The sequence below is a fragment of the Thrips palmi genome, unplaced genomic scaffold (genome assembly GCF_012932325.1).
Source record: "Thrips palmi isolate BJ-2018 unplaced genomic scaffold, TpBJ-2018v1 HiC_scaffold_1, whole genome shotgun sequence".
NCBI classification, from domain to species: Eukaryota; Metazoa; Arthropoda; class Insecta; order Thysanoptera; family Thripidae; genus Thrips; species Thrips palmi.
This window is the reverse complement of record NW_023144620.1, coordinates 9,676,180-9,816,405: the sequence shown is the minus strand read 5'-3', so window position 1 is coordinate 9,816,405 and position 140,226 is coordinate 9,676,180. Positions and strand designations below refer to the sequence as shown.

General features: G+C 55.1%; 5 protein-coding genes across 6 annotated transcripts; 1 reads left to right on the top strand and 4 right to left on the bottom strand.

The window, feature by feature from the left end:
- Positions 1-49,120: 49,120 nt before the first annotated feature.
- On the bottom strand, positions 49,121-50,609 carry LOC117643902. Its single transcript, XM_034383069.1, has 4 exons — positions 50,511-50,609; positions 50,003-50,179; positions 49,577-49,747; positions 49,121-49,300 (listed from the first exon to the last, which is right to left on the bottom strand). Exons 1-4 carry the CDS (start codon positions 50,562-50,564, stop codon positions 49,121-49,123), a joined length of 582 nt encoding a protein of 193 aa, XP_034238960.1. The 5' UTR covers positions 50,565-50,609.
- Positions 50,610-76,969: 26,360 nt separating this feature from the next.
- Positions 76,970-79,055, bottom strand: LOC117639548 (glutathione S-transferase 1-like). Its single transcript, XM_034375335.1, has 6 exons — positions 78,944-79,055; positions 78,462-78,610; positions 78,309-78,367; positions 77,925-78,063; positions 77,198-77,365; positions 76,970-77,120 (listed from the first exon to the last, which is right to left on the bottom strand). The coding sequence occupies exons 2-6, from the start codon at positions 78,600-78,602 to the stop codon at positions 76,974-76,976; spliced, it is 654 nt and encodes a 217-aa protein (XP_034231226.1). The 5' UTR covers positions 78,603-78,610; positions 78,944-79,055; the 3' UTR covers positions 76,970-76,973.
- A 5,923-nt stretch (positions 79,056-84,978) lies between these two features.
- On the bottom strand, positions 84,979-89,811 carry LOC117650838 (serine/threonine-protein phosphatase PP1-beta catalytic subunit). Its single transcript, XM_034394847.1, has 7 exons — positions 89,576-89,811; positions 89,226-89,357; positions 88,776-89,006; positions 88,506-88,682; positions 88,273-88,424; positions 88,040-88,174; positions 84,979-87,943 (listed from the first exon to the last, which is right to left on the bottom strand). The coding sequence occupies exons 1-7, from the start codon at positions 89,637-89,639 to the stop codon at positions 87,845-87,847; spliced, it is 990 nt and encodes a 329-aa protein (XP_034250738.1). The 5' UTR covers positions 89,640-89,811; the 3' UTR covers positions 84,979-87,844.
- Positions 89,812-89,924: 113 nt separating this feature from the next.
- On the top strand, positions 89,925-99,776 carry LOC117649578 (phosphatidylinositide phosphatase SAC2). 2 transcript variants are annotated; one of them, XM_034392881.1, is made up of 20 exons: positions 89,925-90,120; positions 90,600-90,819; positions 90,905-91,064; positions 91,156-91,416; positions 91,511-91,615; positions 91,791-92,016; positions 92,102-92,294; positions 92,383-92,548; positions 92,641-92,802; positions 92,888-92,958; positions 93,097-93,348; positions 93,796-93,854; positions 93,952-94,120; positions 94,205-94,276; positions 94,376-94,632; positions 94,727-94,957; positions 95,038-95,147; positions 95,226-95,420; positions 95,518-96,040; positions 96,186-99,776. In XM_034392881.1, the coding sequence occupies exons 1-20, from the start codon at positions 89,994-89,996 to the stop codon at positions 96,344-96,346; spliced, it is 3,720 nt and encodes a 1,239-aa protein (XP_034248772.1). In that variant the 5' UTR covers positions 89,925-89,993; the 3' UTR covers positions 96,347-99,776. The 2 variants fall into 2 exon arrangements, with proteins under 2 accessions (XP_034248772.1, XP_034249540.1); XM_034393649.1 differs by lacking the exon at positions 93,097-93,348.
- A 136-nt stretch (positions 99,777-99,912) lies between these two features.
- On the bottom strand, positions 99,913-121,950 carry LOC117643896. Its single transcript, XM_034383057.1, has 7 exons — positions 121,666-121,950; positions 102,976-103,095; positions 102,411-102,606; positions 101,784-101,981; positions 101,081-101,309; positions 100,684-100,896; positions 99,913-100,578 (listed from the first exon to the last, which is right to left on the bottom strand). Exons 1-7 carry the CDS (start codon positions 121,729-121,731, stop codon positions 100,452-100,454), a joined length of 1,149 nt encoding a protein of 382 aa, XP_034238948.1. The 5' UTR covers positions 121,732-121,950; the 3' UTR covers positions 99,913-100,451.
- Positions 121,951-140,226: the final 18,276 nt, after the last annotated feature.

Here is a 140,226-nt window from a genome sequence, read left to right as displayed (position 1 = left end):
ACCGGCGGAGGTGGCCAAAATTCTAGACGCGTTTTGAGCCTTAGAGTCGCTAAATGCGACTCGAATCGAACGAGTGACCCCACCAATGGATTGCTCCCCCAACAAGGAATCCATTGGTGGGGTCACACGTTCGGTTCGAGTCCTATACAGCGACTCTGGAGCTCGAAGCGCGTCTAGTACTTTGACAGCCTCCACCGATCTTCTGGCCCACTGTGCGACGGTCGAAACGTACGTCCAGACCTGTCCTGCTTATTGACACGTTTCCTAGTAAACGAGGACGGTGGCGCCCCAGGTGGCCGGTTGCATAATAAATGCGTCGGGTGGTCCGGGACGACCAGGACACTGTCGGGACGGGCCAGGCCTCCAGGTGTGCAGCGGGCGATGCATCGGAAAGTGCACCTTGTTGGCCGACAAAGCGACAAATAGGCCACACGCAAAGCGGTGCGGGTGGTGGTGGCGGCGGGGCCGTTGGTGGTTGTCTCTCTCGCACTCACGGGCGGGCCGCAAGGGTGCGAGAGAGACAGCGTCCCCGGGGTGGGCCGGCCGCCCTTTGTCCCCGCAGATTGACTGGGTGTTTCGCCAGTCTGGACCGAGGTCTGGGCGTTCTGGACGAAACCACGCAACTTCCACGGCAGCCCGGCCACTTACAGTGGCTGCACCGGCTAATCTGGAGCGGGATTCCGAGAGTCGCTCTCTTCGCTCTGTCTCTCTCGCACTCGTGGGGCGTCCCGCGCGGGTGCGAGAGAGACAGAGCGACGAAAACGACTGTCTGTCTGCAGTCCAGCCGAGCGAGCAGCGCCAAGACAAAGCCGCCAAATCGAGCTTACGGCTGTGCGGCACCGAGCATGTCTGTCGTCGCTCTGTCTCTCTCACACTCGCGGGCCGGACCGTGAGTGCGAGAGAGACGGAATGATGGCCGCCGTCGGCACCGTCTGGGACGCTCTGCGACGCCCGGCGACGGCGCACGGCTGGCCGCACCGCGACAGTGTGTGCGCGGCTGACTCAATCCCAAAGCCGGCGGGTAATCACTTTTGAATAATTAGCTTGCTTCTTGCCGTCACTGCGGCGGTATAGTCCTGTTGCCACCTGCCGATGGCGAGCGCTTATCTTCGTCGGACTTACAGTGCACTGCGAAAGAGGAAGTCAGCTGCGTCGATGCAAGCGGTCCTCCTCGAAGAACACGGTCGCTTCCACCCCAAAGGACCTCGAAAGTCTGAAACAGAAAGTTACAATTTGCTTTGCATTTGTACGCAATTTTGCACAAAAAGGGGAAATTTGTGCAGTTTTTCGTACAAAAATTGTACGTAAAGTTCGTGTGCACAAAAAACTGCGATGTCTCGTACAAAATTGTACATAACATTTACTAGTGTGCAGAACTCCCTCTCGTTTCCCAGCCATCTGGCACGGCCTTTGCGGAGCCCTGCCTGCAGTCCACCCCTTCACTGCTAATTGACCGCTGGTCACTCGCATGGCGTGACGTCAGAAAAACAAGAGGCCGGCTCGCCATTGTGGTTCCAGAGTGGTTCCCCAGGGCTGTGTGGCACACCATTGTCAGGCCGGGAGAGAATAGAATGCTTTTTACTGCCGTCGCCAATAGAGCCACACCGGTAGATTACTGCGGCGGCGGGAATTTCTTCGATGTGTGCGACAATTTGTCCGCGTCACGTCAGCCATGAAATGAAACAAGGCAAGCTTTACGAGTCGGTTTGCGTTCGCGGAAATGCATTATGCACCGAGTGCACTGGTGCACTGTGCAGTGAGACAGGCCGACAACCCCCGAAAAGCAAGCTCGGCTTCGCTTAGGAACCATAGAGTAATTCATCCACAAATTACGTAACGCTGTCCTTGTCGCTCCGCAGGAACTGCCCGGCGAGAGAGAGAGAGAGAGAGAGAGAGAGAGAGAGACATTCCACCGCGAAAACGCGGCGGACGCCCCCGCAGATAATAGGTCGGAGACGAATGGCGCTAGCAGACTGATTCCGAGAGTCGTTTTCGTCGCTCTGCCTCTCTCGCACCCATGAGGCGTTCGACATAGGTTCGAGAGAGGCAGAGCGACGAAAACGCTCATCGGGGTTAGCGCGGGCGGCCGCGTGCGGGGCGTTCTGACGATGACAGCCCTTTACTGGGCGTGGCGGGGCGGGGTGGGGCGTGGCGGGGCGGGGTGGGGCGTGGCGGGGCGGGGCGTGGCGTGGCGTGGCGGGGCGGCGCCGCAGTGGCAGGTGAGGGCGACAGGTGTCACGCTGGCAGGTGCACCGCCCAATTACCACTGCGATGAATCAGAGCGGGATGCTGCAGTCAGTCTCTCCCCCCCTCTCTCTCTCTCTCTCTCCCTCTCTCGCTCTCTCTCTCTCTCTCACAAACACACACGAGAATGCAAATGTCGCGGTGGTTTTGCAGTGAAGAGTGTGCCGTCCAAAAACGTTGCGGGGTTGTCGAGCTGATGCGCAGTTGCAGCAGTTCCGTCCATCACGGGCGGATAGTCCAGTCCCAGTTCCCACTCTCCGATAATGTCCTACAGTGGTTCGGATAAGCCCCGCCGAAGGTTCCAGCTTTCGCGAGACTGACTCTCTGGCGAAAACCAGACAAGACATTCGAGTCAGTGTCGCACTCGATCAACTGACGGTAAAAACAAAAAAAAAATCAACGGCCGAAAAGTCGAGACGAGAAAAAACAGAAATGTTCCAGGGAGTTGCTGGTGGCAGCACGCACAAGGTGTGAAGGCGGCCCACCCCCGCACGCCACTTGGTCGCGCACCGCCCCGCCACGCCGCGCCACCCGCACAGGTGCAGCGCGGCGGACAGACACTTTGGTACATTACAAAGTGGAATTCGTCCGCTATCATTTATTACATCTGGGGGGAAATTAGAGATTAATGTTGGCAGAGGCTCCGGTCGTCGCCTTGTCTTGCCCGCCGCGCGCCGCAGCGCAGCGCTCTTGGTCCGGTCCGGTAGGCTCGTGGCTAATATTGCTTCTTGATGGCTTTTTGGGTGGGCGGCACAGGGCGCGCGCGCGCGCCCGTGTGTGTGTGTGTGTGTGTGTGGTGGTGAGGTGTGTGTGTGTGTGTGTGTGTGTGAGTGTGTGAGTGTGTGTGTGTGCGCGCGGAAGGGCGCGCTTTTTCTACCCTTCTCGTTTTATTTTTCTCTCGCAGGTTCTCGCACCTTTCAGCCCGTAAGTGCTCCGAAGGAGTTCTCGTTTCCCGTAGACCTTTTTTTTCGACGATTGCACACAATTTTAGCAAAAGCTGTCTCTTAAATTTCAATGAGCGACGAATAGAGAAGGAAGTGACTGAACTAGAAAAGACAGTTTGTTTGACAACAATTTTTCATGATAAAATTCATAAAAAAAGTTACTGAACTACACCAAGAAACAGTTTGTTTGTCAACAATATTTTATTATAAAATTGTTGCCACAAAGTTCCTTGTCAATACAAAAAAAAAGGGAAAAAAATTCTAAATTGAAAATAAATTACGCTTGAAAGATAAATTTAACTCATCTTCACTCAACTTAGTTCAAAAAAACTGAAAAAGCGCATCTTTTTTTCATTCTCTGCCTTCCGTCTTTTTGAGGTTTCTTTTCCCAGAAACGAGCAAACGGCTGTTGCCGCGGGCCTCTGGGCGCCCCGCCCCGCCCCTCGCTAATGAATCGGCCCGAGGTGACGCCACGCCATTTACCTTCTCTTTCCGCAAAGATTTGCCGAGCTGAAAGCTCGCACCGGTGTGGCGCCCCGGGTGTGTTCTCACGCGAGAGAGAGAGAGAGAGAGAGAGAGAGAGAGAGAGAGAGAGAGAGAGGAGAGAGAGGAGAGAGAGAGACGGCGACAGAGAGTCATTAGAGGAGGCGCAATGGGGGTGGCAATCAGTTATTACATCTCGGCTCGGATTATCAGCGCCCAGAGTAATGGCGGCGCACCGCGTGGAAATGTCGAGACGACGGGACCGCCACGCGACGCAAACGCGACGCGCATTTCTGGGCCTTTATTACTCTTTGCACTGGTCTGCCGTCGTCATTTACCGCACTTTATTCTTTCCCACTCGTGTCACCGCCTTTGCTCGGCTCGGTAGTCCAGTGGTCCGATTCCGAGAGTCGTCCTCGTCGCTCTGTCTCTCTCGCACTCATGGAGCGTCCCGCTCAGGTGTGAGAGAGACAGAGCTTACTCGGCTCATCAGGCCGCGCGAGGTGGCGGTCGCATTTGCATCAAAGCGCCGCGCCAAACAACACTGTCACTTCATCCCTGGAATGCCTCCAACACCTTCGACAGCGAGAGAGAGAAAAGAGAGAGAGGGGAGAGGGGAGGGGGGAGGAGAGAAGAGGAGGGGAGAGGGGAGAGAGAGAGGAGGGGAGGGGAGAGAAAAGCACCGCAACGCGGCGACAGAACCGCGAGAGCGAACAGCGAAAATCCATTTCTGTTGGGGCTCCAAATGAGCGGGCACGCCACGCCCCCTGATTGGTGGGCGAACCGAAGCCAGGCGAGCCCGCCGCCAAAGGCAATCGGCTGAGCGTGTACCGAAATCAGGAAAGGCAATGGCGAATAGTATAACTCAGAGCGAGAACCGCTCGAGAAGTGTTTGGAATATAACTTTTCCGCCGGGGAATGAGCCTCGTCCAAATGTATTCAATTTCAAGACGGTCCTGAACCCAGAGGAGAAGAGGCTCCTCGAAACAAGAAATGGACACTCTAAACCTCTAAATATTGCACCAATCATGGTGGAGGTTTTCTACAGCGTACAATAGAACTTTGACGAAATATCTCGAAAGGTAGTACAATGACCTTAGGAAAATTGTCGTGATCAGAAGGAAGACATCGGAAGAGCGTTTTAGAAGATCAAAACCCAGCATATTGAGGTCCGGTATGAATAACCTCACCCTGCAAAGCATATTTTAACTTCTCTGCGTCTATCTTCTTTCGGTTTCTTCAGCTCGAAATCGAGTAATTTAGATGCGAGGGAAAAGGACGGTGGAAATGAACGCGAGGCGGCCGAGCGCATCAGAGTCTAGGGCACTGCAAAAGCGGCCACCTCCGCGCACACGGTCTCCGCGGCGGCCAGCGCGGCGGCGCTCAACTTATCTTTGCCTCCAATTGCCGATAAACTCGAACACGACCCCCGTGGCGCGGCCGCCGGCAACGCCAGATGCCGAAGGTGCCTGTCTGTCTCTCTCGCACTCACGGGGCGTCCTGGCGCGGCGCGAGAGAGACAGAGCGACGCACGGTAGCGACGTCGATCGGCGTGCACAGGCCGCAGCCGCCAGGCGCCCGCATGCGTTACTTTTTATCTCGATATTTACGCCGGCCGGCTTGTTGAAAGGCCGCGTCCTTTTCCTATCCTGCGGACTCAGAGCCGTTTTCGTCACTCTGTCTCTCTCGCACCTGCAGGGGACGCCCCACGGGTGCGAGAGAGACAGAGCGACGACTCTCGGACTGCAGGCCGACGCGGGGAGCGAGAACACGCGGCCGTGCAGCACCGGGCTCATTAGCCAATCAGTTCAAAAACAGCAAACTGATTCCGAGAGTCGTCGCTCTGTCTCTCTCGCACTCATGGGGCGCCACCTGTAGACGCGAGAGAGACAGACTCTCGGAATCAGTCCGCAGTGTGAAGCCGAGGCGCTGACCAGCCCAGTGTGCCGACGGTGGCCGCCCGGAATGCGTGTCACGCCGGAGAGAGAGAGAGAGAGAGAGAGAGAGAGAGAGAGAGAGAGAGAGAGAGAGAGATCGGCGGCGGCTTCCACGGCCTTTTGTTTGTCATGGCGGCGCTGCCGCTGCCGCACCTTGCGCGCTGGAGCGCGTCTTCCCCGCCGTCGGGGGGGTCGCTCCGTCTCTCCCGCACGCACTGCACGCACGCGGCGTTCCGCGGCAGTGCGAGAGAGACGGGGCGCGACTCGCCCCTCCACTGATAGGCACCGTGAACTGTGTCCAACCTGGCCATCCGGCCGAGGGCCGCCGAGGGCCGCCGGGGGCCGCAACCCTTTCGCTACCCCTTCCGGCGCGCCTCGGCGTGGCGGCGGCCTCCCAAAGGAGCAGCATTCCGAACGGGGGCTGCCGTCGCTCTGTCTCTCTCGCACCCACGCAGGACGCTGCACGAGTGCGAGAGAGACAGAGCTCGCCTGCAGAGGCCCAGGCAGCCATTGATTGGGCGATTTGGCTGCACCTGGAAGGACCTGGAAGGACCTGGAAGGACCTGGAAGGACCTGGAAGAGTGGGTTGATTAATTACCCGCGCATCCCGACGCACCGAATCACCCCCGGAGGTGAAGACGACAGTGCACAGTGGGCCAGAAATCGGCGCAAGTGGCCAAAATGCAAGGCGCGTTTTGAGCTCCAGAGTCGCTAAATGGGACTCGAACCTAGGGATGTAAAAATACCGGTAAGATTCAAAGTAACGTAAATAAGGGTAAAATACGGTATTTCACTGTATTATACGGTATATTTGGGTAAAGTAAAATTTTATCGTTTTGATCCACTTTGCTGCGATACAGCCCCCAAAACTAAGGCGGCCAATCGCACTCCGTAACAAAGGTGTTCTAAAGGAAGGCCCAAAGACCAGCTACCCTTTGGGGGGAAAAACGCGTGGCCCCCTTTAGATCAGACGCAGTGGCTGCCCAAAGTCAGCCCAAACGACGATTTCTACACATTTGATACCGTTTCCACAAACTTTGCTGCAATACCGCTCCCAAACTAAGGGGGCCCAATCGCACTCCGTAACAAAGGTGTTCAAAAGGGAAAGGGCCCCCAAAGACCAGCTACCCGTTGGGGGAGAACGCGTGGCCACCTTAGATCAGACGCAGTGGCTGCCCAAAGCCCACCCAAACGACGATTTCTACACATTTGATACCGTTTCCACAAATTTTGGCTGCAATACCGCTCCCAACTAAGGCGGCCAATCGCACTCCGTAACAAAGGTGTTCTAAAGGAAGGCCCAAAGACCAGCTACCCGTTGGGGGAGAACGCGTGGCCACCTTAGATCAGACGCAGTGGCTGCCCAAAGTCCCCCAAACGACGATTTCTACACATTTGATACCTTTTTCCCAAACTTTGCTGCAATACCGCTCCCAAACTAAGGCGGCCAATCGCACTCCGTAAAAAAGGTGTTCTAAAGGAAGGCCCAAAGACCAGCTACCCGTTGGGGGAGAACGCGGGGCCACCTTAGATCAGACGAAAGTGGCTGCCCAAAGTCACCCCAAAACGACGATTTCTACACATTTGATACCTTTTTCCAAAAACTTTGCTGCAATACCGCTCCCAAACTAAGGCGGCCAATCGCACTCCGTAACAAAGGTGTTCTAAAGGAAGGCCCAAAGACCAGCTCCCGTTGGGGGAGAACGCGTGGGCCACCTTAGATCAGACGCAGTGGCTCCCCAAAGTCAGCCCAAACGACGATTTCTACACATTTGATACCGTTTCCACAAACTTTGCTGCAATACCGCTCCCAAACTAAGGGGGCCCAATCGCACTCCGTAACAAAGGTGTTCTAAAGGAAGGCCCAAAGACCAGCTACCCTTTGGGGGGAGAACGCGTGGCCCCTTAGATCAGACGCAGTGGCTGCCCAAAGTCAGCCCAAACGACGATTTCTACACATTTGATACCGTTTCCACAAACTTTGCTGCAATACCGCTCCCAAACTAAGGCGGCCAATCGCACTCCGTAACAAAGGTGTTCTAAAGGAAGGCCCAAAGACCAGCTACCCTTTTGGGGGAGAACGCGTGGCCCCCTTAGATCAGACGCAGTGGCTGCCCAAAGTCAGCCCAAACGACGATTTCTACACATTTGATACCGTTTCCACAAACTTTGCTGCAATACCGCCCCCAAACTAAGGCGGCCAATCGCACTCCGTAAAAAAGGGTTGTTCTAAAGGAAGGCCCAAAGACCAGCTACCCGTTGGGGGAAAAACGCGTGGCCACCTTAGATCAGACGCAGTGGCTGCCCAAATCAGCCCAAACGACGTTTTCTACACATTTGATACCTTTTCCACAAACTTTGCTGCAATACCGCTCCCAACTAAGGCGGCCAATCGCCCCCTCCGTAACAAAGGTGTTCAAAAGGGAAAGGGCCCCAAAAGACCAGCTACCCGTTGGGGGAGAACGCGTGGCCACCTTAGATCAGACGCAGTGGCTGCCCAAAGTCCCCAAACGACGATTTCTACACATTTGATACCGTTTCCACAAACTTTGCTGCAATACCGCTCCCAAACTAAGGCGGCCAATCGCACTCCGAAACAAAGGTGTTCAAAAGGAAGGCCCAAAGACCAGCTACCCGTTGGGGGAGAACGCGTGGCCACCTTAGATCAGACGCAGTGGCTGCCCAAAGTCACCCCAAACGACGATTTCTACCATTTGATACCGTTTCCAAAAACTTTGCTGCAATACCGCTCCCAAACTAAGGCGGCCAATCGCACTCCGTAACAAAGGTGTTCTAAAGGAAGGCCCAAAGACCAGCTACCCTTTGGGGGGAGAACGCGTGGCCACCTTAGATCAGACGCAGTGGCTGCCCAAAGTCAGCCCAAACGACGATTTCTACACATTTGATACCGTTTCCAAAAACTTTGCTGCAATACCGCTCCCAAACTAAGGCGGCCAATCGCACTCCGTAACAAAGGTGTTCTAAAGGAAGGCCCAAAGACCAGCTACCCGTTGGGGGAGAACGCGTGGCCACCTTAGATCAGACGCAGTGGCTGCCCAAAGTCAGCCCAAACGACGATTTCTACACATTTGATACCGTTTCCAAAAACTTTGCTGCAATACCGCTCCCAAACTAAGGCGGCCAATCGCACTCCGTAACAAAGGTGTTCAAAAGGAAAGGGCCCCAAAAGACCAGCTACCCGTTGGGGGAGAACGCGTGGCCCCCTTTAGATCAGACGCAGTGGCTGCCCAAAGTCAGCCCAAACGACGATTTCTACACATTTGATACCTTTTCCCCACAAACTTTGCTGCAATACCGCCCCCAAACTAAGGCGGCCAATCGCACTCCGTAACAAAGGTGTTCTAAAGGAAGGCCCAAAGACCAGCTACCCGTTGGGGGAAAAACGCGTGGCCACCTTAGATCAGACGCAGTGGCTGCCCAAAGTCAGCCCAAACGACGATTTCTACACATTTGATACCTTTTCCCCACAAACTTTGCTGCAATACCGCCCCCAAACTAAGGCGGCCAATCGCACCCGTAAAAAAGGTGTTCAAAAGGAAAGGGCCCCAAAAGACCAGCTACCCGTTGGGGGAGAACGCGTGGCCACCTTAGATCAGACGCAGTGGCTCCCCAAAGTCAGCCCAAACGACGATTTCTACACATTTGATACCGTTTCCACAAACTTTGCTGCAATACCGCTCCCAAACTAAGGCGGCCAATCGCACTCCGTAACAAAGGTGTTCTAAAGGAAGGCCCAAAGACCAGCTACCCGTTGGGGGAGAACGCGTGGCCACCTTAGATCAGACGCAGTGGCTGCCCAAAGTCAGCCCAAACGACGATTTCTACACATTTGATACCGTTTCCACAAACTTTGCTGCAATACCGCTCCCAAACTAAGGCGGCCAATCGCACTCCGTAACAAAGGTGTTCTAAAGGAAGGCCCAAAGACCAGCTACCCGTTGGGGGAGAACGCGTGGCCACCTTAGATCAGACGCAGTGGCTGCCCAAAGTCACCCCAAAACGACGATTTCTACACATTTGATACCGTTTCCACAAACTTTGCTGCAATACCCCCTCCCAAACTAAGGCGGCCAATCGCACTCCGTAACAAAGGTGTTCTAAAGGAAGGCCCAAAGACCAGCTACCCGTTGGGGGAGAACGCGTGGCCACCTTAGATCAGACGCAGTGGCTGCCCAAAGTCAGCTCAAACCACGATTTCTACACATTTGACGCTGTTTTGACAAACTTTGCGGACTGCTTATTTCAAAATTAACAATAGTTTCAAAATTACCAAAAAATACTAATTTTACGGGCGACTGCGTAAAATACCGTATTTTACCGTAATTTACCATTCTTTACCGGTAATATTACTTGCTCTTACATCCCTACTCGAACCGAACGTGTGACCCCACCAATGGATTGCTCTCCGAACGAGGAATCCATTGGTGGGGTCACACGTTCGGTTCGAGGCCCGTTTAGCGACTCTGGAGCTCAAAGCGCGTCTAGAGTTTTGACCGCCTCCACCGGTCTTCTGGCCCACTGTGAAACGTTGTGGGTTCCGAGGGTTCCGAGGAAAGAATGCGCCAAAATTGTGGCGGCGTCGTGCACCGTTCGAGCAGACGGATTCCGAGAGTCGTTTTCGTCGCTCTGTCTCTCTCGCACCAGTACGGGTCGCCCTAAGAGTGCGAGAGAGACAGAGCGACTCTCGGAATCCGTCCGCTGTCCCGCGTGCGTGTGACGAGCCGAGACGAGCCGACGGCCGTCAGCGCGGCGAGACGCAGCGAGCCGTCACAGAGGTCACGAAGCGCGGCGGCATGACCGGCGCTGCCAAGCCAGCCCGCGGCGTGCGGTTTGACTCGCCGGACAGACGATAAATTATGCTAATGGCCATCGATGGGCAGGCCGTGCAGGCCGGGCAGGCCGGCCGGTGGGTAATTGCTTGTCGTACGCACAGCGCGGTCGCACAGCACTGTCATTGCGGCCCGCGCTCGGCCCCGCGCCGCCAGGCCAACCAGGCCGCCATTGAGGCAGTGCGCCGCCAGCGCGCCGCCCGCGGCAACGCCATGGGAGCATCCGGACTGGGGGGCGTGGCGGGGCGGCGCGCAGCGTGCAGGCGCGGGTACGGGGAGGGGGGCGGGGAGAGAGAGGAAGAGAAGGGGGGGGGGGGGCTTTACCCGCCGTCCACCTGAAAGGTAGTGCCAAAAGACCAACTGTTCCCCCCGTACGTAGGCAAAAGGTGATACTTTGCACATGCCACACACACACACACACACACACACACACTTACACACACACACACACACACGTGGCGGGGCGTGGTTTGGCGGCGAGGGCCTTCCACGCGATGCGCCGCGCTCTGGACGAACTCCTGCGTGCGAGTCTCCAAGCCGACGTGCAGGCCGCGGCGTCTATACGTACGGCAATGCATGCCTTTGGCTGTCAGCAACGCATGGTAGTGTTTGTGAGCAAAGAGCGAAAACGTTGAGGCTCCGCAGTTCGAACTCGAACTGCGAAGCCTCAACTGTTTGAGTTCGTAGTTTCCGAGGTGCGGAGTTCGCAGCTGATCCAGTTGGATGAAGGGACCGTTGAGCGCGGGGGTGGGAGGCGGTGGCGGCCGGCGGCTTTGGGCGGCGCTGGCGCTAGTACTTGTTTGTCCTGGCCAGGAATGGTTACCCATGGCTGCCCCTGACCTGAGTCGAGCCGGACACAACCGGAGCGGAGCACAGCGGAGCACAGCGGAGCCGCTACCGAGGATAGATAACAGCGAGGCGAATCGAGGCGGCGGGCGTAAACGGAGTGGACTCCCCCTCCTCCTCCCCCCCTCTCTCTCTCCCGACGGGCGGCCGGCGAGACAGCAAGTGCCTCCAAACTGTCACGACTCACGACATCCACCGTCAAAGTGGGGAGCGCCACTCGTTTCTAGCTAAAAAGCCCCCTCACTTTAATCGACCCGCTCTGCCGAGCGATTCAGAAGAGTGGTTTTCGTCGCTCCGTCTCTGTCGCACTCATGGGTCCCTCCGTATGGGTGCGAGAGAGACAGAGCGACTAAAGTGATCTTTTGAATGGCCCGGCTGCCGGAGCGTTTGAGGAACGGGCGGCCAGAAAAAGCCCGGCGGCGTAAGTCAAAACTCCACGCCGCCTTTCATCGGCGGACGGCCGTATCGGGCGCGATTCGTCTCTCCGTTCGGGTCCTCTAGGAGGACACTCGGTTCCCGATAGCGAGGCACGACCATCGGCCGACGCCCGTCTCACAGTGGGCCAGAAGACCGGCGGAGGCGGTCAAAATCCCGGACGCGTTTTGAGCTCCAGAGTCGCTAAATGGGACTCGAACCGAACGTGTGATCCCACCAATGGATTGCTCTCCGAACGAGGAATCCATTGGTGGGGTCACACCCTCGGTTCGAGTCCTGTTCAGCGACTCTGGAGCCCAAAACGCGTCTGAAGTTTTGGCCGCCTCCACCGGTCTTCTGGCCCACTGTGCGTCTTCCCCCTTTCTGGTGGCCCAGCCGGCCGGGACCACCAGGGCCGCATCCGCTTCCGACGCGTCGCCGCCGACAGGCGCGCAATAAGAACTGGGGCTTTCAATGCGGCGCGCTCCGTCACACGAAACACGCCGTCATCCAGCTTTGATTCGTCCACGGCCATTAGATTACCCGCCGTCCCTTCCGACTTCCCACACGGCTCGGCTCGGCGCGGGCTTACAGTCGTCATCTAAGCCGATTAGCACGGCTAAAATTTGAACATTGCCTCGGAAAGTGTTTCCTGCGCTGAGCCGTGACATCCGGATTCTCGGATAGGGGCAACCCTTTCGGACCAGCCGCCGGGGCGGGTAGCAGCCACAGTCGGAGGCGTGGATGCAAATTTAGCGGGGCAAATGCGTCATGAAAACCACCGGAGAAAGTCCCCAAAGTTTACCGTGCGCAAAAGGCAACAACAAGCGCATACATGATAATTTATTTATGATAATCTAGACGGCATCAATTTAGCGAGTAAGTAAGCTTGCGTCAAACTTGCTTCTTTTTCACAAACATTTTTGTCAGCTTTCATAGACTTCAATTAAAATTTCAATAACATAAACGCCATAAAAAATTAAATTACACTCCAATGAATAACGCGGAATAACGACGCTTCAATACTATGTTACACAATTTTTTTTTTTTTCCAAACTGATTCAAATTTCCATCCATACTTTTCGATGTGGCTCCGAGCGTCCGTGTCATAAACAACATTCGGCACCCAGTCGTGGCGGCCGTCACCAACGGGGGACCTCCGCAGAAAGTCGCGGTTCGTTGAAACCGGCCGAGGCATCAACAGCCCGCCTCGCGCTGCCTTGCGTGCAGACCGGCAGCCAGCAGACTCATTCCGAGCGTCGTTTTCTGTCGCTCTGTCTCTCTCGCACCAGCACGGGACGCCCCACGAGTGCGAGAGAGACGGAGCGACGACTCTCGGCATCAGTCTGCCGTCCCGGCCGTCCGAGGCGATTTGCGAGCGCGTCGCATAAAAGGATGATTGTGATACATAATCGCAGACGCGCGCGTAATTCAGGATCAGTGTCGAACGCGCGTCTTAACCTACCCTCACCTCGACACGCCGAGCGGGCTGATCCTCGAGTGGCGCCGTCCCTCTCGCTCCGCCGGGCGCTGGGAGTGCGAGAGGGAGACAGTGCGACACAGACTTATGACGCTTTGCGACCGTACGCGCGGTCCGCAAAGACCACCGCCCTTGCTGAATCCAACACGCCGCTTTAATTAAGCGTCGTCGCTCCGTCTCTCTCGCACTCATGGGGCGTCCCGCACAGGTGCGAGAGAGACAGAGCGACGACTCTCGGAATCGGTCTGCAGTGCGGTCAATTGAAACGTCCGACGATATATCAGTCTTCCCCGCGGCGGCGTGCGAGAGCTGCGGTGTGTTGCGGGGCTCGCAGTGCACTCTCCGGGAAGCGCGAGCTTGGAAGGACGCGCTTTGAGGCATGCACTTGCTCAAGAACGCACTTCAAAGTGCCTCCATTGGCCTAAGCACGCACTTTTAAGTGTGTACTTCACCCCACCTGTCGAAACACGTACTTAAAAGTTGCTTGCCTCCACTTGCCTAAGCACTTTAAAGTCTGTACTTGCCTCCTCTTGCAGGAACGCACTTCAAAGTACTCAGAGAGCACGTACTTCACACTCAATGTTAAGTACACTTTTGTACGAGACATCACAGTTTTTTTGTGCACACAAAATTTTCGTATTTTACAAAATTTTACAAAATTTTGTACAAATTTGTACGAAAAGTTTGTGCACAAAAAACTGTGATGTCACGTACAAAATTTGTACAAAAACATTTCGTGTGTTGAACTTTTAGACAGACCTCCAAGGTCCCTTTGCTGTTTTCTTTTTCCCCTTACACTTTCCTGCAATCTTCATGAATCAGTACAACATGAATAAAATCGATACGATTATAATGCATAATACTTTGATCATTAAAGAAAGCTCAAGTAATTGGAAAATGGCCGATTTCACGGATGAATATTGAAATATGCAAAACAACACTTATGCGCTGTAGCAAAAGCCGCGGCAGCGTAAACTACGGTTGTCTAGTTCCGGGGCAAGTCAGCTTCATTCCATTCCACCGCAAAAATGCCTCCGGTCGCGAAGACGGCAAAGCAGACTGATGGGGACAGCACGAGCCCGCCTGCCTTGCGGAATCTGTCACATCATCAAGCGGCCCTGCAGCCCCGCCCTGCAGACTGATTCCGAGAGTCGTTTTCGTCGCTCTGCCCCTCTCGCACTCATATGGGGAGTTCGGTGTGGGTGCGAGAGAGACAGAGTGACGTGCCTCGGAACCAGTCTGCAGCTTTTAGCGCGGCGGCCGAGCCGTTAATGACTGCCTCATCGGTGTCCCGATGAACGCGCGTGGCGACGACGCTGCCACGGTGGCCCTAAATTAGACGACCGGGAGCTGGCGAGAGGGAGAGAGGAAGAGGAGAGAGAGAGAGAGAGAGGAGAGAGAGAGAGAGAGAGAGAGAGGGGGGGGGGGAGCGTCAACGCGTCAGGAATGCCGGCCCGGGCCTTCCTCAGCGGGCAAATTCCGGACAACAGTTGCTCTGTCTCCCTCGCTCTCAAGGGGTATACCGTGAGGTAGCGAGGAGAGAAAGAGTGAGGGAGAACTATTCGAAGTCAGTCGCCTGATGGGCCGAAGGGGTCCCATTGGGGACCCGAGGAGGGCCCACGGGGGACCCACACTCTCCGTCCCACCCTCGAGCCCCGTGACGCGCCGGGCAGGATACGATTTCCGCATTCGACGTACGATAAAGAGAGTCCTTTTAATTAAGGGTCATTTGTTGGCGAACGTCGATGCGGCGGAAACGGCCCGACGACTCTTTGTGCACAATCTGTTGACAATCTCTACAAATTTCAGCAAAATTAATTTGTCCAGAGCTGCAGTCTTTGCAGAGCAACGATGACTATCAGGCGCGGACATTGCACAGTGGGCCACAAGATCGCCAAATGCGGCCAAAATTCTTGACGCGTTTTGAGCTCCAGAGTTGCTAAATGGGACCAGAACCGAACGTCTATGACCTCGCTCTCTGAACGAGGAATCAATTGGTAGGGTTCGAGTCTCATTTTAGCGACTCTGCAGCTCCAAATGCTTCTGGATTTTTGTCCACCAGCGCCGGCGGCGTCTTCTGGCCCACCGTGCACCGCTTCATGAGAAATCCGACGACAAACTTGTCGTCCTCGGACCTGCGTGCTCATTACCCTTTAACATCCTGGCGACTCGCCCTTATCTCGTTTCCCTCGGCATTACGCGTTTCCCGGCCGGCACCCCATTCTTCATATTCGACGTGGTGCCTTCTTCAAACGAGGCAACCGTCTAATGGGTCACTGATTGATGAAGCAGATAGGCCGGGGCGCCGAGGCCGGTGTCGCCGTCGTCCGAGGCCGTGCCTTAGAGGTGGCCGTGGCGGAGGCGGCCGGGGAGGGTGACCCCAGGATGTGGTGACAAGGCGGGGTGCCTCTGCTGATGGCAGCGTCGATTCGGGAGGGGGACAGTCTCCACCAAATCAGAGACACCAAACAGTCGCCTAGGCCCGGAGTAAAGGACGCTAAAAGGGGTATCCACGAAAAAAATTGATGTCTCTGGACAATTGATGGAATTGACCCAGCAAATTCCATCACTATGAATTCCATGACTAACTTTTAGCAGATGATACCTTTACTTTAAAACATACCTAAAACTACTTGACATACTTCAAAACATGCCTAAAACTACAATACATACTTTAAAACATACCTTAAACTACAAGCGGATAAAGGTGTAAAGACACAGTTTGAATCCATTCTCGAGTGCAGGGAGGCAGCAAGAATCTGCTTTGGACGTTTTGAACGGCGCCCTCCTGCCTTGGCAGTGTGGCCGTTCGCCGCCACAGTGCACCGCAGTGACGCCACCCCAAGACTTTATTAGTGTCGCCAGGCTTCACACACTGCAGTGGTGCGCCGCGGTCCCGCCGGGTCAGGCCGGCGTGGCGTCGGGGGCGCCGTCCATCATGGGGCCCATCGGGGCGACTCGGCTTCACACTCGGGTCGCCAGATTCGATCCCAATCGCTGTCCTGGCCGGGCTTCCTTGAACGACACCGACGGCGGGAGCTGCCGGGGGAGTGGTGGCGCGACTGCGGGGCTGCCGAGGGATTCAGAACAGCCGCTCTCTCGCACTCAAGGGGCTCCTCGCAAGGGTGGGAGAGAGACAGAGCGACGAAACGCCTCCTCTGAACCACTCGGCAGCAGCCCGGGGCACAGCCACCTGGAGGACACCAAGAAGGTACCCTGCCCGGCGCCGAGGTCTACAAGCCTTTACATCACTTTGCCCTCCGCGCGGCCCTGCACCTGTACAACGCGCTGCAACGCGCTTCCACACAAATACAATTCAGTAATTCACCTGTAATTCACCTGCCGCGCTCGCCGTGCGCCTGAAATTCCCACTGTCCGCCCATTGTCTTCCGAATCAAGATGGTTCCCTCCCTTTATTTGCGCCGCCCGTCAACGCGCCGGCGTCCCGCTCTCTCGTCACATAAAAAGGAAAATATAAGAAAGCGTATTGTTTTCTCATTTCCCGGTTTATTGGCCGCTATCGTTATTCCGGGGCGATGCCGCATAAATTATATCAAATTCGTTCATTAAAAAATTGGAATGGCGCGGCGAGCGGAGACGGCGGGCAGCAGGGACTTTTGTTTTCCAAACATCTCCCCGTTGCCGGAGGCGAGGAAGCGTCGGCAGACATTGATATTTCCACCGAGAGAGACCCTTGCCCGGGGCCCGGCGCCTCCCCGACTCACCTGCTGTTTGTTTTGTAAGACGTTTCATAACCATATTTTCCTCCGGAATTCGAACCGTTGCAACTGATTAAATTCTCGTTGGCTGGCCGGGCGCCGGGCGGAGTCCCGAAAGCGTTTCGCTCATGCTGTGCGCTGTAATGCCCTGAACCAGGTTTATTGAATCCACAGGTTTAACTGATATTTGAGTGTTTCGTGTGGAGGATACAATGTAGGGTCAGTTGGTGTGGTTTTAAGATACGGGGTTAAGCTGGCGTGCAGCTGTTTCCTAGACAGGATTTGTCATTTTAGAACTTGTGGCTACCCAAATTTTATTACATATCACAATATAAACATTGCGTAACATTTTATGTGGCATGCGAGTCCCAAAATGTCAAATCTTGTCCAGACAGACATCAGCTGTCCCATTTATCCCCGTGGCCAGAAATTACCCCGAATAACCTTTGTTGTCAGGGAACATTGTACCACTGCTGTCTACATTAGCGAAACGCAATTAAAATTGGAAGTCACATGAGGTCCTAAGCTACAAAACTGCATAGGTACTCCCACACAGTTGGACAAAATCAACAAGCAATTTAAGGGCTTTCCACTCCGCGTGAAATGTAATTTGTCTCCCGGTTTGCCTCTGAACTTGGTGACCGCTGCCCTCTCCGCGGCACACGCGTGGGAAGAGGCGCGGGTCGGGGCGGCGGGTCCAGCGCGGCCACACAGACACAACACATCAGGCGAGGGGACCCTGATTAGTGGACGTTGAACCGCGACAATGCGGGTCCGGCCTGTCCGTCGCCCGATAGCACCCGTGGGCGCGGAATGGCCGCGACGTCCCACTCGGTCCCCGGGGCCAGGAGACTCGATCACTGTCTCTCCCGCACTCACGGGCACCACGCATGGGCGCGAGGGAGACAGAGCGACGAAAACGTCCCTCGGAATCAGTCTGCTGCGTAGGCTGCTTAATGGCTCCAATTATTAATCGGCTCCACTTTTTCCCTCAAATTACCGGGCACTCATTACGGCGCGGAACAGGGCTGACCCGCCGCCACCGCGCTCGGTGCGCTCCGAGGGGAGGAGCCGCGTCTTGCCGAGGTTGGCGCTTCGGCTGCCCGCGAGACTCAGTTGAGGTTTGTGCGAATCTAGAATTTTCGTTCCGGATCGAATTTGAATCGAATCAGGAGAAAGTTGCCGAGTTGAATTCGAATCAAAATGAACGATTCGATGCCGACTCGCTTGAACTTCTGTCATTTTATGTCTTTTTCCCTGATCTGTCCATCTTAGTTCCGAAAAAAGCCATCAATGATTCGAAATTTCCAATATTCGAAAGTATAAATCCGCCTCAAAATCGAATCGAATCTCGCCTGATTCGATTCGGTACCGAACTTATCCCTAAGTAGTGGATCCATGGCCCTGTAGGGTCAATCTAGAGCAAAGTGCTTCTATTTGCGTGCTTGCAGGGGCGGATTGTGTCTGTTCGCTTACCTTTCAAGTGGCTATGTAGGGGTAATACCGGGCGAGCAGCCATTTGGCCTCCCAGTGTCGAGGCACCTTAAGAATTAACTTCATTAGTTTATGAAGGAAATATACGACGGTCGGTCGGTGCATGCTGAGGTGCGGCTCTGGCCAAACTGCATACATATCTCGATCAAGGAAATACATTTTTCAAAGTCCCGCCACCAAATTTGTCGCATGCGTCACGAAACTTGACGTTTTATTGACTGCGTTCCTTCAGGTGGACGGATCACGCTGGGACGCTGCTGCCACTCATTAATTGCCTCTTAAATTTTCATACTCTTCCGCACTTCATCATGTTTGGGCGCTCCGGGATGGGCGAATGACCTTTGACTGGTTGCCTCACCTGTAGAGCGCAACTTGTAGAAATAAAATTGAGCCATAAAGACAAGGCTCGTATCATTCACATGCCTCGTAAATATCCCCGCTACTCTTTTATGATTTGAGTCCTTGTTTTATTAAATGAAAAGCAATAAACTGCCCCGACATGTTCACTCCGCTCGAGGACGAGGCGCGCAGTGCCAGTTTGTACAGCAGTTAGGACCTAGGATGAAATGCAGAGGGTCGTAAACGAAAGGCGACTCTGGAAGAATCGGTTATAGAGAAGAACTACCACTGGCCACTTGACAAGGGTGAAGAAAGGCCCCAGTAAAAGATTCGCAACTTGAAATGCTGTGAACACTATTGCCACGGGGGCTCGCTGTGGCCGTTAAACAGTGCCACAAATTCAACACACTCGGCTCTGAGTGAGGACCGACCGGAATGAATGAGGCACGGCCAGAGGAACAAGTGGAGAGGGTCCGAGGGTCCATTCATGAACGCAGCGATCGCATCTTGGGAGTCGAAAGAGAACCATTTAGACGGGCCGGCGGGCGGAGGCCTCGGGCAGGTGACAGAAATTCAGCTAATTAGCTCGACACTCGGGAAAAATAGAGAACGGCCGCGGCGTTTCAGTGGCCAATAAAATCCAGTCTGTCTGGCGATTCTCGAAGGCGGGAAGGCAGAAGAAGCTCCGGACCCTCCTGACGCGGCCCGGATCTGGCCCGGACGGCCTGGGCACCGACTTTAATTGGTTTGAATAAATAACTGATTACAAGATTCCCCGCTGCGGCTCTGTTGCAGCGTTGTCGCCCGCCCATGCACCGGTAGGTGGTCCTGGACTGGAGACGGTGCCAGGTGCCACCTCTCACACAGCCAATAAATGCAGGGCTAAGGCTGTCAACTTTTTGACAACACTTTGCAGCTCTTCGAGCAAGTGGATTTTCAACGTCTTCTAGCGTCAACGTTTTGGCAACACTAGCAGCATTTCGTGGTGCAATGATTCTCAACTGCCACCTAGGGTTGCTGAACAGAAAAGGAGCCAACACGACTGCCAAACGACGCAGCACTGCAGGTGCGCAGCCACGACACGACTCGCTTGGCTCGATCGACAGCACACGCAACACGTGACGTCATCGAGCGCTACCGGCAGCACTGACTGTGAAGCACTGCGAAGCACTGTCGCGTTCGAATATCGTTGCAAGAGTAACGAGCTCCGGGGACAGAGAGCACCGACGTGTCGCCTGTAGACGCAGCTCGGCCCGACACGTACCTATCCGAGTTAATTTATTCCGTATCGCGCGGGGCAGCCTGGCCAGGGCCTCTACAAGCACTCCACGGCGTCGGGCCCGAACGGCGGTTCAACGCTCTGTCTCTCCCGCACCCCTACGGTCCGCCCATGAGTGCGAGAGGGACAGAGCGCGTGCTTCGGAATCAGCCCACCGGCGGCGGGACGGGCGCGCGCGTCTCAACGCAACCCGAGGCATGACTACCCCAACGGGCCGAGTCGAGTGCAGTCAAAATATTGTAGCCCGGCAGGCATGTTACATTGTTTGCCCGACCCACGACAAACAGCAGGAAGCGGCCAAGCCGCGGCCAAGCCGGGCGGAACGGTGTGCAGGAATTACGTAGCACGGCGTGGCACCCACAGATTGGTTCCGCGTGCTACCCAAGTCGGACCGCGCCATGGTAAAAGTTCGTCTATTCAAATCAACATAATATGTAAATGTATAAGTTAGTGTTAGCAAAAGGTTACGCCAGGGAAAACAGCAAACCGCTACCACCTCAAATTTTGAATTTGAAAAGGAACGGGATTGTGATGAATTCCCATAAAAATGTTAGTAAAGTGCTGCCAAATTCAGCAGAGGGGATCTTCCACGTAAGCGGCATTCCTGCATTCTGGCGGTGGAGTACAGGTGCGTCCCGGGCTCACGCCAGCTGCGATCCCCGAAAGATGTTTGCCCTCAGCCCCGTCCGCCGTCATCCGTCCCACAACACACAATCCCCCCAAGCTCCACTACTAAACCCGGCGCGGGGATTTGCCTCGCGAGCCGGACGCGCGGCACGGCATGGCACGGCACGACATGGCACGGCCCAGAACGGCATGGTACGGCACGACCCAGAACGGCAGGGTACGGCACGGCGCGGACAGCTGCCGACAAGAAGAGCCGGCCCGCGATTGAATCTGCAAATAGCGACTTTATGCCCGTCAAATCGCCGCGTCCGCAATCAGTGTACACAAAACGGCCCCCAGGGCCTCATTCTTGCTGGGCGCTGCAGTACTCCGAGGAGTACGTACTGTGTGTGCCGCGCCCGCCCCGCCGCGCCACCCGCGCCGCACCGCGCCGCTTGTACCACAGTTTGCGGAACGGTTATGACCAGAGCCGCGCAAACAACTCGCGGTCCGCCGCGCCTCGCCGCGCCTCGCCGCGCCTCGCCGCCCGCCCAGCCCGCACCGAGCGGCGCGGACCAGAGCCACGGGCCATGTATGCGAATCACCCAGTCAAATAAAGCAATGCGACGGCACAACGGGAATGGAGGTTAGAAAGAGGGGGGGGGGCGTAATGTCGCCGGCCTGGGCAGTATGAGGTGCGTTAGAAAGAGAGAGGGAGAGGGGTAATGTCGCCAGCCTGGGCAGTCCGAGCGCGCGCGCGTGTGTCCGCGGCGCGGGGGTGGTGGACGTCCATCGGCATGCCGAACCCCGGCCTCCCCCGCCACACGCACACACACACACTCACACACGCAGACACAGACGCACGCTGCGCAAACACATTTTCCAGCATGTTTGCCGAGGTCCCGCACCTATAACCGAATTCGGGACAAAGCTCCCCCACGGCGAGGCCGAGGCGAGGCCGCGGACCGCCTCGAGAACAGGGCGGCGGTTATTCGGGACGGACGTTCGATAATCCCAGCCCCCGGCCTCGGATCTGTCGCCGCGCGCCTTTCTTGGCGGCCGCAAAGCCGCAGACGCGTCGCCCCGGCACGCCGGGCACGCCGGGCGGACGGCCCCCTTTTGCGTGACTGTATGCGGCCGCGCGGACACCACCTCATCCAGATTAATTCGGGATAGTTTGTAAATGTGGCGGCTTCGCGGCGGAACGAGTGGGCGGCGGGGAGCGAGGCGGTGCTTACATAAACGCGACTATAGACAGCAGTATCGGTGAAAAGGCACCCAAAAAAGGCGTTTCTTGAACTAAGATAATACGATTGTCATAAGTAAATCTACTTTAGATGTTGCAAGAAAATTTACTTATGTCAAGTATATTCTTGGTTCAAGAAACTGCTTTTGGGTGTAGTTTTACAGGGTACATGGTACGCAAGGAGCTAGAGTTGTCTTTCTGTCTGGCAGAGCAGCTGTATAACCACATAGTTTTAGAGTAAGCTGGAAGATATGTGGCACTAGAGTTCCAAAACTGTCCACAGTTGGTCCAACTGGACGCTGTTGCAAACTTACACGGCAGCAGCCCCCCCTGATTCTCGTCGAGCCTCGCTCAATCTCGCCGCGCCGCGACGGCCAGAGTGCAAACAACTCGACACAAAGGCGAGGAAGGTGTTTGCTCTTCCAGCAGATGTATATTCAGCCCCCTCCTTTCTCCCCTTGCAGTCGGTCGGCGACAACTCGCAGTGTCATTTTGGAAGGCTACACTTTCGGCCAATGGAATGCCACCTCAAAGATTATATTCATCCAAATTATCAAATAAATACTGACATTGATAATATCTGAATGGTAATGTAGGTCACAGGCGCATTCACACACTACTTGCACCTGATGAACATATGGACAATTTTGGCAAACTTTAAGCCCACACTCAACGTGCATGATTTACATTCACAGAGAGGATTTTGGTAGACTCCGAAATCATTCAAAAGCTCAGTGTTCAGTATTCATCACGGAACTCTGAAATAAAACATTTCCAGCCACAATACTCACGGCGCCGTTGACTTTCCTCAAGAAACGCAGCGTCGTTAAGCCCCTGATGACTGGCGGCCCCGCGATGGGCGAGGCGGCGAGTTGGGGCGTGGAAACGACATTGTGCGCGCTCAGTTGAGTGTGTTTAGGGCTCATTTGCCGGCAATGCTCGCTCAGTTACACCGCCATGATGCCTTGATTGTCCAGGGACCACACCGTGCTGGACGCAGCGAGAACAAAGTGCAAACGAGAGCCAGTGCGTATAACACTATCAAACTAACGTGCGCCAAAAAAGTGGTAGTCAAAATTAACCAGCAGCGCCTGGTTACGAGGAGGAGCTTGATGAGGCCAAGGAGTGAGCTGTTGGCAACCCTAGCCGAGCGGCCAGCCAGGTGAGGCCAGGCCCCGCCCACGGCGGCCTAATCATCCCTAATTCACTAATAATTGTCACGCCACAGGCCCCGTCCGGGCTGCTTAGTGGGTAATGCCTTCCCTCGGTTCTCAAACTGCTGCGCCATGTGTCCTTGCCCGACTTTCGGAGGCTCGCGCCAAGAAAAAGTTGTAAAATGAACTTATGTTAGTAATTGCATACTTTTACTCCGATGGCAATAAGAGTGTCTAAAATATGTTCACAATTTGTCCGCAACATGCCCACATCGACCATTATTTCCTCAGATTTACTAAAGGCGCCAGGCGCATCCAATCTAGAAAAGTGCTTCCTTCCTGCCGTGGGCTTGTCGTCGTCCACGTCATTTGCTTTCCGAAAACTGATTCCCAAATTGCGCAAAAGCCCCGCGTTGTCTCAACTCGCCGTCCGCGGCGGTCGACTGATGAACATCTCCGTCCGGACAATTTCCGGCGCGTCCCTTCGACTCCCTTCGGCTGCCTTTGGCCTCACCGCAAGACAGCGGCGGCGGCGCCTTGTGCGTGTCTCGATACCTGTCTGTCAGTACCGCCTCGGGTACCGCCGCGCTACGGTCGGTACCCACGCTTCCGCCAGTGGGCGGCGCGACGCGGCAGGGAGTGGTGGGACCGCACAGTGGGCCAGAAGACCAGCGCCGGCGGCCGGAACTCAAGACGCGTTTTGAGCTCCAGAGTCTCTGAACACGACTCGAACCGGACGTGTGACCCCACCAATGGATTCCTCGTTCGGAGAGCAATCCATTGGTGGGGTCATGTTCCTTTCGAGTCCCATTCACTCTAAAAAAAATTGTGGTAGAAATCCTATAAAAGTATCGGACGCATTTAACCTATTTGGTATAGGATTTTTCCCACACAGGACATGGTAATTTTACCATATGTCGATATGGCAAAATCCTATACATGTTGTTAGGTTTCTACTATATTAGGGTGTGGGAAAAATACTACACCGTGGATGGTAAAAATCCCATACGAATTGTGGGATATTTTCGTTACGTGAGGTGGTGAAACTCCTATTCAAGCATAGGAAAGCTTGTTTAGTGGATCATCATTCGGAAGAACATGGCGGCACATCTCACAGGAAGGCTTCACCAAAAATGAAGTAGTGAGAGTGAGGACTCCAGCAGAAGTAATCTCAAACTCGGAAGACAGTTCAGACCTGTCAAGGTTACCCTTAGACGAGGTGGACCGCGTAGCTAGACATGAAGAAGATCTTGCGTGCACCCAACCTAATGGCCGACCGCAGTCGCCAGCGAGTGGCAACATGGAGATGCGTTTTTTCTCGACTATAGTGTCATATTTTGTTTAAAACTGAAAGCCAACGGCTAGGGCTGACACTTACTTAGGCAACAGATGATATAGTTGTCGAAAATTATTTTCTTTAGTAACATAAATCGGAAATACTTATTGGTGAACGGGCACGGCGCTCCAAGCGCCACCTAGCGGCAGGTTTGTGAAACCTGGCGCCAGGCGGCTGACAGTGGACCATATACCCTAACCCACAGTTTACGTTTTGCAAGGTAACTTAACAAAAGACGATGTCAAAATGCTTTGGAGCGCTACGTTTATTTTCAGTCTCATTATAATATCACGTAAAATTTCGCAAGGATTTAAAACCATGGCTCATTTACATAAATAGTTCTCAGAGTTTCCGCGACTTTCAGAGACTTACCCATTTCAAGTTTTACTGAAGAAGTCGAAATAATCCAAAACCATATGAGATAATGGGGCAGAACAAGATACAAAATAACTTTAAACCAGTGTTAACGAATCGTCTACAGTGCCAATTTCTATACAACGGTTTGACACACATGAGCTTTTGTTTACTTTCCTCTGGGCAGTTTTGCCGCCTTGGTCCTTGTGCAGCCTGTTACCAATATTGAATATCCGTTTTGTTCCCCTCTCTCCTCCAAAGATTTTTCAGAAATGTTTGGGATTCTTACTAATGCGTTGTAGGAAAAGCACTATACAACGGCCTGAAGTAATAGGATTTCTACTAAAAAGTGTGGCAAAAACCGATCACGAGTACAGGAAATCAAATTCCTATACTCGGTTCGGATTTTTACTACACCGCATTGGCAAAGAACGAAAAGCATAGGAATTTTCCAAATCATGTATAGGATTGTCATTTCCCATACCGAAGTTGGTACTTTTACCATACAACGGTGTAGTAGAAATGCCATTATTTTTTAGAGTGTTTGGTGACCCTGTAGCTCAAAACGCGTGCGGGATTTTGACCGCCTCCACCGGTCTTCTGGCCCACTGTGCGTGGCAGGGTCGCCGGGCGTGATTAGCCCGAGTCCGGGAAATCGGACGTCGCCGCGACGGCCAAGGCCTCAAAGGCTGGAAGATGTCATTACCGCCGGCGGCGCTTTCTGCCCCTTTTTCCGGAGACTGCCGGAATGCCGCCAGCAGACTGATTCCGAGGGTCCTTTTCGTCGGCAGTCTCTGTCGCACTCATGTGGCGTCCCTAAGGAGTGCTAGAGAGACAAGCGCGATGACTCGAAGGCGGTCTGCTGGGCAGGAAGGGGTCTGCTTCGCCACGAAAAGGAGCGAGTTGGGTTGGAGCGTCGATGCAACCCTACACCGCCACGTCCTGTCGCGAATTGCACGCCAGTGCACCCAAGTGCAGCACCACGTGTGTCCTATGCTCAGGGTTGCTCGCCCCACACCTGACACTCATCAAAGCGAGACGAATAGGTCCCTGAAAAAAATGCATTCTTCCGAATTCCGGCGCGTTTCTCCTCCGACGGTCGCGCCGTCAGGTCTATCCATCCGGACGGCTCGTGCACCGGGGCCCAAATACCTCCAGGGTCATAACATCTGGCGACGCGGCGCCGAACCTCATTTACCGGAGGCTGGCCGGCCGGCCCTAGTGGCCCTGTCCGCCTCGGGCACTGCCGGGCACGGCACTGCCGGCACGGGCCGCCCCACATTACCTGGCGCGTGTCGCACCGTCCTGGAAAAACTGATGAACGAGGAAATTTTCATTAGGCTTAATATACGCCTAGAGCCAAAATAGGGGGGCCATGGGGGACACAGTGTCAAAGAAATTATTTTTTGAACTTACAAAACCATAGTGTCAACGTCATCTTGCTTGCAATGCTTGACATGTTTAGTGGGAAAGCAGTGCGCTCTTTTCAATGTGAGAAAAACAACGAAATTTACACTTTCGAACGGATTGCTTCTTCATTTACACGTGTGTGTGTGTGTGTGTGTGTGTGTGTGTGTGTGTGTGTGTGTGTGTGTGTGTGTGTGTGTGTGTGTGTGTGTGTGTGTGTGTGTGTGTGTGGCATTCCCGGCTGGCGTGGCCAACCCTTCAAGGGCCGCGCAACGGCACTGCCTTGCCTTATTTGCAGCAGCTCGGAAAATTTACGCCGGCGTAATATAATTTCTGACGTCTTCTTTGCGTTCTTTATGACCGGTCTCATGCATAGGCGAGCGTGGGACGCCTGGCCGGGCACGCGTCGGTGGGAAGGGGCGCAAGCTTCGCTTGTAAGACCGGCAGTGCGGTGGTGGGGGAGCGACATTCGCAGTGCTGTTTCGGTGGCGCGGTTATTCGAAATCAATTTTCATCACGGTTTGAAGGACTTGCTGTGGTGGGTTCACTGAAAAAAATGTGTTGTGACTTTGCAAGAAAATCGTGGATGACATTTTCATTGCTTTCAAATGATGACAATATCATCACAAATTGATGACACTCACGACTAATCGAAGTCAAGTTGAGATTCAAGAATACTTCCCTGAATTTGAAAAGGTTTCTTACATTCAATCAAACTGACATTTTTCTGGGTGCGCCGCCTTCAAATAATACCGTCGGGCACAACATCGAACTGTGGTCGCGCTACCTTGCCAAAAGAGAAGTCAGCAGCTCGAAGTCTATTGTTCAAGGCAGGGCTCAACAACAAACCACGAGAGTGATGGACGAAATCATCGTGACGACAGCAGCGGCGACTGTCGTGATAAGTCACTAGGCGGCCCGCAGCCTTGTCAGCGCGTCACCGAGTCCTTCATTGGGTGTCACTCGGGCGGACACGGACGTGTTAGGCCCTTGCCGTCACTCGCAGCCGGTCGGCCCATCGATGAAGCTCGGCGCAGTGATACAGTGGTGCAGCGGACTCAACGGGAGCAGCTAGGGGGACACGACAGCCTAGCCGGCTCGGCCGGCCATCCGTCATGGCGCCGATCGGTCGGAAGCGTTGTAATGACGAGCAAGCGGAGCAAGGGGTTATGGCCGGGACATTTAATGAGTCTCAGCTGGAGCGCTTGAGATGGCTGAAGCTGCACTGCATACGGGAATCCCGAGTATGTGATCCGGGTAAACACGCACTGGAAAAAAAAGAGGAAAAGAAGAAGGAACATTTTTTGGGAGGGAATGGATGCAGGCAGGCCCAAACAACACCACCCAAGGTGCATCAGAAAGAAGGAAGTCACACGGACGATGAGGGAAAGTCCTTGCATCGGTTTGTCTAATTAGGAGGCTTCCTGTGTCACCACCTCCCAGTTTTAACCCCCCCCCCCACACCACACACACACACACACACACACACGAACATGAGCTCACGCACACACGCACGGCAGACCTCCCGAAACCAACACCTCTTTTTACTTTGCGACTGCAATAATGCATGCAATCGGAAATAATGTAGGCCGCGGGGCAGGTGTAGCGTGCAATGCTGAACCAGTTAGAATCGGCCGGACTGATATGCAAATAACTTATCTTATTCCAGCAGTTAGTTTGCGTGAGGGTAATTAAACACGCGGGGCGGAATTGCGGAAGGGAGTGAGACAACTGCAACTGTGTTACTAATTCAAAGAGGTATTTTATCTCAAGAAAAGTCTGAGTTCGTTACTGTGACTGGAAAACAGCAGAGAAACAGAGAAGCTGCATGTTTTCTATCCAGAAACAAGGGAATTTTAAGTGCATTTAAAGTGTTTTACAACACAATCACAGAAAGAACGCAGATTTTTGTTATTTTTTGCTCTTTGTTTACTCCGTTGAAAAGGGAAGGGCTCTGGGTTATTCTTGGTTAGTGTAGGTTTCCAAGCCTTCAAGCAGGGTGCTGCCATAGAGGTGCACGGGGTTCGGACGAGCTTTGGGCTCTCCAGACCGGCAGCCCCCATTGGTCCGAGAGGCCGGCGGCGAGCCGTGCCATTGGCTGCTCACCACCTGGCGGATCTGCTTTCCCTCCTTCCTGTCCGGCCGCCCTGCCGGCCCCGCAGGCCCCGCCGCCTCCACTCCACTTCCTATGCACCGCGCTGCGCCATGCAGGCGGTGCACTGCACCGAGACAAGAAAAGGGCGCAAAAGTGAATCTATTTCAAGCAAGACGCCACGTTTCCACAGAAATATGTGAATTCTTCGCGGAGACATTTTCTCCAAACATTTGCAAAAAGATGATACAAAAAGTATTTGGAATCGTGACAGTTTCTTTAACGCAACAACACCCAATGTGATTGTAAACAAACGCTTTTTCACTCCACAGTTCGTGATTTGATTGTTTTTAGCCGTGGACGGACCCTGTCCCGCTAGCACAAAGGGCCTTGAGCGCGTAATTGGCTTATTCACAATTTAATAAAGCAGGCAGCAGACGCCTTTGCCTGGCCTGCCCTGCTTCGCCCGTCGAACACAAATCGTCTCAAGGCGGTCATGCGCGTCCCCGGGCCCGTTGGCCCGTGGGACAGAGACAGACGCGGAGGTCAGTGGCCCGCGGCAGTCCGGTGCAGTGCAGCCTGTCAACAAATTGGGGTCGCGACGAGAACAGCAAGAAGACGCTGGTGGCGTCCAGATTTCGATTTTCCATTCAGGTAATCAGCGCGCTTTTACTACTAGGACAGTCACTTCTTAGATTCTGTTCAAAGTTGATCATTGATGTGAACAAGATGTAAACGAGTCTGTAAATAAAATTGCCATGGATTAGAATCCACTACTGATCTTTCGTGCAAGGACGAAAATTATTAATAACCTGGTCTTTCCGAAGCCTTTCACTTCCGTCAAAAATTGGACAACTGTCATTACAAATGTAAATATAGTAGATCCCGTCGTGAGTTAGACAAGAGCCGAAGCCCGCAGCGTTTGGGACATGTGAAAGGCAACATCTTTGCGTGAGAAAGGGTACGGTACAGTAAACCAAAACAGATGCAACGGGTCAGTGGATCAGCATTTATTGTTCAGGCCCCGCCAGGTGGGCACTGCTGGTCCCGCTGGTGCCGATGGAGCGTCAGGACTGACGACTCTACCGTCAGCGCTCAGCCGAAGATGACTGGGGCGCTGCGCACGAGGGGGGCGGTGTAGCCCACGGAGGGAGCGTAGGCGTAGTTGTAGCCGGGGGCGTAGGCGGCGCCGGAGTACAGGTACTGGGGCAGAGGGGTAGCCTGCGCCAGGGCCAGGACGGCCAGCACCACCAGGAGGAAGACGACCTGCAACAGCGACGCAAAACAGTTAGCAAACACACGGGGTAGTGTACTGTACCGAGGTAGCCGAACACGAAGAGGTGGCTGGTGGCGCTTACGGAGGAGTTCATGGTAGCGGTGAGGTTGAGCTGCTGGACTCAAGTGTGACTGTCCACCTCCACTGGCTCCGTTTTATACAGGGTGCTTTGAAGCGTCGATGGTGCCACTGACCGCAGTGGGTGGATAGTTGGAACTCTGATTTCGGAACCTCCAGCTGCATTTGCTGTCTAATTTTGGGCCTGGAATCAGCACAAGCCACGATTAGTCCGTCTTCAGAGTCCCACAATCACCGTGACATACCTATCCATATCGACCGGGCACCCCGGTCAGAGGCACCTTGCTTCCGAACGGCGTGTATAAAACGGAGACAGTGGAGGCGGAGAGTCACACTTGAGTCCAGCAGCTCAACCTCCCCGCAACCATGAACTCCTCCGTAAGCGCCAACTGCCATTTCGTGTTCGGTACCTCGGTACAGTACAACCCTCGTGTTTGCTGACTTTTTGAGGTTGCTGTTGCAGGTCGTCTTCCTCCTGGTGGTGCTGGCCGTCCTGGCCCTGGCGCAGGGTTCCCCTCTGCCCCAGTACCTGTACTCCGGCGCCGCCTACGCCCCCGGCTACAACTACGCCTACGCTCCCTCCGTGGGCTACACCGCCCCCCTCGTGCGCAGCGCCCCTGTCATCTTCGGCTGAGCGCTGACGAAGACTGGCTGACGGTGGAGTCTGCCTGAGTCTCCGTCAAGGCCGTCACGATCAGCAGTGCCCACCTGATGAGGCGTGAACAATAAAATGCTGATCCACTGAATGTTTCGGTTGTCCTTTCACGACACTTTAACCTCCACTTGCTAGGCTGCAGGTTTCGGAATATGCCTAACTTGTAAAAGTGTCAACAAGAGCTGAAAATCTTAGCGTTTTATTTTCCAACATTAGAAAAGGAAACCTCGCTGTTTCTCATTCTTCTCCTGAAGATGGCGTGGAAGGCTGAACAAGCAGCAACGTTACAAATATGTTCTTCAGCAATAACTTTTATTGTAAAAAATAGTACGGAACGTTCCGTACTTGCTCCACATGAACCCATGTAAATGGGTACGGAAAAAAAGGACGGAACGTTCCGTAGTTTGCAAAGACGGGTTTCAGGCAAATTATTGACCTGACATGTTCCGTACTTTTTTCTCACAGTGTTTACACCACTGACGCAAGAGCGGTATGGTAACCCAGCCCATTGTACATTGAATTAAAACTTCCAAACACTTCCTTCACGTTACCTCTTTATTTTTAATGGCATGCGAGCTAATGTCTTAAAACCTTGTGACGAAACAGGCGGGCTGTTGGCGGGTAGTAGTAGAAAGCAGCGCGGGTGGAGGAGTGGGAGTATGTTTACAGATTGCGGACCACATAGACACACCCTGCGTATCTGTAACAGGTTGACGTCACCATCTACATCCACCGATTAAATGTTGACCCGAGGGAAACAGAACATCGTTCTCAAAATATGTCTTGCCTTACAAAAATCTCTTGAAACTTATGAAAACACTCAACCTATAGAAAACCAGCTGGAAAAGGTAAATCACCCGAGAAAAAAAACACCCCTGACAGCCTATCGCGTCGGAGCCTAAAAGTGTTGCTTATCCTCATTCGTGAGACATGTTACCGCATCATCGTTAATTTATCTATATGCCTTCAATATTTCTCAAGCAAGTTGCGACCGTAGTGGGTCATTGTAAAGATTTCAAGAGCTTTCTATGTCGTTCTAAAATCAATGGCTTATGCTTTCGGAGGAAAGTGACACTTTTCGCCAACTTCAGGCCAGGAAATATAAACTTATGCCAACTCTTCTCGCCCAATAACAGAAATATTTTTCCACCTAGCGTGTCCCCTCCATGTGTTAAGACCCAGGTTTAGACACTTGACCAGCCTACTTTTAGGAACGGACGTATTTTAAAATCTGCAGTCTGGCAACTGGAGGTTTCAGTTTAGTGAAAAGACAGCAAAAAACATTTAGTGGACCAGCATTTTATTGTTCACGCCTCGTCAGGTGGGCACTGCTGATCGTGAAGGCCATGACGGAGAGTCAGGCAGACTCTACCGTCGGCCACGGCACCGCCAGCGCTCAGCCGAAGATGACAGGGGCGCTGCGCACGAGGGGGGCGGTGTAGCCCACGGAGGGAGCGTAGGCGTAGTTGTAGGCGGGGGCGTAGGCGGCGCCGGAGTACAGGTACTGGGGCAGAGGGGTAGCCTGCGCCAGGGCCAGGACGGCCAGCACCACCAGGAGAAAGACGACCTGCAACAGCGGCGCAAAACAGTTAGCAAACACGAGGGTAGTACTGTACCGAGGTACCGAACACGAAGTGGCAGTGGGCGCTTACGGAGGAGTTCATGGTTGCGGTGAGGTTGAGCTGCTGGACTCAAGTGTGACTGTCCGCCTCCACTGTCTCCGTTTTATACAGGTTGCTTGGAAGCGTCGATGGTGCCACTGACCGCAGTGGGTGGATAGCTGGAACTCTGATTTCGGAACCTCCAGCTGCATTTGCTGTCTAATTTTGGGCCTGGAATCAGCACAAGCTACGATTAGTCCGTCTTCAGAGTCCCACAATCACCATGACATACCTATCCATATCGACCGGGCACCCCGGTCAGAGGCACCTTGCTTCCGAACGGCGTGTATAAAACGGAGACGGTGGAGGCGGAGAGTCACACTTGAGTCCAGCAGCTCAACCTCCCCGCAACCATGAACTCCTCCGTAAGCGCCAACTGCCATTTCGTGTTCGGTACCTCGGTACAGTACTACCCTCGTGTTTGCTGACTGTTTGAGGTTGCTGTTGCAGGTCGTCTTCCTCCTGGTGGTGCTGGCCGTCCTGGCCCTGGCGCAGGGTTCCCCTCTGCCCCAGTACCTGTACTCCGGCGCCGCCTACGCCCCCGGCTACAACTACGCCTACGCTCCCTCCGTGGGCTACACCGCCCCCCTCGTGCGCAGCGCCCCTGTCATCTTCGGCTGAGCGCTGACGAAGACTGGCTGACGGTGGAGTCTGCCTGAGTCTCCGTCAAGGCCGTCACGATCAGCAGTGCCCACCTGATGAGGCGTGAACAATAAAATGCTGATCGACTGAATCTTTTGGTTGTCCTTTAACCTCGTTGAAACCTCCACTTGCTGGACTGCAGTTTTAAAAATAAGTCCATTTGGTTAAATTGTCCACTCATAGGGCACGGTTCGAAGATTAAAAATAATTGCAATTTATTTTTCCCAACATTAGAAAAGCCTTTTCTGAAAAGGATATAGCGGAGTTTCTCACATCTCTTCTTAAGATGTTGGGGAAGGCTGACGAGCAGCAACGTTACAGATACCTTTATCAGCCATATTTGCTGCTCTATTGGCACAAGAGCGGCATAGTACGCGAGCATATTGTACATTGAAGAGAAACCTCCGATCACTTCCCTTAATTAACCGCTCTATTCTCAATGGGATGCGACCTTAGGTCTTAAGACCTAAACACAATTCCAACAGGCAGGCTGGTGGCAGGTAGCCGCAGGACAGGCGGCGCGGGTAGAGGGGTTAGGGCATGTTTAAAGAGCAGGTTACAGGGAGACCCTGTGTTTCTGTAACAGATTTACTTACATCCACCACTGTTTTACACTTCAAGTGAGGGACATGGGACATCTTTCTCAAAATACGAGCATCGGCTCAAAATTATCTCTTGAAATTCATGTGATTTCTTAACCTATGCGAAACCTGCTGAAAAAGGTAAATCGCCGCAGAGAAACAATCACAGCTGAGAGCCTACAGTATTGCGTCGGAGCCAAACGTGTTCTTTCTCAAGCAGGTTGCGACCGCGGTCGATCATTGTAAAGGTTTCAAGAGATTCCTTCAACATTCCAAAATCAGGCTTATGCTTTGTGAAGAAAGTCTCATTTTCGCCAACTTCAGGCCAGGAAGAAGCATATTAGTCTATTCTTCTCAACGAATACGAGAAATGCATCGCAACCTAGGGTCCCTCCCCCCCGTTATCTAGAGCCCTAGGTTGTGACACTTGACGGCCACTAATAGGAACGGATATATTTTGAAGCATGTAGGTGGTCTAACGAGTGGAGGTTTCAGTGTGGTGAAAGGAGAACCAAAAACATTAAGTGGATCAGCATTTTATTGTTCACGCCTCACCAGGTGGGCACTACTGATCGTGACGGCCTAGACGGAGGGTCGGGATGACTACCGTCAGCCAGTCTTCGTCAGCGTCAGCCGATGATGACTGGGGCGCTGCGCACGAGGGGGGCGGTGTAGCCCACGGAGGGAGCGTAGGCGTAGTTGTAGCCGGGGGCGTAGGCGGCGCCGGAGTACAGGTACTGGGGCAGAGGGGTAGCCTGCGCCAGGGCCAGGACGGCCGGCCAGCACCACCAGGAGGAAGACGACCTACAACAGCAGCTCCTAACAGTCAGCAAACACGAGGGTTGTACTGTACCCCGGTAGCCGAACACGAAGTGGTAGCAGGTGGCGCTTATGGAGGAGTTTATGCTAGCGGTGAGGGTAGCTGCTGGACTCAAGTGTGACTCTCCGCCACCACTGCCCCACCTTGCATCAGTGGGATGGTGCGTCTGACCGCGCTGCCAGGTGGTAGGTTTTAAGGTTTGAGGATGGACTTTCAACAAACGGCTCTGTCAAGCATGAGTCTCGAGTCTCTCACTGTTACTTAGTGAGGTTGATGGGCAATACTGGGGGCCCTTGATAGGGGAGGGCACTATTAAGAGTTCGGGCCCTGGCCGGCCGCTGGGTCACAATGCTCGGTACGTTCAGTGTTCTCTCTTAGGGTTGGACAGGGGGTAACGAACACACGCCGCACTTGGCAACACTGTTTAATAACACTTGTAATACACTAGAGTTCTTACACTCCAAGTACACTGGTAAAACAAAGGCATAAAAATTACGCCCTTTAGGGCATAAACACTCTTTTACGCCCTTGCAAGGGCATAAATCGTTTTATGCCTTGGAAGGCGTAATGGTATAGAATTTCAAGCAAAATTTTAATGCCCTTCCCAAAGGCATTAACGATTTATGCCCTTTAAGGGCGTAAATCGTTTACGCCCTTAAAGGGCATAATTTTTATGCCTTTGTTTCACCAGTGTAACCGGCGGAGCTCCGTCGGCAGAGTGGCGGCGTGGTCTTCTCTTGATGTCGCGTCGGAATGGCCCCGAGCCCAAACTGTTTGGCGACTAAATACCCAGCAGTTCGGAACAGGGGGTGAGGCGAGGGGTGTCACGCCACCCTTCCCGCGTCCCCCGCCCCGCCGAGCAGCCTCCAGCGGGGTTGGGCCTGATGGCCTTGAAAGACTTTCCGCGATTCTCGCTGTCGAGTCGGATGCACGGTCCAGCCGACGGCGTGGTGCAGATAGTGCGACACTGACGACGGACTTATCGAGACTCGTGCCGATTTTAGGTCCCAAATTAGTCTGCCGCTTTAGATTTCATCGGAAGCTCCGAAATAAGAGTACTGATTGTCCACCCACCGCGGTCAGCAGGGCCCGACTGGCAAGGTCAGGGCCCCGGTCGCAGTATGCTGTCGAAGGCCCCTATTTTCCAATGTGCGTCCATTGTTTTAAATTTAAAAAAAATGAAAAACCGTTCTGTTTAACAGGAACAATTGTATACGAGGCAGCAACCACTTGCGAAATCCTCTTGTGAAATACCTTTGAAATCTGGTGAAATCTCGTTACATTCCATCAAAATCTCACGGAATTCGGCATTCTTTTGACAGAAAAACTTGCAAAATCTGGCAAATAATCCCGACGAAATCCCTGCATTTAAAGAATCCTGTGTAGAAAAAAATTTCAAGTGGTTGCCCCCTTGATTGGCTGAGCGAAAGCGAAGCCCGTAACTCCAGTGCGGTTGAAAAGTTTTGTATGTCTGTGTGTCTGTGTGTACACTACTACTCCTAAACGGCTCAGCCGATCTCGCTGAGATTTTGCAGGCTTATTCCGTATGTTCTTGGCTCGGCACACGCGAAATTTCACTATCTTAGCTCACGTGGTACAGTTTTTATAGCCGAAAAACACCTAAAAACGGCAAGAAATCGAGTTTTTTGCAGGCAGATCACTGCTGTCTTAAAGAAAGAGGGTCTGGGGGGCGGAGCCCCCCAGCCACGACAAGTTAAAGAGTTACAAGGGTCAAGATCGTGTTATCTGCAGCTAAAGCAACTCTATCTAGAATGAAGGGGGGTCTGGGGGGTGGAGCCCCCCAGCATGCAACAAGTAAGGAGCAACCAACGATGGACAAGCCAATGCCTGCCGAAGGCAGGCTAGCGCCGCAGGCCAAGGTAGGTACGCCAGGCGCGGATTGGAGGAACAGGCCGCGAGACATCGCAAAGCCTGTTACGACAAGACGCCGTCTGGCGTAAACCTACCTTGTTTAAGTTCGTAAATAGACAATGTCCACTACTCCGCCGCGGCCAAGAAGGCCCCTCGGTGAAAAATACCCATGGCCTGCGGCCGAAAGACCCGGCGCTTCGCGCGAAGCCCCAGACGCGATCGTGCCCCCGGGAGGCGGGCCAGTCCGGGCCTGGCGGTCAGTGGCACCATCCCACGCTTGCAAGTTTGTATAAAACGGGGCAGTGGTAGCGGAGAGTCACACTTGAGTCCAGCAGCTCAACGTCACCTCAACCATGAACTCCTCCGTAAGCGCCACCTCTACGTGTTCGGCTATCGGTACAGTACTACCCTCGTATGTTTGCTAACTGTTTTGCACCGCTGTCGCAGGTCATCTTCCTCCTGGTGGTGCTGGCCGTCCTGGCCCTGGCGCAGGCTGGCTCTGTTCCCGAGGATCTCGTCAAATGGCAGCTACAACAATTTAAGAAAAAACACGGTTAATGAAATTAACCGTTTTACCACCGGTTAGCCCAGTACCTGTACTGCGATGCCGCCTAAGCCCCTGCCTACGCCCCCGCCTACGCCCCTGCCTACGCCCCCGCCTACGCCCCCGCCTACAACTACGCCTACAACTACGCCTACGCTCCCTCCGTGGGCGACAACGCCCCCCTCGTGCGCAACGCTCCTGTCGTCTTTGGCTGAGCGCTGATGAATACTGGCCGACGGTAGTCATCCCGACCCTCCCTCATGGCCGTCAGGACTAGCAGTGCCCCACCTGGCGATGCGTGAACAATAAAATGCTGATCCACTGAATGTTTTTGGTTGTCTTTTTAACACACTGTAACCTTCACTTTTAAGCCTGCAGGTTTCAAAATGTAAGTCCTTTCCTGGTATATGAGTGGGAAATGGGTCTCATCATTATTTGCTTGTCTATGTAGAAAAAATATCATCGCCGTAATCCAGGTACGCGAAGGATGTGACACATGTCACTTAGTCGTTGACAAATCCCATAGACGATTTAGGACATACAGACAGAAAGTGGCTGTTGGGAGAGAAAAAACTATGTGGACGTAAGTCTCCGTGAGTCAGACTTGGTACGAAAACTCTGAAACACATCGACTTGGGAATTAAATGCAGTCTCGTCACGTCAGAACGGTGCACCACGTCCACCATGTTTGCACACTGACGCCTCTCTCGCTTTTTCGAGTGCACAACCACGCACGTCTACGGGTGAGCAACAACCGTGCCGCACCACTGGGAGTATCCGCGTCAAAACAAGCCGCGGTTGTTCACCGCGCCCCACCCCGCGTCAGGTCCGTCAGGTGCACTGGTGCGGCTTCTGGGCCTGGCCAAGACCTGGCCTTCCGTTGCGCTCCTGTCCAATCCGCGGCCTACTGCCGCTCCACCCCGCGGCCCGACGACCGGCCCCCGCAAGGCGTGCCGTGGCGTGCCGTGCCGTGGCGTGCCGTGCCCCGTGGAGGGGGCCGTCAGCGCGTCCATGCGTCGGGGAGTCCGTCAAGCGGCGCCGCGCGTGGCGGGGGAAGGACCGGACGCAGCAATCCGTTCAACCGGCAGCGAGGCGATTGGCCAGCAATTTCGAAATGAGTCACAAAACTGGACAGCCAATAAATGTCGAGACAATGTACACATATTACCGTTTGGACACAAGGAAACTTTAAAGAGAAGAGTCAGAATAAGCCAAGGGGTGATACAAGCCTGTCTCTAATCGATCCTGAATTTTTTGAAATATTATCAATTTTTAGTGGCAGACGGCTTCTGTCAGACTACTCTATTCGGACAGAGTGGCCTCGCCAGGCCAAGGTGTCGTGGAGGGGCGTGCGGCCCGGCCGGGCTTCGCCATGAAGGGCTTCCTGCCCTTCCGCCGCCACGCCTTTACCTGCCGTCCCTTCGCGGCCCAGCGCCCTGCACTGCGCCCTGCACTGCGATGGCACGGCCGTGGCGCCGAGGAAAGGCACACACAAAGCGCATCGGGGCGTGATGCACCGGAGACACTCGGGACGCTGCACCCTAAAGAGCACCAAGGCGCGCCCCAGGGGCACCCTTCGACGACGGCTCCGGTTTAGGTTACGAAAAGTTTCACGTGCGAAGCCAGGCAAGGAAACGTCTACCGACAAAAAATAACTTGCACTCCCTACAGACGCTCAAATTGACGGTCAAAACAATTTAGAGACCCACTCAATTTTTTGGTGCATTTGCCATTATTTTCAAGACGTGAGTTCCAAAACCTCCATGGCTATTTTATACCCAAATCAATGAGGATATTTTGAAATAATAATTGTTTCACGACTCACTACAATTTTCCTGACATTTTCCTGAAAAAAACATTTTTACTCATTTCAGTCAGGTTTGATGGACTAGTTCGAACCATAAACTGCAATGAATTTGTGACCAGTACTTACACGCATTTCAAAGTGAGGCTCCAAAGTGAGGCGGCCTCTTATCAGTCTTCCAAAGGTCTTCCAGACGCCATACTTTTAATTGCCGCGACAGTAAAACCACGAGAAGCCCGTCCCGCCCTCTTCATCAAGCCACTCGCGGCGAAAATGTTGCACTTTATCGGCCGAAACGACCCGAAAACGACCCCAATTTACCCACTCCCGGAGCACACACGCGTGCACGCACGGTAAAGTGCTATCCCAGGGGAGACGGAATGGGCAGAAAATTGCAGCGTGCGCTCTCAAGCCCGTATCGCCGCACCAGGCCGAGTCGAGGCGAGTCCAGGCGGCCTGGGAGCATCTGCCAAAAGCATCGTCATTATTTGGCCGTCATGTTTACTCAGCGGCAGCGGCGGGGCCCCGACGGCAAACCGGGGCAGGTGCGACGGCAGCGCCACCGCGTCGCTTTCCGCAAAAGCGTTTGAGAAATATGCCCGCCATTACGGAAGTCATTTCCCCGGGACCATTCGGCAGTGGCGCGGCCGGTTGGCGTTGGCGGGGCGGGATCGACCAGCAACGGAAAGACGTTCCAGTTTTCGTCCGCGCGAAGCACGTAACGTTTTTACTTTGCCGAACCCCCGGCGCGCGCGCGACGTTTCCTTTCAAATGACTTGGAAGAAATGGACCATTTTGCACACGTATGGAAGTTTGACCGTGGCGTACAATGAAATGTCACCGCATGGAAATAATAAGATTTTAAGAACCAAACGCAATTTGGTATCAAAATATTTCGAAAAGAATTCGTCTAACATAGTTTTATGCTGCCCGCTCTGAACATAGAAGACAAAACTTTGCCTTAGCAGATCTGCAAGTGCTGACTTTGTCTCCATTTTACTCAAAGACACTTCACTTTACTGTATCGGGAATCTTTTTAGAACTTTCGACAGCTATACTGATGAGCGAAATCAGGGTAAGAAAACTCCGTCTCGCAGTCTTTGAAAACCCAGTGCTCCCTCCCCCTCTCACCCTCTCTCTCAATTACGGTTCCGGAAACAGGTGCGCTACGCCGAGCTACGAAACACAGATAGTGACTCCAGTTGCCCCCGGTGCCCGCGGCCAAACGCGGACCGCTCGTGTAGTTACGTACACACTGCAGCTATCCCCTTTTCAAGGAGTAATTTACAGGACGATGGACTGGCTAGCCAACACCCGCGCATGAGAATGCAGTCCGAATGCGGAAGAAACTTTCCTTTAACGATTTGTCACTCGTACTTCAAAGTTCGCATTGCCTGAGGGAAGAACCAGAACCGCACATCATGCAAAATAGGTGATAAGAAAGAAAATTTTACTTTGGACCGTCATCAAATGCGCTTGATGATGAGAGAACTCTTTTAATCCATAGCTTTGTCATATTTCAGATTGGAGCAAAATCTGCTTTTTACTCCCCCCCTCTCTCTTAGCACACACGCACGCACGCATGCGCTCACACACACACACACACACACACACACACACACACACGAGTCCTTCGAGAGCCACTACACCGCACGATGAAGCAGACTCGCCGGTCAGTGATTACGCGCGGTGCCGACTGATCCGTCAAAGGGAAAAGGGGTTGGCCGCCCGATGGAAAAAAAATTGTGGGGCTGCTTGGAAGGGGCGGTCCGGGCGGCCGCCCTCCTTGTGACACGAGATACGTCTTTGTGTCGCTAAACCGTTGTTTACGAATGCGACAGGAAGCGGCATGAAAAGCGGGCGGGCTCTTCTAATCCTTCCCTGCGTCGCTGGCGTCGCTCTGCAAAGCTTCGGCCGATGCACGCACTGGCTGACGTACCGCGAGACCATCTGGAGTTCGAAATTAAACAGCATTGCAAAACTAGAATATAGTATGAACTCGATCGCGGCGTTAGCTGACGCGGCAAAGAAGAGAAGGCCTGTACGAGCCAGGAGCCACTCCAGCCGCGCAGTCTAATAAAAAGTTGGGTGTTTTGGTCTTTGAAACAGTCCGTAATGAGTCGATCCATCTAGTCGAACCACTGACAGCAAAGACACACGACTTCCCGCGCCAATTAAACGTTCTAGACACCTTTTTCTCGCCGACGCGCATTCTTCACGATTCTTGTTGCGCGTCTCTTAGCGGATCAGTCTGCAGCGAATCTTCTGCAAGTATTCAGCAAGTCCCCAACAGTCTTCAGCAAGTCTACAGTCTTCAGCGAGTGTACAGTCTTCAGCGAGTCTTCATAGAGTCTCCAGCGAGTCTTGAAGAGTCTTCAGAGAGGCTTCAGCAAGTCTTCACCTAGTCTGCATTACGTCTTCAGGAATATAGTCTTCAGCAACTCTTTGGCGACTCTTCATCTGGTCTTCAGCGGTCCCGCTGATGCCGACGCCGCGGCCCCGCACCGCATCAAGCCAACGCTCGCTGCGGCGTTTCTTTGCGGCATTATTCGCAGACTTCGTTATCGTCGTCGCTTATTCGCAGAAGAGCAGGCTGACTCCGAACGGGCGGTGGGAGCGACAAAGACAGAGCGCATTGTTCGGACAGCGCTATTCGCAGTAGCAAGGCGGCGAGATCGAACGCATAATGACCCCCAGATAAGACGAGCCTGTCGGTCAGGAGCCTTTTTATTCGTCAAAGGGTTGTTCCCTTATCGCGGTAGCGGCGGCTCGCCGCGCCGCGCCGTGATATAGAATACGTCCGGCCAGTCCGTCTCTGTCGCACCTTCACGGAATGCCTCGCGAAGAGAGAGAGAGAGAGAGAGAGAGAGAGAGAGAGAGAGAGAGAGAGAGAGAGAGAGAGAGAGAGAGAGAGAGAGAGAGAGAGAGAGAGAGAGAGAGAGAGAGACCTCGTCTGCGGCGACCGCGAGGAAGGAAGGAAGGGGGTGCCTTTAGCAAAAAGCGAAGGCCGCGGGCCATTCAAGTCCAGCACGCATGCGCGCATTGCCAATTGAATGGCTCTCAGATCGTAATAAGAGAGAGAGAGAGAGAGAGAGAGAGAGAGAGAGAGAGAGAGAGACAGACAGACAGACGAGAGACAGACAGACGATGGAGTGGCGGCTCCAAACAGCCCCGAGCAGAGGGGCAATTAGAACACTCCCTGATTAGTACACTTCTGGTGGAGAGACGCAGAAAACGGAGGCGGCACTCCTCCCGCTGTGGTGGACCCGCACCGCGCCCTGCACCATGCCCAGCACCGCGCCCTCCTTGACCACGGACCACCTATGACGAGGCTTTCACCACGCGCGCCACGCGAGCGGCATGGGGCTCTGCTGCCGGTCCGGTGGAGCTCTCAGAGGATGAAAAAGCAATTCGCACATCCGAAAGCGTGGTCCGGTTCGGGTATGAAACAGACGCGAAACCGCAAAGAAAACTCCCGAAGAAAACCGAGTTACATACTGTATCGAGAAAAGGAGGTTGTCATTGTCACAGATGAACTTGACCTTGATTTTGCCTCTTTGCAAAATACTTAAAACATGAAGAAAATCGAGATTTCTGGGAAGAATTTTCACTTGGAAACTCGCTTGATATGCATAGTAGCCTTTAAATTGTCATCAGGTCGCAGCTGCCGCAGCGCGGCGCCGCCGCCCCCGCCGCCCCCGCCCCCTGCCTGCCTCTTCACTTGCTGGCTGCCACACCGGTAAAGCGCAAAGGGTCGCCGCGTATTGTACGGTAATAAAGGAAGCCGAAATTCTCACCACCCCGAAATATAAAACGGGCCGCCGGAAAAAAAAAATGGTTTATATGATATGGAAGCCTTTTACGGCAGCACCGCGCTGCGGCGGCACAAAGGACAGTTTCATCTCTAAGAGTTGCTAACAGTTTCCAACGTTTGAATCCAACGAGTTCTCGATTTTCACAAAACAATGAAAATGAACGTGCACCTATCAAATTTAAATTTGAATTTTGGAAAACTATTGTTTCAATTAGGAAGGGGAAATGTCGGATATTTATCGGTTTTAAGATCAAAATACTGCCAAAAGATATAAACGGTGCACCAAATAACGAAATTCGGCTTTCCGTCACTACGGTAAACAAACGTCACTAAGGTAAACCCGCCAGCCAGCACGAAAACAATGTTTGGGCCTCCATCCGGGACTCGATCGAAGAATTTCAATCATCATAAGTTGCGGTGGACAAACCACCTTGCTTCACTAACCTCGAAAATAGTAGACACACCTGATAACGCATGTTAAGTGCACTTTTTGGAAGTACTACTTGTGAGTACTGTACTTAAGTCAGCGGTTCTCAACCTTTTTCGGCTCGCGACCCCAAATTCGTAGCCAAATATTTCCGCGACCCCCAGGAAAAGTTTTGCAACCCCACGGGCTGACTTTAAGCAGCCTCTGCGACTGATCCGAGGCGGTATTTCGTCCTCCCTCAACGGGCAATTGGTCTTTGGACCTTCCTTTTGCATGCCTTCGTTACGGAGTGCGATTATCTGCCTTAGTTTGGGAGCAGTATTGCCGCAAAGTTGATCAAAACACGATTTTTCAGACATTTGTGGCCGTTTTGATCAACTTTGCGGCAATACTGCTCCCAAACTAAGGCAGATAATCGCACTCCGTAACAAAGGCATACAAAAGGAAAGTCCAAAGACCAATTGCCCGTTGAGGGAGGACGAAATACCGCCTCGGATCAGACGCAGTAGATGCTTAAATTCGGCCCAAAACACGATTTTTCACAGACATTTGTGACCGTTTTGATCAACTTTGCGGCATTTAAGCAGTCACTGCGTCTGATTCAAGGCGGTATTTCATCCTCCCTCAACGGTCAATTGGTCTTTGGACCTTCCAACAGTCCCATCGAGCATGACCAGCCACGCCAACCCGAATTTGCATGTCGAGTCATTTTCTTAGGAAAACACACTCGTTAACGCGGTCCCACCACCCTGTGTGTGCAGCCCACTAATTGATATCGCGTCCGAACACGGCATGTGCGAAGCGCGGCGCTGGATTACGCGGCTTACGCGCCGAAGCTCATGCAAATTTCAAATTGTTTCGACTACGAAATGAATGAGCGCGCGGGGCCGAAGTGTAGACACGGGATTATCAATCAAAGGCCGTTCATTAGAAGGTCTCCTTCCTCGGGCCGAGCGGCGTGCTGGATCCAAACACAGGACGAGCCACGAGTGCGAGAGAGACAGAGCAGGCCGTTCGGGACGAGCCCGCTGCCCCGGGGACATCCTGGGCATTAGCATGCACGCGCCCAAAAGCGAGCCGGGCACTCCGGCCAGCGACGCGTCGTTTCCGCCGAAGCCTTCCACTTTTTCTGTCCCAATTACGCTCAATAAATACCGCGATAACTCAGTGCCGCCGCCACTTTTATAAGCTTCATATTTTTAATTAATTAAACCTCCTTTTATTCACGTGTGTGTGTGCGTGTGTGTGTATGTGTGTGTTTGTGCGCGCGCGCGCGTGCGTGCGTGTGTGTGTCTTGTTCGTCCGCTGAGAATGAGAGAGCCCCGTCCGACAATGTCCCCGGGGCCAAATAAAGGAAGGAAAAGCAACGCAGTCAAAACGCGCTCCAGCACAAGAAGGCCGTCGTCCCCGTGTGCACACTGTACAAACGCCGTGCCGTGCACACCGCCGCCCTGGTTGAAATGCGCGGCCGCGCGCGCCACCGCCCTTGTCGCTGGCTGCCTCCACGGAACACTTTCGAGAATTTGAAGCAGGCGGTGCCAGCCCGATTCCGACAGTCAGTTTTCGTCGCTGTCTCTCTCGCACCGGTGGCCGACTCGTATGGGAGCGACAGAGACAGAGAGACGAAAACGACTCTCGGAATCAGTCTGCCTGCGGGCCTCCGCGGACACGCACGGCGGCGGCGGCACTATGAGCGCGAGTATGTAGGTACAGTGGGTACATGGGAAGCGAGGCGGCGACGCACTGCTTGGGGGGGGGGGGGGGGGCAGCAGTGCCCAGTCGTCGTGAACACTACGGACGTTTGGAGCATGCCGACGAGGACGCCGCTTCGCATTCAGAGGCGCAGCGCACAGACACCGCGCTGCCCAACACTCCCACAGCGCCAAACACACTGCAAGATTAGGATGAAATCCATCCAGTGCGAGGGCAGGCCACCGGTATCGCCGTGCGGGTTCTTTAAAATATTTTTCACGATAAGTTCTTGTGTGGCGCCGCACGCTTCTCCCACACTGGGTAACCACCACCATCTTTGGGAGCCGGACAGGTCGGAAAGAAAAGGCCAATTACTGAAACTCCTCGGTTATGTAAATAGAAATCGAGCGTTTTGGACGCAATGTCCCTGAACAAGGTAGGCAAATTTCTTCAACCAGAGCAAAAGCAAAGAGAGAGACTCGGATAAAATGGCGCATACTACACCAGGCTCGCTTATCGCGCGTCTTTAGCTTCTAGAGAAATCGGCCTCTGTCATTTTCTTTTAATGAATTTGATGACAGCGTATGCGTGCACCATACCGGCGAATCTCGGAGATCGATGCTAACAGACGGCACGAGGAGACCGCCGAGCGGACGAGCGTCGTCACGTGATGCACAGGCCTCAGCGTACAGTGGGCCAGAAGACCGGTGGAGGCGGCCAAAATTCTAGACGCGTTTTGAGCTCTAGAGTCGCTGGATGGGACCCGAACCGACCGTGTGACCCCACCAATGGATTGCTCTCCGAACGAGGAGTCCATTGGTGGGGTCACAAGCTCAGTTCAAGACCTCTTTAGCGCCTCTGGAGCTCAAAACGCGTCTAGAGTTTTGGCCGCCTCCACCGGTCTTCTGGCCCACTGTGCGGCGCCTCGGCTAGCCATGCCGCGCCATGCCGCCGGAAACGACAGCGAAACGGCAGCATCGTTTATTACGTCCACTAAACGTCTCATAACGTGTTCCACCGCCGAGGTGCGTTTAGCAAATGAGTCCCATTCACGATAAGCAGAGCGGACGACGGAGAGAAGAAGAATGTGTCGGAATGTGGACGCGCCGCGACGCGCCGCCACGCAGCGGCGGACTGCTGCAAGCGCGGCGGTGCACCGCGGTGCCCTGCCACTGTGTGCCACCATCCGTCAGCAGCGTCCATTTGTCAGTCATAAAACAGCAATCAAATCAACATTTTTCAGACGAGACCGAACAAAAGCGGATGTGCACCCGTTTACATCACATTTCGGACCGCAGTGTCTGCCCCTCTGTCTGGTTGGTGTCAGTACGTGCGCGTGAGAGAGAGAGAGAGAGAGAGAGAGAGAGAGAGAGAGAGAGAGAGAGAGAGAGAGAGAGAGAGAGAGAGAGAGAGAGAGAGAGACAGACAGACAGACAGACAGACAGACAGACAGACAGACAGACAGAAGGGTGTGCGGGCGGACAGGGGCGCGACAAATATAAAAGGAGAAGCAGCGCGGAAAGGCCAGTGCACCGCCACACTGCCAGCGCTCAATCACTCTCCCGAAATCATCCTTTTTATCCCGCCTGATTTGAATTTTATTGCGCCGTAAAGCTGCCGGCCGCCCGTCTCGCAGCTCCACGACGACGCCGGGATGCGCTTGCTCTGTCCTACACCGAGCTGCTACTGCTCTCTCTCTCTCTCTCTCTCTCTCTCTCTCTCTCTCTCTCTCTCTCTCTCTCTCTCTCTCTCGCCACGAAAAGTCTGGGGTTGGCCTGGGGGAGAATCCCAGGTACTGCTTTTGCCGTGTTCGAAAATCGGAAAAATCTGCTGCTCCTGAGAGGGCGACAGCGAGCGACCCGCAGTGTTCCAGCACGTTGCTTCAATCCAGCTCTACAGGCGGGTGCGGGTGTGCGGGAGCAAACACATCACACGACCCTTGCCGATACAGTGCGTAACTACACTGTACAGTCCACGGTACGGCAGTAGTCTGTTTGCCCCAATTCTGTCTGACTGGGTGGTCCCGACGGCACGGACCAAAGGCACCAGCCAACCCTTGCAGTGCCACCGCCCCCGATTGGCTCGCACCAAACACAGACTCAGGCGAGTAGAAAAAGAAGAGGAAGCAAAAGTAGTAGTAGTAGTAGTAGTAGAAGTAGAGAAGAAGAAGAAGAAGAAGAAGAAGAAGAAGAAGAAGAAGAAGGCATCACACATGTTTGCCTCCAAGCGGAGCCAGAGGCGCTCATCCCCGTAGGCGAGACGGAAGCTCTTGTGTGACCAGCGGGACATACACACACACACACACACACACAGAGGCGCCTCTAGCCCCCCGCGACGCCCAAGGGCCGGTCCAGTGCCGGTCCTACATCAAAAGCCCATCGGCAGTTAAGACCCTCCGCTCTGGCGGGCCGTGGCCTGGCCGCCGTGGCCGCCCTGGCCGACTGACTTCCCAGGGGCTGGTTCCATCTCAATAAATCCGCTCTGCTTCCAATCATCGACCGTTCGGTTACAATTTTATTATTTCTCCCCAAAAGACTGATGGTGATAAGCGGCGCGGCCTCGGCCGAGGCCTGTGCCGGCCCGGGCGCCTTATCGGGAAAGCATAAAGCAGCGAGACCTGCGCCGCCTGTGGCTGCCTGTGGCTGCCTTTGGCGCCGAGTCACCTGCCGCCCTGGCCGCCGTGGCCCGGCGTTCCCACGAGCCGCAAGTATTTCACACACTTGCAAAACAAAATATTTTTAAAATCACAAATCACAAAAATAATATCAACCCTAACAAGTTAAGATAGTCTCTCAGGTTCGCCCGGGCCCAGAAAAATTAAGATGGTTTCCTGGCGCCCTATGGCGAGGTAGGATGGTTCCCTCAGGAGGGGTCGCGTTGAGAAGGCTGGATAAGAAGGACGATGCCAAAAGCCAAGATGGCATACATTATGGCTTTTTCGACTACGTACATTTGAGCAGCCATCTTTGGCCGTAAAACCGAGTCCGGCCCCGTCCGTCTTCCTCACCGGGGCCTTACGGCGCCTTTCGGGGTCCAACAATTAGTCTCCATTTGCCTTTTGTTTGGTTATTCATAACTTATTTGCCTAATTGACACGCGCGCTCACGATGAAATTCCTCCGACGACTCTAAACGAGGTCCAAGAGTTAGGACCGGGGCGGGCGGTGCGCACGCACCACACGCAGGCGCCGTCCGTTTCGCCCCGAAAGACAAAGCCCGCTCATCGCCTCGTTGAGACCCGCCGCGCCGGGCAAAGCCAGGCCGGACCACGCCGACGGTGGTCCTGTCCGCGAGCTACCTCGGAGCTCCACAGTGGGCCAGAAGACCGGTGGAGGCGGACAAAATTCTGGACGCGTTTTGAGCTCTGGAGTCGCTCGAACACTGAAAAAGCCGGTGGAAAGTTTACTTCCCACAAATTTGGCAAAGCCGTTTTGAATGCCAAAAACTTGCAAGCTTGGTCCGGAAATACTCCTCAGCTTGCTAAAATTAGGCAAGCTGATGAAGATTGCCGACCAAAGTTTGCCAAATTTTGGTGCCTTTGCCAAATTTGTGGCAAGCAAACTTACCACTAGCTTTGCAGTGAACCGAGCGTGTGCAGGGCCGGACTGGCTAAGTCAGGGCCCCGGTCGCAGTGTGACGTCAAGGGCCCCCTTTTCCGATATGCGTCCATTGTTTTAAATTTACTAGCCAGGGGAGGGTAAGCCGTGTTTGGTGACTTTGGGCGGCCACTGTGTCCAATCTAGTTGACGTAAAAGGCCTCCCTCGACGCCCTAGTATTCTTATGACCCTACTGTTTCATGCCCTGTATCGGGAAGACGTTGACCACAACGATTTTGCCTTTGACCGCAACGATTTTGGGACCAAAGTTGGTCAAAAATGGTCGAATCTCGGAAATTTGCTGATTTTGCTGACTTTGGGCGGCTACTGTGTCCAATCTAGTTGACGTAAAAGGCCTCCCTCGACGTTCCAGTATTCTTAAGACCCCACTCTTTCATGCCCTGTATCGTGAAGACGTTGACCACAACGATTTTGCCTTTGACCGCAACGATTTTGGGACCAAAGTTGGTCAAAAATGGTCGAATCTCGGAAATTTGCTGATTTTACTGACTTTGGGCGGCTACTGTGTCCAATCTAGTTGACGTAAAAGGCCTCCCTCGACGTTCCAGTATTCTTAAGACCCCACTCTTTCATGCCCTGTATCGTGAAGACGTTGACCACAACAATTTTGCCTTTGACCGCAACGATTTTGGGACCAAAGTTGGTCAAAAAGTGGTCGAGTCTCGGAAATTTGCTGATTTTGCTGACTTCGGGCGGCCACTGTGTCCAATCTAGTTGACGTAAAAGGCCTCCCTCGACGTTCTAGTGTTCTTAAGACCCCACTCTTTCATGCCCTGTCTCGGGAAGACGTTGACCACAACGATTTTGCCTTTGACCGCAACGATTTTGGGACCAAAGTTGGCCAAAAAATGCGCTTGATTTGCCGAAATCATGCGTAAAATCGGCAGAAATTTCGTGGAATACCAACAAAATCTCGCGGAACCCGGCATAATTTTGACGCAAAATTCTGCGAAAAATTTTGACGCAAAATTCTGCGAAATCTTGAGAAATTTTCAAATGGGTACCCCTTTCATTTAAGTACGTAAATTGCTAAAGACCGCGACTTTGCCGCGGCCAAGAAGGCCCCGCGGTGGAAAGGCCCCGTGGCCCGCGGCCGAAAGGCCCCGCGCTTCGCGCGAGGCCCCGGGCGCGATCGCGCTCCCGCGGCCCGGGCCAGTCCGGGCCTGAGCGTGTGACCCCACCAATGGATACCTCGATCGGAGAGCAACCCATTGGTGGGGTCACACGTTCGGTTCGAGTTTTGTTTACCTACTCTGGATCTCGAAACGCGTCTTCAACTTTGACCGCCTGCATCGGTAAAGAGGTGCGTGCAGCGGGATCTTTGCGGCGAAATGGCCCCAACGGAGGGAAATTAGATCATTCCAAAAAATTGTTTGGATGCTCTTTACCTTTTTCAAAAATTTGTCAGCATCTTCAATTCTTAACTTTATAACGGCGCAAATCGCCGATAACATAAGCACACACAACTAATTCACGCTTTTCGTTCCATACTTGAAATTGACCCTTCCAAACCCAATTTTCTAGAGCCATGCTCGACATGATGGCCCCGATTTCATCGATGTTCATCGTGGAATTTCGGAGTGTGTAAAAGTACTGAAACAGAAAGGTGATTTTTAAAGTCTTCTCCTTGGTTTACTTACATGATTGCAACTCTTTTGAACGGTTTCGTCATTTTATTCAAGGCTCGTCGAGACGACTCTTTTATAAATAGTTTTTTAAGAATGAAGGTGAACTGTTGATAGAAACTGACCGGCAAGCGACAATGAAATCGACTTTGCACGTGCTAAATAAAATGAAAACCTCATTTCGCTTTGTCGAGAACTATGAAGAGCACTTCAGAATTGGTGTGGTCACTCTCGATTCACATACCTTGTCCATGGGGCATATAAACGGTGGACTGATGGAATCGAGGATGGGCGAATAGAACACCCCCTTCTGAGCAAGTAGGTTGCAGCAACCGTTCTTCCAGGACCAGTTAAAGAAATACTCGCAATTGTCATTGGACATGCCGGCTTGACACCGGTGAACCAGCAAGTCAAACTATGAAAAAAACGCAGGAATAAAATCAAATGTTCTTGGGTACAATTCTTCATTCTTCAATCTGTATCCAGTAGAAAAAAGAACCTTGACCCAACTAGTTGCGCAGAAAAAAAAATTTGAAAGTAAAACCCAGTTTATTTTTTAAATAAAATTACAGTTTCCGCAAGGGGCAACGTGTACTGTGTTTCTGCAAGGCAGCAAACGCTGAAAAGTGGTCCATAACCCGCTTAATTATTTTACCGCCGAACGTCTTACCTTTGACACTGTCATAATCTTCCTGTCAATCCTTCCGTCGACATTCATGACATCAAGTCCGTTTGCATCCATTCCCACCGAATAATTGAAGATTGTTGTGAAGTGGTTCAGCTCCGCTGGACAGGTCCAGATGCCGTGGAACTTAGGAGCGATTCGTATTCTGGTACGGCTAAGCACCTACATACGATTGCTAGAATAAAAGTGTGTTATGCACTAGGGTGGTGTGAAACTTTGGGATCGAGAAACGAGGCATGGCTGACCGCAAATTGGGGTGCACTTGACATGTGTGACACCTGTACCAAGTAGACAACGAAGTTGACTCTTCGGAAAAAGTCAACCATAGATTGCGGCGAAGACCTAACTTTGGTCCGCCCCGAAAGCTGGAAGGGCCCGGCGGGCAAAATTGAGCATTGCAGCTGGTCAAAGCATAGCCATAGCCAAGTTTCTCGATCCCAGATTTTCACTTTCCCCCCAATTATCCTGCAAGTGATCAACGGACGTAAGTTACCTGTCTCGTTGCGACGAGCAGGGCGACCAAGGCCCAAAGCTGGACGGGCCCCATGTCTGAACACGTTTCCAGTCAGAGACAAACAAAGCCCATCGAGCAAGCGGCAATCTCCAGCACGATAGGCCGTCGCATCCGCAGCTAGCGTCACGACCAACTTCACACACTCACGCTAAAAAAAATAAAAATTGAACGGGATCTTCTAGTGCTGCCTTTGACGGCCGGAGTCACGCGAAATGACATGAGTCCTTTGTCATTTTGAGACGCCAATATTTAGTCTTGTGGGAAGGGTCAGGCCTGAGTAGTACTGCAGTGCAAGCGGCCAAAATTCCAAACGCGTCTTCAGCTCCAGAGTCGCTACATGGGACTCGAACCGAGCGTGTGACCCCACCAATGGATGGCTCTCCGAACGAGGAGTCCATTGGTGGGGTCACACGTTCGGTCTGCAGGGCGGTGCGGACAGGTGGCGCCGCGTCGCGCTGCCCCGTCATCTGCGGCGGAAGCGGCCGGAAGAGGCCGGAAGCCGGGAGGGAAGCAACAAAAACGAAACCGCGGCCAATGGCGAGTGCCCGGATCGCCCCTTTTCGCCATGATATTGAAGCGGACGCGTGGGGCCCCGCCCTGCCCCGCCCCGCCCCGCCCTGCCCCACCCTGCCCCACCCCGCCCCGCCCTCGGCTTCCTGCGCGGCCGTCATGCCGCCGCCGCGTTGCGTTGCACTCAAAATTAATAACCAGAGAGACGATACGGCTATTCCGGGCTACAGTATTCGCAGTAATAACAACATCAAAAGAGCCGGACCCAGCCGGACCCGGCCGGACCCGGCCGGACCCGGGGGGAGGGAAGGGAGAGGGGGAGGGGAGGGGGGGGGGGAAGGGGAAGGGGAGGGGGAGGGATGAAGGGAGGGGATGAAGGGAAGGGATGAAGGGGAGGAACGAAGGGGAGGGCGGAGGCGCCGTGCTGACTCCAAAGCAAAGCGTCTGCCAGCTGCGCACCGCGCCAGGTACAGGAGGACACAGAGACCACCATTGAGAATTCACTGTACCTTATAGATAATCGTTGGTATTATGTAGAAAATCTCCACCATAATATGTTGGTGCAGCCTTTCACCGTAAGACATTTGCAGTGCGTCTCTCTGTCTCTCTCGCACCTTTTGCAGCCCCGCCGAACGCAGCGGCCGAACGGGTGGCCTGCCTGCACGGCGCTCCGGCCGCGAAGCGCAGCGGAGCGCGAGGCCGTCGCCTCGACCGCCACGCAGACTCCGAGAGTCGCTTTCGTCGCTCCGTCTCTCTCGCACTCATGGGGCGTCCCGTACGGGTGCGAGAGAGACAGCGACTCTCGGAATCAGTCTGCTGGATGAGAAACGGCACGCCGCAAACGCACGACGGGACAGAACGCGAGCAAAGAAAGTGGAGGCGCAAGAGGAATCGGCCGAGCCGCGCACTCACACACACGCAGAGGGACACACGGACGCGCACAGACACACGCCGCACTTATCGACCAATTACGGGCGTAATGAGACAGGCAGGGCGACAGCCGCTACAGTGTGGCGGCTACACAATCGCCCGAGCCGCGCTGCAGACTGATTCCGAGAGTCGTGGTCGTCGCTCTGTCTCTCTCGCACTCATGGGGCGTCCCGAGTGGGTGCGAGAGAGACAGCTCGGTGCTTCCAGTGCCGCCACGCCGCGGCGGCGAAAAAAAAGGAGGACCGCGAAAAGGGCTGCACACTGCATAGGAAAGGAGGCCGATTCGCTCTGTCTCTCTCGCACCCACACGGGACGCCCCACGAGTGCGAGAGAGACAGAGCGACGAAAACGACTCTCGGAGGGCAGTCTGCTGGCCTCGGGGCACACCGAGCAGCACGCCACTGTTAGCACTCCGAGCACCGAGGACGATATAAATCTGCAAAAGAGGCCCCCACGGGCCGGCTCTGGATCTACCACTGCGGAATACAGGAGCGGTTCAGTGTGTACAGGAGATCCGACACGACTACGAGTCGATGAGCGGACGATCTTGGTAACTCCGCGACGCGCCACTCCCAGGGTGCATTCCCTTGCGAATCCGCCCTAATCCGCCACACCGCTAATCCACGCCTTGCGCTATTCCTCTGCTCACTCTGCTCGCGGGCGTAGGGAACTGCCGAGCGGCTCAGAGGAGTCCGTTTCGTCGCTCTGTCTCTGTCGCACTCATGGGGCTGTCCCTAAGGGTGCGAGAGAGACAGAGCGACGAGCCGTTTCGCGGAGCCAACGCGCATTGCACCGCGCCATGGCCGCGCCCGAGCACTCCAAGACGGCCCGCTGCCAGCACGCTGATTCCGAGAGTCGCCCTCGTCGCTCTGTCTCTCTCGCACTCATGGGGCGTCACGCGCCCCGCCAAACGCCCCGCCAAGCTGCCAATGCGTCGGTGCTTCGCGGCGCTCCGATTGGAAGGGTCAATAAAAATCCGAGTCGCGAGAAAGTGTTCCCGCCCGGAGTTAAATCTAGACCTAACGCCGCGGCCCCGTGCCAGCTAGGCCGTCTTCCCCGCGCGCGGGGAGAACGCCCTTCGTTTCGGCGGGGCGGGGCGGGGCGGGCGGGCGGGGCGGGGCGGGGCGGGGCGGGGCGGGGCGGGGCGGGGCGGGGCGGGGCGGGGCGGGCGGCAGTTAGTTGGCAAGCGTGTTGTTCGCGGTGCCGCCCTCGTAAACTGGCCGGCCGGCCGCGCGAACGCGACCTAGAGAGCTCTCAGGCTGCGTCCGGAGTTCGGACTTCGGATGGCGAGACGGGAATTTAGGGGAGTGGCGCTTCGCGCTGGTGGACGCCCGAGTCCACCTGCGTCTCCGGCATGCAAGCACACCTAATAGTAATCGTCCTGTTGTAGCAGGCTCACGCGGTATTCATCCTTTGCCTCCTCCACACGTTCGGTTCGAGTCCCATTTAGCGACTCTGGAGCTCAAAACGCGTCTAGAGTTTTGGCCGCCTCCAGCGGTCTTCTGGGCCGCCCCGCAGGCGGCTGACGCTCTGTCTCTCTCGCACTCGGTCGCGACCCCCCACGAGTGCGAGAGAGACAGAGCGACGAAGTGCTGACGGCGCCCCGCCAGATTGACGAGGAATGCCGCCTTGGCTGGCCTTTCCTGCCTTTCGCTGGCCTGCCTCCTGCACTGCTTTTAGGGGTCCAGGAAGCTGCACACATTTGGCGCTCCTCCTGCGCCAGTAAATTGCCGCGAAGCGCGCTCCTGATTTCCCCGTCTCTCTCTCTCTCTCTCTCTCTCTCTCTCTCTCTCTCTCTCTCTCTCTCTCCCTCTCTCACTAAAAGCGTCGCCGGGGCGTTAGTACTTCTAAGTGGATTTCACCGCGACACTGCTGACCCGCCGCCGCTCTCCGCCTTTTGTGCCGACATTGTAAATTTAGGACCGGGATGCGACAATAACGAGGCGATGCCGTGGCAGTGGCGTGGCAGTGGCGTGGCAGTGGCGTGGCAGTGGCGTGTCAGTGGCGTGGCGCAGAGAAACGTGCCGCCAACTGCCTTCAAACTGCAGTTATGGCAGTTTGTTGTTGCAGGCGCGGGTTCCGGGTGAGAGGGTAGGGGAGGGGGAAGGGGAAGGGGGAGGGGGAGGGGCCCGCTTTCGGAGTCGGAAAATGAAGAGCACTTTCTTCTGACTTATTGAAGACGATCGCCCGCAGTCGGTGAGCTTGTGCGAGGGCGCCCCGGTCACGATTACAATCGGGAAAAAAAAAGTTGTTTTACACGTCAGAGGGAATGACCAAAATGTGTAACCCGGTCGCGGCGGCAGCGACAGCATGCGCGAGGGAGACTTCTTCTATCCGGTTTCTCCGCATCACGATTGAGAGCAGAAGTCGGTCCAGGTGACGGATCGGACATCGTGCGTGGCCCGCAGGAAAGTCGCCCGGACGGCCCGGCCGGCGCTGTCTCTCTCGCACCCTGACGAGGAGCCCGACGAGTGCGACAGAGACAGAGCGACGAAGCGGCCCGTTCTGAATCGCCCCGGCTGTCGCTGTGGGCGTTTGCGTCTCTAGATGGCGCTCGAGCGTCCGTCTACGGCGATCGGCTCGCGCGCGCGGCGGGCAGCTCTCTCTCTCTCTCTCTCTCTCTCTCTCTCTCTCTCTCTCTCTCTCTCTCTCTCTCTCTCTCTCTCTCTCTCTCTCTCTCTCTCTCTCTCTCTCTCTCGCACGCCTGCGGAGGGCGCCGTGAGTGCGAGAGAGACAGAGCGAGGCAGCCTGCGGGGCGCTGCGATTGATTCGCTCAGGACGCCACACGCTTTCGATTGTCATCTGTCACCGCCTGGCTCGGCCTGGGCCCGCCTCGCGCCGCCCCGCGAGAGTCGACTTCGTCGCTCTGTCTCTCTCGCACGTGTACGGGACGCGCCCTGAGTGCGAGAGAGACAGAGACAGAGCGACGAGAACGACTCCCGGAATCGGTCCGCGGGAGACCTCCGGGCGGGCCGGCGGGTCCACTGGCGGGGCCACTGGCGGGGCGGGCCGGCCGTCGTCCCGCGTCCGCGCGGTGGCCATCCATCACCATGAGGAGGGGGCCGTGCCGGGCCGCGCCGGGCCATGCGTGGGAAGAGGGGAGGGGGGCAGTGCTCGGGTTACCATACCAAAGTGGCGCCGGGCGAGATCACCTCGGATCGCCTTTGAGGCCGCGTGACGACGCCGTGCCCATGGAGGCCCTGTCCGCGGTACCGCCGCGAGCTTGCTGACCAGGCAAGTATTGGCGCCAGCGACTGCGTGTGTGTGTGTGTGTGTGTGTGTGTGTGTGTGTGTGTGTGTGTGTGTGTGTGTTGTTGGGGGGGGGGAGGTGTCCGCTCTGTATCGGTATGATTTTTGAGGAGGTACGTATCTGTAAGTCTAGTTGAGTTGACTTGGTCGTAGGTTGCTGACCTCCATGGGGGCGCTAGAAGAAGTGCCTGCGCGTCCATTACCCACCCTCTTTTCCACTATGTTGTCTATGTATCCACTAGACGACCGCAACCTGAAAGTATCGACCCTGCGCCTGCATACTCTCTTGCAGGCTGGCTCGAGAGTTTGTCTATCTCTATCGCACCTGTCCTGCAAGGGACCTCCCATGAGTGCGAGAGAGACAGAGCGGCGAAAACGAATCTCGGAACAGCAGTCTGCCGGCTCCGCGTCGACGGACTCCTGGGCGCCCCCGAGTCCCCCGAGAGGCCCGCGACGACGCGGGCACAGCCGGCACGGCCGGCACACCGCACAAAGAGCCATTTTTCCCGGCGTATCGCGGCGCGGTGGCCGTTTTGGCGCGTAATTCAAGCCGGCGGGGCTTGGAGAGGAATGCCTCTCCGTCTCTCCAGCCACTGAAATAGAGAGGAAACAATGCCGAGATGGCATCGAGGGGACAGCCGCGGGACAGCGCGGCACGCATGCGCCGTCGGCGGTGTCAGCCGTGGTCGCTCCGTCTCTCTCGCACTCACGGGGCGCCGCCGTCGGGGTGCGAGAGAGACGCAGCGACGAAGCGCACAGCCTCTCTTTCCGAAGCCATAGATCGCAATCGATGCGGTCTGATCACCCTGAGCCATTCCACGCCATTCAGGGAAGGCCAGTCTCATTGCTCTGCAGAGCTCTGCACCATTACCGTGCCGACGGTGGCGACCGACGCGGGGCAGCCCGCGCGTGACCGGGCGGCCGCGTCGCTCCGTCTCCCTCGCACTCGCGGCGTGTCCCACAGCGGCGCGCCAGAGCGACGGAGAGGGAGACAGGGGGCGACGAACGCACCGCTCGGCATCCCACACTGGGCCAGAAGACCGGTGGAGGCGGCCAAAACTCTAGACGCGTTTTGAGCTCCAGAGTCGCTAAACACGACTCGAACCGAACGTGTGACCCCACCAATGGATTCCTCGTCTGAAGAGCAATCCATTGGTGGGGTCACACGTTCGGTTCGAGTCCCATTTAGCGACTCTGGAGCTCAAAACGCGTCTAGTGTTTTGGCCGCCTCCACCGGTCTTCTGGCCCACTGTGCAACCCCCGGACACACATTTACGTGGCGGAAAGTCGCCAAAGCGGCCGCCGCTTTCAGCTTGCGGACATTCCGAGAGTCGTTTCCGTCGCTCTGTCTCTCTCGCACTCGTGGGCGCCCCGTACAGGTGCGAGAGAGACAGAGCGACGGAAACCACTCTCGGAATCAGCCTGCTGAACGTACCTCGGCTCTCAACTTGTAGATTCGTTCCGTCCTCTGCATGTAAATTTAGGCGAACGGCGGAAGGCGTATTGGACGGAGGGAGAGTCGTCCGCTCCGATTGAAACCGATTCCGAATCAACGCGCGGGGATTCTTTCGCAAATTAATCCATTTAGAAAAAGCGCGAACCTGTTTGAGGCGCTGGACTTGGAACGCGGCGGTGCCATCGAAATGGGACGAAAGGCAGCCAGGCAGGCATGTGGCCCCGATGTTCTTTCGCTTGAAAATGCAGCGCGTATAATTCGCGACAATATATTCCCGCTCATAACTGTCATCCCACGGAGGAGCCGGGGGCATCGAAGGGCCGCAAAAAAGCGGGCCGGGCCGGCAGGACACCGGCAGGACACCGCAGGACACCGGCAGGACACCGACTGCATGCACACGTCAAGCGGGGCGGCGCTGTCGTCTGGGCAGCGACTTTCCGGACCGCTTGACTTCTTCAGGCCTTCAGGCGCCACCGGCACGTCGCGGTGCCGTGTGTGTGAGAGAGATAGATTCCTCGTTCGGAGAGCCATCCATTGGTGGGGTCACACGTTCGGTTCGAGTCCCATTTAACCACTCTAGAGCTCAAAACGCGTCTAGAATTTTGGCCGCCTCCACCGGTCTTCTGGCCCACTGTGCTACGCCAGACCATCTGCCCCGGCCCGGCCTTTTCACCGCGTTTTTATCGGTGGATAGAAGTAGTTTCGGCCCCGCTAGGTATTCGGATCACGGAGCCGCACGGTTTTACTTCACAGAAGATAAGTTTCCATTGTGATGCTTTTCGCGTCTCATCGCAAGCTTTGCTTCTCGTGTGCAGCGACCGGGCCGATACAGTCTTTCTTTTTCACTCATCCGCATTCATCCGTGCGCGCAAGCCTGCGCCTCCGTCTCTCTCACACTCACACCGACTCACACGCACACACGCACACTACGTCCCTCTCCTTCGACCTCTACGGTACTTTGGCTGATTTGAAAAGGGATCCATCAGCTGCAGATCACAACGTCAAGGGAATCCATACGAGCGTGTAGGTGGCGTGCATGTGTACGTGCGTGTGTGTGCGTGTGTGTGTGTGTGTGCCGGGCGCATTGCAGTGAGGCGCCCGGCTCACTTGGGTGTCGTTTCAAATTAACGTTCCTGTTTGTATGACCTGATGAACAATGCGCATCACGTACAAGGGCATAAATCGTCTCCTTTACATGATGGCCAATGATACGGTTACAGTGGCGTGGCTCGCCGCACCGTGGGCCAGAAGACCGGTGATGGCGGTCAAAATCCCTGACGCGTTTTGAGCTCCAGAGTCGCTAAATGGGACTCGAACCGAACGTGTGACCCCACCAATGGATTGCGCTCCGAACGAGGAGTCCATTGGTGGGGTCACACGCTCGGTTCGAGTCCTGTTTAGCGACACTGGATCTCAAAACGCGTCCAAAGTCTGGAGCTCAAAACGCGTCTAGGGTTTTGGCCGTCGGTGCCGGTCTTCTGGCCCACTGTGCGCCGACCGCCTGGCCGGCCACTCCCAGAACACACGTGATTCGTTCTGTCAATGGCGTAAAGATGTGATTGTTTTCGTAAACTGGGGTTCGTGTTTTGATGTCCACAGTCGCTTCGGGCTAATTTGGGTATTTATGGTTCTGACCGCGTGTAATATACCCGACGTTAAGTTACTGCAACCTCGTGGCGGCAGGTATTGCCTCGACGTGTCACCTAATGGAAGGCGAGGGCCGTGTAGGCTCCAGGTGTAAAAGGGCTCCAGGGTGGCGGTGGGGCGCCCTTCCCGCCCCTCGAGCCCTATCAGCTCGGCCAGATCGACGCGATGGAGACGTCCCTTCGTATCACTGCTGTCCTCGGTCTCGCCCCGTCTCGCCGGGGACTCGGCGCCCAGAGGGCCAAACCCGGCCAAACCGCCAAAGGGACAACAAAGGGACCTTGTCTCCAAACGGCCAAGAGGCCAAAGGGCGCGCTGGGAGAAGAGGAACGAGCAAATGCTGCAAGGACCGAGAATTCGCATCGCAATAATCGAAAAATTGGAATCCGTGAAAATTAAGGCGCCCCTGGACCCAAAAGGGGCAAAAAGGGTCTAACTTCAGCAGGATCGTTCCTAAGGGCTGCTAAGGGTGTGCGTCAGACGAGCCGTTGAAAGCAAACACAAAAAAGTATGGTTTTGCAAAATTTTGCACGTGGCCTCACACTCAATTTTGAACGAAAAGCAGGCAGCATTGTGAGGCCACGGCTACGTACAAAAATTTTACAAAGGGAGTTAGAGTGTACCATCGAAAGAAGAGGGAAATATGACACCGCAGTTTGAAGGCGGTAGTGCACTCGAAGGTGTAAAGGGGCCCAAAGGGCTGCAGGACCGCAAGGGGCCTTTTGCACCCCGGATGCTGCAGCAGACTGATTCCGAGAGTCGTTTTCGTCGCTCTGTCTCTCTCGCACCTGCAGGGGGCGCCCGTGAGTGCGAGAGAGACAGAGCGACGAAAACGGCTCTCAGTCTACAGGGTGTGATTGGGTGCCTTCGATCCAGGTAAGGGCCGGTGACGCTGGGCGGCCGGGGCGGCCGAGGCAGGACGCTCTTCGCCGTGCTTCGCCAACAGCTCATTTCCTGCCCATTACACGGCCGGCCCTCAGGTAATGGATGTCACCCCGAGCCACCCTTCCCCGCGGCCGTGTCTACGACACTGGAGCGTCTGCCGTGTCCCTAGGCCGTGTCCGGCGCCGCCCGGTGTCGTCGGCCCGTCCTGGGTGAGACAGTCCTGGGTGGCTGGGCCGTCCCGTCGCCGTCATTGTTGTCGTCGCTCTGTCTCCGTCGCACTCACGGGGCGTCCCGTATCGGTGCGAGGGAGACAGAGCGACGAAAACGACGCTCGGCCGGCAGATGATCTTGACGCGGAGGGTCTCAGTGGCGCCGCCGGCACCGCGCCGTGTCCACTGGAAGGGAAGTGGTGCCAGCACAGTGTGCCAGCCCGCCAGACAGGCAGCCTTCCGTCCCGTCTTCGATGAGGAGTCGCACCGCTGTAAAATCGCAGAGTACGCTCCGGTCAAAAAGAACCATCAGAGAGCAACTTCCCACATTCATTGTACGAAATTTGAACTCATTCTCCATTCAGGTGGTAAAAACACCTGTGAGTAGGCAACAGTAGGCAAACAGCACGTTCCCCAAATCATTGTAGTACACAAAATTTTACAGTGGGTCACCTTTCGGTGTACGCACTCACGCACGCACTCTCTTCCTTATGGGTATTCATTTTGCGCGGAAACAACTCAAAACGTGTACACCTGTCATTCGAAACCGAAACATTGGGCTTGCTCTGCCCCCTCCATCTCGCCTCCTTAGAGCCTCGCGATCATCTTCTTCTCTCCTTTTCTTTCTTTTTCCCGAGTGCGGAACACGCGTGGCAACAGGAGAGCTTCTCATAATGCGGAATATGAAAAGATCCCCGCCGCAGATATCCTTCCTCGAGACTCGCCAGGCCTGGCTGGTTTTACAGTGTTTCTCTACTTCCTGCGCGCATGGCGGACCGCACGGCCAATAAGGTTGTTTCGGGAAACTGGATTACACGTTGGACTTGCACCTCGGCGAACTCGACGCCAGCTGCAGGCTCAACACTCTCTGTCTCTCTCGCACTCGCGGGGCGTCCCGCACGGGTGCGAGAGAGACAGAGCGACGAAGCACACCCTTCGGAATCACACTACACTGCCCGCCGTCTCTTTCTTTTCCTTGAATCTCTTTCGCACTGCACAATGTGTTACACGAGACTGGTGCTTATCGCCATTATATTACTTTCGCCCTTTCCGACTATTGGAGGTTTCCGCCCGATTTTGCGAGATGGGCTTCGGCTCATCGCAGCGCGCAGCCTCGCTCAGCTGGGCGTGGGTGGGCAGCTCTACTGTACTGAGCTTTCCATGTGATCGGCCAGGTGTGTACAGCATGCCCAGGGGGCCCAGGGGCGAGGTCACGAAGGTTATGACTCTCCCTGGATGTAGACAAACCCGTAAAAGCTCAAGTTCAAACTCAAAAACAAAAAAATATTAAAAATTTCAACGATACCAGCACAAGCGCTAAACTTGAGCACTAATCTTACACTGCAAAATCTAGTCCAGTATTGGTAAGTTTCCTGGTCACACAGCAGCGGCGCTCCCTCATGAGTGCCAAAATTTTGCCTTCTGGGCTGGGCTCTCTGGGACGCCACATTTTGGCATTCCTAGAGGGCAATCCTGGGCGTGTCAAAATTTCGGCGTTCAAAGTGGAGCGCTACTGGAGTGGCAATGAATCGTCCCTAAGGTTCGCCGTGTAGTGTGCTTCCCTTTCTCTAGGCTGTGAAGGGCACGGCCTAGGAAATACTCCTTTGACAGGTCTTTCGGAACGTCGACTTCTCGTTCGAACGTCGCATGTGACAACAGGGAGGCGCACACGAACGCCCAATCGCGTCCAGACAAACACGGCAGAGAGAGAGAGAGAGAGAGAGAGAGAGAGAGAGAGAGAGAGAGAGAGAGAGAGAGAGAGAGAGAGAGAGACGGAGGGAACGACTCTGCTGGACCGTGCTGGACAGAATTGAAAAGGGAAGTTTGTGCTGGCGAGAGAGAGACAGTTTGTTTGAAGGGTGTTGGAGCATGTGATTGGCCCAGGGTTATTGTCCAGGGGACGCTTTTGGCTGCCTTTGCCCTCACAGCCTCAGAGCCAGCCTCGCAGGGACACCGGCCAGAAGCAGCCTCCAGGAACCACCTCGGCTTTTCTTTGAAATAGTTTCCGGAATTCCGGTGATTTATTTGGCGTGATAAAGTTCGTGATATTTTGTTTTATTGAAATTCTGTTACCGGAAGACGACAAATTTTCCAAAGCCTTGGACCGCAACCTAGGGTTGTAAGTGACGAGATATTGAAAGCACCTCAGGGCAATGCTCTATTAGGCTTGATGACAGGCCACTCACAACATATAAAAGCATAAAAAACAACCAAAATATGTGCTACGTACCACAAGGTGCCTTTCAATAATTAATTATTTTTCTCAGCGTTTCCCCTCTTTCGCCCAGCAGAGTCCAGGACTCGCCTCCACCCCCGCTGGCCCGTGCCCTACCGTCCTTCCGCTAGGATTCCGAAAGTCAACCTCGTCGCTCTGTCTCTCTCGCACTCGTGGGGCGTGCCGTGAGGGTGCGAGAGAGACAGAGCGACGACTCTCGGGACCAGTCTGCCGGGCGCGGCAGCTGCCGGCACGGGGCAGCCCGTTCAATGGCGCGGTCGTCGTGAAAAGCGCCACAAAGATTTATTTCTTCCCCGCCGCGTCGATTCAACTTTTCGGACGGCCTTCCGCCTTGGAGTCATTTGCCACACGTTATTTGGGGGCGGGCCGCCAGGGCAGGGCGGTGGTACACTGTAACGTCGCCAGAAACTCGCCATCGCGCGTGCTGCTGCACTACAAGGGAGAAGCTCCGATGGATTTTTCTTGCGAGAGTATGCCCTGTTCTGGAGGCGCACGTCACAGGGTTGTGGCGCACAGTGGGCCAGAAGACTGGCGCTGGCGGCCAAAACTTTTGACGCGTTTTGAGCTCCAGAGTCGCTAAACAGGACTCGAACCGAATGTGTGACCCCAGTGGATCCCTCGTTCGGAGCGCAATCCATTGGTGGGGTCACACGTTCGGTTTGAGTTCCATTCAGCGACTCCTGGACCTCAAAACGCGCCCGCGGTTTTGGCCGCCTGCCCCGGTCTTCTGGCCCACTGTTGCTCAATGGTACGGCGCACGGCGTAGGGGGTCCGGCCGTCCTAAACGAAGCCGTGTTGAACGCCACGACACACCTGGTGATTTGTTCAGCCTGGTTGGGGATGCGATGCGGGTCTCGGACGCTCATTGTCACCAAATTGAGGGAGATGACCGGGAAGAGGGGGCTATGGAGCGGCGAGGGGAGGGGAGAGGGGGGGGGAGGGGGAGGCTGCGATGACATGACCCAATAAGGCCGGTGGACACGTCCCACAAATAGTTACTGCGAACTGCGGCGGTGGGGGAACGAGACCTCGTTTGCGGCGTTGACAGAAGGGGGCATGATTAGACGAATCTGTTTGGTTTGTGTTTGTTGTTGTTGTTGTTTGCTCTTTTGCTCCCAGGTGTGAGTGGAGTCTGCCCTCTCATTAGAGCTGTTTTGCACCGCTGACCGAAAGGGTCCACACCACAACAACTAAAGTATCATGAAATTTGTTCACTGTCAAAAAAGTCCAGTTATATTGACTTCAGATTGAATTGATAGACTCAAGATTTAGTTGATCAACTGACTCAAGATTTAGTTGATCAACCGACTTAAGATTTAGTTGATATCAACCGACTCAAGATTTAGTTGATATCAACTGACTCAAGATTTAGTTGATATCAACTGTCTCAAGATTTAGTTGATATCAACTGACCAAAGATTTACTTTAGTTGATCAACTGACCAAAGATTTAGTTGATCAACTGACCAAAGATTTAGTTGATCAACTGACTAAAGATTTAGTTGGTCTATACTCTATGCTATAGATTTACTTGATCGACTTACAATTCAGTTGGCTTTCTTAGACAAAATGGGTGAAATTGGTAAAGTGGCTTTATTCGTCAACTTACTGGCAACACAACTGAAATGTGATGGGCGCTAATGTAGACACCGTCACCCTTCGGCCCTTCTGGTGGTGTGCGAGTACCACGCGTCGCGAAGGGTGCGAAGGGCACCCGAAGGTGGACGCGACGCACAGTGTGATGCGACCCACGTGACCCTCGTCAGGCTGTCAAGGCGTAATCCCTATGCAGCATTCCGTGCCGGGCCCCCGTCCCCCCTGCCCGATCCTTCCGCGCGACCGCCGAAAATATTCCGATAATGTTTCGATAGGTGAGTCCGGGCCAGCGCGGATCTCTGCTGAGCCTCCCCGAGCAGCGGGGCTTTCACGCCTAAAACGCATTCGGGAGATATTATCACACTTTTGCGCAAACGTTGGTCCACGTCGTCGTAGACCCGAGCGACATTGACGGATCGGCGTCGCCCCGGACACACACACGCACACGCACGCACGCACGCACACACACACACGCACGCACACACACACACACACACACACACACGCACGCACGCACACACACACACACACACACACACCTCTCTCTCGATCGGATCTAGAATCGAGTCGAATCGAGAGGACCGCGCGGCGACTCTGTTTTCCGTTGATGGAGCGCTGCGCGGTGCTGCGCGAGCGCTGCGAGGTGTGGACGCTGTTGACAGGGAACAGGACGAACAGGACGACGAGCTGAGCCGAGTCCGCGCCGCGTTCGCCCCGCCAGAGATGAGTCCTTCCCGGTTCCCCGGATCGCCGCTCGCTATTTCTGGAACGGAATAACGGAACGCGTTCGAGAGGTGGCCCTCCGTGGGGTCGCGTTCTGCGCTCGCGAATCGTCGCTGCCGCCGCACAGTGGGCCAGAAGACCAGTGGAGGCGGCCGAAACTCTAGACGCGTTTTGAGCTCCAGAGTCGCTAAATAATGGGACTCGAACCGAATGTGTTTCCCTGAATGCGAAGAAAAGGGCGCAAGCCAGACTCTAACTTTTCTAAATTTTGAAACTGCGTTCACGCAACAAAGACACACACACACACACACGCGTGCGCGCGCGCGCGTGCATACTGCGAGCGCTGTGGCCTGAAAGCCAAAGCAGACGTCGCGGAGACTACAATGCGCCATAAAGACACAACGTGACACCACACCGTCAGGAAGCTTCAGCAGCAGCAAAGCAGCAAAGCAGCAGCGGGGGTGGATCAGGCAGGGCGGCGAGCCGCGCGCGATCCCCGGCAGGCAGGTATGTGTAAAAATAGTCACGTAGCGGACTACTCGAGCACGTCAAGAAGACGGCCACCTAGAGCAGTCTCTCCGTCTTCCACTGTCACACACACACACACACACACACACACACACACACACACACACACACACACACACACACACACACACACACACACACACACACACACACACACACACACATATGCGTATGTGCACAGGGCCCGGCCGAATGGAAGGGAAACAGCGGGGGCAAGGCTTTGTGAACGGCGTGAGGATTAGAGCAGGGCAACACGGCGAGGCCTCGGCGACGCCGCGCACGCAGGGGAGCCCCAGTCCAAATCAAGCAACACACACACACACACACACACACATCAAGAAGGGTAAGCAAGCGTCAGCGAGGTGGAATCACCCCTCGGGGGTGCGGTAGGCCCGCCACCGCGTTCCTCGCACGCAGAGAGAGAGAGAGAGACTAGGAGAACTCGGTTATCGCCCTCTCTGCGCGACTTCTAGCTGCTGCTACTGTCTGCGGAAAAAAAGCAGGGACCGTCGGTGCGAACGCACAAAAGCACTGTGAAGACGTCAGCAATTTCGTAAAAGAGGGAAAACGTATGTAAACATGGCCGGGATGGCAAGAAAGAGCTGTTCTGGTGCCAAATGAGGTGAAAACGATTGTCCTAACTTTGTCGTAAAAGCACAATGGCGCCAAATGTGACAATTCCGCCTGAATTTGTCGGAGCTCTGACCGCACTACACTGCAGTAGATTTTGGCCCTTTGCTTTCGGCAACATTTCGGAGCATCGCAGGGGGCCAGAAGACCGGTAGAGGTGGTAAAGATCCTGTACGCGTGCAGAGCTCCAGAGTCGCTAAACAGGACTCGAAACGAACGTGTGACCCCACCAATGGATTCCTCATTCGGAGAGCAATCCATTGGTGGGGTCACACGCTCGATTCGAGACCCATTTAGCGACTCGGGAGCTCAAAACGCGTCTAGAGTTTTGGCCGCCTCCACGCGCCCCGTGCTCCATCCCCACCCAAAGCGGGTTGGCCGTCGCCGCGCCCCGCCCATGCAGGCGGCATGCAGGCGGCAGGCAGCCGGCCCGTGAAATTGTGTGGCATGCAGCGCGACGGCACACTGGCAAAGTGAAGCGGAAAAGTGAGCCCGCTGGACGCGAAGAAGGGCGAGCAGGGCGAGGTGATGGAGCACCCTGAGTCCTGTCCCCGCCGTCCGCCGGCCGGCTGTGTGTGCTTTGCTGTGCTTTGCTTTCCCACACAATGCTAATTGTGCGCTAACTGATTTCTCCGCCCCCGCGCGAGGCGAAGGCAGCATCTGCCGAGGCGTCAAAAGTTATACGAGGGTGCATCCTGCATCCTGCCGCAGGTCACCCTGCTCCCCCTCCTGGTCGCCGCCACGGTCGCCATGCCATTCATCGCCAAGGCGAAGTGCCTCGCGTTCCAGATCGCCAAGCTAGCTAAGCTGTCCAGGCCGACTTGGTCGGTTCGTTCGCTCGTTCGGCCGGCTCGGCCCACACAGCTCGCGGCTGGGGCGTCCTGACAGTGCAGTGTACAGACTGCAGTCTGCCACGCTGACATGCAGTGTACAGACTGCAGTCTCCCACACTGACAGTGCAGTGTACAGACTGGAGTCCCCTCACTGACAGTGTGGGGGTGTGGCGCCCCGCTGGACAAGCCGCTGGACATCGCCGGGCCATGGGGTCCAGCGCCGTCCGGCCAGCATGCGAGCCCGCTGCACTGGAAACATGATCGCCCCGAGCCGGGCCGATCCTGGAGCAGAGCAGGCCGAGCGGGCTGGAGCGCTGGAGAGATCCGTCTCTCTCGCACGCATGGGGCGTCCCCTGTTGGTGCGAGAGAGACAGAGCGACGAGGACGGCTCTGCGCTGGAGAAACCTGAGCGTCGGCGAGGTGTCTCGGACTGACCGTCTCCGCGTCGCTCCGCGTCCCCGACAGCACAGATGAGGGAATGGAGGCCGTCACACTGCCCGTCATATTTGCATCCCGATTAGCATGTCTCCAGCGGCCTAGCCCCTTTTTTGCCCGCCTTTTTGCGAGGCGCGCCTTTTTTGTGCGTCTCAGCCGCCCCACCTGGCGGAGCCTGGCGGAGGACGAGAACGCCCATCCGTCCACTTTGCGTCAAGGCAGTGCGTTGGGATGTTTCGCGCCAAACGGCACGGCACTGTCAAACCGAGAGTGGAGATGAACTCCACACGCAGTTTGGACGTGTGGAGATTCCAGTCTCCACAGTTCAAGTGGGGAGTACCTCACACACAGAGCCCCGACACCCAAAAAATGACTTCTTCGATCAAGGAAAAAAATAATTTTCTTGTTTGTGTATTTTTTCTTTAAGAATTTTTTTTTATCCAAACTTTTTTTTTTCTTGTAAGCAGAAACATTTTCTCAAGGTTTTGTTTCTTCTTCTAAGAACCAAGAAAATTAAAAATCAAGAAACCATTTTTCTGGGTGTACGGTGTCTCATTAGCACCCATGGAAACGTGGAAAACTTCACGCTTGAACCTTGCAAACTCTTGCACTTCCAAGAGCGCATTGACTGAAAACTCCACACCTCCGCATTTCAAATGAGGAGTCCTCCTCACTCGGTTTCACAGTGTGCTGTGGGATCGCGCAAAGTGACTGCGTGATGATTGCAGCAATTGCACGCAGAAACATGTAATTGTGGGTGAAGGCCGAGGGGAACTAAAAAAAGTCGTCTTGATGTCAGTCAAACAATGATGAGGTTCGAGATGACATCATTGCCGACAGTCGAAGCCTGCGATTGTTGACGTCAGGTGCATGCCAATCGACGACCTTCCAGGAAACATGTCATAAGGAGTCACTTTTGCAGTGGTCTAGTCGGCACAGGCGAAGATATTCAGCCGACGCTACCGTTACAGTGGATTTGCCCGAAGACCGCGGGGGGCGGCCAAAATTCGAGACGCGTTTTGAGCTCTAGAGTCGCTAAATGGGACTCGAACTGCTCGTGTGACCCCACATGGATTCCTCATCTGGAGAGCAATCCATTGGTGGGGTCACACGTTCGGTTCGAGCCCTGTTGAGTGACTCTGGAGCGCAAAACGCGTCTAGAGTTTTAGCCGCCCCCACCGGTCTTCTGGCCCACTGTGCACCGTCTGCTGCCGGCTCGACCGGCCAGTATTTAGGCCCTCGGACACTGATGTGACCCGCCTGAAAGAGATGAAAGATGGATTCCGGTAGGCCAGCCTGCTGCAGCCCTGGACGAGGCCGGACGAGGCCCTGGACGCCGTCAGCCCGTCGGGCCGCGCGCACCTGACTTGCCTGCGCCGGCCGCGTCGGACGCGTCGCGCTCGGACAGATTACGCCCGGACAATAACAAGACAAATCACCGCTTTGGGCCCCTCGGACGCGCAGCCTCTGTCTCTCTCGCTCCCACTGCCGGCCGCGGTGCACGCAGCCCCGAAAATCCCGCCGCGGGAAGCTTAGGACGCGCTGGACGCGTCAAACGTCCTCATTATTTAGGGCAGCCACGCCACCGTTGGCTCCGAGGCGCGTCGCTCACTGGACTGTGCGCTCGGCGCGCTCGCAGGGACAAAGAGGGATCTGCTTTTCAACTCGAACCGTGCCGTTGCACTCGGCACAGCTTCAAAATTCGAGCTTGGACTCCCGCCTGAAAGGGGACCGTAGTCATGCGTGTTGAACTTCGAGAATGATATCGGTGACTGTTTCGGCTGGCGCGCCGCGCTAAGGCGCCTGGGCTTCGATCATGTGTGGTCTAGCCCTTAATGGTAATGGTAATGGCAGGTAGGCCGTCCCGTCAGACACGTGTGCATTCGGGATTGCCTACCTCCCAGGCTGAAGCTCTCTGCTGGAGGCTCTCTGCTGGAAGCTCTCTGCTGGAAGCTCTCTGCTGGAAGCTCTCTGCTGGAAGCTCTCTGCTGGAAGCTCTCTGCTGGAAGCTCTCTGCTGGAAGCTCTCTGCTGGAAGCTCTCTGCTGGAAGCTCTCTGCTGGAAGCTCTCTGCTGGAAGCTCTCTGCTGGAAGCTCTCTGCTGGAAGCTCTCTGCTGGAAGCTCTCTGCTGGAAGCTCTCTGCTGGAAGCTCTGCTGGACTCTCTGCTGGAAGCTCTCTGCTGGAAGCTCTCTGCTGGAAGCTCTCTGCTGGAAGCTCTCTGCTGGAAGCTCTCTGCTGGAAGCTCTCTGCTGGAAGCTCTCTGCTGGAAGCTCTCTGCTGGAAGCTCTCTGCTGGAAGCTCTCTGCTGGAAGCTCTCTGCTGGAAGCTCTCTGCTGGAAGCTCTCTGCTGGAAGCTCTCTGCTGGAAGCTCTCTGCTGGAAGCTCTCTGCTGGAAGCTCTCTGCTGGAAGCTCTCTACTGGAAGCTCTCTGCTGAAAGCTTTGCTGGAAGCCCTCCAGCAGGCAGCTCTCCAGATGAAGTTCTTTACCGCCTCTCAAGTGGGTTTGCATGCTTCGTAGCTCCGTGCTGCGTGCACCGTTCACGCAGGAGACGAGTACCAGCAAGCACCCCATACGGTGAGTGAGTTAGTAGTGTGACCACGGCCGCCCATAGCCCACAACCACAACACCCTAACAAGTCGCTGTCGTATCGCCTCGGGGTGGTTTGTCGCGCCGCCAGGCCCACCCTGGGCCTGGGCCAGGGCCCACCATGAGGCTCGCTAGAGAAAGAGGCCGATTTACGGTGTGTGGCGGGGCGCCGTTCGTCACGTGATAAGCACGGCGGCGCGGGGCGGGGCGGGGCGTGCGCACGGTGTGGTGACACTGGGGTATTAGTCGGGATGAGTGGCCCCCAAAATACGAGACGAGGGCGCGGTGGCGAGGTTCGCTGCCGTGCTTGTTGTTGTTGGGCGAGCCGCCCGTCGTCGTCGTGGTCGTCGAGGTCCTGGAGGTCGCCGTCGTGGAGCCACGCATCCTCCGCGCCAGGCCGCCGAGTTGGCCGCCTCTTGCGGCGCCCGATTCGATTTGGCGGCTCAAATTGCCGATCCGGGTTCAGCAGACCGAGAGTCGTCCTCGTCGCTCTGTCTCTCTCGCACCTATACGGCACGCCCCACGAGTGCGAGAGAGACAGAGCGACGACCCTCGGAGTCTGCAGTCCGGTGGCGTCCCGGCGAGGCGCGGCAGCGCAATACATCTCGCGGGAAAGGTCTCCGACCGCGCCGGACGACGGCAGCTGCCAAAACGGATCAGGAACTGTTGGGGGCTCTTTGGAAAGGAGAAATTGGGCGGGGCGCGGCGGGGGCAGCGCGGGGGCACTCACCAGCACCGCGGGGGTCGTGTTTAGAACAGACCCCTCGATGCGGCCGGAAAGTCTCTGAGTTATGACTCGCTGGCCGCCCGGCGCTGGCCGGCCTCCTTGAAGGCCTCCTTGAAGGCCTCCTTGAAGGCGCGCGTGATCCGTTCCAATAATGCGGACTGGGCTGCAGCAGGGACCCGGGGACCCCCTTGCGAGGCTCCCAACGGGGTCACAACAGGTCACATTTTTTTTGTTCGCCCGCCGCGCCCCACTGGGCCCGACTGGGCCCCTCTGGGGGCGCTGGGCTGCCGGACTCGTCGCCGCGAAGACGGGGACTAATGAGTGACGCCCCTATCTCGCGCCGGATCGACGCTTCGGCCATTTCGCCAATTTGCATTTTTGTTTCTCTTGTTTCACGCACTTGCTTGTGTGTTCGTAACTGTCCGCGCGCTTGCGCAGGCCGGACTTTTGACCACGTACGACGCCACGCCGTGCCACGCCACGCCACGCCCGGCCACGCCGCGTCGCGAGCCTCGACGGGAACGCAACGGGCCGGACGCTTACTGGGCATTACCCGACATTCTGACCGGTATTAGTCGGTTTCGGATTTCATCCGTGCCATAAAACAAACTTGGTGGTCCTGTTGGCTGGCCGCCCCGCCCCTCCCCCCGATCCCGGCAGCAGCAGACTGATTCCGAGAGTCGTTCTCGACGCTCTGTCTCTCTCGCACTCACGGGGCACGCCGTACAGGTGCGAGAGAGACAGAGCGACGAGAGCGACTCTCGGAGTCGGTCCGCAGGCCGGGGAAAGGAATACAGCGCGCGCTTCGCGTTTTGCAGCCGCGCGATAGTCATCTTTACAACGCGGCGACGCCATCGTCCGGCATCGTCCTACATATCGGACAACATTGAGGTAAACTGAGCGATAACGCGCAAATAAAACCGAATCAGGGGCCGTAAAGCGGTGGCCGCTCGCGAAAGCCGCCGCGGAAGTCGGGGGTCACGGAATGCCGTCCGAGTTGGCGCACCTCAGCGGCGACGGATCCGCAGTGGGCCAGAAGACCGGTGGAGGCGGCCAAAACTCTGGACGCGTTTTGAGCTCCAGAGTCGCTAAATGGGACTCGAACCGAACGTGTGACCCCACCAATGGATTCCTCGTTCGGAGAGCGTCCCCACCCCCACCATCATCATCATCATCAGCGCTGTTAGGCCTATGCAGACCTTTAGCGGTTCGGGTCAGCAAGGCACTCCGACCTCGCGCGGCCTCTCCGCAACCTCAGATGCGGTAGGATTTCTGCATAGTCGAAGTGCCCGCTGCCCTACTGGGGAGCATGGGGTCAGTCTGCGCTAGGCACGTGTACATAACACAGAAAACGACCTCTTGTCCTGATTTCCTGCGCACCTTCTTTCCCCCGCGTTCCGCTACTGTTTGGATCCTTTGGCCGCGTCCCCGAGACAGACAGACAGACAGACAGACAGACAGACAGACAGACAGACAGACAGACAGACAGACAGACAGACTCAGATCGCGCGTGTGCAGCTGGAGCTGGAGCTGGATGCGGGAGGGATGGCGAGCTAAGCTCTCCGCGAGGCCGCGAACCTGACACTCCTAATTATGTCTCAAGTTTACCTGGCTTTGTACGATGAGGAAGAATACAGTGCAGTCCACACCGCGGACAAATAATGGTGGACGGACAAACGAGCATCTTCTGTGACAAACTGGGGATCGGCTATTACCCGGTGACGATGCGGGGACGCAGTGTGCTGGGAATGTGAAACAGGGAGGAGAAAAAGGGACGGTTGGGAGAAAATGAGAGTTTTGCCTACCTTCCAGGCGGCTATCTAGGATCCAGGGGGCGCTACAGGGGATGCCCCCCCCCTAGCTCCCTTTTCCCTGTCACGCACGCCAAGCCTGAAACTGCCCGAAAGGCGAGCACACTGTGAATGGTTCGGCCCGTTTGCCGTGGCCAAACCTCATGGCACTGTTTGAGCGGCCGCCTGCCCTGCCGTGCCGTGCCGTGCCCGCCCCGCCATGCCCGGCCGCCGACTGACTGTCCCGCGCCCCCAAATGAGAAGTTATGACTGCGATTCGGCTCAAATTGGCGGAATGGGACGGAAATGGAGATGGAGTGGACGCGGCGCGCAGAGATACCCGTGCGGCACGCCGTGCAACGGGCAGGGCTGCACTCGGCCGATCATTGAAAGCCGCGGATGACACACGGGAACCTTTTCCATCCATCCATCCATTCATTCATTCATTCTTTCATTCGTTCATTCATTCGTTCCTTGGATCGTTACTCGGCGTCCGCTCCTTCTTCGCGCTGCCGGCCGCCACCCCAACGTACCGGGCCCAGGCTGTCACCAAGAATTTGTTTGTCGTTTGTTTGGCAGGGCGTGGCGGGGTGGGGCGGGGCGGGGCGGGGCGGGGCGGGGCGGGGCGACAAAATGCGGGGCGAGGCCCGCGTCGCGCACCTTGCCGCTGCCCTTGCCCGGCCGCCGCGCCGCCGCCCCTCTTTGTAGTGGAGGTGCCGGGATGCACCGCGCCGAAAGAAGGCCGCACCAGCGTGCATTATGCCTATTGGATATTGGCACGTTTTTGTCCGGTTTCCTGTTTCGGCTTGGCCGGGGATAATAATATACTTCCTTCTTATTGGTGCGCGGATGCCGGTGTAGGTTGGTGAGAGTGAGTGAGTGAGTGAGTGAGTGAGTGAGTGAGTGAGTGAGTGAGTGAGTGAGTGAGTGAGTGAGTGAGTGAGTGAGTGAGTGAGTGAGTGAGTGAGTGAGTGAGAGAGTGAGTGAGAGAGAGAGAGAGAGAGAGAGAGAGAGAGAGAGGGAGTAAGTGTGAGTGTGCCCGTGCATAATGCTCCGGCTGTCTGGGCAGGTGTGACCCGCCAGTGACGGCGCACTGCACACGCGAGGCTGTACGTCGTCCGTCCAGTCTCTCTCGCTCTCCTGCGGCACGGTCCGCGAGCGCGACAGAGACAGAGCGACGAAAGCGCTGCCGCTGGAAACAGAGCAAGCAGCCTGCAGACGGAGACATGCGCCCTCGTGAACAACGCACGGCCCGCCTGCAGCTTGATTGCGAACAGCGCTTTCCTGGCTCTGTCTCTCTCGCACTCATGGGGGGCTCCGTGCGGGTGCGAGAGAGACGGAGGGAAGGCGTTCGGAATCCACCTGCTGGCACGCGGCGACGCACACGCGCGTGTCGACGGCCAACCCGTGGTCCCGTGGGCATTCATCTTGAACGGGAGGGGGAGGGAGAGAGAGGGGGGGGGGGAGAGAGAGAGAGAGGGGGGCGTGGGGAGGGGAGAGAGAGGGAGAGAGAAATAAGGGGGTCGCCAAAACGTGATGGACGTCGACAGACGGACGCGGCCAATTTTTTTCAATTCAGTGACATCAGCATGGCGGGGTGGAGCGTGCTAATGAACTGCAATGCGACTGCCCCCCCCCCCTCTCTCTCTCTCACTCAATCCCCTACGTGAAGCTCTCCATCTGACCTGCTTACATACCTGAGAGGGACGCAGATGAAAATAAATGCACCCAACGACCACCGCAACAACCACAACCCCTCCTTTTTGCAAGCGCAATTAACGATACACCTTAAATGGGGGTCTTTGGGCACACAACAGAAAGTGGTCGTCTCGTGCATCGAAAACAACCAAAACCTCCACAACAATGCAGTTTTCCTCATTTTTAAGATGGGGCTGCGTCTGCTGTGGGATTCTTGTGCGAGCGTCGATGGACTTTAATGAATTCATAAACGCCTAGCGGACGTTTCGAGAGACACATAAATCCTTCTGCTCCCTTCGGGTTTGCCCGTGGCGCCCTCTGGGCGCCGATGCGTGCCATTACCGACTGCAGTGCGGCTCCGTCTCTCTCGCACTCGTGGGGCGTTCCGTGTGGGTGCGAGAGAGACAGAGCGACGAAAAGGACTCTGAGTCAGTCAGTCTCCAGCCAGCCACCCACCGCCTTCCCGACGGTCCGTCTCAATACGCACCACCGCCTTGTGATTCCGTGGCGAGGCGTTGCGCCGTGGCGGCGGAGGGCGGGGCCAGGCTTCGCTCCGTCTCCCTCGCACCTGTACGGGACGCCCCATGAGTGCGAGAGAGACGGAGCGGTGGAAGCGACTGGGGGCACTATAAGAGCCCGAGTAGCTTTAGCCGTTCATTGTCGGGGTAAAGGCCGTGATTAAAAAGACAGTCGTTTGTATAAGCAGCCCAAAGCGGGCCCAGCCAGGCCCAGCGCGCACCCTCGATATTTTTCCTCACCTCGCCGCTGCTCTGCGCCGTGCCACGCCACGCCACGGCACGCCACGGCACGCGGGGAGTTTCATAAAATAAATTGGAACTGGCCTGGGGGAGCAATCGGCAGTGATTGGGACGCAACGACGGCGCGAGGCTGGAGGGGGGAGGGGGAGGGGAGGGGGAAGGAAAGGAGGGGAGGGTGAGGACCTGCTAGTTCGAGATCGAACAGAAACTTCCGAAATGGGGAGCAATTATTTCATGACCCGCGGGGAGAAGAGTGAATAAGCACGCGGTGCGGAGGGAGGGGGGAAGGGGGGAGGGGGGTGCTAAGGGGGGCGGGGCGTGGCGTGGCGTGGCGGGGGGTTAGCCGAGTGTTTGCATAGAGGCGGATGATTGAAACAGCGGCACTAAACTCGATCCATCAGGGCAGGGCAGCGAGGCGCGCGGGGTCGGAATGCGAATGCCTTGCAAGCGGACGGCGGCCTCACGGCTCCATGGACTTAGCAGTGGACTTAGCACGGCCCATAAACTAAAAGGCGCTCGCCAATTCCAGGACCGAGTCAAACAGGCATCGGCTATGAAAATTTAAATTGCACGGCGGGCCGCGCGAGTAGTCGAGTTGTTGTAGTTGTTGTTGTTGCTGTTGTTGTTGTTGATGTTGTTGTTGTTGTTGATGTTGTTGTTGTTGTGTTTGTTGTTGGCTGAAGGAATTAGCGACGCCGCATAGTGGGCCAGAAGACCGGTGGAGGCGGTCAAAATCCCGGACGCGTTTTGAGCTCCCGAGTCGCTGAAGGGGACTCTAACTGAACGTGTGAGCCCACCAATGGATTGCTCTCCGAACGCTTGGAGTCCTGTTTAGCGACTCTGGAGCTCAAAACGCGTCGAGAGTTTTGGCCCCAGGCGCCGCTTTTCTGGCCCACTGACTGTGCACCGCAGTGCGGTTTTCAGAAAACGACGAGGTGACTGCGTGCGTGAATCAGCCGCTTGACCTCTTCCTCTCTATAAACACCCAATGAGCATGCCTCCACTCCGTGCAGTAATTAGGGGTCATTTGGTGGGGCGCTCGTAGGCCAATTATCGCAAAAGCGGCAGAGAAAAGGCTAGTCCCACTCGCCTCCTCGCCTCGTCGGCGAGGTGCATCAAGGCAGGCTGCAGGCAGGCTGGCCCCAGGCCCGGAGGGTCCAGCCAGACGCCGTCAAAACAAATAAGAAGCACGTCACCTGCCGACCCGCCGCCATCGGGCCTTAGACTCGAAGCGCCGCCAGACCCGACTTTTGACTAATCGACTAATCGTATCGTGGCGTGCAAAATGCGTGCCGGGCCGGCGGAGTCCGAGAGGCACTGCGAGGGACGACCACTCGCTGCCGTCCTCTCTGTTGTCTGCCTCTCTGAGTCCCCCTCTGTCTCTCTGTCTGTCTGTCTGTCTGTCTGTCTGTCTGTCTGTCTGTCTCTCTCTCTCTCTCTCTCTCTCTCTCTCTCTCTCTCTCTCTCTCTCTCTCTCTCTCTCTCTCTCTCTCTCTCCGGCCGGCGGGGTCATTTCCGTGATAGGTGCCAATTTTGGGGCGGGCCTCCGCCGCCATCCCCAGAGGTAATTTGAGTGCCCTTTTATCCTGCAAGGGTCGCGCCCCGCCCCGCATCCTTCACATACGACGGCAGAGCGCGCCGCACTTGCGTGGGCAGCCCCCCCCCCCCTTCCCACCTTTTTGCACCTTGCCCTTCATACTGCACGGCACGCCCACCTCCTCCCTCCCTACCCGTCTTCATCACACACTTCGCACTTCATGCGGCAAATTCGCCGCGGAAGAGGCAGATTAGCATTATTGTCGCTTGGTGGCTGCCATGGTGGCTGCACCCGGAGGTGTGCGGCCTGGGAACGTGTATAGGGCACACACAGCGAGTCCACGGGACTTGCTGGGAAGTTTCATTCATTCATTCATTCATTCATTCATTCATTCATTCATTCATTCATTCATTCATTCATTCATTCATTCATTCATTCATTCATTCATTCATTCATTCATTCATTTCAGTAAAATTTGTCGAAATCCCTATTCAGGCATCAAAATGTTCCTGACGAAGGTATCGGTACGAATCTTTAGAGAATGTGCAAATCGCCCAAACGGGTGAGCTCTTTGCCTTCGTTCGCAGTGTGTCTGAGTGTCCCCCTCGCGGTGCGAAACTCGCAAAGAAACACGCTCCCTCGGAAAGCGGGCGAGCGTTTCTTCGTTTCACCTTATCATCATGCGACTCGCCTCGCAGTGGCGCGCCATCCCCGAGCGCTCCGCCGCCCGATTCCAACCCCATCTGCAAGCCAAACAAGGGCCGCGCCGCTGCGCCCCGGGTTCGAATACACCCTAAAAGGCGGCGACCAAATTCAACCCCCTCGCCGTCGCTCCCCTTTTAAAACGACACGACTCGGCGCTATCGGTTAAAATGCGGTCGGGGATACAGACTAATGCACTTGACGAGTGTGTGTCTGTCTCCTGCACTGGAGGGTCGAGGGGGTCGGTCGGGGCTGATGGCCACGCCGTGTTCGGTATCTTTACGGGCCACCGGCCACCCGCCTCATGGACAAGGGACACCTATCTACCTACCTGTGCCACCAGTGTGCCACCGCGCGCCGCCACTGCAAAGGCCACCACCGCCAACGTCACAAGCAAGCAGCTGGAGAAAGACAAAGCTGGCTGTGTTTGCGCTCATCCCTCCGCTGAGTCCGCTCTGCCTCCCTCTCTCTCACTCCAGCCGCAAGACGCCGCATGAGTGCGAGAGAGACGGGTCGACGAAAGCGCTGGAGCCTCGCCTGGTGGCAGTGGCTCGCTGCTGGCCACCGGAGAGGAAGAGGCCCTAGAAGAGGAGGCACTTTTTGTTTGCGGCAGGAAAGGGACTCTCACCCTGCAGGGCCCTGAGCACACAGTTTGGGCCACGGCGCTGCGCTGCTGAGCACACAGCGACGCGCACCTGTCACAAGTGGTAGTCACGAGGAGCGGGTAGTTTGACACAGCTTCGAGTCAAATGGCCAAATCAAAGAAAGATTCGAATCGTTTAGTCCTTGCCGAGTTTTTTATTCACGCCTAGAACCGCTAGTTTGATGTGGGGGGTGTTGATCTCGTCGAAGCCCGGGAGTTCTTTCTCGCATCGTCGCAGCCAGGCTGCCGCCTTGGCCGGTATGGTCAGTTCCGGGAAAACGGCCTGAGGGGCAAAAGACGCAATCATTGAATGACTTTCGACGAGATGGCCCAAAAATGCCAAATATCGCTGCAACTCACCACGATGGTGGCGACGTCGGCGGCGCAGCAGATGTCCGCGACAGTGGGGCGGCTTCCAGTGAGCCAGCCTCCCTCGTGGACGATGGGCTCCAGCAAGTTGAGGGCCTCCTGCAGCGCCTGGACCTTCTCCGGCGGTATCTCCAGCACATTTCCGAAAAAGATGGGCGCCTATGGCAAACGGAACGGAAGCGGTCAGTTGGAACGCGCTTCGTTTGACCTCTCCACGCACGGTGGGCCAGAAGGCCGGCGGAGGTGGTCGAAATCACGGACGGGTTTCAGGGCATATTGTAAGAAATTTTTACAACTGCCCAAATCCGGGCGACCGGGGGGGGGGGACAATGGGGCAATCACGGCTGCAATTCGGGGCTGTGCGGCGGGGAGATGTGGCAAGCCTCATAGTTCCTAAACCATCTCTTGGGTGTGTGAATTCTCGAAGTTATCACGGTGATCTGGTTAGGTTAGGTTGTGTGTTTTCACCAAATTTGACCTCGAGACAACTGCCCATTTTTTCGTTAACAACTGCCAAATTGAGATTAAGAACTGCCCAAACAAGCCACAACTGCCCGTTACATTATGCCCTGACGGGTTTTGAACTCCCAAGTCGTTGAATGGTTCTCGAACCGAACGTGCAACCCCACCAATGGATTGCTCTCCGAACGAGGAATCCATTGGTGCGGGGTCAAGCCCTGGGAGGGGTGATGGAGAGACTTTGCTATGGCACACTTACCAAGATGTCCTTTAGCCTCGTGAACAGCATGACGTTGTCGAAGTGCAAGCGCTGCTGAACGGTGGCCCTGTGCTTGATGTCCTTGGGATACCAACTGTCGTTGCCTGACTTTTCACCCAGGTACGTCACGATAGCATGGCTGCAACGCGGAAATTTCAGCACACAATTAATTATATAGTAAACACTTCTATCTCATTCTCAAATAGCCCTAGACCGGAAATGATTTCAAAATAACTGTGTTGCTGAATTTTTGGGCACAAAAAAGAACTTGAGCTTGTTGAGAATACTAACAGACCACATTAATTTAGTCCCATGTCCTTGCAGTCCCTGCAGAAATCTAAATATAACAGTCATAAGACATAAGGAGCGGTCATTTTTATTTACCTGTCCCAAAGAATGAAATCTCCATCAACAATGAATGGTACGCTGTGGTGTGGATTCATCTATGAAAACGAAACGACACATCTCTCGTTAGTAAAATGCGCACCCGCACCAAGGGCAAAAGTTAAATTTCATTTAAATTCGAAACTAACTGACCTTGAGAAACTCTGGCTTCCTGAGCTCTCCGCTCGCCAAGTCCACGGCCTTGAAGTCGTACTCAATGCCCATGGCCCGGCATGTCATTTTGACGGCGCGAACCGGGGGGCTGGTGTCGGCTCCGTACAGAGTGAGGACCATGGTGACCGCTGCAACAATTTTTTGGCGGGGTGTGAATTTTAATGCGACAGAATTCTCGATAATCAAGTTGCGGGAACCCGCCAACTTGTTTTGCAGTGAGATAGACGGACGCCAGAAAAATGCGATTAGGAGTGCAATCTCCATTCCCAAGTACCAAACGGCAAGCGGCCAAATGTAAATGTGGTCTAACCTCTCAAGTTCAAGAGCAGTTGAGCACGGGCAACCCGCTCCACTGTTATGCGATACATACACCCTTTAACTTGAGAGGTTGGACAACACATTGATTGTATTCTATTTCGAGACCGTCCTTCAGCCTTCAATTGCAGTGAAGCCTTTCTTACCAAGTTGGAAGTGTGGAGAGCTCGCGACAGTACGTAGACGACTGGGCAGATCTGGGCTCAGACTGTCTTTTAAACAACGAGGCTCACCTTATCGCGCGAGGCGTTATCAGGATGACGTGGTCTTATCGGGATATGGCACGATCCACCACCTATTCTGGCTGATGATTTGACATGGCACTGCAAACATGGTTTCCTCGGTACAGGAAAATGCATACTAGCAGTGCACTAGAGGTCAGTCCCCGGTCCCGGTGGTCCTGTTTTCTCGACTGGCAATGGTAGCCATACTGCACCGACGCAATCCTTGTCAAAATGTTGCCATATTTTTAACGTTTTTGAACCAATTTGTCAAAATTTGCTGGAGTTGGCTGCTGGATTGCGAAGCAGAAGCAGCTGCGGCAATCATCAAGTCCCTTTCATCCGAATGAAAATTCGGCCTGACTTTCCCGCCTTGCTAAAAGGGCGGCCTTATTGTTCCTCGATCCCAAAGTGGCGATTAGCACAGCCGGCTGCGTGCGAGAGTCGTCTTCGTCGCTCTGTCTTTCTCACGCCCGAACGGGACGCCCCGTGGGTGTGAGAGAGACAGAGCCACGACCCCTCAAGGCGGGCCGCGGCGCCAGCGGCAAGGACCACGCCCCGACGGCCAGCGCAGCCAGCGCCCGAGGCCGAGGGCGCCAAAACCCGAAGGACCCGAACGCAGCAGACTGATTCCGAGAGTCCTTTTCGTCGCTCTGTCTCTCTCGCACCTTTACGGGGCGCCCAATGAGTGCGAGAGGGACAGAGCGACGAAAACGACTCCCGGAATCAGGCGGACCGAGGGGGCGCCGACGAGATTTGTCGCGGTTTCTGCGCAGAGATTAATCTGAAGGAGGCAGGTGTGCAATTTGTAGCGCGGCTAGGCCAGGCTAGGCCTCGGCTTGCCTCGGCTAGACCTGGGCCAGGCCGGCCGGACAGTATGAAAATGGCGCTCATTACGGAGGCAGCGCCAAGTCAGAGCCGAACGCACATCGACCTGCTAGTGCATTGCAAACGAGGCGAGCACATTCGACGAAGGTGACGTCATATTCATCAGAATACTACAGGTTTATCTTTGGCGCGATCTTTTGGAATCTTGCAATGAAAATCCCAAGGAGAGTCGTATTTCGCCAGGAGAAAGTTTGCTTCGTATTACAGTTGCGCCAAAGTCACTGTAACATAGATAAATTTTCATTTTGATGGTTTTCGTTGTCTTGTTTTTGGCAGATAGTTAGCCTTTTTACCTGATACATGCAGATGCAACCACGGTGTCATCAACGCGGTGAAGGGTGCCTCCCTCACCCTGCAGCCCCGCGACACCGCGTCAGCTGATGGAGTCCGGAGTCCCTTGAAGGTGTGCCCCACCCGCGCGTATCGGATTGCCAAAATCCCTGCCCAGTCTTGCGCCGTATCGGACTGTGGCATCATCGCGGCCACCGAGTCGCTTTCCTCGCTCTGTCTCTCTCGCACCTATACGGGAGGCCCTAGAGTGCGAGAGAGACAGAGCGACGACTCTCGGAATGAGTCTGCCGCCCAGCATGTGGGCTCCTTTAGCTTGATTGAGGCCAGGCATTGGTGGCGCCACCCCATCGGGTCGGACACCCTCCCTCTTTTTCCCTCGACTGTCTGTATCAAGCTTGATATCAAAGCTCCGGATTTGAATGTCAGGCCAGATCCCCATGAATACGGCTTGACTCGTCTAGAGTATCACCCCGATCGGAATGAAGGTCTAAGTACGCTCAGTCGTCCGGTAATGTGGTCGGGGCCGGCGGGGCCGGCGGGGCGGCTGGCCCCCTAAATTCAGGTAAGCGCTGATCCCATAACCGATAGTGGGCGGCCCCGCCGGGCCCCGCCAGATGTCATCCTTCCATATCCCACCATGCGTCGCTCGGCGTCGCTCTGCACATGGCGGTCGGGATTCCAGGATTTCGGGGACGGAACTCGCTTTTACGAACCCGTTCGTGGGAAACGGGAAACCTATAATCCCACGACTGGAGCAGCAAGCTCCGTGGAGGCCCTCCCCTGTCGCACAGTGTACGCCAGAAGGCCGGCGCCGGCGGCCAAAACTCTAGACGCGTTTTGAGCTGCAGAGTCGCGAGGCAATACTCGAACCGAGCGTGTGACCCCACCAATAGATTCCTCGTGCGGAGAGCAATCCATTGGTGGGGTCACACGTTCGGTTCGAGTCCTGTTTAGCGTCTAGAGTTTTGGCCGCCTCCATCGGTCTTCTGGCCCACTGTGTGTCGGTCCTGTACGAAAACTCGTCCGCAAAATGTCCCCGAACTCAACGCCGACGAACGGCATGAGAGATGCAGAGCATCCAACCCGGACTTTCGGAGTAATGACAATATTCCAACGCTCTAGGCGTGATGATAATAAGTTAAATAAATAATTCAGGGTCGGTGATTGAACTGGTGTGCCGTATGAAAGAATGTGTTGCCGTTCGTTTAGTCCGAGACCCACCTGCTGCTGTGCAGCTAGAGCTTGACAAGACAACGCACCACCACCGTGTGTACTCACGCGATGGTCCTCCACGGCGGCGTGGCGCGGCGTGGCGTGCCAACGCCCCGGGCTACAAATTATTAAAGTGAGCAGCTGGGCTTCGCTTTGCTAGGCTCACTTTGGGCCGAATCTGTCCCCGAGCGAAACATGGAACATAACGAAGATGCACCGGACAGCAGATGGTCGCCTTGATTGGCTCGACACGCCACTCGAAATTGGCTGGGGCCGCGTGCAGCTGGAGCACTGTGCAGTGCACACTGCTGGAGAGACTTGGAACCGGCCATCCGCCTCGTGGACTAGGACTGGAACCGACGCTTTGAAGCGCAGTGGTGCACGCGGGCGTTAGGGCCGCAGAGTCCAGCATGCGCTTCAACCACGCTGCGACTACAAAGGCCTGCGCTGGAATCGAGCGCTGGAACTACAAAGCCCCGGCGTCAGGCTGGAACGACCCCGCTGGAACCGCGCGTTTATAAATCCTTGCTGGAATCACGCTGGAACCACGAAACCCTACCTGGAACTGCGCTCGAACTACAAAAAGTCTTCGCACAACGCTGGAAACCCGCTGGAACCACGTTTCTCCAAAGGCCTGTGCCGGAACCGCGCTGGAACCACGCCGGAACGACGCCGGAGCGGCGCCGGAAAAAGAAGTCCAAGACCACCGGGCTGCAAAGTGGCGCCCGGAACGTGACTGGAAACTATTTCCACGGAAGCCGCGCACGCGTCACGACCAGGGGCATAAATTGGAAGCACGTGGACCTCGTTGGTCACCGCACACACACACACTCACACACACACACACACACACACACACACACACACAAGGGAAACGATGCGACGGTAGATCGACGTCGTCCCTCTTCCCCGCGGTGCTGACCCCCCCCCCCTCCCCCTTTCCCGCCACGCCCTCCCCGCTCGCGCCGCGCCCTGGGGGGGCCCTGGGAGGCCCTCTCTACGGCCGCGGGTCGGCTGCACCCTGACTGAGCCTGGGCTCCCGGGGGCTCCCGTCGATGTATGCAGCCATGAGCCCGCCCCCCGGCCGGCCCCCGGCCCCGCACTGACCATACTGGCCCCAAACTAACCGGGCGCCCCGTATAGCACTCCCGCTGATCGACCATTTCATGCCTCCTTCAAAATGGGAGGATAAATCGAAAGCCATTATACACTGGCGGGCCGTCGCTGCGCGTCGTGCGCGCTGCCTGCCACGCTGCCAGGGCACTGCCAGGGCACTGCCAGGGCGCGCGGAGCGGAGGTGTTGTGGTTACGACGGTGGCAAGGCGGTGGTCGTGTCTGGCCTGCCGTCCAGGCCGCTGCGTTATGGAAATTCAAATCGGTCGCTTTTCTTTCCAATCTCAGCGCCCTCGGAGCCGGCTCTCGAAAGCCTCTCGAAAGCCTCGGAACTCGGTCAGGCTCCCCCCGGGTGGGTGAGAAATATGGCGGTAAATCGAATCAACGTCCATTCGATCGGTGGGATGGAAAAAATATGTAGTTGGTGCGCCGGTGCCGTCCAGTGCAGTGTTCGACGTGGTTTCAATTTGATTAGGGCAGAGAGAGCGTCAAGCCTCTCGCGCAGTAGCTGCGCTTGGCTCTGCAATATTGCTGAGAAAGTAAGACCCCCAAGTTGCTTCTTTTTCGTAAAATTTTCCGCCTCTTTCGTTGGCCGAGGCAACCCTCATATGCAAATGTGCGTGCCAACCCGGAGTGAGAGAGACGACGTTGAACAAGAGAGACGAGTCCGTTCCACCGTGATGGGAAGGCAGAAGGCAGCGCGCCCCGCGCTCCACAGGTGGCGTGGCAAGCGCGCGCCGGCCGGTGCCATCCCGAGGGAATTCCCTCGCAGCGCCTCGCGCCGCACAGTGGGCCAGAAAAAAGACCGGTGGAGGCGGCCGAAGTCTCGGACGCGTTTTGAGCTCCAGAGTCGCTAAATGGGACTCGAACCGAACGCGTGACCCCACCAATGCATTGCTATCTGAACGAGGAATCCATTGATGGGGTCAGATCGTAGCAACTCTGGAGCTCAAATCGCGTCTAGAGTTTTGGCCGCCGGCGCCGGTCTTCTGCCTCCCCCCCCCCCCCCCCCCCGGTCCTCACTCCTCCTGTTCTCTTGGTTTTTATTGACGCTTTTTTGTCGTCGCCCCTCGCGGCGCCAACCGCCGCCGACCTGACCCGCGCGGCGCCGCCGGGGATGCGATCGGGACATCGGGTTGAGCCAGAGCACTGCCAGGCCAATAAATGTCGTTGGGAGGGCGAGGCGGCGAGGCTGCCGAGGTCGGCGTCGACGTCGTCGTGACGCACCGGCATAGGCACGATAAAAACGAGCCAGGTAGAGAAGCGCAACATGAAGAACGGACCGTAAACGGAGGAAATTGTCGATAATTTGAAGGGCCAAAAGGGGTAGGGTCGGTCCGAGCCCCGGGCTAAACACCCCAAATCTCCTGCCTCCCCCCCCCCTTTCCCCCTCGCCGCGCCGCCGCACCCTCCACCGTCGCGGGGCGCGCCGCCGTGCCGCCGCGGCCGAGCCACGCCCCCCTTCACGACATCGCTGGGGCAGCAGGCAGCAGGCCATGAGCATGAGGGCCATGAGGGCCATGAGGCAGCAGTGCTGCATCGCGCCGTCTCTCTCGCACCCCGACGGAACGTCCCGTGAGTGCGAGAGAGACAGGGCGACTGTCCGGGAGACGGGCCACCGGGCCACCGGCATGGCGTGCTCCTCGTGCTCCTTGGCCTCGGTCACGCGAGGAGCAAGCCAGGGGCAAGCGGGCAAGCTGCAGCAGGCTCCAACAGGTGGTACTTGAGCGTGTGTGGCACTCGACACTCGCACACGGAAGCTGTGCGGCACCTCCGCCCCCTCTCTCCGTTTCTTTGACCTGCTATACACAGGCGCCATTTGCGGCACAGCAGACTGGTTCCGAGCACTGGTTTATCTCTCTCGCAGCGCACCCTATCAGACGCCCCGTGAGTCCGAGAGAGACAGACAGACGAGAGAATCAGTCTGCTGCCGGAGCGAAAAGAAAAACGTAACCGCAAACTGCGAAGTAACTCAGCAAAGGGCGTCACACAATCGTTGCTTGATACAATCGACTAGTGTCCAAAGGCCGATACACCAGTAGGTTGAAAATCAATCAAGTGCAGTGGGCGCGAAGCGCTAAGGTGATGATGTGCTCCGTGTTGTTGTCTGAGTCGACGAGGGAATGGGGAAAGTGACCCGCCGCGCCATCTACCGGTCGAACGCGGAACCCCTGACGCACGAGCGAAGCTGTAAGGCTGTCAAGAGGCCGAGTAAGTTGGGATGCCTACCTAGACGGCGCCAGGTGGGAACCACCTTCCAGAACTCGAAAAGGCGAGCTGATCGTTGGCCATTTCGAGACCAGCTCAGCCATGCCTGGATTTCCATTGCAAAACGTTGCCACAGCCTAGTCTCTTAGTAAGCGTCAATTACTAATCCGACTAAGATCGCAAGAGTGTTGTCTGCCTCCACTCTTGACCATGGGTGAGTGTATCAGGGAATGAATCAAACGGCAAGGTTGAATGATGATTCTGTTTATTCACATTAAAAGCCAAGCTTGGAGAAACATAAATTGATTACCTTTGCAAGAGAGTCCAAGGAAAAATAATTTTGTTTCAATGTGACAGTAACATGGTAGCAAGTGACCAGTACAAAACCGATTTCAGGTGATAAAAGGTACGATATTTACTATTAGTAGACACAATCTTGAAGCACAAAATTGTGGGTCAAACAACATGAGCTAGGCGAACCTGCTGCTTTAAAGAGTTAGGTAGAGCAGATGCTGCGGCAATTGACGAAAAACAAAGAGAATACAATTATACCAATAAACTTTTAAACCCTCCTGAGAAAAGATATCACCCAACTAACAATAAATATACTCAAACTCAGCAATAACAGAACTTTTTTCTGAACCTAACATAACTTAGTTCAATAATTAACAAGCAAATCTACAAGCATTCGGCCAGACGTAAACATCGATTTTATTGGTCAATTCTGGACTGGTCATTAAAGGAGAAGTATAGCAGAAGAAACAAATCTATTCAAAGCTTTGTTACTTGGTACAAAATCCTAGAATAAATTTGGAGCAGTTCAAATTCAACTGTTTTTACAAATTAAGATCTTCAGAACAGTAAAAGGAAGGTAGAAAAATAAGTTGAACTGAATCGGAAATTCAGTGACAAAAGATTTCTTTCTAACCAAAATTCAGAAATGTTTCAGTTGCATTAGAATATAGATTATTTAAAATGATTTTATTCAACTTATAATAACAATAATAAAGAAGGATATCAGTTTCTGATGCCATCTGCAGTTAAGTTCACAGACCAAATGCAAGAGAAGCCATGATTAATATCCCAATCCGTGCAGAAGTCCAGCAAATGTTCCAAAATGCATGAATTGGTTCCACACAATTGAAATTCAGTTCTTTGCTCCACACTGTCACTTCTAAATACGTACACATATATATATTATAACTATATTAATCAATTTCAAAGCTTTATATCTCCAGGTTGTAATGGGAAAATTGTGTTAGAGAAAGATAAGGTATGATTTCTTTTTGATCTTTTTTGATAACTTGGAAACCCCCCCCCCTTCCCCTCCCCTCTTTTGTACAGAACAGTACAGACTGTATTAATAAATGAACACAGGCTCTAATTGATATACCAATGACGGCTTAGCAAGGCTGAAATAAATGTTTAAGTGAGGATCAATTAGTCTACAATCAAATTGCATTCCATTAAAAAAAAAAAAAAAAAAAAAAAAAACAGAAGAGCGTACTTCATCTATAACTTAAGAATGAATTTATTAAGCCCCGAAAAAGAAAACTTTACTTATAACAGTCACTCTTATGAAGTCTTCAAAAATTCAAAAGTACAGTACAATCATTTACACAGAATGGTTCCAGTAACAGAGACAAAACTGCAGTACTGGTCTACCCCAACCCAAGAAAAAAAAAAAAAGAAACATACAAAAAATAGTAAGTGTTGTTAAAGAAATTGAGGCACAAGTATTTCAATTTACAGGTACATAAAGCATTTACTCCAAATGGGTCTTGAATAGGACACACTTTCATAGAAAAATGCTGGCAAATGCTAATAAGAAACTGCAGAACATGTTGGTATTCAACAGTGCTCTGGCTGTTGATACTCAAATGTCAACTCATCTCTTCATGACATTTAGAAACCTGTACGGCGGGGGAATGCGCCATAGGGCTACGGCCAGTAACCGGGTTAACCACAACAAGTCGTGCTTAGTTTGTTTGACACCCCTGCTCTACAGTAACATGATGGGCAAAAAAGGAGTTATATACATTAATGAACCGAAGCCAAACTACCAACAAAATGTATGCTACACATTCCATAAGGCACAAACTAAAATAGAAATAAAATGCCTACAAATTCAAAGCCTAATTCACAATTACAAAATTAGGATACTAAGAAACAGTAACAGTCTCCACGGACACATTCATAGTTCATGGCATACACTAAGCCAACAAAATTAATAAATACAAACAAAAAGAAAGAAAAAACGAAATGAAGATCAAAATGGAAAGTAGAATGTGATAAAAGAGGAACTCCATACTCAAGATGTATTGCAAAACCAACGTAGAAACATCATCACATTGTGAAGTTGCACAAACGAGTACACCTATGTAAATTTGTTTAGTTTCTATTTTGAATCGAAATCAAGAAAGAGCTTAACAGGAGAAGTTGGTCAAACAAAAGCAAATCCTACATTTAGTTCTGATCATTATTATAACCTTCAATCCACAGAAATATCAGACTCACATGAGTCCTGTCACTAAACACATAAAATAACGAGACAAGGCGAATGTTGTAATACTGACCAGCATAAACATTACATCAGCTACAGCTCTGATAAAACCTCAATCATTGAGTAAAGGAGCATGACAACATGTCACAGCAGTTGATTAACAGTTAAGAAATGACATTAACAGCAAAAGTAAATGCACATTGAGGTTTTAATGGAAAGTAGCAAAATAAGCTGAATGTAAAATAAAAGCTGAACTTTGCACATTAATTTATGAAAGGCTTCACCTTCCACTTCATCTTTGGACTAATAGCTCACACAAACAATAAATAATTTCTTTCACAATAAAAAGCATTAAGACTTTCACAAATACTTGCCCATGTAAGGAAGTCTGTCAAAATTTACAGCTTAAAAATTTGAAGTTCGAAGTTAAACATCCTGCACAAGGACAATAAGGACAAGACTATTACATACTTGAAATCAAAGAATCTGTCTTCCCTATAACAAAACAAAGAGTTCGTAATTGACTGATATTTATAGCAGGATCTTATAAGATGCATCTTATGAATGACACTGATGCATCAAATAATGGGCCAGAAAACTTGTCTAGTTTACTACTTCTTTTTAACAGGGTTTCTCTGTGGAGTAGAAGGACGTCCAGAATTCATTCCAGAGTACTGATATTTTGCTTTCTTTTCTGATGGCTTCAAAATCTGAAAATGACCAAAAAAAAAGTCCGATTTGAGAAGAAGTGCAAATCACACAGAATCCCACAGAAACCCTGTCACACATAAATAAAACTGACTTACTTGAAAAGAACACATGAGAGACTCGTCAACAGACATCATGCCACCAGCGTTGTCAAATTCACCACAGTAATTTGGTGCAGAGAATAATGTTACAAGTTGTCTTTTAGCAAAAAATTCGTAGCCATCTTCTACAACCTGCATTAACAGACCAAACAAACCCATTTACCACATTGCACAGAAGAATATAAGAAAATCATAGCCTGAAGCTCATGAGGCACTGCTCGAGTACAAACCTGATGAGCTCTGCAAATCAAATCCAAGTCATGTCGGTTCAAGAACTTGCTCACGACATCAGCCCCAAACGTGAAAGAAACACCACGATCATTTTCACCCCATCCTTGGACATCTTTGTCGGGGTCTGACCACAAAAGATCACACAGCAGCCCTGTAATTGGAATGAAGTTTATTAAATGAATTCTGATAAACATTAAAATCACAAAACACATGAACTTTTCATTAAACGAACCTGTATCGGGAACATCAGTAGGCCGCATAATACGACGAATTTGTTCCATTCCCTGCAAGTCAGGGCTCAAACCACCATGACAACAGAAAATTTTCTCATCAATGATGGCAGCTATTGGTAGACAGTTGAAACAATCAGTGAATGTTTTCCATAATTTAATGTTATACCGCCGTTTGCCTGAAAAAAGAGATAAAATTAGTAATGAAACTAAGTAAGGAAAGAAGCCATTGAAAAGACTGAACTTGACAATTGACACAAGCTTGAACTTACATTCATCATAAAACCCATATATTCTGTTGATGGAAGCACACTCGTGGTTACCCCTCAAGAGGAAGAAGTTTTCTGGGTACTTGATTTTGTAGGCCAAAAGGAGACATATTGTCTCCAAGGACTGTTTGCCTCTGTCGACGTAGTCACCCAAAAACAAATAATTTGCTTCAGGGGGGAACCCTCCATATTCGAAGAGTCGGAGCAAGTCATTGTATTGACCATGGATATCGCCTGCAATGGATGAGAAAAATAAGCGTTCACCAACCATTCTCGATGAAAATGTTCATGTAAACAAACAGGTACGGCTTTCACCATTACCACATCTCTCAGGAGAAGGACCTTTCATCAACAACTGAACAACCAACTGGCAAAGCCAACAGCACAGCTCCTGGCATCCTCAGAAACAACTATCAATGCAACTTGGAAGGGGTTTGAGCAGGAGCAACCTACCGCAGATCTTCAATGGGGCTTCGAGTTCCAGCAGGATAGGCTGCTGCAGGAAGATCTCCCTCGACTTGTAGCACAGGCCTCTCACCTCCGCCTCGCTCATCTGCACAGTCTTCCCTGGACGGCATCCTCGCACTGCACAAGAAAACAAGCAGACAAGCCGACGGGTTGAAATAACGAGAATGAATCGAATCGGTGTTGATAAGGGGACGACGGGGAGCACCCTTGATAGGCCAGCGGCTGCAAAAAGGGGCGGTCGCGCGACGCCGCCGAGCAGCAACGGCCGCAAACGACGAGGAACGGCGGGCAAGCGTCGTCCGGGGAACGCTATCAATTTCACTGGGGGTATTTACCTTCGAGAAGTCTTTGAATTAAGCCGTCGACATTCAGGTCGACCTCCGCCATCTTTTCTGTCATCTGTGAAGACAAGACAAGTTTGTGACGTCAGACTTATGGCCGTTATGGCGACGAAATTTAAGTCAAAACTTCCGGCAGAGATTGGAGATGCGCGGGAATCAACTTCCTTAAAGGCTCTATCACCGAAAATTTGAGCTGTATGATTAATTGCACAATAATTTTCGCGACCGGCGGAGAGTCAACACAACGAAATCGCGACTCTACAAAAAAAATACAAACTAGTAAACAAATGTTGAAAGAAGAGGACGTTTTTCGTGAGTGGAAGGCGGTGGTAGGGATGTAGAGGGGAGGGGAGGAGAAGAAGGGGAAGGAACGGAACGTTTGATTCAAGCAGAACAAATCTTTCTTGTAAATATGTCTCCTCAACCCAGTAATCCCCCTGGTATAGAACTTTTCCGTACTGACAAATACTATATATTCATTCGTGATAACCACAGTCTATGGTGGGACCGGAAAACTGGACAATTCGACGCCAAAACAGGTATTTTTCTGTCATGTTGTGTTGACAGCCAGACGCCCTGCAACCTGTCACAATTTGTTTTAAACATTACTTTGTTGTGTTGCCTTTATTTTATCCTCCAAATTGATAGATCTGAAATATTTATGTATATCTAAGTATCGTTCCAGAGGCTTGAATCAAGAGTTGTTTCGATTGGACTAACTTCAATTGATCCTTTGTCTCTGGCCCAGGGGTTACTCATGGGTTGCATATTTTAGTCATATGTCTCTGACGTCTACGGTCACCTCTTTGACATCATTCCTATGTAACCAGTAACGATTTGGTTGTCTTCTGAAAAAAGCGACAGTGCTATTAGATTAATGTTTAGTAGTCTGTTGGTTGTTTGTTACAATGAATTGAATTCTCTCAATGATGTTGATGCATTCCCATACCCAGCCCCAAACCGTTATCTGTTGTAATGACCACGATGTGTTTATAATATTTGTTGTCTTTTCATTCAGCGCTAGATCTTGTACATGCTGAGGATCCATCATGTTTGGGTGTGTGCTTTGGAATTGTTGGCAAGATCTCATTGCAATCCTCAGAGGACCGCCTTCTTTTAGTCCGAGAATGTGCTCTTGTGGGAAATCTGCCTGGAGGATACCCTGCATACAAGATCAAAAATGTGTCATTCTTATCCCTCAGTGAAGAACCAACTGATCTTGGTCTAGAACAATGCAGGTAACCGACAGCCATTATTTTGTTCAATGCATAAGGGTACATTTTCTCAGAATATTTATTTTATTTGATCTTCCTTCTGTGCCAGAAAACACAGAGAGCAACGTGATGCAAGAAGAGGACCATTCAGTGGAGCAAGTCTCTTTGATCAAAAGGCCGTTCTTGGTAAAACATGGGGCTCTATTAAATCTGCTGGAAATACAATTAAAAACACCACTCAACAGGCTGCTGCTCTTGCCACTATGCAGGTATTTTCAAATGTTGTTTCATTGCTTAAATGTTAATAATAATAACTAATAGTGTTTGTCATTAACTTTTTGCTCATTTCTTTTTTTCAAGGTGAAGCAAGGTGTGAAACAAGATTCTAAACAAAGAGAGAGGTTTGAACGCCGAATCACAGAAGAGTTGACTAGAATCTTTACTGAAACAGATTCATTTTATTTTTCACCAACTGGTGACATCACAAATACTTTGCAGAGGCAGTGCAATAGGGAAACCAGTTCATCACAAATGTCGGACACCGAAGAAACTAATTTGAAAATGATTGATGATCGTTTTTTTTGGAACAAGAGTATGTTGCAAGACATCATCAATCTAAATGTGTGTATTTTTAAATTTTGCTGTATTTATTTGGTACAAATTGTGCTAAGTACTAAAGTACCAAGCAATTAAAAAAAATATTAATCATTTTCAGACAAAAGAAGCTGAAGCTTGGATCTTACCAATCATTCAGGGGTTTGTTCAGATTGAACCATGTCGTGTTGAAGTTGGCTACGAGGCTCTTAGCCCTCGCTATGAGGTAAATGCTTAGTCTTTAGTGGGAATGGGCTTAGAAAGCTTTTACAACTGATTCAGATAGCTCTTGATTATTACCTCTTTATCGTGGTTTATTAATCAGTTTATTTTCCCCTAGTAATGCATTGCTGCTTTGCTGCTCTCCCCAGCCTAATCAATTCATGGTCTATCTGTTTCAGACGTTTACTTTGAGCTTAATTTCCCGCCGCAGCCGATTTCGAGCAGGAACACGTTATAAACGTCGAGGTGTTGATGAAGATGGAAAATGCGCTAACTATGTGGAGACCGAGCAAATTGTTGCATATCAAAGTCACATTGTTTCCTTCGTTCAAGTACGAGGATCAGTTCCTGTATTTTGGTCACAGCCTGGGTACAAATATCGTCCACCTCCTCGAATAGACAAAGGTTCATCATCATTTCTAACTCCACTTTTTATTTTGCTTTAATTTAAAATAAGTTTAAATATTATCTGTTTTTGGTCAATCCACAGGAGAAGCGGAAACTCAAGTGGCGTTTGAAAAGCATTTTAATGGAGAATTGGATATTTATGGTCCTGTTGCTGTTGTTAATTTAGTAGAGCAAAGCGGAAAAGAACGAATCATATGGGATGCTTACACTGATCATATTCTTTTATATAACTCTCCACAGCTTACATATGCTACCTTCGACTTTCATGAATATTGGTAAGTTTGGTTGAAATATGAAACTGCTGAAAGAGGCTGTATTTTTAGATATATCTCTGTAATGAAATTCCTTTTGTTGAAATTTTAGCCGTGGCATGCATTTTGAGAATGTGTCACTCTTGATAGAAAGCCTTGTCGAAGTTTTGAGGGAGATGGGCTACTGTTGGAGAGATAAGGAAGGTTTAATTTGTAGTCAGAAAGGTGTTTTCAGAGTGAACTGCATTGATTGCCTTGACAGGACCAATGTTGTGCAGGTAACTTTTTGTTTGCACTTCCTGTATAACATGCTCTCTTAATTTAATTAAACGTTCAATTTAATTAAACGTTTAAACTAACTTTGTTACAGACTGCCTTAGCTAAAGCAGCAATGGAAATACAATTGTACAAATTGGGCTTGATTCCGCCAGAAGGCACCATGCCTGTCACTCTGAGGTCAATGTTCCAACAACTCTGGGCCAACAATGGAGACATAATCAGCAAGCAATATGCAGGGACTAACGCTTTGAAAGTATGTCCTATTTTGAATCAAACCAAAAAGCACATCCGTTTTCTGTAACTTTTCATTTTTACTTCTTCTACTTTATTTTTATCAGGGAGACTACACGAGAACTGGTGAACGCAAATTCACCGGATTGATGAAAGATGGCATGAACTCTGCTAACAGGTAAAGTTCTTTCCCTCTTTCCCCTTTGTCTCATAGGAAATGTTGTGCACGACAGTCAGTTGAAGGCAATTCCTTACTTATATGTTAAACTATCTATATGAATTATAAAATGAAAAGTATGTCGCCCCTGTACTGCAGATATTACCTACAGCACTTTTGTGACTCATACCGTCAAGCAGGGATAGACTTGTTGCAAGGCCAGCCTATTTCTGTAGAATCAGTGGATATGCTAAACAGGCTAGCTGAAGAGGTCCACGAGGCCGCATGTTTTGTGGTGGCTGAGGTACAGGAGTGCTCTCCTTTGGATGCAACGTTAACTCCATCTCTTTCTCACGACTTAGTCAATGCCCCTGAGATTAGAGGGGCAGCTGCAACGTACCACGTGGCCAGGTTGGTGCCACTAAAAACCTCAAAATAAATGGGATGCAGTGGTTTAAGAGATATTTAGACTATCTGTCTCCAACAGCATAAGCATAGCTAGATGCAGGGTATGAGAAGTTAAAACATTTTTGCCCATGGTCTACCTTGCTGAAATTCTAAGCTTCTGTTCTCCTTGTGTATTTGTGTGTTCTTCATAACCCCGGTGGTAGGAATAAAAATTTGTAGTCTACTATATTGTTGTGTGTGGTTTTGTAACTAAGTGTTTTCCAAAATATTTAATTTAAAAAGTTAGTTCCCTGTAAAAAAACAGTTTTATATACCCAAGTGCTTGTCTCTCTAAGTGACGTGGTGGTGTCCGTGTATAACATGCCTTTAAATGTCTGCTTCAGCCTTTTTTCAATTTGTTGGTCTTTTTATTTTTAACTTTTTGCTCTAAACAGTCTTTGTTCTTTACAGATATTATCTTAATCGTTTCAAAGATGTATACAGACAGGCAACTATTGATTTTATGCTTGGTAAGTTGCAGCAAGTGTGCCCACTCCCCCCATTAATTAAGATGTTGCTTACTACAGTATTTATTGATTCTTTTCTTGTGTACTCCTGTCTATACAGGCAACCCTGTGTCAGAGGAAGAATTTTCCTCAGAAAAGCCAGGAGAAGAAGAGGAGAGTGGTAACACAGCTGAACATGTGAAGCTCTTGATTGAAGACTGCAAAAAGATGCTCATAAGTGATTCTAGCATGGTGCTGGGAGCGTGGGGCCTTATAGATGCAGATCCTGTGTTAGTGAAAATATTTCGTTGCTTCAGTATCATTTTCTTGTTTGGGACATTGGAAAATTGTCTGAAACTTTCTCTCTTTTGCAGGACTGGTGATCCAGCTGAAACAGAAATGGATACCATCTTGATTCTAACACGAGATTCTTACTATGTTGCTGAGTATGTTATGAGACCTTGCACAGTATTTTAGTTTCATTCTACATTGGTAGGAGTTTGGACCCTATTCACATGATGTCTTTGTCTTTTTTTCTTTATCAGTTATGATGAGCAGATGGATCGTGTTACCAAGTATCAACAGGTTCTTTTGCAAGATATTTCATGGTTGGAGCAGGGCACAGCAGAGTTGAGCACAGCTGGCTCATTGTTCAAGCAGTCTTCTCGTAGCCAGCATCACTGCATACGAATCCATTATTCAGCTGATTGCCAGCCTGGTTACTTTCACATGTTCAGATCTGCTCATATACGGTTCTTCAATAATGTTGCAGTGGAAATACGTTCACAAGAAGAAATGATTGGTAAGTTTAATGTTCAATTGATTACGCAGCATGTTGGCTACATTATTGATATCCTGTTATTATTATGGCTCCAATTTTATTTTTTTTATTGCAGAATCCCTGAAGGCAGTGTTTGAAACATTTATTGTGGCACTAGAGATTGCTGGTTGTCCATCTGTTCCCACAACTTCAGGCCAACCTCTCGAGAAAATGAAGTCAAGAGTTATTGCCGGAGATCCAACTCGTAAACCAAGTGGATTGTTGAGTTCTTATCTTGATGTTGCATCAATCCCCACCATGACGAGAAATGTGTCAGAAACACAGCTAACAACCTTAAAGAGTGTTGGTAAGTAATTTTTTAACTAAAAGAAGCATTACAAATTGATAAAACTAATATTGTAACAATATGTGCCATCTTTCTTACAGGAAGCAAAGCATTGTCAAACATGACCAGCCAGTTTACAAAACTCAATCGACTCGGACAAAATCTTAATCCTCGATCAAATCGACAGGATGGTCAAACTTCAGACAGACAGGTAGGTGCTTTTGATTTTGATGCTCAGTGTTTCAACCTCCATGAATGAACCAATCAAAACATTCCTCCTGTACTCCAGGTTCAAAAAGACACAGCTACTGTTGTTACTGTCCAACCAATGGAAGGCCAAAAAAATGTACATGAACCCTCATCTATAGTAAATCCAGTGGATGGTGATTCTTCAACTGGCCTGGTGACATCTGTGATGCCTGAACGAGAAGCTCTCAAACACAGCCATTTACCAAGTGTTGGGATAGTTATGGCTCATGGAAAGGTATGGTTACTCACATTTTTACCTGTAATTTGCTCCTATACAAAAAAAAGTCATTTGAAGCATTTTTTAGACTGACTCTTTGTTTATTATTTTATAGGGGACTCCTCAAGCTATCACAACAAACACTAGTGGAAGAGCTCCTCTTATCCATGATGTATCACTCACCAGTGTTGTGCAGCAAGAAACATCAGCCAGTAATCACTTACGCAAATATCCACTGATGCACTCTCGAACTGATCTCACATTGGATGTGAGTAATTTGGTCCTTACCAAAGTGGAACCTTTCTCAAAAGAAAATGCCTCAAGGGAACAATCTGAGGGTTCTACTCAACAACAAGATTCTAAATTGGTGCCGCCCAACACCCTACTTTTACACAAGCATCATTCGCATTCCTCTGGTGAAGTGACAGATCAGAAGCCCTGTGCTGATACATCAAATACTGCTGCAGCTGGTCTTGACAATGAGGGTAAAAATCAAGGAACCATTCCAAATATTACTGCCTCCAAGAGCGAGAACTCATTGAAAACTATAGGAGATACACTTACTCAAGCTATTACCAGCCCCAGTGCTGCCACAGCCAAAGAAATTGTTTTGTCTCCATTCTCAAAGCTTGCAAAAGGTAACTAAAGGAATCGTCATGGTGCATTTTTCTCTTTCTTTCTGTTGAAGTTATTGCTAGGTTGTTTGAGAGTTTAATGACAATCAGGTTTTCAAATTGCTGCCAATTATTATCGTTATTATTTAGACATCTTTCTTTTTTCCAGGAATGCAACACTTGGGTGCAAACTTAGATCCAAGAAAGCTTAAGTCAGTTGGGACTCCCCACTTACTCCCTGTTGCTGTAGCACCTAGAATGCACTCTGAGGAAAACCATATCCTGATGGAAAGATGGAAGAACTGCAACACAAAACTTATCGCTCTCTGAAAATTGCCGAGGAAAGGTGCTCCTTGCTGTCCCACCCTGAAGTTGAATACCAACAGGAGATGCTTACGTCTTCCTGCTATCTGTTGCTCACAGGTGGATATATTGTGTGCAGCGTAGCATTATGACGGAATGTTTCTTCCTTAAAACACAAAATATAAAAGCTGGAAAATTAAATAAACTAAAATGTCAAAGTTCTCTCAGTTGGAAGAACTTGTTGTATTGTTATCATGATTGTTATGTATAGTATTTACTCCATGGTGTATATTTTATGACCATGTAGGTGTAATTCTATTACTTTCAAAATTATTAGTAGCGTAAAGGCTCCTCACAGAAATTTAAAATAATGTTGCTCTCAAATCGAAAAATTGCGACTGAGATTTTACCGAAGTGTCAATTTATGAGAACTAGTGCTGACTGCAGTAGATTTTATGAAATCCTAAAATGGAACCGGCACACTTAACTCAAGATGATCTTAGGTTTGCCAGCATTTCGGATTTTACTGCTAACAGATTGGCTTAGCATTCAATACCATTAGACATTTTTTATTACAACTAAATTTATGTATGTTATGGGTAAAAAATAAGGATTCTTTGAGGTGAGCTGTTGGATTGTTGATTGATATATCATGGTCTCTTGATATCATTATTGTGAGGAGTTTTTCGACTATTCTTTTCGTGTTAGGGAACAGCAAACACACCTTTCCTTGCAGAGACTGTCATCCAGTGGTTGATGTTAGTGCCTCTCAGTTTTATGGCACCTTTAAGACATTGACATTAGGCTAGTAGGTATTCTTCTTTAAAACTTGTACCTTTGTTATATAAATTTTTGTAATTGTGGTGTTTACATCTCAGACCACATTCTAAAAGAAGGTCGCTGAAATCGATATCATTCCATTATTTTAGCAAAAGACAAATACTTTATTGGGATTATACTGCTATATCATGGTAGGTATCTGTGATGCTCACATAGGAATTACAAAATGCTGTGTGACTTGAAATTTTATTCTTTAGAAACAGTGATTCATTTAAAAAAGTTGACACCAACAAACTTTTAACAAAGCCATTTCTTTTGTTGCATTGATTTTGCCATCATTGTTTGAATTTGTTTTTAATTTGTTCTGCCGTATTGTTTTTTTTCTCCTCCTTTTTTGAGGGTGGCGAGGTGGTTATAGTATCAGTATAATTTGAATCTCTCTTGTGCTTCAATGGCATAAAAATGTTCTCTTTACCTCTTTTTGACCGTAAAGATAATTTTAAGACTATGCCTGTTGTCTGTTTTTATACAGGTGGATTGTGATTAACGAATTCTTTGTTCTGGTGATATAGTGTTGTTACCACCAGTTTCCAGATAAAGTAGGCATGCCATTTATAAGCTTAATGTTCCTCAACTGATTGTTTTGCACTGTGATTTTTTATTATAATTAAAATTGAGGAGGGTGTTAACCTCGATGTACACAGACATAATATTCTGTGGTAACTTTTTTATGTTGTGGGTGATTTTACAATTTGCTTTACTATTCAGTCTTAAAAAATTTGTTTTAACAGAAGTGACCAGTTTTTGTTTTTTTGTTCTGTATGAAATGTTGATTATGTGTTGTATTTTTTTCCAAAGATACTTGAGAGAATAACTTTTCTATTTGAATGCTTCTTTGCTAAGGCACTCCAGACTTCATAGCAGCCTTTTGTGTTATTGGTTGTTGAGCTGCAAAGTTCTAGTCTGATGTTCGAGATTAGATAGAGGAGGAAGGAGCAGAATATGGAGTTTCAAAAGAGAAATATGAATGTTTATGTTAAAGTAGTTCTCTGTTGTAGACCAAAGATTTCAAGTCAGTCATAACTTGAAAACTGCAAGTGTTTCTGGAGAAGAGCGGACATAGGAATGCATTTGAGTATTTATGTCACAAATACGTAGAGTGAGAAACTATGTTGTGTGTCAAAGTAACCCTAATCCTTAGTATTTCTTTATTTGGGCTGAAAGGATACCTTTTGAACAGCATCCAAAAAGAGGTGACAGTAATTTATTTTAATTTTAACCGGTATACTTCAACTTGTATTACTGTTCCATATGTGATATGCTTTTACTTAGGTTTGTAATGTGCCTTTCAATAGTTTTGCAATTTGCTTCTTTTTAGAAGGTATGAAGTATGAATGCCAGGTGATACCCTCATAGCTCTAATTTCTTAATCATAATGACTCTTGGTTCTGTATTGTTATTCTCCTCCGTTTTCCCTCTTCCCAGTGTCGGCCAACATCCTTCTGATTAATGTGATTACTCTCTCATTCTTTCAAAGCAATAAACACAGTTGTTCGTGATGTTTGTATTCAATTTAGAATTTCTGTAATATTTGTGTAAAGAAAAGTTTTATCTTATGATCAATTAGTAGCTCATTGATCAGGCATTCACATTGTGCCGTGAGGGACGCTAATCTAATACCAGGAACTCACAGTAGCGTAGTTGGGCTGATGTACGTAACTTCATAGAGCACCAACCTCACATCAGTCTGAGTACATTCTGTTTTTCGGGTGGATTTGTGAACTTGACTGAATTGGCACACATTGCACAATTTTTTATTGTTGTTTGATTTAGCCAATGGGGCCATCAAGCTTTTTTGAATGAACCAAACATAGGCAAGCATTCATAGTTTCTGTATGCTAGAACTCTTTGTAAAATTTATTATGGGTATATTTTGTATTTGACTTAACAACTGTTGTCATTGAATGTATATCCTGAGTCCAGCTTGCTGAAAATTTGCTACTTTGTAGATGATTACAGTACCTTTGTTCTTACTTCAGTATGTCTAATGAGGAGGCCTTTTAGATGTCCTTCCTTTAATACTGTAGGTAGATACTTTTTTTTGGCATGAGTACATCAATATAATTAATAAGTTCAAGTTTATTTTTGTGAGAGGATATTATGATAAGTCAATTAATTACCAAACATGAAAGATGTTTTTATCATATACTGACTTTAGAACTGACAAATTGTAATGCTTATCGCAATAAAACCAATAGGTATTTCCTTCATTCATTTGAGGATTTAGAAATAAGCAGTAGAGCAATAATGAATGTCCAGCCATGGTTGCATTTATGGTACTATACAAATGGTGGTACAGTATTGGAATTTTGTGAACAGTTATAGTGATTTTGCCAAAAATAAAAGTGTAGAAAGAAATGCTCACTTCAATTAATGTAAAGTTAGCTCCAAAATAATGATTAAAATGTATTTGAATGTTATGTTTTGCAAAATGAATATTGTTCGTGGATAAGTGGCACAATTTTGATGTGTTGCTATTCGAGCTTGTTTATAAATCGAAAACATTAGGTCTGCACCATACGTGTTTTGCTATTATTCAGTCATGCATTTAATTGCTATTGATGGTCCTCATAGCAAGGAGCAGAAGTTACAATAAATATTTTGGTGGAAAAATGAAGTACTTAGAGTCTTAATGTGCCTCAAATCCTGTGTCAGCGTGAGAAACTGGGTGCCCTTCTCTTGAAGTATTTGTAAAAGTCAACGGACTATTTGTGGGTGGCACTCATGGAAAACCAGGAAATAAAACCTTCAGATCATATTCAAAACATTCAGAATTTATCAAATTTATTTTAGTTTAACATATTTTACTAACACCCTTCTTCTGTCTACTATTTACAATGGCTCAATTAATTTCGTACAAACATTTTTCGCTCCACTGAACGTTTTAAACTAGAAATTCCTGCAAACTATGTACAATTCTCTTTATATACAAAACGCTCAGGAACATGGCTCAAATGTTGATGATGAAAACATGAGAATGCGAGTCCTGGCCACTGCTCGTTGAAAAAGGCGATTGGCGATTATTAATCAAGAAGAAACGGGCTTGGATGGGTTGCCTCCCAGGCATCTTTTGAGAGGGCAACAATGACAAGAATGAGCGTTACTTCTAGAGTGCTGTCCGTGCCGTCACTCCGTGTCACTCGGACGCCAGTCTTTCGGTTAGTCAGTCGGTCCAAGGGAGTCCGAGGGAGTCGGTCAATATGGCATGGGGATTTGTACACCGGTTCGGCGCCCTGGCTCGGCTCGCCCCGTGGGCCTTGCGCGAGGCCTTGTGCGAGGTGACCGCTAGCCTTCATCGCAGGTAGTAGCTCCTACTGGCCGACAGCCCCGGCGACGTCTCCGTCAAGTGCTGCACCAGCCGCGGCCGCGACGACCCCCGCGAGGCCACCAGCCTGGTGGTCGACGTGAGGCTGGAGGCGCTGGAGGACCGCGCCGACGCGGCGGGCTGGAGTCGAGGCAGCGGCTGCAGCGGCTGCAGGGGCTGCTGCAGCGGCTGCAGGGGCTGCTGCAGCGCCAGCGTGTACAGGCTGGTGACGGGGGCGGGCTGGAACAGGTAGGCGGGGGTGGCGAGGGGGGCGGCGCCGCGCCGATGCGACGGGTGCACGTCCATGGGGGGCGGGTTCGGCGGCGGCAGAGGTGACAGCGCCGTGGGCCGCGGCCGCAGGCTGATGTAGGCGGCGCGCGGGTTGAAGACGGAGCCCGGCGCCGTTGGCGCCGTCAGCGGGTACGCGATGCGCCTGCAGGCAGAACATGGAACGGGCAGGTAGAAAGCAACCTACGTGGCCCTCTGCCTGCAGACCCATTCCGAGAGTCGTCCGTCTCTCTCGCACCTATGCGAGGACGCCCCATGAGTGTGAGAGAGACAGAGCGACGAAGACGACTCTCGGAATGAGTCCGCTGCTCGCCGGGCGGCCGACCCACCTGTCCAGCGTGTGGTACTGGGGCTCCTGCACGTCCTGCAGGTCCTGCCGCGTGTCCTGCTGCACGGCCAGGTCGGCCTGCTGCAGCCCCTGTAGGTCCTGCTGCTCCTGCAGGCGCTCGTGCGGCAGCAGGTGGTTGTCGCGGTGGAACTTCCGGCGCTGTGCCTCCCGCGGCGACAGCGGCGGCTCGAGGTCCTTCAGGTCCACCAAGGACTGCAGCTGTGCGCCGTCTGCAACCATCACCCCGCCGCGTGGGAATCGGTCATCAGCAATCAGCGGCAGCGGCGGCAGCCGGATTCGGATCAAACCAGACGCGGATCCAGGCGGCGCGGGAGGGGCACAGTGGGCCAGAAGACCGGTGGAGGCGGCCAAAACTCTAGACGCGTTTTAAGCTCCGGAGTCGGTAAATAGGTCTCGAACCGAGCGTGTGACCCCGGATTCCTCGTTCGGAGAGCAATCCATTGGTAGGGTCACACGCTCGGTTCGAGTCCTGTTTACCGACTCTGGAGCTCAAAACGCGTCTAGAGTGTTGGCCGCCTCCACCGGTCTTCTGGCCCACTGTGAGGGGGAGGGGGAGGGGGCGCATCCGGACGGCGGCCACAGGTAGGCCACAAATCGTACTATCCACTCACTCCTAAGACATCTTTTGTGACCCCCCCCCTCTCCTGATCCCGTCCCTGGCTCCGCCCCTGGAGGACACTCACCGTCCTCCGTGTTGAGGCCGATCTTGGCCGCGTCCAGGGCGTGGTAGTTGAAGGGCAGGTTGTCGCGCACCGAGAAGCGCGGGTTGCGCAGCGCGAACTCCGGGATGTCCAGGCCGTTCTTGGCGCGGATGTTGACGGGCGAGTCCTGGTACACCTCGTGCACCTGGCTGGCCGACTGGATGCTCAGCAGCGACGGCGCTGCGGAAGGGGGCGCCAAGAAGGGGGCGTTGCTTGTAGGCACGGGAAGCCGCTCTGTCCCTCTCGCACTCCACAGGGACGCCGCATGAGTGCGAGCGAGACAGAGCGACGGAAGCGCTGTTCGGAATCAGACTGCAGAGCGAGAACGCAGCACAGTGGATTTGCCAGAAGACCGGTGCAGGTGCTCGAAATCCTAGACGCGTTTTGAGCTCCAGAGTCGCTAAATGGGACTCGAACCGAACGTGTGGCCCCACCAATGGACTGCTCTCCGAACGAGGAATCCATTGGTGGGGTCACACGCTCGGTTCGAGTCCAGTTAAGCGACTCTGAAGCTCAAAACGCGTCCGGCATTTTGACCGCCTCCGCCGGTCTTCTGGCCCACTGTGCGCTTGGGTGTCGTTTGGCCGCCGTCGGCGCGGTCCAACTCACCAGGGTACCGCGTGTGGATGACGGCGTGGAAGCCGCGCTCGCCGTCCACCTCGTAGTCCACGATGCGCACCTTGCCGTCGGGGTCCAGCAGCGAGTACTGCCCCTTGACGAAGTCCCCGCTGCGCTGCTCCCACCGGTCGTTGACCACGCCGGACACGGGGTCGTCCACGGCGTACTGGTACTTGTAGTGCACGTCCTGCGGGGGAGGAACACCGGGGAGAGGGGGAGGGGAGGGAGCAACGGCAGCAGTCGTTTGCTCGTGGGAGGGTGGCGGGCAGGGGGAGGCGAGATGTGCGAATGAGTGGATGATGGCAAAATGACGCGGTCCGATGAGGGCGAACATGACGGCGAGAAGGTCCAGGAGAGAGAGAGCGTCGGCACAGCAGAAATCATGATTATGAATGCAATTGACGAGGGAGGGGAGGGGAGGGGGAAGTAGTCGCCGAGTGAATTATCGTTGGATTGGCAAAAACGCGGGGACACGCAACTTGAGCTTGAACGAGGTAAGTTCCAGTGTGGTCGCGGCCTGGCCCAAGGCCTGGCCTAAGGCCTGGCCGGTACTTACGTCCTTGTGGTGGGCCGCGGGGGCCGCTCTGCCGAAGCCAGTGTCTTGCCGAGGGTCGGCGACCGCCATCCCCGGAAGCAGCAGCAGCACCGCGCACCACGCCAGCCACGCCAGGGGCACCTGGAAGGAAACAGAGCGGGAGGAGTGAGAGGCGGCTTTCGAACAGAAGCGTTCAACGGGAGTGTACATGCCAAGTACACGCCAACCTGGACACTAGAAAAACTAAAGCGTTTTGAGCTCCAGAGTCGCTAAACAGGACTCGAACCGAGCGTGTGACCCCACCAACGGATTCCTCGTTCGGAGAGCAATCCATTGGGGGTCAAACGTTCGGTTCGGGTCCCGTTTAGCGAGTCTGGAACTCAAAACGCGTCCGGGATTTCGACCGCCTCCACAGGTCTTCTGGCCTGACCTCTGGTTCTTCTGGTGCAGGCGACGCAACGCGTCTGGCGCGTCACCCCGACTTTCCGGGGCGCTCAGCGCGGCTCAGTGTTCCCACGGCCCACGGCCCGCCGCGGCCGTCCTGTCTGGTGCTGTCTGGCGGGCCGCGCTGGACGCCGCCACGCTGCAGGCCCTGGACAACTCGCTGGAGAATGTCCAGGTCGGAGACTGGGCCACGGGGCACAGCGGCCAGGGCAGCAAGCCAGAGGCAGCCAGAGGCGACCCCCGCGGGGAAGGTCCCTGCAGGGCATGGCGGAGGCAGGCGGAGGTCGCGGCGGGAACGCGCCTTGTGTCATCCGAGGATGCTCATTCAGGACCCCCAGCAGCCCGAGCCGGCCTGAGCCTCCATTCGCACTGGCGGTCGGTCTGTCTCTCTCGCACTCATGAAGCGTTCCGTAGGGCGCGAGAGAGACCGCCTGCGACCGCCTTTTGTTCCCACGAAGATCCCCGCATAGATCGACGGGGCAGGTGCCGGCCGATTATTCCTCAGGAAATGTTGGATCAGTCGGACAAATTTTCCGCTGGTTTGCCTCCGGAACGAACTTTTAAACGACTACCTTGAGTCAAGTTTTTTTGCAAATTTGTTACAGTGAATGATTCAGAATCCATCTCCTTCCCACGAATATCGGTCAATGCCCAGGCAGGCCCAGGCGATGGTTTTGCAGCCCGCGGCGTCCGCAGCGTCAGCCAGTGGACTGGTCCGCGGACCCGCAGGCCGTCCCGGGGCGGCCGCTCGACGTTTATTTGTCGATGAACCTCCCAACATTGTTGCATAGGTAATTCCGCGCGATTTCAGGACGACGGGCGCGGCTCGGCGCGACGCGGGGGCAGTTCGCCCGGCGGGGGCAGCGGGGGTGGCGGGGGCGGCGGGGGCGGCGATACCCCGTCACGCAGCGTTGCCCGACGTTGCCCAAGTGAAGCCCCATCATTGTGCCTGCACGGCCTGCTGCTGGTGCACTGCCCGCTGCAGCGACGCGCCGACGAACGGATTATGATGACCGGCGACTAATGCGCGGGGAGCGGCCGGCAGACTCATTCCGAGAGTCGCTCTCGTCGCTCTGTCTCTCTCGCACCTGCGCGGAACGGCCCGTGCGTGCGAGAGAGACAGAGCGACGAGAGCGACTCTCGGAATGAGTCTGCCTACGGCCAGCCCCGCCCTCCCGGAGTCCCTCCGCTCGCTCGGCTCCGCCTCGACTCTCGACTCAATGGGAGGCGGACTAATGAATGAATGGCCGTTGCGTCGCTGCGCCGCTCCTCCCTGACCAGTTGCTAAAGAATTAATTCAAGACGAAGCGGTGCGGCCAGGCCGGGCTAGGCCCTCCCGATGACGTTCTCGTTCTCCCGCGCCCTGCTCGCGCGACCTGCCGTTCCTCGCTCCGTCTCGCTCCAGGCCCGGGAGTGCGACAGAGAAAGCGACGAACGACTTTTCAGAGGCAGCTTTATGGGCACGCTTTCACACCCACGGAAGGTCCAGCAGGTCTCGCTCAAAACGTTAAGGAAAGACCCCGATACCGTTCGGCCGGCCATCACCATTTCGCACGCCCTTGAATCAAGGGCCTTGATGAAGTCCCCGCATGCCCCAAAGGCGAGCGGGCCACGGGCCCACTCGAAAATTACAGCGTGTCCGACACAACGTCATCTGCTAGAGAGATGAGATCCCGAGCGCGACCTCGGCGGACATCGAAGAACCTACCGAGGGGTAGTGGGGGGAAACGGTCCAGGGTGGACAGTCAGACTGATTCCGAGAGTCCTTTTCGTCGCTCTGTCTCTCTCTCTCGCACCTAAAGCACCCTGTGAGTGCGAGTGAGACAGAGCGACGAAAACAACTGCTGCGATGATCACTAGCGCAATATCGCGACGATCAAAGCGGTAACGGCGTCCGATCGGAGGACGCCGACGAAGAGATCAATGCCGGCGGGGCGTGGTCGGCGTGGTCGCGGCACTGGGAGGGCCGCCGACTGCTGAGGTATTCATCAAACGGGCGCCGGTGCGTTATGCGCCGAGCCGAGCCAGCCGCCACAACAACGGGTGGAAATGGAGGAATTCCATCCAAGTGTAATGGCAGGGGCGGGGCGGGGTGGGGCGTGCAGCTAGGGCCTCGCAGGACCTTGTCCCCTCGTCATTACCCCCATTGCATGCTTTATCAAGACCGCCGCCGGAGGCAGAGTCCTGGAGCTGGCCGAGGACAAAGCCGGTCGACGACGTCCACGTCGCTGTAGGGAGGGATGTTATCGACGAGCCGATCAAACAGTAGTTCGAGGGACGACGAAGAAATTGGAGGTGTAACCGGAATCGCTTCGGACGAAAACCACTGCCAGTGCACACAGGCATTCAGGGACGGAGCCTCTACAGATGCACACAGGCTTAAAGGGACGGTCGATACACAGGCTATCAGGGACAGCAACCAGTGGTCATCGGCCACCTCCTGCTGCGTATGCGAACCTGGTGAAGCTCGCCATCTTACACAGGCCTTTTGGGACCAGAACCGATACACACAGGCTTTTGGGGACGTCTGGTCGTCGGCCACCTCCTGCTGCGTATGCGAACCTGGTGAAGTTCGCCATCTTACACAGGCATTTTGGGACCAGAACCGATACACACGCCTTTTGGGACCAGAGCCGATACACACAGGCTTTTTGGGACGGCCGATACACACAGGCTTTTGGGGACGTCTGGTCATCGGCCACCTCTTGCAGCGTATACGAACCTGGTCATGTTCGCGGATCGCGCCGTCTTACACACAGGCTTTCGGGGACGGAACCACTGCAGATGCACACGGGCTTTCGGGGACCCGGTGAGACTAGTGGTCATCGGCTATTGGCTACCTCCTGCTGCGTATGCAAACCGAGTCATGTTCGCAGATCTCGCCGTCTTACACACAGGCTTTTCGGGACGCACAGGCTTCCGGGGGGCTGGCAAGACCAGTGGTCATCGACCACCTCCTGCTGCGTCTGCGAACCTGGTGAAGCTCGCCATCTTACACAGGCGCTTCGGGACGACGGAACCCACCGCGGCTCCTGCTGGCCTTTCGGCTCGCGGCCACGGGCTTGAACCCTGCCTAGTGCTTCTCCGCGCGGCTGCTGCGGCGCGGGTCGGGCGCGGGGCGGCCCAGAGGGCGGCGGGCGTAGCGCGCGGCCGCTCCTCGAGGCCCTCCTCCAGGCCCTCGCCCTCCTCATAGAGACATTGCCCGCCATTGTCCGAGCGACGGCCTGGATGCCTATCATCGACGTCCCCGGGGCAGGTCTAGAGGCAGGCCGGGCCCAGGGCCCTGTCCGGGCCGAGAGTCCTGGCCGGGCCATGGCCCGATTCGGGGCATCGAAACCTCATTTTGCGGCGTATTGGGCAACGCCGCCTGCAGTGAGGACGACGGCCCATTGTTGGACCAATAGCTCAGGGCGGCATGTTTCGACGCATCCACACGGCACCACAAAGCGACCGTCGTAAATTTTTAGAGCCTATGATTCGAGAGAACTGCAATTTTACTCCTCTGATCGGGTTTAGATTGTTAGCATAACCTAATAAAGCTAAGAAAAACCACTAAACAGTTTAGGTGTTGATTTGGCATCCTCTATGTCATGTCTGATAGTAAAGGCTACAGATAGAGATAGACTTTCGTGTGATAGACAGGGCCACCCCGCAGATTGACTGCGACCATAGATCCGTAGTCAGAAGATTTTTTTCTCTCCCAGTGGCTCAACAGTGGATTCCCTTTCAAACATCCGCCATCATAGAAGATGGAGAGTATGCACCTAATTGCTTTGTGGACTTTCTTCTTGGGCGCTTCCATGTGTGTTTGTTGTTTTCCGTTTCGCGCTTTGCCTCTTTTGGCAAGCACGCGGTGATGTAACATGCGGGGCAAATCCTTCCTCATCCTCGTCGTCCAGCCCGCGGGCTTGATGGTGTGCTGTCCGCGGGGCGGTGGAGCGTGGAAGCGTTTCGCCGTTTTCGTTGCGGCCCGTCCGCCAGATGCTGCCCTCGCGACGCGGCTCCGTACCGCCACCACCGGGCACCGCACACGCGCGCGCCAAAACAACACAATTTCACCGCCGTTTTACGATTTTGCCGCGGCTTCCGGCAGCAGTGACGTCCGGCACTGGAGAAAAGGGGGAGGGGGAGTGTGTGGAAAAGGGGTAAGGGAGGAACGGGCAGCACAGCACACACGGCGCGACGCACGGTCGCCGCTCTCGCGCCGCATGCTGCACACGGACCGCGGCCACGACGGCCACGCCCCGCCTCACAGTGGGCCAGAAGACCGGTGGGGGCGGTCAAAATCCCGGACGCGCTTGAGCTCCAGAGTCGCTAAATGGGACTCGAACCAAACGTGTGACCCCACCAATGGATTGCTCTCCGAACGAGGAATCCATTGGTGGGGTCACACCCTCGGTTCGAATCCTGTTTAGCGACTCTGGAGCTCAAAACGCGTCTGGAGTTTTGTCCGCCTCCACCGGTCTTCTGGCCCACTGTGCGCCGCTTCAAGACGGGACCTTCATCGCGCGCCGCACCGCCGCACCGCACCGCCGCCACCCACATGGCCGTAGTAAGGCTCTATGAATGAACGCGCCAAGCCACGCCAAGCCTCCCCCTCCCTTCCCTTTCTCCACCCCGCGACCCACGCCGCCGCGGACACACTGACCGAAGTGGGTTGCTGCACATAATTGTAGATGACCACCGTGGGGGACGGCGCGGCGCGGCGCGGCCTGGTGGCGCCGATAGATTAATCGCTGCCGTTGTTGTCCGTGCGCTATGCAAATGTGGCCGGGGGGAGGGGGGGGGACGGCGGCGGCGCGGGCCACCAAGGAGCAAGGTCAACGCACAAGTGCGCCGCGGCGGGGGTGTCGTCGTGACCGTGCGTGACAAGCGCGCCGCGTAGCCTCGGACGGGGGGCGCGGCCCCTTCGGGCCCTTCGCCCCAACGCGTCCGCATAATCCCCCTATTCGGATGCGCCTTTTACTCCGCCCCTCCCGCGGCGATACTCCTCGCGCGCGGACATTCTTGCTCAAGAATAGAATTGGAAACCCGGCCGTCGCTACCCCCCGCGTGCGGGTATCTCCAATCGGACAGACGGCGGCCGCCGCATTTTCCACGTCGCCGTCGTGCAGAGACCCCCAATTTCGACACGGCCGCCGCCCCGTATAAGGGCGTCGCAGCGCGTGGATACCGTGGATACGGGGAAAAATTTAGACGGCGAGGCCGACGCTCCGTCTCTCTCGCACTCGCGGGGCGTGCCGGCGTGCCGCAGGGGTGCGAGAGAGACAGAGCGACGACGCACTGCCGGAGGGCGGGCATGGCGGGCATGGCGGGCATGGCGGCAGCGAGGAAGCGCCCATTACGCAGGGCTTTGTTCGAACGCGGAGACGGCGGGCCTCACCGTGACCATGGCAACCAGCAGACTGATTCCGAGAGTCGATTTCGTCGCTCTGTCGCTCTCGCACTCGCAGGGCGTCCCGTATGGTTGCGAGAGAGACAGAGCGACGAAAACGACTCTTGGTATGTCTGCCGCGCGGCGCGCTGCCGAGAAAACGCAAGCTCATTGCACTGCAAACCGTTGCGATGCTGGCGATAGAGAGCCGGGCCCGGCTGGTGTCAATTCAATTCAAGCGCCTGCACTGCCAAGCCGAGCCAAGCCCAAGCCGGCCCGCGCCGTGCCTCCATGCACGGTGGGGGACCACCACTAGGACGGCCTGCCGCGTCGCGCCGAGAGGGCCGAGCGAGGGGCCGTGAGTCGATGCTATTTGATTTTTCGCAATATTCCTTCTCATTGTCGGGGATGCGCGCGCGTTTTCGTTTTGAGACCGGGTGCTGAGTACTGCGAGGGGGAGGAGGAGGGGAGGCGGAGGGGAGGGGAGGGGAGGGGGAGGGGAGGGGAGGGGAGGGGGAGGGGAGGGGGAGGGGAGGCGTCGCGGCGCCCAGCCTTGACTTTCTAAACCAAACCGATCCGCGGACCACAATGGCCAGAATGGCTCCAGAATGGCTCGCAGCGATCGCCGCAGCCGATCACTCGGATCGCTGTCCACTCCACTGGCAACCTCGCCGCGTCGCCGCTTTGCCAGTGTACTTGCAGTCGACGCCACGAATGGCGGCAATCGGCGCCGCCAGTTTCGGTAGCGACGCCGGACGATCGGACACGTTTTCACTCCGAAGACCTTTTCATTTACAACGTCCAATTTGTTTTAAAAAAATCTAACGAATGTACTAAAATCTATTTTTAGTCTCGTTTGTTGTACACATTTTTGGCCACCATAAACTAATTTTAAAAAATGGGTCATTTGTTGTTGAGTTTCCATTAGACATTAAAAATTTGATCTCCTTGACACACAAAGCCTGAGCCTGGGTATGTCAGTTGATTTTACAGTGTCCATTGCCAAATACCTTTAAGGGGGGCGGCTCATTGTGTCTACCAAAAAAGCGTCTACCATTAAAATATGAATATTTTTATAAACATGCTGTTTTGAAAAAGGCGTCTAAGTTACCGCAACAAAACTTTGTCACGGAATTTTTTTCCTCTTTTTGTACCTGTGTGCATTGCGGACCACACACAGATTGCAGGTGGAACGGTAAAGCTCTGCGTATTCGTACGTACAACGGCCACACAGCCATCAATTGTTTTCTTTCGGTGGGCGGGAATAACATATATTTTTTCAAGCGAGCTCCGAGAGCGGGCTCGAAACTTTTTAACGGCTTTCGCATTCATGGCTAAAAAACATCAACAATAAACGTAAGTGAGCTGCTGTTGTTGACCCGATTTGGATAAGTAACTAACTGCAGGCTCCGAGGCAAGTTGTACCGACGAAGGCACAAAAAAAAACCGACATGATTCATTCGTCGGAGTAAAAGTCGCGCGTTACACTAAATGACCTATTTGGAGAGTAAATCACACGCCCAAGGGTGTGCGTGCGTGGTGTCATGTGTGTGAGTGGGAAGGTGAGTGTGTCTGTGTGCGCTCGAGTACTTACTTGTGTGTGTGCGCGCGCTAACATGGATTACACATGTAGAGAGACTCAAGGCTCGAGGCGAGGCACAAAGAAAGTCAAACCTAACAAGCCTCGCTATGAAAGTGAGCAGCCAATGCCGACAGAGCTTCGGCCTGTTCTTTTTTTCCTCCGATCTTCGTATTTGCGTTTTTGCCTTCCGCCAGTGTAGAAGGAGCGTGATGTGCGCGCCGGTTGGCCGCACTGGGGATCACGACCGAGATCGCATCATCCTTCCCCGCGATGCTGCGACTCTCTCTCTCTCTCTCTCTCTCTCTCTCTCTCTCTCTCTCTCTCTCTCTCTCTCTCTCTCTCTCTCTCTCTCTCTCTCTCTCTCTCTCTCTCTCCCTCTCTCTCGGCACGCGCTTGACTCGGGAGGAAGCGGATTCGGTTAGTCAGTGCAGCCAACTGCGTAACGCGCGACAAAGGCGGCGGCAGGGTCGCCAAGCGTGAAACGATACGTTTTAACAACAGCGAAGCGCGAAGCACTGCGAAGGCGCGCCGCTCTAGCGTGTGGCACACTGTAAAACGGACCACGCGGGAGGAAGCTGCCTGCCGCTCTGTGAGAAGGAAAGTGAGTCGTCAGGTTGGTCGCACCGCGCACGCGACAGGCACGCGCTCCCGACGGAACAAAATGCCCGGCGTGCCGCCGAGGCGTGCCGACGAGGCGTGCCGCACCCGTGTATAGTACAGTGCAGAAACCCGCATCGCGGCAAAGGCCAGGCCGGCCGAGCGCGCCGCGCCGTGTTCGCTGTCGCCCCTTCGACCACGCCGGCCACGCCGTCCACGCCGTCCACACCCAGTGTGCCGCCTGGGCGCGCTAAATTCCTCAACGGAGTGCACGTGTATCTGTGTGTGTGTGTGTGTGTGTGTCCGTGTGTGTCCGTGTGTGTCCGTGTGTGTCCGTGTGTGTCCGTGTGTGAGCGCACGTACAACAAACGCTCTGAAACTATTCAAACAAGAAAATCGAACACCTTTGCCCGAATCGTGCCGTGGTGTATTTGTGTTCTTTGGTGCATGCATGCATGCATACTCCAGGAGTCACGGACTATGGAAGTAGTACGAAGTCAATTTGCATGTTCACCCCCTCCTTTTTTTTCCTCCCCCTCTCCCCTACCTCTGCTGCGCTCCCGTTGACGGGAATGGGTCCGAAATGGCCGCAAACTTGTCAAGCCGTCGAAGCAAACAAACGCCCACCGCTTCGCCCGATCGGCTCGGCCAGCGAAAACAAATGACCCTGTCAATACCCCGTGCGATAGTCATCAGTCCAAAAGTCCGCGGCGCCCGGAGTAGCGACGACGCTCGCTGGGACAGTTTGAGAGTGTGTCCACCGCGCGACGACATCGCTCTGTCTCTCTCGCACGCGAACGGAACGCCGCGTGAGTGCGACGGAGACAGAGCGCTCCTTGAGACTGCAGGCGAAGGAACCGGGTCAACGACGCCGCGACTGCCGCGGTGCCGATGAACACATTTAGTTTAACTTTTATTCTTATTTTATTTTTATTTTTATTATCGCGTGCCTAATGGGGCGCAGCGCTGTCCGCAACAACTCACTCTCCTCTCCTTTGGCGGACTGTCGGTCGTCCATTGCTCATTCGGCTCCCCGAAAACAACAACAACAACAACAACAACAACAACAACAACAACAACAAGAGCAAAAACGACGACGACAAACAACAGTGTGCGCCGCGCCCGAGTCCAATCTTTGAGTTTATGCCCCGCACCCCACGGTGCCGGCACGCGCTGTACGCCGCGGCCCGAAGGGTGTCGCGCAGTGTCGGCGTGCCTTACCAGTGTATCACGCGTAGCGTGGCGTGGCGTGGCACGAGGCACTCGTGGGGGTGCGGGAGAGAGGGAGGGAGCCGTTCGGAGGCAGCCCGCGGCAGGCAGAGTAGTGCGGGTTTTACGGGTCCGACCCAGGGTGACCCCATCAGGCCACGCGGCCTTCCCGGCCCGCAGACTGATTCCGAGAGTCGTTTTCGTCGCTCTGTCTCCCTCGCACTCATGGGGCGTCCCGTGTAGGAGCGCGAAAGACAGAGCGACGTAAGCGACTCTCGGAATCAGTCCTGCATGCCTCTCGCTGCTCTCGCCCGCCGCCAACGAGGCCCGCTTCGCGTTCAATGCCACGCATGCACGCCGCACAGTGCAGGCCCCGCACCGCCCCGCCCCGCCGCTCATCCGTCAAAGGCGGTATTGGCAGCTGCATCGGCTGTCACTGCGAATAAGAGCCCACACTGTTGGCAGCGCGCGGTAAGCGATACCCCGCGCTGCAGGCTGCAGGCGGGGAACGCACTGTCCAATGCCACCTCGCCAAAGGGGTATCGCCAGCGCCGCCGCCAAGCTTGACCTTTCGACGTCTGTCTCTTCTTTTCCTCCCTTCTCGCAGGCGGACTCACAGAGTGAATGTACGTGGCGGGTTCGAAACCCCTCGCAACCAGCGATTTAGAACTCAGTTTCGTTTTATTTTTGCGGTGTACCTACTTTACGCCCCGTGCGACAAGGTGGCCGACAAGCACGTCGCGTTGGGTCGCCATTCATCACGGTGATGCGTAGCGTGTGTACACCACATGCTAATGAGGGAGCGAGAGAGAGAGAGAGAGAGAGAGAGAGAGAGAGAGAGAGAGACGGAGGGAGGCGACGGAAGGGAGAGATGGAGGGAAGTTGTACAGCATTCCCATTTGCACACCCACACACCCACACCGCTCCAACTTATGTAAGCAATGGAGTGCTGCCAGCCGACGAGGAAAAGAAAATAAGGCAAAATGAAAACCGCGTCCTGTTAGTTTCATTTCTCGAAATGATTAAGACGTCATGCGAGCGGACGACGACTGTCTGGAGGGAGGTGGCGGGGCAGGGCCTGGCAAGGACACGTGTGGTACTGCCGCGGGGTGGTGCGTTTGAAGCGTTTGAAAGCATGAAAGCACGGTCTCTCGCGGGTGTCTCCCGTCTCTCTCCCTCGCGTCCAGTCCGCCCCGCCGCGCGGTGAGTGAGACAGAGACACGATGCAAGGGGGTGGCGCGAGGCGTGGCGGCGTGGCGCGGGAGCCCCCGACGCTTTGGCACCGAATTTCATTACCATGGCAAAGTGCACGGCATGCCATGGCATGCGGGCGGCTCCCCCTCCCCTCCTCTCTCTCTCTCTCTCTCTCTCTCTCTCTCTCTCTCCCTCCCTCACTCACTCTCTCTCTCTCTCTCTCTCCCTCCACGCGTGTGGAAAGGTCGATCACGGCGACTCCTTCTTGACGGACTCCCCTGCGAACTGCAGCAGTTAATTAGCCCCGCGGTAAAAGGGCGGCGACGCGGTGACGAGGAGAAGGAGCGACCAATCGGTCCGCTTCGTCGCTCTGTCTCTCTCGCACTGCAGGGGCGTCCCGTAGGGGTGCGAGAGAGACAGTCGGCGGCCTCATCAGTGGCGGCAAAGCCAAACTTCAGCCCTCTGTAAGTTTGGCAAAAATGCTACACCCTACCGGGGAGGGCCTACCCCCACCCCGGCCCTGGATCCGCCACTGCGCCGTGCCCGCCCGCTGCACTCCCACGAGGCCCAGGCCGCCCCAGCTGCCCCGGCCCTGGACATGACAGTGTAGCTGACGGACAGTACAAGCTAATCAGCCGGCCGATAGAGTGGAGCGGCAGTTCAATCAAATCAAAAGTACCTGCTCACGGAAACCCTTGTTTGTTGTTGTTGTTGTTGTTGTTGTTGTTGTTGTTGTTGTTGTTGCTGCTGCTGCGGTGGCGAGGCGCCTCGACAAATCAGCATCATGTCGGTCTATTCCGCAACTGCATTCTGCATGCTCTACGATACGATGAGTCTGCTTTCGAACCCACGATGTAAAACTAAAGTTATTTCCGCCTTGTTTCCTTCCCCTCCGGTTTCCTCCGCCAAACCTAAAACACCATCGCGACGACCTTGTGCGACCTTGACGAGGAGGAAGGCGGTGACGCGACGAGTCGCACTCTCGCCGTGGCGGTCCGAGTGGCGGTCCCACGGTCTGTGGGTTAGTTGGGTCAGCAGACGCTGATTCAGAGAGTCGCTTTCGTCGCTCTGTCTCTCTCGCACTCATGGGGTGCCCTGCATGGGTGCGAGAGAGACAGAGCGACGCAAACGACTCTCGGTATCAGTCTGCCGGTCCTGCCCTGTCCTCACTCGCTGCTGCTTAACCTTTCGCTCCCTTTTTTCCCGCGCCGCACTGCCCGCTTATTATAACAGCAGCAGCTCGCCGGATTAAAAAAACAACAACAACAACAACAACGAAAACAAGTGACAAGTCGGATGAGCGGCGAGATTAGCTGCAACGCGGTGAATCCCGGTTATGTCGTCGCGGCCCAGCGGGGCGGGGCGGGGCGGGGCGGGGCGGGGCGGGGCGGGGCGGGCCCCAAAAGGAAAGGGGTTGCATTCGCAGTCGGCGGCGAGATGGCCCACTTCATCGGTTTCCGCGCTATCTGTCTGTCTCTCTCTCTTTCTGCTCTTTGGCATTACGGCTCGCTTACAAAAGCAGCAGAACTTACAACGCCCCCGTCGCGTTGCGACGCGCTGCGACGCGTTGCGACGGCCGCCCGGAGATGCCGCCGCAATTCAAACGCGGTGCTCCGCGACGTCGGCAGCAGACTGACTCCGAGAGTCGTTTTTCGTCGCTCTGTCTCTCTCGCACTCATGTGGCGCCCCGTATAGGTGCGAGAGAGGCAGAGTGACGAAAGCGACTGTCGGGATCAGTCTGCAGTAGACGAACGAAAAGGATGGTTTGACTGTGATGTGACCTAGTGTCCGCACAGACACAGAGCACGTTGGCGTGCAATGAGATTTGGGTGCCCACAGAGTGTGAGAAAACAGGAGCCAGGGGACGCATCGGATGGATCCACCGAGGATGCACCATGCACCGATGCACACCGCGACACCGCCTGGAACCCAAAGGTTATCTGCGGCGAGGAAGTGCGGACCGGGTGAGGGGCTGGTAGCCCTGCCCCCTGCCCCCCCTGCCCCCCTCCCCCCTGCCCCCCTTCCTCCCCCTGCCCCCCCTCCCCTCCCGCGCCGCAGATAACCTTTGGCCCCAGGCGGTGTCGCGGTGTGCATCGGTGCATGGTGCATCCGCGGTGTGCATCCTACGCGTCCCTGGCTCCCGTTTTCTCACCTCCACCACTTGAGTTGACAGTGTAGTCTCGCGGCGTCGGGAAGAAGAGCAGCCGAACTCGCGCAGGCAAGCAGCAACGCCACGGCGACGCGGGCACGCCCTAGGGCTACACCCAGAAAAGTCGTGTCTTGAACCAAGACAACATACTACTTCGCAACACAACAATTTAATTTAGCTGCATGTTCAAGTAAATTCACTCAATACAAGTACATTTTTTTTGTTCAAAAAAATGGTGACTTTTTCGGTGGTGTGTCAACTGTTTGAGCCATTCTCCTTATAAAGACGACGCGTGGCCGACGCGTTAACATTGGCGTGCCTTGCCCTCCGACATTTGTCGTGCATCAGGCAGCAAAAACAACAACAATAACAACAACAACAACAATACGACTTTAAAAAGATGAAATGAAAAGAGATTAAACAAAACGAAGCATAAAAGCAAGCCCGAGCAAGAGCAAGAGGCTCTGCCCTGCGCTGCCCCTCCCTTTCACTTTTTCGGCGGGCAGGGCCGCCTTGGCGGGCCGCGGGGCAGCCTTGGCCGAGGCTTCCCTTTGCCTGCCGTCTGATTCCGAACACCGCTTCGTCGCTCTGTCTCTCTCGCACCCCTACGGACCGCCCCATGAGTGCGAGAGAGACGGAGCGACGAAAGCGGTCCTCGGAATCAGACGCCTCGCTGTGCCCGGCGGCGGTGCGCCTCGCGGTGCTCTGCGGAGCCAGGCGGAGCGGCAAGCCGACGTCGTTAGTCCGTCCGCCGCCAGGGCCTCGGCGGCGTGGTCGCGGAGGTGGTCGTCGTGGCCGTGGCGGCGGTCGGTCGTGGTGGAGCAACGCGTCGTCGGCGGCGACCCTCTGCCCGCCGGCGGCGCGCCGGCGCGGCCCCGTCCGGATTGATATTAATCCAGAACACGGTCTCGTTGTTGTTGTTGTTGTTGTTGTTGTTGTTGGGAAGGGAGGTGAGCGGGCCGATCCGTCGGAACAAGAAGGGCGGCTCCCGTCGATAGGCTCCGGCCGCGGGGGCGGGGCAGGGCGGGGCAGGGCGGGGCAGGGCGGGGCCGCGCCACAACATGTGTTGTGAAGGCGCCGCGAGGCCGTTGTTCTTGTTGCTGCCGTTTAGAAGGGGATTTTCGGCTGAATTAGCGCGGCATCGTGCGACTTTGACTGATTCGGAGCACGGCGTTGCGTGGCGTGGCGGGGCGGGGCGTGGCGGGGCGGGGCGGGGCGGGGCGGGGCGCGTGGCGCGGCCCACCCGCCCGTCACAATATTAATATCAGTCTCATTTGGCCGCGGGAGCCGTCTGCCGGCCTGGCGGCCCGGCGGCGTCTGGGCGCGTCTAGCAGTGAGGCGGATCTCGATCTGAATCTGTATTTGGTTACCGCCCCGCGGCGCGGGAGCGCGCCGGCCCGTCTTGCAGTCCTAGTGAGTCCTATGGCAGACCGCTCTGTCTCTCTCGCACCTATACGGTAGTATACGGGACGCCCCGTGAGCGCGCGCGCGCGCGCAAGAGAGAGAGAGAGAGAGAGAGAGAGAGAGAGAGAGAGAGAGAGAGAGAGAGAGAGAGAGAGAGAGAGAGAGAGTGCGACGAAAACGACTCTCGGAATCAGTCTGCGGGCCAGGTGGCCGTGTCTGGACGCGTCGTCCTCCGCAAGGGAAGGGCAGGAACACCCACCGCCCAACATTGCATAAATGTGCACCTATCATCGAGGCAACTTAACATTTTCTGACACGAACAATTAGAAGTGCGTAACAAACTTGTTCTTCTCTAACATTACCCGTAAAATTGCATGATTTTTCTTCTCAGGCCGTAGTAAATACTTGAGTACCTATTCACAGACTACGCCCTTAGAAACAAGCACCTGTTTCTAAAATTTAAAGTTATGGTTTACGCATAAATTTCTTAAAGTTTCTTTGCAGTGCCGGCATTGTCTCGGAGGGCGCGCACAGAGTGGGCGTGGATGCAAGGCGCGCCCCATTTGGTATTTTGATGCCGTGCGGTCGTGCCAATAACGTGCAGCGCTATTGACAGAGACGTCCACTATCCGCAGCTGTCGTGCACGTCCACGCGCGCTGTCCGCCGGTAACGAATCCATAGTCCCGGCCTGTCTGTCTGTCCGTCCGTCCGTCCGTCCGTCTGTCTGTATGTCTGTCTGTCTGTCTGCCTGTCTGTCTAACAGACTGTCCGTTTGCCTGTGATTCAGCAACGCGGCCGTTTCCTGCGCGTCCCGCAGACTGATTCCGAGAGTCGTTTTCGTCGCTCTGTCTCTGTCGCACTCGCGGGGCGCACCGTACAGGTGCGAGAGAGACAGCGACGAAAATGACTCTCGGAATCGGTCTGTCGCTGCACACACCGGAGGGCTAACGACACGACACATGGCGGCCCCTGCAAGGCGAGGCAAGGATGAGGTACTCCACGGCCTGCTCATGGCGTGCTCCACCCACCACGCCCCACCCCGCCCCGCCCCGCCCCGCCCACAGCGTGATTGAGGGGCTGTCGCGAGCCGCGTGCGTGACGCGAAGCAACGTGAAGCGCTTCGCGAAAGCCCAGCAACTGAACAACGCCCCGGCCGATGCGATGCAGCTGCACTGCGAAATTTACAAGAGGGCCACTGCCCTCTGGAGTCCTTGTGGTTTGTGAATCCATGTTCGGTTCGAGACCTGAAAAAAATTTCCGATTGTAACGAGACAAGGCCAAGCTCGGGTGAACGGCGCCGGCCTGCTCTCTCGACGGGGTGCACTGGGTGACGGCTGAGGCCCGCCGGGCCCCGCCCCGCCGCGCCCCGCCCCGCCACGCCGCGCCACGCCGCGCCACGCCACGCCACTGCCTCCGCCTTTGCACAAGCGGCGCCCCGTTGTTCGTACGAACCCCTCCGAATCCGCGCCTTTCGCCGCAGCAACGGATGCCGGGCGGCCATCAGAGTCACATTTCATGCAGGGTATCCCGGGGCCGCCTGCGACCAAGCTGCCTGCGGGCGCACGTCGTCGCATAGCGACCAGACCCATCGACTCGCACCGCCAACGGCAGCAGCGGCCACACTGCCGTCGCCAATATTTACGAGGCGTGGGAGGTAAGGGGATACGAGGAACGGCCCGCGACAAGGAGGCCCGGGCGGCAGAGCAGATCGACACCAGACGGAGCGCCCGGCCGGCTGCCTGCATGACGGGCGGCGTGGAGGATCGATGGAGATCCCTATCGGACTATCGAACCCTGGCAACGGGCGAGCAGCGAGATAACCGTTAGAGAGGAGGAGGAGGAGGAGGATGAAGAGGAGGAGGACGAGGAGGACGAGGAGGAGGAGGAGGAGGAGGAGGAGGAGGAGGAGGAGGAGGAGGACGAGGAGGACGAGGAGGAGGAGGAGAGGGGGGAGCGAAAAAAGTGATACGGAGAGGTTGTCGTTCTGCATTTACTTGGCTCTGGCTCACAGTAAATCTTTTTGGTTCTTTTGGTGGCTCGAGAAAATAATCCTCCATTTTAAACGAAATATTTGAATCCTATTTGAATTCCTATTTTAAACTTGAAATCGGATAGCAATAGTTGTGGACCAAGAATTTTCTTTGCTAAAACTAACGGTTTTGAAAATTGTGCTCTATAGAGTTACGCGACAAAAGATTTTTTTTTGTTAGGCCTATTTGTGCGACATACGGTAGTAGCGTGGTCAGGTGACAAGCCCTCTCACCTCTCTCTCCCTGCGCCTTGCGTAAATCGTATCCCTCCCGTCTAGCTGCCGAAATAAGCACCAGCCGACACCTGAGACGCGCGGCGCCGCGGACGCAGGTGGCTGCGGTGCTCTGCAAGGGCCCTCTGCAAGGGCCATTCCGGACAGCGCTCTCTCGCTCTGTCTCTCTCGCACTCCCATGGGATGGTCCGTGAGAGACAGAGCGACGAGGCCGGCCTCGCTAGCCTCGCTACGCGCTGCAGTTGGCAGCGGCAGTGCACTACAAAGCCCTCTGGCGCTCCAACACGACAGTCCTGATGTAGAGGCATAATTAATGACTTGGAGGATAGGCCAAGCCTTTTCGCTGCGTGAGGGAGGAGCAAATCAGTCCAGTAGACCCAACAGGACGCACGGGAGAAGCCTGAACCGGGGCGACGAGACTAATCCATTAAGAAGCTGATCGCGCCAGAGTTGCCGATAGCCGATACATAATAAATGGCATACATCACTGGATTCCCTGTTACTCTATCTTTTTGAAACGGTCGCCGCACAGTGGGTCAGAAGACCGGTGGAGGCGGTCAAAGTCCCGGACGCGTTTCGAGCTCCAGTCGCTCCGAACGTGTGACCCCTTCAATGGATGAATCTCCTCACGAGGAATCCATAGGTGGGGTCACACGTTCGGTTCGAGTCCTGTTTAGCGACTCTGGAGCTCAAAACGCGTTTAGAGTTTCGACCACCGGCGCCGCGCCGGTCTAGCCCACTGTGCGCTGCCGCCTGATGCCCGAACGCCCCCCGAGTGGGGTCTTCGTCCCCACCCCGAGGGAGTCGTTTGATTTGCAGCCTTCCACGCGGCGCCTGAAGAGCGAGCTGCCGAGGGGGGGGGGGGGGGCTGCAGCCTGACCGCCTAATCGAGGCGATAACTCACGCCGCGCCGATACGCTACAAGTACGTGTATACGCGGCGCCGACCGCCCGATTTCTCATCACCCATTTTCCACGCTTGATCTACGGGGCGCTACAAATAGCGCACCGCCACCGTAATATTTAAACTCGCAAAACTCAGACATTTTTTTTAAAGAAAAAAACAAGAATTGAGAACTGAGAATTAATTTTTTTTAAGCGAGTCTTTCAGAAATTAAATAAGAATTTTTTTCTTGTTGCCATATTTGTTTTTTGCGAGTGCCGCCTTGACGGGGATTCGAACCGCGGACTGGCGAGGACGCCCCCAGCGAGTCGCTAATGAAGCAGAGGCAGTTGGCGCACGCGCCTCGCATAGCGCGAGGTTCAAGGCATTTACTACTTTTTTTTCAGTTTTTATTTGAGGATGTCGGAGTCGCCGGCAAGGATGTTCCTTTCGCTCTTCGCGCGGCGCGTCCGAAACCCGAGAACCTCGCGAATAGTTGGAGACTTGTTGCATAAACCTCGCACGCCGTCGCCGTTTGCACTGCACTGTGAAAATTTGAGTCGTCTCTTGATGACAATTTCAAGGCTTTTTCCGTACAAGGATGTCATCAAACCAATTGATGACATGGTTTTCATACCCATGCAACAGGAGCTTACGTATACTCAAAATACTTTGTCATAACAAATTGCTTTACTTTGTAATGCCTGAAATAGTTTGTAAGGTTTTCTCAGTGTACGAAACGTAGATCAAAACACATTGGTGCAGGATAAATGAGCGAAACAAACGGAATATGCTGCAAAAAGCTGTGTGCATTTTCTGATGACAAAGCAAGAAAAAGAAGAAGAAAAAGATGTTAATTATTGTCGAGCTCTCGAAAAGGATCGTGACTGAACTCGCCCCCGCCCTAAAAACGTCAGGCGGCTTTGATGTACGCTCCGCAGCTCCGGGGCGCCCCGGACGCCAGCACGCACTCCCGGTGCAGCAAGTGGCGGTGCACGCATGACGGGCCATTCCGGGCTGTTTTTTCTGCAGACTGATTCCGAGAGTCGTTCTCGTCGCCCTGTCTCTCTCGCACTCATGGAGTGTGCCGTATGGGTGCGAGAGAGACAGAGCGACGAAAACACTCTCGGGGGGATGGGTCCCTGCCTGTGCCTGCGAGGCGCCGGGCCCCCATCTCGACGGCCGCACCCCGGGGCCCCCCATCACGCCACGGGGCGCCGCCGCCACGCCTCGCAGAGTGCACGCCGGGCGAGAACACGCCACAACAACGCTCTTGGGGGTGCTGCGTGGCATACCAATCGAAAAATCTACATCACAGCAGTTTCAACCCATATGATCATCCCCCTGGCGTCAAACCTTCGACAGCCGCCGAACCAAACAATTGACCCCAGAGGATCCGCTTGAAATTTCTGATGGCGATTCACTAAGAAGCCAAACCAAAGTGCAACAGAACCCATTCAAAAATTAGACAATCAGTCGTCACAGAGCTCTCTAAACGGGTCGTACGATGAAAACCATTTTCTCTCTAATACGAATTAATCCGCCAGTTGGACTGAGGGCGTGACCATGACGCGGCCGAAACAGCCGCACCCGTTTCGCCCAGTGTACTCACCACCGGCAGGCTGCGGCACTTGTCGGGGCGGGCCCAGTGTCGTTGTTTTCGCAGTGGCTGATCCATGACTGCAGCACCAACAACAACAGGAGGAGGAGAGCAGGAGAAGCAGCAACAACAACACAGCACTGGCGGCGTCCACTAGTCTCCACTGCACTGCACTAATCCGGGCGGCGGCACTCCACTGCCGTCGATTTCCGCGAGGGACTTCCCCGGACTCGGGACTCGACGGCGACGAGGACGACGGCGGCGGAGACGACGCGCTCGGCGGCGGGCAGCGCGGTGCTCGCGGCTCGCTGGCGTGTTCGCGTGTGCGTCCGCGGCGCCGGCAGGGCCGGGGCAGGGCCGGCAGCAGCAGGGCCCGTCCAGCCCTGCGCCAGGGGCGGGCGGAGGGAGGGGAAAGGGGGGGAGGCGCTGACCACGGGCACGTGCTGGCCGCCGCGAAGCACTCGCCGCCGCCGGGATCACCGTTAAACTGCACCGCGGCGCGGCGCGGCGCTGCAGACGCCGGGGTGGCCGTCGTGGTGGAGGGGACGGGTCGGTACGGAACGGAACGGAACACGCTCTACTGTGCTTCCACCTTCCACCGCGCGGCGCCGCACGCCGCACTCCCACCCGCCGCGCCACGCCCCACCCCCCTCCGCCCCACCCCCCTCGCGGTCCTGCTCCTTCTCTCACCTGCCTCCCTCCCTTCACCGGCGCCTGTCTGTCTTTCTGCCCGCCCGCCTGCCGGCCGGCTTGCCTGTGACAGGGAAGGCCCGCGCTGCCCGCCCTTGGCCGTGGGCCTAAGTCGGCCGATCTTCGCGGCGCTCGCCCTGCGCTGCTTGCGCGCGCCGCCTGTTGCGTCACGCCCGTTCATCGCGGCGCGCCATCTCCGCTCATTTTTCGAGTCGCCAGGATGGTCCTCTTGATGGCGTCCTCAGAGATCCGTAGCGCCGCTCCGTATTTCAGTCTGCCCGTGACGTTTTCGCATCACCACCGCAACAACAACAACAACAACAACAACAACAACACGGACGGATAGCTGGGCTTGCCTACCTACAGACCGATTCCGAACATCGCTATCTCTGTCTCTTTCGCACTCACACGGTGTTCCGTGTGCGTGCGAGCGAGACAGAGGGACGAAACGCTGCGACGGGCAGGGCCCCTTGCAGGGTGGGCTGTCCCGTCGAACAGCGCTGTGCGGCGGGCTTGCCTACCTGCACGGCGGACAGGGCCCCTTGCAGGGTAGGCTGTCCCGTCGAAAACCGCTGTGCGGCGGGACAGTCTACCCTGCACGGGGCTCAGTATAGAAGTTGCCCCTCAGACTCCAGTAAACTGTCCTCTTTTACGGGACTCAGCCGCAGGCCCAGCACAGGGACTGTCCGACAGTGTGCCCTGCGCCTGACTGGCGGCCCTTCGGCTCGCTCCCGCGTGCAGGTCTCCGGCTGCAGACTGATTCCGAGAGTCGTTTTCGTCGCTCCGTCTCTCTCTCTCTCTCTCTCTCTCTCTCTCTCTCTCTCTCTCTCTCTCTCTCTCTCTCTCTCTCTCTCTCTCTCTCTCTCTCTCACCTAAAAGGGCCGCCCCCTGAGTGCTAGAGAGAGACAGAGCGACGAAAACGCCTCTCGGAGTCGGTCTGCACCTGGTGTAGCATTATCCCTGGGAGCGTTGGGCGGCCGGCCCGGCCCGTCCGGCGCGTGTGTTGTGTCCCATTCTGCCGCTCAGCGTTCTGACAGCTTGATATGCCCCGCGGCGCAGACCCCGTCGGCCCTCGCCCTCGCTCGTCCTAGCCGAGCGCTACAGCACAGCCGTTTCGTCGCTCTGTCTCCCTCGCTCTCGCGGCTCACTCCGTCAGCGTGCGAGAGAGTCAGACGGTCGCTGTGGCAGTCACGGTCCATACGCCTTGCGTAAACACGGTCGGTGCTCATCGTGTCTTCGCAGGCTTCGCAGTGCAGGCGCGGCGGGTGCTTCGAGTGGCGTGGCGCGGCGTGGCGTGGCGTGCCGTCCAGAGCGTCATTGTGACGCGTGAGGCCCGAATTCGGTTTGGACTGATCGGCGTGTCGACAGGCGCGCATCACGGCCGTGTTCAGCGACGTGGCGATGACAACGCGCACAAGGTGACAGCGCCGGTGGCGAAAATGCGAACGCGCGCGGTTCACAGTGGGCCAGGAGGAGACCGGCACCGGCGGCAAAAAAAACTCGACACGCGTTTTGAGCTCCAGAGTCGCTAAACAGGACTCGAACCGAGCGTGTGACCCCACCAATGGATTCCTCGTTCGGAGAGCAATCCATTGGTGGGGTCACACGTTCGGTTTGAGTCTTATTTAGGGACTCTGGAGCTCAAAACGCGTCCGGGATTTTGACCGCCTCCACCGATGTTCTGGCCTACCGTGGGGCTGCGTGGCCTTGCAGTGCTGGCGGTGCGCGGGTTCGAATCCCTCCCCCAGGTGTCCACACTTTTTTCTCTCTCGCCCGTGGACGCTTATCGGCGCGTTCCCACACCGCACGCCTGGCCATAACTCCGCGGCGCGGGATTTAAATAGCGCCCCTGCGACACGCAGCCACCTCACTCACTCCTCGCCACTCATGCGCGGCCGGCCGCCTCCCCGGAGGGCCTCCAGCAGACTGAGAGTCGTTTTCGTCGCGCTGTCTCTCTCACGCCCGTACGCGACGCCCCATGGGTGCGAGAGAGACAGAGCGACGAGGGTGACTCTCGGCGTCAGTCTGCTGAGGCGCTGGAAAATAGGTTAAGCGGGCCCCTTTCCGACGGCTGGACGGGCTGGAACGCGTCCAAGACGATTCCGATCGAATTGTGAACGATACCCCGGCGCCCCTCCACCAGCACCGCGCGTCGTCCGTGGGACCTATTTTGCCCAGCGTGCGACGACAGTGGCCTGCACTGCAAAACGTTAACACCGTGTCATGAAAATGAAGCACGAAACGAAGGACGTCGATGACGAATGCCGAACTACCGCTCTGCAAATCCATTGGTAACGTTTTCCTTGCCACTCCGGTGGCAAAAACCTGTGCTGCTAAATTGGTGAAAAAATGTGAAATATTTCTGGGCGTTCTCGTTAATTGAGAGCCACCTTGCGAAACTTGGTCGGGCCTCGCGCTTGCAGTGCTCCCGCTGTGCGCTGCGTTCCGATCGGGACCGGTGCGCCCCAAGATGGCCTATCAGCGCCGAGCATGACTTTTCTCGCGGGCCGCAGATTAGCGAACACAACAACGCCGCTGCACTGCGAGGCACTTCACACGCGGTACTACTGCACTGTAAGGCACAGTGGGCCAGAAGACCGGTGGAGGCGGCCGGAACTCGAGACGCGTTTTGAGCTCCAGAGTCGCTAAATGGGACTCGAACCGAACGTGTGACCCCACCAATGGATTCCTCCTTCGGAGAGCAATCCATTGGCGGGGTCACACGTTCAGTTCGAGTCCCGTTTAGCGACTCTGGAGCTCAAAACGCGTCCGAGATATTGACCGCCTCCACCGGTCTTCTGGCCCACTGTGCGAGGCACTGCAAGGCACCACACTGCACGTATCTCGAATGAATACGACTCACGACGCGCCGTGTCTCGTTATACACCGCGCAATAACAGCACCGTTCAGTTAGTTCGTTACCTGCCTCCGTTTCGCTAAACCAACGTCCAGTGGCTGGTGGACCCCGGGGCACCTGGCGTTTGGGACCGCAAAGTAGCACTTTCTGCCTACTAACAGGGGCAAAGTATGGCTCTTTGTCCAACTTTCAGGTGACTTTCGAGGTTCTCCGCCATCCCCCTCTCCCCCCACCTTGTCTGCTAATGTCTCCAACTTGTTTCTGCTAGCAGGGACGTAGGGTGGGCGACGGCCCACGGCCAAGGCTTCGCCCCAGTCGCCTCGCTCTGCGCCGCTTTGCGCGCGGAGCCGAGAAGCCGCGAAGCCCGCCCTTGAACTTCCCTCATCCCGCTCAGCTCAGAGGTCACTTTTTGTCTATCCCCTGTTGTCCTGTTCCGAATACCTGCCGAATACCTGCCGCCCATTCCAACCCGCCGTCGCTCTGTCTCTCTCGCACTCACGGGGTCGGCCCCGTGAGTGCGAGATGCGAGAGAGACAGAGCGACGGCGGGTTGGAATGGGCGACCCCATCGCGGACGGGGTGGCCGTGCGTCGCTCATCCATCTCATCGGCGGCTCTAGCGGCTGTCTCGCTCGCACCTTTGCTTGGACGCCACACGAGTGTGAGAGAGACAGAGCGACGAAAACGACGAGGCATGGCGCAGGCCCCCGAAGTGGCAGGACAAGGGCGCGGCGAGGCATTCGATTCATCGAACCCCATTCGATAGTCTCGAACGCGCGTGATCGACCTCCGACTCTTGCGCGCGGATTTGCTCTGCAGCTGCTCCTATTCGGGATGGAAATGACAGGCCTCGGCCCCGAGAGAGAGGGAGAGAGAGAGAGAGAGAGAGAGAGAGAGAGAGAGAGAGAGAGAGAGAGAGAGAGAGAGAGAGAGAGAGAGAGAGAGAGAGAGAGCGCGCGATGGCAGCCTGATGAGGTCGCCGTCGTTGCCGCGCTGGCCTTCCCCGCCTTCCCGCGCCTTAATTTCGCCAATCGGCAATCTCTCTCTCTCTCTCTCTCTCTCTCTCTCTCTCTCTCTCTCTCTCTCTCTCTCTCTCTCTCTCTCTCTCTCTCTCCTTGCGGGTGTGCGAGAGAGAGAGAGAGAGACGATGACCGCTAAGGAACGGAAATGCCGCGCCACGTGCTGAGTGGGCGGAGCGCGCTCTCTGTTTTTATTTGGCGCCAACGAACGGCACGGAAAACACACGCTCCACACTCAGACGGACTGGCAGGCAGGTCTATCAGGACGAGCCACGCCCGCATAGCACGCATAGCGATGCACCTAGCGGTGTCGGGCATCTCAAGATAGGACAGCAAAAAAAATACAAACGAAAAAAAAAACTGGCGAACTTGGGAAAATCTAAGGTTGATTCCAGAGTTCCATGAATTTTGTTCAGGTACGTGGCCTAACTTTTAGTTAACTGTCTCGTCATTGCGTTTGCTCGCGTCCCGTGGCAGTTTCATTGAAAAATACTTCGAAAAGTCACCATTTTTTTCCCAAATCCGGTTCTGGTAGAAGCAAAATTTGTTAAAAATCCCAAGTTTGCTGCACCTTGTCCTCAGTCGCTCCGTCACGATCCAGACCGCCTGGACCGGCAGAGACGGGTTTCCGGCTCTCTCAGGAGGTAGGACCTGGGCGCGGTCTGCCGGTGGGAAAGGGCGCTCTGTCTCTCTCGCACCCCCTGCGGGGCGTGCCATGTGCGCGAGAGAGACAGAGCGACGAAAGCACACTGTTGGGGGACAAGAGGGTGTCGGTGGCTGGAGTCGAGCAGCGCGGCGGCGCCTCCGGTCTGGAGAGGCGGTTTCCGGCGAGAGTACCCATCCTGCCTGCGGCTGGCCTCCTCCGGCTCGTCTTCGTCGCTCTGTCTCTCTCGCGCCCACACGGGACGCCCCTTGAGTGCGAGAGAGACAGAGCGATGAAAACGACTCTCGGAATGAGTCTGCTGCGGCTTGCCGGCGGCCAGACACCTCGGGGCGGCCCGGCGGCCCGGTGGCGGTGGCGGTGGCGGTGGCGCTAAGTAGCAAATTGCCGGCGCCCTGCCTCAAGGCCCTCAAGGTCCGCGGTTGCACTGCACTGGCGATGCGCGCTGCTCGCGGCCGTTTCCCGGTCCGGCTGGGCCAGCGCTATGCAAACACAGTGGGCCAGACGACCAGCGCCGCCGGCGTTATGAGCTCCAGAGTCGCTAAATGGGACTCGAACCGAGCGTGTGACCCCACCAATGGATACCTCGTTCGGAAAGCAATCCATTGGTGGGGTCACACGTTCGGTTCGAGTCCCATTTAGCGACTCTGGAGCTCAAAACGCGTCCGGGGTTTCGACCGCCTCCACCGGTCTTCTAGCCCACTGCACCGCTGCAGCCGCGGGATGCTCCCGACGCGGTGGCGGCCTCTCAGCCTTTGCAGCCTTCGCAGCCTTGGATCGCAGGCGGCGGCGACTCGGTTGCCTCGCGAAGCGGAGAGAACTGGATACCGAAAGCGGGTACCCGCTTGCAAAAGGAGTCCTTACCGTCAAGAGGGACGAATCAAATTGACTCAGAGTCCGTTCATTTCCTTCTTAACTTTGTACCGACAAGGAAAGTACCCTACATCGTCAACAGAACTAAAACTCGTTATTTTGGTCACTTCCAGTTTCTAACTAACTTTCTTTGCAGTGTTGCAGCGCGTCCCGCGGCCCTACTTTGTAGCTGTTCCGGGCCGCTGTATCTGCATCGCCAGTCCGACAGCGACAAGTACGCGCGGCGGCGTGGCGGGCCTTAATAGACTATCATAATCCGCTTGCAGTGCAGCGTGTCTGCAAGGACTTCAAAGCAATACGCCACGGCGCTGCGGGCTTTGGACGCGGGCCAGGATGCTGCCGCGCGCCACGCCACGACGCGCCACGGCACGACACGACACGCCACGGCAGGGTCATAGGCAGCATTACAGGCAGCTCCAGCCACTAGGTGCGGGCAAAGCCATTTAGACCGAAGCCTCGCCACGAACCGCGCGCTGGTTTCGCGTTTTCGTGCACCGGAATCCATAATATCATTATGGGGCGCCTTTTACGCTGGGGGTCGAAGTGGACGCCGAGGGACCATTTGATTGGTTCGGCTCGGCCGACTAGTACAGGCGAAGAAGGCTGGCGGCCGAGGCGGCGGCGCCCCGCAGTCTTTGCGCCTTTGGGAGAACGGCTCAATAAAACGAAAGCCGCAGACCGCAATATAAGTGCATTAACTATTAACTGCAGAATGGATGTGTTTGTTGGCATTTCTGCGAGCGTGTAAGTCTGTGTGTGTGTCTCTCTCTCTTCGCGACCACGACATGTCTTCATTACATACTATGTTACGGAACCTCACATTGGTGACTCTGTGCGAGTGTGTCCCCCTCATACATGAGAATGGCACTGCTAAGTTATTTATGATAGTAATTTCTATACGCACTCGTTTTTTTCTCTTTTTCGAAGACCTGGCAAACTTCCCGCGACGAATGACGGCTAACTGCTCTGTTAGCGAGTGGCTCGCCCGCCCGCCCGGTCAGCTGTAACCGACCAACCAAACAACAAGCAGAGAACAATAAAAACGAAATCGAAGAAATGGCCGGGCAGTCTGTCGCCTTGCGCAAAGGGGTCGTTACAACGCAGTCGTGCGCGAAGTCTTGAGGGCGTTCGTTCTCGTCCAACTAATTATCAAATTAATCCTGTTTCGCTAGTAAAGCTCATGTTCGGCGCGCGTGAACATACAAACTATGTAGACATTCATAGCGCCGTGCACGTCGTGCCCGGGGTGCGCGTCGCCCTCCCTCGCTCGCTGGAACGCCGTGGAACGCTCTGTCCGTCTCGGCAGGCGGCAGGCAGACTGATCCCGAGAGTCGTTCTTTCGCTAGCTCTATCACTCTCGCACCTATAGGGCACGCCCCATGGGTGCGAGCGGGACAGAGCGACCGTAACGACTCTCGGAATCAGCCCTGCAGGCACTTTAGCTCAATCAGATTACCGACACACGGCCATACGCCGCACGTCCGGCGACCATTATATTTCCCTATTTACACTTTTATGCTCACCTCAAACGGCCGTCTAGTCCGCATGGGCGTGTGCGCAAGGCTGTGTGGAGGGGGAGGGGGGCGGGCGGTAGCGAGCGTACGGAGAGATATTTGGTGTCGGCGTGGGGCGTAACTCACGGGCAGTCACGGAACGTGCGAACAACGTGTACGCTGATGGGAGTGGTTCTGATACACGCGAACACGCACTCACACAGAAGCAGCGATGCACACACACACACAGCAACACACACACATTCACTCAGGGCGGGGTATTGGCACGGCATTATGAAGGCAGTGGTTCTCTCTCTCTCTCTCTCTTTACCTTCGGCCTCTCTAATTCGAGCACGCCGCCTAAAGGCTGTGTGGACCCTCCTTCCTTTCTCGCGGTCCGGATCTGCGGACTGGTTCCGAGAGTCGTGCTCGTCGCTCTGTCCCTCTCGCACTCACGGTGCGTCCCACATGAGTGCGAGAGAGACAGAGCGACCGACAGTCGGCCGGCCTTGACTTTGTTTGTACTGCAAACGCGTGACCGGCATGGGGGCGGCGGCGCCTGGACCGGACCGCCCGCCTAGGTCAGTCAGGCCGACCGTGATCAACATAATGACGACAAATTCCCTTGAATGCATCTCGTGTTTTTATTTCGGCCACGGAGCGGAGCGCTCGGCGACCACTTAGCGCACAAAACGCGACGAGAGGCTGCGGCAGGCTTGCAGCAGGCGGTGACCCTGCCGCCCGCCTCGCCGCGGCCCGCCGCCGTCCTGGACCGGAGAAAGAAGAGGAGGGGGAGGGGCGATCAGGATGTGCCGTGGAGCAGTGCGGCAATGGCACCGCCACGGCGCCCCCATCGGCGCGGTAAACGCCGACACGACTCCCGCCATGCCGCCGCGGACTGACTCCGAGAGTCGATTTCGTCGCTCTGTCCCTCTCGCACTCATGGGGCGTCCTGGTGGGTGCGACAGAGACAGGGCGACGAAGACGACCCTGCCGCGCTGCCGCCTTGCAGTGCCCTTCCTCGCCCTTTCACCGGGACGTCCTCCGCGCCCGCCAGAGGGGTTGGGGGTCACCGCCTGCTTAGAACCAGCAAATCGGAAAAGTTGGGTTAGTAGGGATTTTGTACCCACAGAAGGATCGTCTTGCGTTGGCGGCGAGGGGGCAAAAACTCGCGGCGGCTCGCGGCGTGCCGGTACACTGTCGGCGTGTCGCAACAACGCCGCGGAGTGCCTCTCCGTGACAATGCATTGCCACTCCACACGTCTAGTGGTGCGCGGCCGCGCCGCCGCGCCGTATGGCCCGCAGAGCGATGCCTCTGTCTCTCTCGCACCCGTGCGGAGCCCCCCGTGAGTGCGAGAGAGACAGAGGCAGAGCGGACCAGCCGGGCCGCCAAGCCGCGCACAAGGGCAGGGTCCTCATTAGGAGCGGCGCGGGCCGGGCCAGGCTGGACCAGGCCGGGCCAGGCGCTGGACACCCTCACATCTTCGCCCTGGAGCCCTTCACCCCCTTGGCCCTGCACGCACACACTGATCCCGGACAGAGACAAGGTGTGTGTGTGTGTGCGTGTGTCTATGTGTGTCTGTTTGTGTGTGTGTGTGTGTGTGTCTGTGTGTGTGTGTCTGTGTGTGTCTGTGTACAGAATGTATGTTTGCGCTCGTGTGTGTAAGCTTGTATTGTGAGCGTGTCCCTTGACGCGTCATCGCGCGGCTCCACAAAATAAGGGCCACTTTAATTCCCCCTGACCGCAAGCAGCGCTGCACAGCGACGCCGCCGTGTCGTGACGCGCCGCGTGACGCGAGCGTGACGACGATGACCATCGGCAGCGCCACGGGCAGGGGGCCTCGGGCAGGGCCTCGGGGGCCTCGCGGAGGGCGGAGCGGCAGACTCCCTCCGAGAGTCGTTTTCGTCGCTCTGTCTCTCTCGCACTCGCGGGGCGTCCCGCATAGGTGCGAGAGGGACAGAGCGACGAAAGCGACTCTCGGAATCGCTCCGTCTGCAGAGCGGCGGGCCACGGCGTCTTCCGGCACGTCGAATTGGCGCGCCGACGCGCCGACACGACGCGGCCGTGGCAGACTGACTCGGCGTGGACGTCCGCGCTAGGACCGCCAGGACCGCCAGGACTCACGCGCGTGTCACGTTGCCCTCGGCCATTGGGCACGGCCGGGCACGACCCGGGACAACCGGACGACGTCCACGCCGCCGAAAGCTCAGTCAGTCAGTCAGTCAGTCAGTCAGTCAGTCAGTCAGTCAGTCAGTCAGTCAGTCTGTCCAGTCGTCGTCCAGTCGTCTGTCGTCAGTCAGTCTGTCGTCAGTCAGTCAGTCTGTCTGTCTGTCAGTCTGTCAGTCGTCAGTCAGTCTGTCGTCGTCAGTCGTCACGTCAGTCAGTCGTCCGTCCGTCCGTCCGTCCGTCCGTCCGTCAGTCCGTCAGTCTGTCTGCCTGTTCGTCCGTCCGTCTGTCTGTCTGTCTGTCCGTCTGTCTGTCCGTCTCCACCCTCTTTCTCCTCCTTCCTCTGCTCTCATTAAGAGAGGACAACGTGGCGGCCTTGCTGGCCATTATGGTCCTTGCCACCTCGCCGTGGGAGGAGGCGCCGGTCGGTCCCTCCGGCTGTGTGTGTGTGTGTGTGTGTGTGTGTGTGTGTGTGTCCGACAATGGCCGAGGCGGCCGGGCCTCTCTTTCTCGTATCGCCGCAAATCTACCGCGGCCGCCCCCTCGCTTGCGCGGCTTGCGCTATGAGTTATCTGCACACGGACAGCTGCAGGGTGATCGGTGTATGTAGTGCCCCCTTCCCCTCCCCTGCTCCCCCAATCGATTGTGTTCGCGGGCCGCGGACTGATTCCGAGAGTCGTTTTCGTCGCTCCGTCTCTCTCGCACTTCCGAAACGCTGCTTACAGGTGCGAGAGAGACGGGGCGACGAAACCGACGACTCTCGGAATCAGTCTGCAGTGCGGGGCGCGCGCAGCAATGCGGCAATTAACCAAAGGCGCGGTGACGTCAGTCGGCTATGGCCGAGGGGCAGCAGACTGAGAGTCGCTTTCGTCGCTCTGTCTCTCTCGCACCCTAACGGGACGCCCCATGAGTGCGAGAGAGACAGAGCGGCGAAAACGACTCTCGGAATCAGTCCGCAGCACGGGCGCGGGCAGCATGGGGGCAGCGCGCGGCGCAGCGGAATTTATACGCCAGCGAGCGGCGGTTCTTTGAGACTTTGAGTGGCGCGGCGGCACGGCGCTTCTAGTTGGCTAAGAGTCCGGCACCTTGACTTTGGGACCCACACTGTTTTGCGGTGTGTCAGCTCGTCTCAACTCCTCTGCGCTCCCAATGGGCCTAGGTACTCATGGGTGACTACACAGCACCCCACACATTTCAGCCCCTCCAGGAAAACCGCCGCCCGCCAAAGCCAAGGCCAGTCAAGGCCAAGATCGCCAGGATCCAGAGCACAGCGCGGCGCGGCGCGGTCCCGGGCGGGTTTAGCACCTCGGCGACGGCGACCGCAGGCAAGTATGAGGAAGCCGGCGCAGAGCACGGCGGCCCGGCCCTACGGCAACGCTTGCCGCGCGCGACCTTTGTCGCTTCATCTGCTCCCCACGTCGTGTTCTCCTTGTTGTTCTTGTTGTTCTTGTTTGTTCTTGTTTTTCGCTGCGGTCGCTTCGCGGGCACCGTCTCGCAAACGCGTTCACCCGCGAATGCCAAGGGTAGGGCCTTTCGCAAGCCTCGGCGACTTTCCGGGAGACGGTAGACAGAGATGCGCCGAGATGCATGTGTGTGTGTGTGTGTTTCTCGACCAGAAGGCAGGGTAGCCTTCTCTTCAGCCCATCTGAGACCATGCGCAGCGGATCAGAGGACCGGCACCGGCGGTCGAAACTCTAGACGCAATTTGAGCTCCAGGGTCGCTAAATGGGATTCTAGCTGAGCTTGTGACCCCACCAATGGATTGCTCTCCGAACGAGATATCCATTGGTGGGGTCACACGCTCGGTTCGAGTCCTGTTTCGCGACTCTGGAGCTCGAAACGCGTCTGGAGTTTCGGCCGCTACGCCTGCGCCGGTCCTCTGGCCCGCTGTGCCGCAGCCCCGCGGTGCACGCGTCGGCACGCGGTCTGACGATCGCGCCGCCAAATGATGCACGCATTCCGCCTTGCCGCCATAAACTGCTAACTCGCTCCGCGCGCCGCCCATGGCATGGGCCTCATGCGCCCCGACCGCCGGCGCCCCGGCCTAGCCTCGCTGCAGTCAAGCGATTCCCAAGCACCACTTCATCGCTCTGTCTCTCTCGCTCCCGCAGGGAGCGTCCCCTTTGCGGTGCAAGAGAGACAGAGTGACGATGGGGCGCTTCGGAACGGCTCGGCCGGCCGATGCACGCGGCGCGTGGAATTCAATCTAAAACGCGGCGAGGCAGCCGACCGATTCCGAGAGTCGCGCTGTCTCTCTCGCACCTGTACGGGACGCCGCACGAGTGCGAGAGAGACAGCGCGACGAAAGCGACTCTCAGTCTGCAGCGAGGCAGGCGGGCCGGGCCGGCCGCCGTCCATCCGAATAAACTTTAAACGCGGCCGTCGTGCCGATAGTGGCATTCCGACCGAGCCCTCCCGGCTGCAGACGCCGCCACCGCACTGTTAAACCACACACACTACTACCGCTCCAGGCCTCACCAAGAAAGTTTATGTTTTTGAAAATAAATATTTTGAGCACATGCTGGGCGTTGTGATTATTTCCAGGTTGGCTGCTGCCTGGAGTATCAGGCGGTAATCGATGTGGCGATAGGTGGCGCTGCTGGACGTGGAGTGGCGCGTCGCCGTGGGGCAGGGCGGCGGCGTGGCGGCGGGGTGGCGCGCCGTTCGAACCGCGCCGCCGTTTCCCGCCCCGCGCCCTGCAGACTGACTCCGAGAGTCGTTTTCGTCGCTCTGTCTCTCTCGCACTGTGGGCGCCGCGGGGTGCGAGAGAGACAGAGCGACGAAAGCGGCCCTCTGAGTCTGCGCAGGCGGCCCGGCCGGCCCCTCCACCGCCTAAACTTTAACGCCTCCCCGCGTGCCGGATATCAGATCAGCCCTATCCGGCTTGCAGAGGGCCGCCACCGCACTTTTAAAACCACGACGCGCGCACGCCCAAAGGTCACGAAAGGGTTTGTTGCCAATGAATTTTTGCCCCAAAATGGCCGCGTTTTGCTTCTTCCCACTGTTGGCGCTCCGGGGGGAGAGAGACAGGGCGGAACGCTGTGGGAAAGGTCTCCCTGTAAAATTGAGTGGCAGTCGCCAATGGGGCATTCGACAAACTAATCTTAGTCGGCCGGGTGGCGCGCCCACCGCGCCGCCTTTTCAACGCCCCGGCCAGGCAGCCTCCATCCAAGTCGTTTGCGCGTTCTGCTTGTCGCACGACGTGAGGGTATGCGTGTTCGAGACCCGCCAGGGGCCCCGACGAAAAAGGGAGTCCTCGGAATGAGTCTGCGCAGGCGTCCGGTCACGTGACCCACCCAATGCCGAGTAGTGCTGTTTTTGTACCGGTCTCGGAGATCAAAATCAGCAAAACGAAAACCCGCCTTTCTCCAGTAGGCCTGACGTACCGCCGCTTAACGCAGGAGCCCGCAAGGGGCCAAGGTAAAACGACAAGGGTTTTTTTGCGACAAAAGGTCGCGCCAAGGCCGCGTCTTTGCTGTCTTATTCTACTATTTCTTAGGGCGCCCGAACGACTAGATTAGACAATCCACTGCGGAACTTTGTGTTTAAAGTGTGCCTGCCGACTGCTGCCGAGCGACGACTTTGGTGAGAGGCGGGGCGGCGAGGGCGAGGCTGCCAGTGTCGGTTCGCGGCAGGGCCGATGGCTGCCCTGCCGACCGATTTCCAGATGATCGGTTCGTCGCTCTGTCTCTCTCGCACCCTCACGGAGAGCCCCACGAGTGCGAGAGAGAGAGAGCGAGTCGCGCGGCCGCCGTTCGTGGCCGCGGTACCCTTCCTCGTAATTGAGAGGATAAGCAGGATAAGGCGCTGGCGATCCGGGCGCCTGGCACGGCCACTCTCTGTCTCTCTCGCACCCCTACGCAACGCGCCGTGAGTGCGAGAGAGACAGAGGTAATGAGTGGCGCAAACCGCCCGCACCAAACGCTGGGCGGGGCCGCGGGCTGTGTGCTCGCAGGCTCGGTACTCGGTCACGGCCTGCACGGCCTGCTCCAGTGGGCCCGCCGCGGATACGATACGCCTCATGTGGTTTTACTGCGCGGGGAAGCGAGGATCAAGGCGGCTGCTCTCAAGGTTCAGAAATGTTATTGTTGCGCGGGAATGAGAGAGGAAGCTGCTCTGATTTGAATTGGGGCGGGAGGAATTCAAACTAACTACAGTTCGTAGTCAGTCTGCTGGGCAGCCCAGAGCCGCACAGTGGGCCAGAAGACCGGTGGAGGCGGCAAACACTCTAGACGCGTTTTGAGCTCCAGAGTCGCTTAACAGGACTCGAACCAAACGTGTGACCCCACCAATGGATTCCTCATTCGGGGACGACGACCGCGCTGGAGCCTCCGGGCCGAAGCCTGCCATGAAACTGGAACTGCCGGTGAGGAGGGAGCCGAATAACACTCGGAGAATGCTCTAGATTGGGCTGGGCATGCCCGGTACGGCCCGGCACGGCCCGCTCGCTGACCGGCTGTAATGATATGCCTTACGCACTCAGTGTGTGCTGTCCTAGTGCCCTAGCCACGCCCCGCGCCCACGGGACACCCGAGAAGCTTCCTCATGTGCAAACCCACAAGATGAGATGCAATTAGTGACATGGCAAGGGAATACCCGCGGCCTTGCTCTCTTCCAGCCCCCATGCACAGTGGGCCAGAAGACCGGCGCCGGCGACCGAAACTCTGGACAAATTTCGAGCTCCAGAGTCGCTAAATGGGATTCGAACCGAGCGGGCGACCCCACCTATGGATTTCCCGTTCGGAGAGCAATCCATTGGTGGGGTCACACGCTCGGTTCGAGCCCCATTTGGCGACTCTGGAGCTGAAAACGCATCTAGAGTTTTGGCCGCGCGCCTGCTCCGGTCCTCTGGCCCACTGTGGGCCGTGCCGGGTAAAATAGGGCAGTCCCGGGCTATCCAGGCCGCAGGATGGGCAGGCATTCGGGCCTTCACGTCGCTGAGTGAGTTAGCCCGCCGTAAACTTGTCAAAACAAAAGTTTCGGCCGCACCGTTACATTCCGCGGCCCTGCCTGATTGATACCCTGGCGCCTGCTTTCGGAGCAACGATTCGTCGCTCTGTCCTCGTCGCACTCACGGGGCGTGCCGTAGGGGTGCGAGAGAGACAGAGAGAGGAGGCGGCCGGGCCCTAACAAAGATGCTCCGACGGCTCGCTGCTCACAGTGGGCCAGAAGACCGGTGGAGGCGGCCAAAACTCTACACGCGTTTTGAGCTCCAGAAACGCTAAACAGGCCTCAAACCGACCGTGTGACCCCCACCAATGGATTCCTCGTTCGGAGAGCAATCCATTGGTGGGGTCACACGTTCGGTTCGAGTCCCGCTTAGCGACTCTGAAGCTCAAAACGCGTGTAGAGTTTTGGCCGCCTCCACCGGTTTTCTGGCCCACTGTGGAGAGCACGCCGTTATCCTTGGCCTGCCTCAGCCTGGCCGGGAACGCCTGGCGCGTAGGCAACCCTCCTGCACGCGTGCGCTGCGGGTCCGACCGACTGCCTACCTCGCAGGCGCTCCGACGCCCAGCCTGATTCCCCACAGCGTTCCGCCGCTGTCTCTCTCTCTCGCACCCGCACGGAACGCCTCACGAGTGCGAGAGAGTGAGAGCGCCGCGCAAAGCCATGTTCGGGATCGCAGCGGCCACCACCGCAGTTCCGAAAAAAAAAAGACAAACAACACATTCTGAGTCAGCCGGTCACGCCCGAGTCGCTCGATGGAGATATTGGAAACCGCGTCCCGGGAGAAAGCGTGGGCGTGATGGCCACGAGTCGCCACGAGTAACAAGACAAATGTGCTCGGTTTTGGCGGCAAAAGTTTGGAAACGGAAGCGGAGTGCCGACCGGACAGCCGACGGAACAGATGGCGTCCGATAACGAGCCTCTCGATCTCTCGAATCGAGAGTCTCGAATCGAGAGTCTCGGTGAGCGTGACCAGTCGGTCCGTCGGTCTGTGCCTGTTACGTCGCGGCCTCGCCCGAAAAATGCAATAACAGAATCCAATAAGCACAAAACAAAGTCTCTCTGACCCGGCCCGGCGTGTGGCCGAAAGTGATTTTCGCGCCGTGATAGCCGTGAGAAGTTGTCTGCGGGTTCGGCCGCGCGGGCGGCGGCGGGTACGTACGCCTGTCTCGCCTTATAGCACGCCTTATGGCAAGCCCAGATCAATGCCGGACCAGCCGGGGATTTGTATCCAGTATCCGAGGGACCGCCCGTAAACCACGAGCAACGACAATCAGTAAATCAGTACACCATGTCCACTGATTCCGTCACACTGGTTTCATCGCTCTGTCTCTATCGCTCTCACGGGGCATCCCGTGGAGGGTGCGAGAGAGACGGAGTGACGAAGCAAGCTGCTCGTGTACAATCAGCCCGCAGCAGGTACTTGACGGTCCGGACCCCGTTTACCGCCAACTAATTGTGGCCATTCACTCATTGCCCCTCGTGGCGCGGCGCGGCGACGCGACGCTCTAATGCGCCGGCGTCGTGACCAGCCTGGCGGCCTCCTTCCCGTCCGTCCCATCCCGCCGACGCCCCCTCCCCTCCCCTCCCCCGCCCCTCCCCTCCTCCCACCCCTCCCCTCCCCCTCACCTCGGATGACGTTTGGCGGCGGCTGCTGCAACGGCCTGCTATTGAAAAGGCGTTGCAGGGAGTGAAGCACGTGTACCGGGTGCGTGCATTGTTGCGCGCCGTGCATCGGCGGCGTCTGCAGCGACGGCGTCATCGGCGTGCTGTTGACGCACGGAGCATTCTGCTCCGTGGTTGACGTTCGCGGTGTAAGCGGGCACGGCACGGCACGGCGCTCTCCGTGGTGCAGTCCTTCGAGTCCCGATGCCATCCTCTGCTTCGCTGTCCTTAACGCTCTCCATCGAGCTCTCCATCGAGTCCTCCACGTTGGCGGTGCAGCGCGTGCAGCGGCCCGCAGTGCCCCGCAGTGCCCCGGGCGCCGCGCCGCACGCCGCACAGAGCACGGCGCCGCTATCGGCGTCGGCGCGTCACTCCAGTCGGCCACGGCGGGGCGGGCGGGGCGGGGCGGGGCGGGGCGGGGCGGGGCGGGGCGGGGCGGGGCGGGGCGGGGCGGGGCGGGGCGGGGCGGGGCGGGGCGGCACGGCACGGCGCGGCGTGGGGTCACGCCTGGACCGTGTTTCGCACGCCGCGTGATGCGTTACGTGTTGTTGTTGATGTTTTTGTTGTTGTGTTTGAAGAGCTGTCCGTCAGAGTGGTGCAGCGCTCCACATACTTGGCAGGCACTAGTAAGCAACGCGAGTCGGAGTTAGTGGGAGGGAGAGAGAGAGAGAGAGAGAGAGAGAGAGAGAGAGAGAGAGACGGCTAATATGAATGACCGCAGCACCGCACGCGGCTGGAATAGGCGCGAAAACACTGCGGCGGGGCGCCGCGTCGCGTCGCCTTGGCGGGGCTCTCCGCGGCCAGCAGTGCTCTGTCTCCCTCGCGCCCCTGTGGGCCGGCAGGCCGTGGGCAGGCCGCCAGGTGAGTGCGAGGGAGACAGAGCGACGAAAGCCGCCTGCGGAGGCATCAGTCTGCTGCACACGGCCTACATGTACCCACGGTGTACCCACGGTGGCGGCAGCCAACCGAATTGGGCGCCTGGCTGTCTGCAAGCCGAGCTGGCATTTTTCTCCAAGGCGGCGCGCGCACTTCACGCACGCCGGCCGAGCCAGAGACAGTGGCGCCGGCGTAGGCAGCAGGGCCGCCATGTAGTTGTGTACAGCCAATTTGTCGCAAACTATTCGGGTCGCGTACCTTGCGGAGCACCCTCGAACGCGTTTTGAGCTCCAGAGTCGCTAAATGGTGCGTGAACCGAACGTGTGACCCCACCAATGAATTGCGCTCCAAACGAGAAATCCATTGGTGGGGTCACACGTTCGGTTCGAGTCCCATTCAACGACTCTGAAGCTTAAAACGCGTTTAGAGTTTTGGCGGCCTCCGCGGTCTTCTGGCCCACTGTGCGCGGTGCACCGTTTCGGAACGAGACGACCGCCAGAGAGGTTCGGGGCGTTTAGGGGTGGCCTGCTTGGCCTGCTTGGCGGCCCGGGCCCAGCCTTGTCGGCGGCAGCCCGGCAGCAAGGCCGTTGCCTGCACGCGGCCGCGCTGCCGCTCTCGTTCAAGGCCACCGTCGTGGGGAATGTGGCGAGGCCTGGCCAGGGTGGTCCTGGTTGGACACCGCCATCAACGAGGAGAACACCACGGCCACACTGCAGACTGATTCCAAGGGTCGTTTTCGTCGCTGTGTCTCTCTCGCACACATACGGCACGCCCCATGAGTGCGAGGGAGGCGGACTCTCGGCTTCGGTGTGCTGATGGGCAAGCTGGCCGGCCCGGGGGCGGCGCGGCTGTCGGTTGGCCCATGCGGAGCCATGCAGCGCCACAAGGCCCTGCTGGACGCCAACAAGTAGCGGCGGCCGCCCTGCAGGCGAGAGCCGTTTTCGTCGCTGTCTCTCTCGCACTCCTGCGGCGTTCCTACAGGTGCGAGAGAGACAGAGCGACGTCAACGACTACTGCGCCCTGGGGCCAAAAGGAAAGGAAACAGCGAGTCGCGCGGACGGTGCCGCGGAGCAACGCAAAGCCCCGCGGAGCCGGGCCGGCCGGGCCGGGCCGGGCAAGCCGCGCCTCCGCGCTCTCGGGCATGCCATGCCGCCGCGCGGGGCCGGCCGGGGCCGCACGCCGCCCAGCGGATCCCTGTCTCTCTCGCACTCACGGGGCGTCGCGTGTGGGCGCGAGAGAGACAGAGCGACGAAAGGGACTTTCGGAATGAGTCCGCAGCGGCGCCCAGCGATTCCCTCGCAGAGCCCCGTGTTCGCGTTGCCCAACA

What these genes read in the sequence shown, in the direction of transcription:
- LOC117643902 (XM_034383069.1), bottom strand. Translation starts at nt 50,564, where the DNA reads ATGGGGCCCGTCCAGCTTTGGGCCTTGGTCGCCCTGCTCGTCGCAACG. An exon ending in AGATTATGACAGTGTCAAAG is followed by an intron (nt 49,748 to 50,002) that starts GTAAGACGTTCG and finishes TTTTTTTCATAG; the next exon opens with TTTGACTTGCTGGTTCACCG. An exon ending in TTATATGCCCCATGGACAAG is followed by an intron (nt 49,301 to 49,576) that starts GTATGTGAATCG and finishes TTTCTGTTTCAG; the next exon opens with TACTTTTACACACTCCGAAA.
- LOC117639548 (XM_034375335.1), bottom strand. Translation starts at nt 78,602, where the DNA reads ATGGTCCTCACTCTGTACGGAGCCGACACCAGCCCCCCGGTTCGCGCC. An exon ending in GGAAGCCAGAGTTTCTCAAG is followed by an intron (nt 78,368 to 78,461) that starts GTCAGTTAGTTT and finishes TCGTTTTCATAG; the next exon opens with ATGAATCCACACCACAGCGT. An exon ending in CCGACGTCGCCACCATCGTG is followed by an intron (nt 77,121 to 77,197) that starts GTGAGTTGCAGC and finishes TTTGCCCCTCAG; the next exon opens with GCCGTTTTCCCGGAACTGAC.
- LOC117650838 (XM_034394847.1), bottom strand. Translation starts at nt 89,639, where the DNA reads ATGACAGAAAAGATGGCGGAGGTCGACCTGAATGTCGACGGCTTAATT. An exon ending in ATATGGGTTTTATGATGAAT is followed by an intron (nt 88,683 to 88,775) that starts GTAAGTTCAAGC and finishes CTCTTTTTTCAG; the next exon opens with GCAAACGGCGGTATAACATT. An exon ending in TGATTTGCAGAGCTCATCAG is followed by an intron (nt 88,175 to 88,272) that starts GTTTGTACTCGA and finishes CTGTTAATGCAG; the next exon opens with GTTGTAGAAGATGGCTACGA.
- LOC117649578 (XM_034392881.1), top strand. Translation starts at nt 89,994, where the DNA reads ATGTCTCCTCAACCCAGTAATCCCCCTGGTATAGAACTTTTCCGTACT. An exon ending in CTTATAGATGCAGATCCTGT is followed by an intron (nt 94,121 to 94,204) that starts GTTAGTGAAAAT and finishes TCTCTTTTGCAG; the next exon opens with GACTGGTGATCCAGCTGAAA. An exon ending in AACAACCTTAAAGAGTGTTG is followed by an intron (nt 94,958 to 95,037) that starts GTAAGTAATTTT and finishes TCTTTCTTACAG; the next exon opens with GAAGCAAAGCATTGTCAAAC.
- LOC117643896 (XM_034383057.1), bottom strand. Translation starts at nt 121,731, where the DNA reads ATGGATCAGCCACTGCGAAAACAACGACACTGGGCCCGCCCCGACAAG. An exon ending in CCGCGGCCCACCACAAGGAC is followed by an intron (nt 102,607 to 102,975) that starts GTAAGTACCGGC and finishes CCTCCCCCGCAG; the next exon opens with GACGTGCACTACAAGTACCA. An exon ending in CAGTACCACACGCTGGACAG is followed by an intron (nt 100,897 to 101,080) that starts GTGGGTCGGCCG and finishes TTCTGCCTGCAG; the next exon opens with GCGCATCGCGTACCCGCTGA.